Consider the following 124,226-nt stretch of genomic DNA (forward strand, 5'->3'; position numbering starts at 1 on the left):
CATTATGGGATATGCATCATGCAGTTGATGCTGCTTCAATGAAAGTCTTGGTATTAAATATAATAAAATTTAAATGTACTCGAGATGGAACTTGTCATGGATGTTCATTGATTATTTGCATGAAGGTATTGTGCATTAATTCTTCTCTAGCATATGTTTGATTGATTGATTGATTGGTTGGTTGATTGGTTAGTTGGTTGCATTTGTGCAAGGACATATGTTGCACATTTTAGTAATATCCAAAAATACATGGTATGGGTCAAAATTATAGTAAATACTAAAGTAATACCTAGGGCTTGGTGAAACCAAAATTATTATAGAGCACAGTAGTCGGTTACATTTATAATAATTGTCCTAATCTCAGATTGAAAATGATATTGTCTTTACTCAAGGGTCTACATCTAAGGAGGACTAATTAAAAACACTTTAGAACGAGCAAGCTGGGGAGCGGCCATCTAAAAGTGGTAGTCATTTACCTCTATTTAGTATTGAAGACTGACATGACTATGATTGTGAGGGACGCCATCGGCCGGGACGATCTCTCTGAGCACTTGAATGAACAAATCTAATAGTTACGAGAGAAGACAAAAGGTTAAAACATTTATCTAAATTATATATTGATATAATCTTCTTAATATTTTCTAAATGGAGTCAGATGAAATGAAAGATAAATATATTAATATTCTAAACCGCCTCATATTCAAATTGGAGTCAGATAGGAGTTAAATTTAAAGTAAATCAACATTTTTCACTGAAAAGACCGAACAGGCATTGAACTTTCATCCACCAGAGGACACCTCCATTGGACCAACTGGGTGGACCTTACAAACTGTAGAAGCTCTGTCACGAAAACAAAACAAATTCTTGGTATGTGTGAACATACTTGGCTGTAAAGCTCTTTCTGATTCTGAATAACAGGGTGTCCGCGATGTCTTAAAAAGTCTTAAAATGTCTTAAAGTTCATAAACAAAATGTAAGTGCTTAAAGTCTTAAATTTACTTACATGGCTAGTTAGTTGTAGGTCTTAAATCATCTTAAACAGGTCTTAATTTTCCTTTGTCCAAGTATATACCCAGTCACCAATAATCCATCTTAAAACTAAACATGTGTTTTTATTGCGCAGAGATACAAATCACAGCTGTTAGACATGTTTACAGCTAATTCTCTTAATTAAATTAAGCAGAGAACGAAAACTAAAGCATCACATCCCTTTACATGATCTTCTGTAATACAAAAACTGTTTGAAGTAACTGGGCCATTACAAAAAAAATCCTTAGTGTTTAGCCCTGTTTAAGTCTAAAATTTCGTTCATAATGTTCATAAAAGGGTCTCAAAAAGTCTTAAATTTGACAAAGAAAACCCTGGAATAATAATCCACCTCACATTGGACAAGCTACAACTTTAAATGTTTTTAAAACCTTCTGAAATCCCATCATCTTTCTTTAGCTTTTGAGGTTTCTGAATGTTATGGGCTTTGTTTTTAGTGCTCTAGTTGTTTATGCAATGTGTGACTTGTCATTTTAACTAATGTCGATTGTGTTTGGGCCGTTTGTACTATAAAAATAAACTACTAACGTCACTACTACTGTAGTTTGCCATTCGACAGCATAAAGTGCATTTCAATGCTGGCATGATTTATTAACGTTGAGTGCTGTGGGCTCACTGCAAACTGACTGAACAGTCTTTACTTCAGCCGGACAGTTTCAGTTGTTTTCACCTGTTGAGTGTATATGACGGGCCAAATTAAATTAGAAACGAAGCGTCGATCTCTTTGTAAAATAAAATCTCACATTCGTTCATTTGCTGGCTATATTTCATTCATTTATTCTTTGCTATGGCTCTTTTGCTGGACCAGCAGTTTGCGCCGCTGTCTGACACCAAAGAAATCGCCACAAAGACATTTCTAGAGTCAGTTTCTCACCTGCCGCCTTTTTTCGGTAAGTCGCTAAATTTATTACCTCACGTAGGCTATATTCGATATTTTTTACTGGTAAGCCTAAGAAAATGCCTTTAGATTAAGTATGTTTACATTAATTTTAACCAAGGTTTATTAGTAAAGACTTGAAACAGTCTATGACAGCAAATTTCCCTCTTGCTCTAGCATTTTATTAGACTTTTAAAGGATGAATGTTAAAACCGGTGCAATAAACAACAAGGAGGCCATTAAATATTGAGTGGACAGAGCAGATACTGTTCTCCCTGTGTTGATTATTCGTGGATGGCCTTTTCAACGACTTTTTAACCACACGGTGGCGCCAGATTACCATTCAAACATGGTTAGAAATTAACTTGAGACAAAGTACCTGAAGTGTTCCAATATATCCAGCTTTATTATTTTTTTTCACTGGGCTTAAAAAAATGTTGCTTTGGTGAATTCATGTTATTTGTGAGACCATAGCACTGTTAGTGTAACACTGCTTGTTTGACTATCTAAATCAGGGGTGCCCAAACTTTTTCGTACAAAGGGACAAAAACCAAATATGATTGAGAGCCATGAGCCAAAGGTACCAAATTATATTACATTAAAGTTGCCATGGGTAATTTTCTAATTTGTTAGAAAAAATACTTTAAATTGTAATTAACTAATGCAGTATGACATTTAAAATGATAACCTATTGCAATAAAAGTATAAACAATCGCATTTATAGCACAGTGGAGTTCAATGCTGAATTGACCAGTCAAGCAGAATCTGCCCTGGCCTAAATCTGAATTATTTAAACTGTTTAATTGAAACATTTGATTGCAGTTAGCTTTTAACAATAAAACAAACAAAAGGCTACATTAGATTAGAAATGACAATCTCTAAAGCATCCACATAATTCTTCCTCTCTTTTCAGATAGGATGGCGGGCAACCAAAGGTTACTGAACTACCCTGACCCAGTTACTATGACCATTTATGTGAAGCTGCTTTGACACAATCTACATTGTAAAAGCGCTATACAAATAAAGCTGAATTGAATTGAAAGTTACCATGGGCCAACTTTGGCCTGCATGCCCTAGTTTGGGCATCTCTGATCTAAGTGCAGCAAATGTTGATGTCTTCAGTATTAAACACTTCAAGCTCCTTTTTGAGCTCACTTGAACAGTGGCACACACACAGTAGCCAACATTCAAAGTGGATCAACTTTCATAAAAGCTGTCCTAAAACTTTTAAACAACATCAATTCCAACACTTTCGATAAACCGTTTTGATCCACTTCAAATGTTGACTACTATACAGTAAGCCGAAATAATTCTTTGTAATGTAGATACATTTTTATTGACTTCCAATAGTCATAGTTTAATGCTATAGGCACTTGTGCTAACTTCAAACCAACATTCAACATAAGTAATAAATATTCTAGCTTTTTTGATGATAATAACTCAGAATTATTTACTCCAGTGGTGGGTCACTGGATGTTTTAACAACGAAACTGTGAATTTGGCCTTAACTCACATAATCTTTGATTGTGTAAAACAAGTTCAAATGCATTGTTGCTACAAGGTATCGGAAAATAACAGATTTCAGATGAACAGCTCAAACAAAAAGTTCTTTCAACCCGGTCTCTCTCTACTGTGGTTTAGTGTGGATTTAGTAGAAAATTTGATGATTACATTTGTTTAATCATTTTTTTTATATCTTTTTTCAGTTTGTATTGATTTGATCATTTGAAGTAATTTGGATTTGCAAACTACATGTCATGCTCTCCATATTGACAGGAACTGGGTGTTATAATGTTTCATAGCACATTTCATGTTATTCAGATTGCCTTGGTTCCAAGGTCTTTGCTCCAATTAAGTCGGACATTAATGGAAACATCACTGTAAGTATATTACTTTATTGTGTATCGTTTTCTTTTTTACTTGTTTTTAATTACAGTTTCCACATTTAGATGTACAGTGTATGGTATAGAGCTTTCCCAACACAATCTCACGGCAATTTGTAACTTTTTGCTTTAGTGGCTAATTCGTATGAATTCGTATAATCTAATTCGTACAATTTAGTACGATTTGCTCATGCCCCAATAAGGGTTGGGGTTAGGGGTGGGGTTAGGGGCCACGCCTCCTTTTTAAAATCGTACAAATTTGTACGAACGTAAAATACTTACGTTTTCTCGTGAGATCAGGCTGGCTCTCCACATAAAGACCAGTATAGCAGAAAATGTAGAGAACAAAAAGCCATAAATACAAAAAATGACATTAAAGAAATATAGTATCAAAAATAATAATTTAAATATAAATTATTAAATATAGTATCAAACTAGCACAATAGCAAACCACAATGTGTATACAATCAAAACAAAATTAGATAACACAGATTTGTTGCCTTTTAATTGCCATACTGTGGCATCCAATCTACTCCTTTTCTCCCTTAACCAGGGGTGTTAAACTCAGGTCCTGAAGGGCCACTCTGCACTGTTTAGTTTCAACCCGCTTCAACGCACTTTCAGACAAGCCTGATTGACTCAATTAGTTTGATCAGGGTTGGAACCATACCTGCCAATATTTGTCTCTGAAAATCCGGGAGATCGAGGGTGGGTTGTGATGTTTTGGTGTGGGAAGTGAGGTGTCTGAATAACACAGCCCAGAACCGGGTAAGTAACTGTACTATGCACTGGGTTTCAGGTGGCCGCTGCGATCGAATACTATACCAAAGTCGGCAACCCGGGACTGTTACAGACTTACAGCAAAAATTACAGGTGTTTTGGAGAAATAACAAAGCGGGAGGGTGAACAAAATAGGAAATAACAAAACTAAACTGTGCAGAGCTGCAGCCCTCCAGGAACTGAGTTTGACACCTGTAGTTAAGGACATAGGTCTCAAATTCAATTCCTGGACGCCGCAGCTCTGCACAGTTTTGCTCAGATCCTAATCAAAGCCAGCTGATTCCATTAATCAAGGTGTTCAAGACTATTTTGAACACCTCAATTATTTGGATCAGCTGTGTTTGATTCGGGTCAGTGCCAAACTGTACAGAGCTGCAGCCCTCTAGGAACTGGATTTGACACCTGTGCCCTAAACTACAGAACAGGGGTGGCCAACCCTGTTCCTGGAGAGCATCCTTCCTGCAGATTTCAGCTGCTACCCATATCAAACACACCTGAACCAATTAATTATTACCTGAACACCACGTGGTAATTACAGGCAGGTGTGTTTGATAGGAGTTGCAACTGAAACCTGCATGAAGATGGCTCTCCAGGAACAAGGTTGGCCACCACTGCTATAGACCATTTCAATGCCGGTGAATATTTCCTGTTTTGTTATCAAACTATTTCATAACTGTAACAAGAGTTGATTGAATCATAAATTAATGTTAAAACAGCTATCATAACTTATGAACATGTGGCTATTTTTGAATTCTCTGAAGTTATAGAAATTAAAAATGTAAAACAGGAAATGCGTTAGAACCATTGTGTTTGTTTACATACCTTAAAAATGGTCTATATAATTGTGAGGATGGTACATTTAGCACCATAAGTGTTCAAATTTATCATATATTGTACTTCATTTTATTATTGTGCATGGCTTTCAACTAAACTTTAATATGTGAATAAATCTCTGAAAACGTGTTCTGAATTTCTTTCACTCCCATAAGAAAATAAAGGCCGTCTATGACTCTGATCCGGTGAAGTACGAGACTCTTCAGCAGATACTGATCATTGAGAAAAGCAGCTATGGCTCAGAGTGGCCTAAAGTTGGAGCCACACTGGCGCTTATGTGGTTAAAGAGGTAATTTATTCACATTCTCACATGTCCTGATTTTTGTTTCATCTGTTATTTTGTTTATTAGGTGGCACGGTGGTTAGCACTGTCACCTTACAACAAGAAGATGCTGCTTCAAGTCCCGGCTGGGTCAGTTGGCGTTTCTTTGTGGAGTTTGCATGTTCTCCCCGTGTTGACGTGGGTTTCCCCTGGGTCCTCTGGTTTCTCCTACAGTCCTAACACATGCGCTGTATATGAATTGAATAAGCTAAAAAGCGTAATAAAAGCGTAAAACATATGCTGGATAAGTCGGCGATTCATTCCGCTGTGGTGATCTTTTCTGAAAAGTAATGTCAGTGTGTTCGGCAAAGAAATAGGATTCAATTACTCTCAGAAATAAAGGTGCACAAGATGTCACTGAGCCGGTACCTTTTCTAAAGGTACATTCTTATTACTTTCAGGTCCACTTTTGTACCATAAAGGTACATATACCTAAGAAGTACAATTGTGTACTCCAGAGTACCTTAAAAGTAGACAAGTATACCCTACAGCAGGAGTGCCAAACTTTTTCTTATAAAGGGACAAAAACCAAACTTGATGGAGACTTTTGGGCTGAAGGTAAATCTAGTTGCCATTTGTAATTTCCTAATTTATTTAATAATATTTCAAAATAACTAGAAAACATTGCTTTATATGAACTAATATAGTATATACAGTTGAAGTCAAAATGATTAGCCCCCCTTTGAATTTTTTTCACAGTTTTTAATTTTTTAAGAATAACATTTTTAGGTCAAAATTATTAGCCCTTAAGCTAGATTTTTTTCGATAGTCTACAGAACAAACCATCATTATACAATAACTTGTCTAATTACCCTAACCTGCCTAGTTAACCTGATTAACCTAGTTAAGCCTTTAAAATGTCACTTTAAACTGTATGTAAGTGTCTTGAAAAACATCTAGTCAAATATTATTTATTTACGGTCATCATGTCAAAGATAAAATGAATCAGTTATTAGAAATGAGTTGTTAAAACTATTATGTTTAGAAATGTGTCGGAAAATCCTTCTCTGTGTTAAACAGAAATTGGGGTGAAAATAAACAGGGGGGCTAATAATTCTGACTTCAACTGTGTATTAACATTTAATAATGAACGTATTACAGTAAAAGCAATTTCATTTATAACAGAATGGAGTTATGCTACTTTATGCCTTCATTTGCTCGTCGATGTCTTCTGCATAGTATTCTATCCGTCGAGTAACTATTTAAATTTTAAAACATCAGATTTATTAACAACATTTCATTGAAACATTTAATTCAATTAGCTTTTTTGTAGCTCAACAATAAAACAAACAACCAAAACTCTTTATGTCAAAAGGGATTGTGGACCAAATGAAAGCTTAAAATGGGCTAACTTTGGCCTATGGGTCCTACTTTGGGCATCTCTGCCCTACTGGAACAAAAATGTTCCCTTAAGGTACCAGTGTGCACCTGTATGGTACAAAAGTGTAGGCTACTTTTTGAAAAGGTACAGACCCAGTGATAGCTTTTGTACCTTTATTTCTGAAAGTGTTCAAACTGTGTGCTTATGGGTGTTTGATATCTCAGTCTCTTGTTCTTTGATCTCATTTTATTTACTTTTGTAATTTTTTTACAAAAGTTTTAAAAGTATGAGTTTATTCAATAAGTTTATAAAATAAGTTTATTAAATAAGTTTATTAAAAATAAACACTGGCACACCTTTGGATAAATCTAGACTTAGTATTTGAACAGAGATAAAGATTCTGAAGAAAAGTTTAGATAAAAATAGTTCTATTCACATCTTTTAAAATTATTATGATTATTTTTTTTATTATTAAATATAAGGTAACAGAGGAACTGTTTGGTTAAGCCCTTTAATAAAAAGCAGTTAACAAAAATTATCGTGTGGGAAAATATATAAACATTCAGGGTCACGTGCGCCGCGTCCAAACCAAACGCAGTCAGAGTCAACGTGCGCGCGGCCAAGACTGCGTAGCTAGAAAAAACACAAGCCAATCGAATTCAAAACGCACGCCGCGCAGATTCAAACTTTCAAATCAAACAAGTGTGATAGTAACGGTATTTGTCTAACGGCCAGGATGTACAGTGAATTATTAGGAGCGATATCTAATCGCGTGAGTGTTGTTGTAACCTGCTTCATTACAAAACATTCATCTTATACATTAGCGGAGAGATGTTTAACAGTTTACCGTGTTCTCCTCAGAGGCCTGCGCTTCATTCAGATTTTACTGCAGAGTCTTGCCGATGGAGAGAGAGATGAGGACAATCCCAATCTCATTCGCGTCAACATCACCAAAGCTTATGATCAAGCACTGAAGAGATACCACGGCTGGATAGTCCAGAAAGTTTTCAAGGTGGGTGTTTTGTTAATATTTATGTCGGCTGTGACAACAATATGGACATGCCATTGCTATGGTATGAGGCTTGGCAAAGTATTGAGGTAAAGTTGGTTAACGTTACAGATTTATACTTGCTCCTTAATAGTGTAAGTTAGGAAAAGTATTGTTTGCAAATTCTCAGTAGGGAAATCACATAAGAGCCAATGACTTTCAAAGTATACATTGTTCAAAACTACAACTATTAGCACTATTTAACAACATTAGTCATATTTAGACGGTAATATTCAAAGTAGCGTGTTAAACAATATAGGGAGTGTATTAAGTTGTCACTACAAAAATGAACAAAATTGCGACTATAAAACCAACTTTACCTCAAAGTATTAAAGTAAAGTTGGTTTTATATTTTCCATAATAATAATACAAGTTCAGAAAAGCATTGTTTGCAAATTCTAAATGGGGAAATCATATTAGCAGCCAATGAATATCAAAGTTTAGATAAAACATTGTTTACAGTCAATTAAATGTTGCTAATGTTCTTATAAAGTCATATTTATTTGTGATTTTAGAGTGTATATTCTAAATAGCATAGTAAACACTGTAGGGAGCGTGACATAAGTTGTCACTGTTCAAAAATGAACAAATGTGTTCAAATAAAACCAACTTTACCTCAAAGTATTGTAGTAAAATTGGTTTTATATGCGCACATTTCGACCTGCTCCTTCAATATATAAGTTCAGAAAAGCATTGTTTGCAAATTATAAATAGGGAAATCACATTAGAAGCCAATGACTATCAAAGTATACATTGTTCACAGTCAATTAAACAGAGCTAATGATTTTAAGTCCTATTTATACAGTTAAAGTCAAAGTATCGTGGTAAACAATATAATGAGCGTGTTAAGTTGTCACTGTTCAAAAATGAACAAATGTGCAAATATAAAACCAACTTTACCTAAATTAAAGTATTAGGGTAAAGATGTTTTTATATATACGCACATTCTATGCTTGCTCCTTAATAATATAAGTACAAAAAGTTATGCTTGTGAATTCTAAATAGCCAATAATGACTAATAAAAAACAACTTTGTTCACAGTCAATTAGCACTAAATGCAGTTTTGAAGTCATATTTACATGGGATTTCAGGCGAAATATTTAAAGTAGCATGGTAAACAATGTCACAAGTTGTCACTGTTCAAAAATGAACAAATGTGTTAATATAAAACCAACTTCACCTCAATCTGCAAAGTTTTGTGAAGGAAATGGTCTTGACTTTTGGCTTTGTTGTGATGGTTGAGGTGTGGTTTTTATGAGGGTTTGACATGCAGCATTTGTTTGGTTCTGCTGTAGGCTGCATTATTTGCTGCACCGTGCCGGTCAGATTTTCTTAAAGCTTTGTCCAAGGATCAAGAAGTTGCAGAGGAGGATTGCTTGGCGAAAGTTCGCCAGTTCTTGATAAACTTCACCGCAACTGTAGATGCTATTTATGAAATGTATTCCACAATGAATGCTGAACTGGACTACTTGGTTTGAAACTCTAACAGATGTCAGTTTAGATGTAGAGTTATGTTTGTTTGTACAGTAGCTATGTTTCCAGCCGCCTATTTTTAATGCTCATTTTTGAATGTCGTTTTGACAAAAATGCTTAATTGAAATGCCAAAATGTGCAATAAAAATAAACTTTATCTGATGATAAAAAATGCAAATGGAAACACATTTAATGAATAAATTTCAGCATGTACATTAAAAAAAGTATGTGATTTTGTTTAAACTAACTATGTGATGATAAAAATGGGCTTGATGGGAGTGTATTAATGGACCAACCAGCAAAGTGAGAACAATGTAAAACATCTGATTGTTTTAGTCATTCTAAAATCCCTCCTTTGTTAAAGTGGTTCAGTATTATTATCTCTCAGAACTTAAGTCTTGAGCGTCTCACCTCCAAAAGCCATTGCCCATTTAGTGCATTTCTTCTTCTGAGGCAAATGTAATTTATTATTTTACAAAAATGCTCACAGCGTCTTCTTCTACCGCAACAAACTCTCTTTTCGTTTTTGATCTTTGGCGTCAGGTTTTCAGAAAGTGATGATTTTGTTTTCTTTGACTCATTGGATGGAAACTGTGCTTCATCCGCAAATGTTTTATGCAATATTTCAGTGTTGCACATAAGTCTAATTCGCATCTTTGGATGGAAACAAAGCTAGTGAGATGTGTATGGAATACACATTGGAGAGGGCCTCTGTCCATTTTATTGATGAGGATATTTTTGATTTTGTTTTATGATGACTCGTATAAATGTGGTGTTATTTTTTAAAGTATTTAGTGTCGTTGATAACTTGGATTATGTTTCTTGAAGTGATGATGATGTCTTATGTTTTATTGTTCAAGGAAAACAACTTGTTGTGCTATTTGTGTTACGCATCTGGGGTTAATTCTTCGTACCCTGCTTAAACAATCTAAGATTTGGCAGATCTTGAATCTTTAAATCTTGATAACTAATCTCTGTCTAATTTGCTTCATCAACCAAGTTTGTGAATGATGAATCTGAAGATCGAAGTGTGTGTTGTGAAGTACAGATCAATCAATCCTCAAAATCATGATCAGCAATTGATAATAAAGGAGAACACTTACATTTTCTGGTTTTATTTTGTGATTTGTTTGAATCAACACTGTAAAAAATTATGTTGAGGCTTGTAATTTTCATTAAAAATTGATGTTGTCATTAAAATAAGCATATTTTCTTTAAAAATAGATATTCTGGATTCATTATAAAATATTGAGAAGAATTTGCTAATAAAATCAAGAGATGAATTTGACTAATGTTTTAAGCAAACCAGTGCAATTATTAAGCCTAATTTCAGAAAACAATTAAGCTAATAAAATTGAGGAAAGATGGCTTCACCTTTATTTTAAGAAAATTTACTCAATTATGCAGATTTGATTGAAGTGTTTGCATTTGAATATCAGCAACGACAGTGATCAGACGGTAATTTGCTTAAATGATAAAAGCACATTCCACTAACAATATTAAAATCATCATATATCACTGAAAAAAACCTAGTAACTTTCACATGACTCTTTTAGAGTTTTTTGCTAAAAAAAATAAATTTGAGTAAATGGTGGTGGATTTGCATAAATTATAAACGCACATTCCACTAATATTAAATTTATCATCTATCACTCATATCATCAACATTGCGTGCAATAGTGTTACCACTATTGTTTGAAGTAAATAGCACATAAGTTTTTTTTTGCAGTGACATTCTATTAACTTCTTAATGTAATGCATTTTAGACACAAGCAGAAATAATGCTGTTTATCAAATTTTGATAGAGTTGGCCAGACATGTTTGGGTGAGCTACTGTGTCTTTGGGCGCGGTGGCTATGATGGTATATATCATAACCCCAGAATAAGTTTGTCAACCATAATATGTTTATTCTCTGTATACTGGGATTCTGCCTTTATTGAGAATTTGAGCTTGCGATACCAGGCCACAACACAGAGAGCTTAAGAAAGAGTCTTTAACAATGCATTTAAGGTCAGTCTCCATAACAGGAAATTCTTGTTTTTGATTGGCTAAGTAAGGCACAGTCTTCAATCTTGTGGTTTCAGACTTTTACAGACGTGCAGACACTGTCGGTCACAGTAATAAAAATCAGACATATTTCTGCGCCAATGCAATGCATAGATGTTTAGCACCTATAATAAAGCCTGTTAGTGGCTCCAGCAGCAGTGACCATAATGTGGCTGGTTTTGCTTCACTAACAGCTCTCGTTTCAGAAAACACTCTATTTCCCCCAAAACATGCTGCTGGAGGAAGTGAAATATTTGAAATACACCACACCCGTCAATGTTAAATACAACCAATGTGAGTTTAAATACCATTTTTGTGACATTTATTGCTATACTACTGATGGCAGCACCAGATAGTTCACCTTGATAGTCAAACTTGTGCAAACCAACAACATTAGTCACTCAGTAGCCTATTAATAATGTTAAAAAGGTTTAATATGTATTCATTATAGATTAAAAGCCTTTACCATTTCGTTGGGAGTGCAGTGGCTGGTATTTAAATGTTCAAGTCATGTCGCGTCATGTTTGGTGCAGACAAAAAAATTGCTTGTTTCTGGAATCTTGTCATGTATCATGTTGTTAGGACAAGGTGTTACTCTTACAGTGCCATATTCATTTCTCTGCCCATTTTACATAGTGTGTAATATGTTGTATTCATCATTTATTCATAATGTGAATGCAGTCACCTCAGAACTCAGTGATTGGAGTTTATCATTTAAAAATTAGAAATACAGTACTTCTGTCACAAAAACACATGGCTTTATGAAAGCTTTAAAATAAAAGCCAACACCTTTAAACAGCATGCCATGGAAGAGCCAGGATAAAATTTAAAATCACGCTATTCATCTGACAGAAGGAAAAGTCTTATGGGGTAGTTTTCATTTTTGTGTGAACTATTCCTTTAATACTGAATAGAATCATTCTCAAATATGGCTGGACTAAGAGTATTACGGGACATGTTTCTGTTTCCACTGTCATAAGTTTCATGTCAGTAAGACATTTGTCCTGTCATGGTTAAAGCACTGAAGACAAAACACTATAAACATAAACACTTAGTAGTTAGATAATAGTTTGTTTTATTTGTACTGTTTTTACAATGACAGCACCTGGAGAAAATGTAGGAAAAATAAATATATCACAAACTGACTGAATCCATACCCTGAAAACTGCTCAGCTGGTGTTTCTGTCAGCTTTTTCTTCTATAACTGGCGAGAACTGGGCCTGTGATATACTAAAATGAAATGTTCTTAGAATGTTCTTTTGTTGCTTTCACAGGAGTAGGTCAACATCACAAGTGATGAAATAAGCTATGTGTGATTTAAATTGAGTATTAAAAACTACAAATATAAATCAAATATTACTTCTATATTAATGACAGCATTAAAAGTAATTATAATTAAAGTTCTGTAAAAATATTGATCAGAGAGGATGCCGGCTGAAATATTTTTAGAGTTAAGATGAGTTTAGCTGTCTTTTTAAACCAGGGGTAAAATATAGCATAAACCAGAGGATTCATACCCGAGTTAGAATACACAAGCCATACTAAAACATTTATAGCTGTGGAAGAGTTTACAGTTAGAGAACAGATATAGTATGGAATATAGCAAAGCAGATACACAGTCACAATGATTCCTAAAGTCAGAGCAGCTTTACTCTCAGATTTCCTCTTCACTGAACCCTCCGTTACACATTTACCACCCTTCATCAGAGAGTTTATAACCTTCACTTGCTGATGAACAACATAGAAAATCCTCAAATAAAACATCATGATCAGAGTGCAAGGAAAAATAAAAGACACAAACAGATCAATGACTATCCAACTAAATGTTATCATGACTAAACATTGTCCATAACACACATCTGTTCTCTGTGAAGTGTCAAAATCTTGATTATTAACATTTACAAGGGCAGTGAAATAAGCTGAAAAGCAAACACAGCTCAGACAGATACTCAGACAAAATATTTTAGCGATGGTTGTTTTCTGTGTGTACAGTAGAGGGTGACACACAGCCACATAACGATCAACTGCAATTAAAACTAAATTGCCAAGAGATGCTGAGAGAAGCAATGCAACAAAAAATAAATAGAGCACACAGAAAGTGTCTCCAAAATACCAACACGTCTCAATCAGTCTGATGGCTTCTACAGGCATGGCGATACCAATAAACAGATCATTTACAGCCAGAGAGAGAATAATCATGTTGGTTGGAGTGTGAAGCTTCTTGAAGTGAGAGATGGAGATGATCACCAGCAGGTTCAGAAACACAGTCCATGCTGACAGCAATGACACAAACAAATGTATGATGATATATCCATGACTGGAGTGTTGTTCCTTGACACATGATGAGTTGATGTTAGGAAAGCAGTATTGAGTCTCCTGATCCTCTGTCTCGTAGGCCATGAGTGAGTCTCCTCCTGTTAGGAGTTTGTTCTGCTCTCCTTTCTGTCCTTTCATTTATACAGTGTCTGGATCAGACTGAACAACCCATTTACCGCCCACAGTGATGTAATCTATCAAAAAAAAAAAATAAAAAATAAAATTCCAAATTCTGTTCCAGGGGTTTCTGCTGCAAGTGAAGTTCTGCTCAAAACTGCATTTAGGGTGTACTACTCACATTATATACAATTGCCTTGAACTGGGCCAAAGCACGCTTGTCTTCCCTCACGTCTACCCTGACGGCCTGCACTTACATTGCATTTACACCTGAGCACGTTTACGTCATCGATGATGCGCTGTTTAGTAAGAAGCGCTCTCGCTCGGCACAGTGGAGATTAAAGTTGGGCCGATAGGCGATGCCATCGAACATTGCTGATGACCAATAGACAACACGATGCTCAGCTGGCATTGCCGATCCTCCACCCCACCCACGTCGCAAACCTGCTCAGTGTTTCCAACTTTGCCACTAGATTTAGCGACTTTTCAGACCCCCCCCTAATACCCCCCCCCCCCCCCCCCCAGCATTAAGTTTTCAAAAAAAGCGCCTAGCGACAAATCTAGCGCTTTTTTTTGTGTGTTACTGGAGATTTTTATAGACTGTCATTTGTCCATACTGTACCGTCCCCACTCTTCGAGCTACAGGTGATGCCGCCGGCCCCTCCCCCACCTCAAAGCACACAGGCGACCCAGTCCTCGTACAGCAGTCTCTTCCACCTGCTTCCTGACGGCAGATCACCCCTCTACAACCAAGGGCAAATGATTTAGCAGCAGCAGTGTGAAGGTATCTCTCTTATTCAGTCAAACTGATCTGCTTCTCCTTTATTTTAACCATTTAATTTGACCATTTATTCTTTTCTTGTTCACAATCACAGATATTTTAAGTGAGAGTTTCAGAACTTGTCCGTGTTTATTGTGTCTGTTAGATTACTGCACATTCGCTACACATCTTTAGTGATATACTGTATTCAAATAGCAATAAATTTAGTTAAATTGACATGCTTACATAAAGCGTAGTGCAAATATAAATACCCCTTTATTGACTATAGGCTGTTAAACAAACAGAAATCGTAGATCGTGATGACGTCAGTAATATGCAAATTAACGTATGATGTAATCAAGCGACTTTTAGCGACTTTTCGGGCTGAGCTTAGCACCTTTTCGTTAAAAATAGTTGGCAACAGTGAAACAGCTCATGAAAAATACACACTGAATACGCACATCACGTGACCACACACACACACACAAACAGTCGTGTGCTTGTCTGAGCAGTGGAGGTCTGACAGTTTATCAAGGATGTACCGTTGGATTGCGTCTCACTATAGTTGTTAAGCGTGATATTTAATTCATCTCGTCTCTATCTAACGACTTTACGCTCTTTTGAATCTATCAGGTAACGTGTAACAGCATCGGTACACTGCTTCAGTCTTTCACTTTTACACTTGTAGTAATTTTAGTGAAAACCTCAGATACTGTTAGTTGTGCACCTTTTTTACCGACCAACTTCTCGTGGAAAAAGCGTTTGACAGGTGGTAATTTTTGTGTAACTTATCTTTATTTATGATTTGTTTATGTCAGGTAGTTGAAACAGTTGGCTACAAATAATAAATTTTTTATGAATTAATTATTCATAAATTATTAATTCACCTCTGCCTATGACGACGATGCCATCGTCCATCGCGATGGTTAACATTACACATCGTACAATGCCAAATTGGTCGACATCGCCCAGCCCTAGAGATTTCTTTAGTTATATCGTTTCAGTTGTTTGGGGTGCAGTGACACCCAGCCAAATATTTTGCCGAACAGATCCGCCACTTTAACGCTCATAAACAATCATAGAGTACTCGTGCTACAGGAATTAGGAGGTTTGCTGAAGGTGCAGCTGTGGTGTAGTTAGGGGTTTGCGTCTTAAACTATCTATGACAGTTAGTGTTCATTAAACAGTAAGAATGATTGATAAACACATATGAAACAGTCCCTAATAAAATAATAATAATAATAATAATTTTGGCTAGTTTTAAAGAACAAAAATTATATTTACAAATATTAAGAAAATTAAGAGCAAACAACTCGTATTTCTATGGTAACCACCTGCACGCATTTGCCCTGTATTAGTGGCACGATTTAATTTTATCCGCAGCACTGCACACATGCGTTCGTTGATTGTAAACTAAGTTTTTATTCATTTTGCTGTAAAATAAAAAAACAAAACAAAAAGGGAAATGTAATTGTATTGTCAATAGGAAACAGATTTTTAGTGACTGTTATAATTTCTTAAACTGTAAAAAATTATTGAAGGGAGACAGCTGGAGAGCCACGTATTTTTGGTTGATGAGCCACATGTGGCTCACGAGCAATAGGTTCCCTACCACTGACCCAAACCACTGTAAAGGCTGTCCCTGGACACCTTTAAAATGTAAGCGCTTCATGAGAATAACATGATTGCTAGTGTCGAATGCAGCACTGAGGTCAAGAAAAACTAGTAAGGAGTAGAGCTGCACAATTAATCGTTAAAAGATCGCGATCTCGATTCGACCCCCTAGACGATCTTTATCCAGCATTTCTATGAATCTGCCAATCATATTTTCAAGTTCAGGAGAGAAGAAAAGGCGGCTGCACGAGTCTTTTCATTGTTTCACACTTGTTGCTCAGTGAAATGGACACCTCCAAATGATGTTGAATGAGTCACATACTGTATTTACAAGGTATAATTCACCTAAAAATGTTGTTTTTGTCTTATTATAATGATGTTTTCACGACCGGGAAATCACACATGACATGAGCAGCTGACCTTGAGCTGTTATCACAGAGAGGGCGCGCTCTTAATGATAGACGGGTGCACGCTTACTTTAGTGAACAGAACCTGCATATGTTGTGAGTAACAGGTAATACAGTTGTAAATAATATTCAGTTTGTGTCACAGAGTGATCGTTTGGGAGCCGCACGCGAAATGAAACCGAACGTGTACACTTCATTTAAATGATCATATCGCATTTTAGAGTTATGATTACGACAAGCATTTGATATGCTTTTTCTTTCATAGCGAACACACAGTTGTGCATAAGAATAAAGGTTTACAATGTTAGTATAACTACTCTAGCCTATATATTGTTGAATATAATCTGATAATGGCAAATGTCTGATTTTACCAGTGAATAAAATTGTCTAATATGACAGATTGCAAGCATATATCTCAAACATAATAATTCAACATCAGAATTATTATAAGTAGAATATAATTATTTATAGAAACCAGTAGACCTACACATAATATTATTATCGATGTTGTGCCATATGTTTGTTTTTACCATACCTTTATTTTACATCCACAGAATCGTGAGAAAATCGTGATATTTATTTTAAGCAAAAAAATCGCGATTCTCATTTTAGCCAGAATCGTGCCGCTCTAGTAAGGAGATGCAGCCTTAGTCAGCAGATAAGAGTAAATCATTGGTTATTTTCGCTAAAACGTTTTCAGTGATATGGCCTGAAACTTGACTGAAACACTTCAAGAACATTGTTCACCTGTAGAAAGTAGCATAATTGGGCACAAACAACTTTTTCTAATATTTTATATGTAAATGGAAAATTTGAAATTGGCCTATAATTAGCTTAGTTTCTGGGATCAAGTTGTGTCTCATTGTTAGGAAAAGGTGCCAGTCTTACAGTGCCGAATTCATGTTTCATTTTACATTGTGTGTCATATGCAGTCACCTTGGAACTCAGTGACTGGAGTTTATCATTTAAAAATTAGAAATATTTCTGTTACAAAAACATAGATTTATGTAACTTCAAAATAAAAGCCATTGTCCAACACCTTTGGATATAGCATAGGAGAGCCAGGATAAAATTTAAAACCACTCTATTCATCTGACAGAAGGACAAGTCTTACTCTTGACTATACCATGGGGTAGTTTTCATTTTTGTGGAAACTATTTCTTTAATACTGAATAGAATCATTCTCAAACATGGCTGGACTAAGAGTATTATATGTTTCTGTTTTCACTGTCATAAGTTTCATGACAGTAAGACATTTGTCCTTTCATGGTTAAAGCACTGAATACAAACACTATAAACATAAACACTTAGTAGTTAGATAATAGTTTGTTTTAATTGTACTGTTTTTACAATGACAGCACCTGGAGAAAATGTAGGAAAAATAAATATATCACAAATTGACTGAATCCATACCCTGAAAATTACCCGCCTGGTGTTTCTGTCAGCTTTTTCCTCTATAACTGGTGAGAACTGGGCATGTGATATACTATAATGAAATGTTCTTAGAATAAACTGAAATGCAATTGTGAATTAATTATTTAGTGGTGTATTATACAGTGACTGATCTGACAATGACGCTAGTTCCTTATTTCACAGACAAGGCTTCATGCCCTGCACTGACTGTGTTTCAGTCTCAACATGGACACCAGTATTTTTATTTATTTATTATTTATTTTTGATGAAGCATATTTATAAAAAAAGGACTTTTAAATGTTTTAATTGTACAATGACCTAATCCTGATTTAGTTTAAGCCCATGTCTGTGTAATCAGCCATAGATTGCTTTATACTCTTGATTTAGCCTTGCTTGTAAATTTGATCTGTTTGTGCACGTCTGTTATCAAGAATAAATGATTAAATATGTGATTGATAACAATGTTTGTTGCTTGCCAACAGTTTTCATGGATGTTTTAAACATTATTATGTGGGAGTAACACAAAGCAAGCTGAGCAATGCAACCCTCTTCACTATACCTAATTCACACAGTTAATGGATACCGCTGTCACACATCTTTGTTGGTTTAACAGCAGTAGGTCAACATCATAAGTTTACTTGAAGATCAATCTTACAAGTTGAAATAAGCGATGTGTGATATAAAATGAGTATTAAAAACTACAAATAGAAATCAAATATTACTTCTATATTAGCGACAGCATTAAAAGTAATTATAATTAATGTTCCGTAAAAATATTGATTAGAGAGGATGCCTGCTGAAATATTTTCAAAGTTAAAATGAGTTTAACTGTCTTTTTAAACCAGGGGTAAAACAAAGCATAAACCAGAGGATTCATACCCGAGTTAGAATACACAATCCATATTAAAACATTCAAAGCTGTGGAAGAGTTTACAGTTAGAGAACAGATATAGTAAGGAATATAGCAAAGCAGATAAACTAATACAATGATTCCTAAAGTCAAAGCAGCTTTACTCTCAGATTTCCTCTCCACTGAACCCTCCGTTACACATTTACCACCCTTCATCAGAGAGTTTATAACCTTCACTTGCTGATGAACAACATAGAAAATCCTCAAATATAAAGTGAAGATCAGAGTGCAAGGAAAAATAAAAGACACAAACAGATCAGTGAGTATCCAACTAAATGTTATCATGATTATACACTGTCCGTAACACACATCTGTTCTGTGTGAAGTGTCAAAATCTTGATTATTAATATTTATCAGGCCAGTAAGATAAGCTGAAAAGCAAACCCAGCTCAGACAGATACTCAAACAGAATGTTTTAGTCATGGTTATTTTCTGTGTGTACAGTAGAGGGTGACACACAGCCACATAACGATCAACAGCAATTAAAACTAAACTGCCAAGAGATGCTGAGAGAAGTAATGTAACAAAGAATAAATAGAGCCCACAGAAAGTGTCTCCAAAGTACCAACACGTCTCAATTAGTCTAAAGGCCTCTATAGGCATGACGAGTCCTATAAGCAGATCATTTACAGCCAGAGAGAGAATAATCATGTTGGTTGGAGTGTGAAGCTTCTTGAAGTGAGAGATGGAGATGATCACCAGCAGGTTCAGAAACACAGTCCATGCTGACAGCAATGACACAAGCAAATATATGATGTTATATTCATCACTTGAGCGATTTTCCTTCAAACATGATGAGTTGATGTCAGGAAAGCAGTATTGAGTCTCCTGATCCTCTGTCTCATAGGCCATGAGTGAGTCTCCTCCTGTTAGGTGTTTGTTCTGCTCTCCTTTCTGTTCTTTCATTTATACAGTGTCTGGATCAGACCAACCAACCCATATACCGCCCACTCTGATGTAATTGTTTTCTTTTTTTAACATTAGCTTTGAAATACAATCCAAATTCTGTTAGGTTTATGGTTTTCTGTTACAAGTTCAGCTCAAGAATGCTTTTAGTTGCTTTAATCAGTTGAAGAAAGTGCTACTGTAAATCTACAATTGATCTCATCTAAGTGAATCCCTTTGGCATAAATTTAATAATCTATCAATTATTGTGTCCTAATTGTCATGGAGTTTGATTTGTGACCCAAAGGTTGCATGTTCGAGTCTTTATACCAGCAGGGATTGTAGGTGAGATGTGGTATGGTAAATTTATACAAAGTCTCTCCTAACATTGTATCCCTCTATTTGCAGTTGTGAGATCTGCTGTGTACAGGATTTTGTTCCAATAAGTAGTACTTCTGTTTGTCTGAAATTAAAAGAAGGACATTGTTGGTAATTCAGTTTTCAATATCTTTAATACACTCAGTTAGCTCAGACAGTTCAGATGTCTCATCAGATTTTGTTAAAATGTATAATTGAGTATCAGCTGCATAGCAATGAAAGCTGATCCTGTGCTAGGGCTGGGCGATATGACCTAAAAATAATATCATGGTATTTTTCATCTTTTGAACGGTGACGGTATAATATCACGGTATAATAACTTTTTTTTTTTTTGGGTACATTTTGGGAGGAGTAGCCTGTCCTGTCCCTGTAGTATGTGAATAAAGTTAATATTTTTATAATATAATAAGTAATGGTAGGGCTGTGCGATTTATTTATTTATTTTTTCGTTTAATTCGAATTTACGTTTTAAGACGATTTAATTTTGAATTTAATCGTGAAATCAAAAATTTTTAATAAAAAAAAAAAACATTAGATACATTATAATTGCACCAATGCGCTTTGGTTCACTCTATTACCTGGCTGCCTGTCTGGGTTTATTTATTTATTTGTTTATTTGGCAGGGACAGTGTAGATTAATTAGCATTTCTGCCAATGCACCAGAATTAGACCGAAGGCTATTTTTCATCTGTTGTCCCTTAACAACCTAAAAAAAACAATGCAAAAATTATACAATCAATCAAACATAGTTAAAAAGTACTAAAATAGACATGGTCATATAGATGTTAAAAGAGAATATTTACAAATTAAGCTAAAACACCAACATTTTGTAATAGAGATAAAAATAGTTGAAACACATTTAAACAACAGATCATTAAGATGGTGGGCACAAATGGAAACATGCTAGTTTCAGTTTAATTAGAATGATGACATGTCTGATTCTCTATTAAACAGGGTTTTAAATGTTTTTTGGATATATTTAATGAGGTTATATCTCTGATGCTGCCAAGGACAGAATTCCACTCCTGTGCAGCTGTAACTGAAAAGGCACCCTGACCAAAGGTACTTTACCGGAGTGGGACAATACAGTCTCCTCGGGCTGCCCCTCGTTTTGCTCTGTATGTGGTGTTCCTGATGTTTACAAACTGACTGAGAGGTGGGGATGACAGACCATGAATGTTTTTTTACAACAGGCAAATGTTTGGTTTTTAATCATGGTAGTGATGGACTGAACACAGAGACTGGACAGCCTAATTTAACCCAATGCATGAAGTTGTGGGCATGCATTGCAGAGCTGGTGCAAATACAATAAACGCTACTCCAGCACTGTCTGACGAGGGGCTTTACATTCAGACTAATGCAACAAGTAAAATTCTACATGACTTCACGCTTTACTAAGTGACGTCTGTGTGGATTGTCAAGACATAATACGTTATCAAGTCGATAAACTCGATCTCTCAACATGTATGAAGGACGTAAAAACCTGCCATGTGAAAAAATGCTGATCTTAGTTTGAAGCGCGCTGATCGGCTGAGATCAGGCTGGCTTCTGTATATATCATACACCCTATAGAGATCACATTATCTCAATAAACAACATGTAAATGTATAAATATTTTGATAAGTATTGTTAATGGAATATTTATAACAAAATGATCTTGCTTTTGGGTATATGCCGGCTTTGAGCTCTTTACGCACGCTCTCTCTCTCTCTTTCTCTTTCTTTCTCTTTCTCTCACCAACCGGCACATGAGATTCGCTGCATAACCAATATACACACACTACATACACTGGCAAGATAACAGGCGCTAAAATCCACGGGACTAGTTTTATTTTTTTACTTGTTCTTATTTTAAAATGCCTTTTAAAACCAGGTAACATAATCTCCCTCAGAGGTTTGGGAGTTTAATAACGTGGTGTGCAGTAACCAACACCGCCCTGAAAGTTTACAAACTGCATAGACTATAGGCCTACAGCTATAGTGTGTTATAAATTGCATGTTTTAAATCAGGGGTTTTCAAACTTTTTCAGCTGAGGACCCCTTTGTGTAGGGCGAATTCTTTTGGGGACCCCCCAAAAATAAAAATGACGCCACCCCCTCAAATTAACAACTGTACTTAATTTTTTTTATTGTATTATTCAATACATTTATATTATTATATATTATTCAATAAATTTATATTATTCATTATCTGGATTAATTTTTGTAAGATGTTAGTTGAGTTGACATGGTTTCAGTGTTTCAATCTATTGATCAAATCTTGATGCGCAGTACTCATTGTGGTCTTCTCTCACTGGATTATTCCATCAAGCCATATTTTGTGTACAAGTCGTCACTTTACACAGTTTTTATGCCATTTTTATGCTTTTTTTCAGCCTATGCACAGCTAGACTCTTCTGTATTTACCCTTACAGCTGAGAGTCTAAATGTATCTAAAGATTTAAAGCTTTAAAGTTTTAAAGAGTTTTGTCATTTATTAGCCTGTTAACAGTTAACTGTACTGTTGTAACTAGCAATACTACAATGGTGGCTGTAGTGGTTCAGTGTGTTCTGTTTATTTTTATTCCTTTTTTTTGTGCACATCATAGTTTACTCAGGTCGACAATCCTGACTTACACTGATAAAAAATAATTTCCTAAATGCAATCTAGAATTGGGTATTCAAGTTCAAAGAGCCACAAGTTTTACTTTGCATAATTTTAGAAGCTTTGCTGACTTTAAAATGTTCATACCAATTTGTTCTATTAATAATAATACTGAACATTACATTTAAATAAGTTACACAAACAAATATGGGAAAAAGTGGAACAAAAATGCATTTATATTCAGAGTATTAAAATTTGATCAGGTATGTTGAGCTCCATTAAATACAGAGCACTAATACATTTTAATATTTAATAATTATTAGCCCTATAACATAACACAAACAGATACATTAGAATTTTTAAAGGCTATAGTGGTTTTACTCAGGGTGTATACAATTTAGTTTTTTTAATCATTCAGTTATGAACCAATGTGAGTAAGAGGTCCACTGCAGAGCTCATCCAGCTGTCATTACCGTACGTTCACACCGAAAGCGGCGAGAGCGTCCAAGGTCGCTCTTGCCGCCCTGGTGACAACGCTCTCTGCCTTCAGCTCCTGCGGCGAGAGCGTCAAAACTCGCTACATTGATCTCATATTTAAAGGAGCCGTTGCAGCATATCAGTTACATTCCTGCAAAAAACATGTTTCTAGCGTGAAAATGTTGCGCACTTCTTATCAAATTCATACAACAATGGAAGATAAAGTTGCGTGTGGTGTGGCTTTGCTCTTTTTATCCAATATGTGTCCATACGTCTGAAATATCCTGAAGCAGCAGTACTGTTTTGTACTGTCACATCGCGTGAGATTCCCGCTTTTTTAAGATAAATTTATATAACATTAATGAACATCAGTAACTCGCCAGTAACTTATTTAATGTATGTTCCTGTAGGAAAAAATTGGAAATAATTGGAAATCCGGCGACCGCAATAATCAAACCCTTGGGAACAACTGTGGTCGGAACCAAAGTTCACAGGTCTGTGTTCTCTGAACTGCTATCAAGCGATGGACGTCTTCATTCTGATTGCTTGCCGCCGAACCGCGTCATAGCTCATTACCATAAAGTTGACTTCATTTCAACTCTCCTCGACGCTCACGCCGGCGAAGACGCGCCGCGCTGCTCATCGCCGCTTATCGCCGCGTATCGCCGCCGGCTCTCATTGAAAATGAATGACTTCCGGCTACTTTGACGCTCTCGCCGCTTTCGGTGTGAACGTACGGTTAGTGTAACAGGAGTGAAACTGAGAACTGGCTGATGTGAAGACAGCTCCATTCATTGTTATTGCAGCACTTTTTGCTTTACAATTTTAATATGTATGTGCAATGTTGTATATGTATATGAGGTGCAATGTTGTGCCGTGTCTTTAAAATGCTATTTGTTCCCTATGAGTGAAGCCTGCGCAGAGGCGCGCACTCCGCAGCACCTCGGTTACTTAGGAACGCAAGCCATAAACAGGGTAGTGCTTTCAGCCACCGATAATGTTCTTATTGATCATGTATTTTAACTGAAATATAGTCAGTCAAACCTGAGCATTCATTTAGTTGTTTAGCGTAAAAGAGGTAAGCGTAAGTGAAAGCTAAACGCCGTCAGGTGCAGCAGACAAGCGCCAAAAATCACCGTCAGGAAGCGCCTGGCCAGAAGCGCTTATTCAATAAAAGTCCCCGTCCACGGAGGCGGGCCGCTGCGCTTCTTTTCCTGTGTCACGAAAGTGTCAACTGCATTTAAATGACATAAGCATAAAGCTTCATTTTTGCAGTACTTTTGAGCTCAAATTATAATAAAAATATATTAACCTTCAGAATGATGCGAGACACAAAATTCATCCATGTGGGCTCATTGATCTAAAATTTCTTTGCGGCCCCCCTAGCGCCATCTGGCGGCCCCCCAAGGGGCCCCGGACCCCAGTTTGAAAACCCCTGTTTTAAATGACAGGGAGACATGCTACATTTAGTTTTTATTGTAAAATATAAATAGTTACCCAATACACAGTGAAATAATAATTTTTGAATGGCTTGTATATTGGCGGCGTGGCTATATAGCCGTTAAGCTTTGAGATGATGGTCGCGTGATTTTTAAAATGAGAGTATGCATTGCGTAATTGTGGCTATTGATCTTATCTACCCACGACCCACCCATAATTAAATATCGAGTAGCTGACATTTTGATTATCTGACCAGCAGATTAAGGACAGGACTCGTGAATATGAAAGAATCGCACATAACAGGGTTTTATGCGTCCCCAATATGCAATGCCTAGAGAGTGACTCCATAAGGTAACATACTGTACACTGCACACCCTTGTGTAACGTGTGAAGTCGTGGACACATACTGTAAGCGCAAGGATAACTTATCCTTTAAATGTCCATGCTTAATCATTAATAGATAAGGTCTGGATTCGCAGGGTTATCAACAATGTGTGCGCCTTTATTATTATTATTATTATTATAACTAGGTGAGGTTTGCAAACCTGTGTACTTTTCACTCTTCGGCCGTTTGCATTCCCGTTGGTCACAAAAGCTCCCTGCCATCTGACAGCGGAAAGCCTTGAGTGATTGACAGATAGGCTAATATAATCCAATACAGTAGCAGGGAAGAGCAATTGAGCACGTTTTTTGAAAAAAATCAAAACAGGTCGCGCTACAACCATTATATGCATTATATGTTTATGATATATATGTTCATATCATTGCAATGCTCCCAAAAATATTATGAGGTCGCATAGATTAAATTTCGTCCGCATTTGATTTATTTCGATATTGATGGTATTAGAAAACCCATGTTGCGGCGCAATGTCAATCCAGTGTACCGCCCACCACTATCCTGTGCCTCCTAATAATGTCTCCCAGGGTTAGCATGAATATTGTAAACAGAAAGGGCCTAAAACTGATCTATATACTGTATACTAGCCTGACTTGTGAATGCTGTCCATTTATATTCACAAACTCATTACGGTCATGACCCAGGGGTCGGGACCTTTTTTCAGCAAAGAGCCATTTCTGATATGTTTGGCAAATGCCTTTTTTTAATGATCCATTGTGGTATATATACACCACAATATATACTAATATTATAATACAGGTTTAAACAAAACTTTTATTTATGTAAACAAATATGAAGCATCACATGTTGAGCAAAACCATGAATGAAGAAAGAACAATTTATTTTTAGATTTTTTTTTCTAGAACACATAATAAATTTACTACTTTATATAATACAGACAGTTTCAAAGGCGTGAGCCAGATACATTTTAAATATGCAAATATGGGCTATGTCATTCAAAAGAGATGTGTACTGACAACACAATCTCACTGCAATTCGTAACTTTTTCATTTAGTGGCTAATTCGTATGAATTCGTATGATCTAATTCGTACAATTTAGTACGATTTGCTCATCCCCCAATGACGGTTGGGGTTAGGGGTGGGGTCAGGTCCCACGCCTCCTTTTTAAAATCGTACCATTTCGTACGACTGAACTCGTACGAATTCGTACGAATTAGCCACTAAACTGGCAAAATGTAAAATACTTACGTTTTCTCGTGAGATCAGGCTGGTACTGACAGTGTTCAGTCTGAACGTGGACACCTGCATTTTTTAAAGGCATTTCAGCATTTTAAAGGCATTTCAATTCAATTCATCTTTATTTGTATAGCGCTTTTACAATGTAGATTGTGTCAAAGCAGCTTCACATAAATGGTCATAGTAACTGGAACAGTGTAGTTCAGTTTTTAGTGTTAAATTTCAGCATTTAATCCCAAAATTTAGCTGTAAAGTAAAAATATGTATAGTATATATTAAACAGTTGATTAGTTATAGCATTTGTGTACCATTTATTTGTTCTCAAGAAAAGTCAAATAATGATAACATTTGGGGATATTTTTTATGTTTATCCTGATGCTGTTTCAAGTTTAATATAGAAAATTTCACATTTTGAGTTTTACCACTTTTGGGTTTAAAACACTAAAAAGCAGACATGAAGCTGTGTTCTGAATCAGGTTTATTCTTACTCTTTTGAATGTCTACTAATAGAGCTTTGCAGTAGTCCATTCTTGAAATCATAAGAGCTTGAAGTAGTTTTACTGTGTTTTCTAATAGAAAGGGTCTGCTTTGACCAATGTTGTGATTATGAAGCACAAACCTGAATGACCAGGTTAATGCTCAGCTGATCTTCAAGCTGAACTTCATTCTCTATCTATGACAGTGATTTGTTGTGAACATTTATAAGCTTTTCTTTATCCTGGATGACATTTACAGTAGATTCATGTCTACATTTTTTATTTAGCATTATTTTACTGCTGGTTTAGAGTATCAGTTAAATACAGCATGTCTAAATCACAAGTATCCTCTCTGCTCATGATCATCATCACTCTTGATTTATATTTGATGAGTTTTAATAGTCAAACTAGTAGAAACACACATTAAAGTAACTGACATTATATAGATATAAATTTACTCTATTGAGATGTGTAATGCAACAATAATGTAACAAAGGAAATAGTTAATGAAATAAGGGTTCATAAAAAACCCTTATTTTACCCATAAAATAACCCTTATTTTACCCATAAAATAAGGGTAGTTATGCATATTATATATATTATTATATGGGATAAATCATAAAGCAAAGATGAGCCCCACACAACCCCCACACCAAACCAGATTCACAGTTAATAACAGGTACAATTGTCACTCATCTTGACCGTGTTCACGGCAGTACATCATACGTTACTTAAACATTGAAATTACCGGTTAAAATAAGCTATGTGTAATATAACATGGGTAGTGAACGTTACAAAGTGAAATCAAAAATTAATTTTATATTAGTGACAGCTTTAATTATAATTAATTTTGTGTAAAGATATTGATCAGAGAGGATGCTGGCTGAAATATGTTCAGAGTTAAGATGAGTTTAGCTGTCTTTTTAAACCAGGTGTAAAATAAAGCATAAACCAGAGGATTCACACCAGAGTTAGCATACAAAAACCATACTATAACATTTAGAGCTGTGGAGGAGTTTACAGTTAGAGAACAGATACAATATGGAATATAGCAAAGCAGATAAACAGTCACAATGATTCCTAAAGTCAGAGCAGCTTTACTCTCAGATTTCCTCTTCACTGAACCCTCTTTTACACATTTATCACGCTTCATCAGAGAGTTTATAACCTTCACTTGCTGATGAACGACATAGAAAATCCTCAAATAAAACATCATGATCAGAGTGCAAGGAAAAATAAAAGACATGAACAGATCAGTGATGATCCAGCTAAAACTTATCATTAAGAAACACTCTCCATAACAATAAGCTGTTCTGTGTGGAGTGTCAAAATCTCTATTTTTAATTACAAAGGTAATGCAGTAAGCTGATAAGCAAAACCAGTTTAGACAGATACTCATCAACATGTTAGTGATGGTTATTTTCTGTGGATACAGTAAAGGGTGACACACAGCCACATAACGATCAACAGCAATTAAAAGTAAATTCCCAACAGATGCTGAGAGAAGTATTGACACAAATAATAAATAGAGTCCACAGAAAGTGTCTCCAAAATACCAACACGTCTCAATCAGTCTGATGGCCTCTACAGGCATGGCGAGTCCAATAAACAGATCATTTACAGCCAGAGAGAGAATAATCATGTTGGTTGGAGTGTGAAGCTTCTTGAAGTGAGAGATGGAGATGATCACCAGCAGGTTCAGAAACACAGTCCATGCTGACAGCAACGATACAAACACATATATGGTGATATATCCATGACTTAAGCTTCTCCTCTTGACACATGATGAGTTGATGTCAGGAAAGCAGTATTGAGTCTCCTGATCCTCTGTCTCGAAGGCCATGAGTGAGTCTCCTCCTGTTAGGAGTTTGTTCTGCTCTCCTTTCTGTCCTTTCATTTATACAGTGTCTGGATCAGACCAGCCAACCCATTTACCGCCCACTCTGATGTAATCTATATAAAAAAAAAAATCAGTTTTCTTTTTCTGCATCACCATTTCTTCTGTCCAGCTTATGGTTTTCTGCTGCTGAGTTTAGTTGCTTTAATCAGCTGCTGTACATTTTTTAATCCAGAGTGAAATCCAAAGTGAAAAACATTGGTGTCATTGAATCAATTGTTTCAATCAATGTTGTTGGTCTGTCAGGGAGCAGTTGTGGCCTTATGGTCAATGAGTTTTGGTTGTTCACAAAAGATTGCAAAAGTCCTGATACCAGCAAGAATTTTAGGTAAGGTATTGTATGGTACGGTAAATTCATACTTGTTATGTCTTTACTTTCCGTTTTTTGTAATAAATTATTAGTATTTTTTTATTTAGTTTTGTGATTTTTATTCATTTATTTATCTATTTATTCATTTTTATTTTTATAGATTTTTAATAGATTTTTAAAGAACACTATTAAAGTGGATGTTCATGGAAATCATTGGATTTAAATTTTAAAAATTGCAAAATACAGTCAAGTGTGTGCAGTTTATCGAAAATTCGATTTCGATTTTGGCTTCTAACGATTATGAAAAATCATTATTCGAGATAAACGATTATTGCATCATATACCGCCCCTTTCCAGTTGTACACATTTGTTGCTCTTCAAAATTCAAAGTGAAAATGACTAAAAGCATGTGCTGGAACGTTTGCTGCACAGGATGCGCATGTTCATTGATTTACATTTGAATCATGTTTTTAAAAGCACGAATGAGACTGCATGCTGCAGCTGTGTATGTGCGGCACACACGCTCAGAGATGAGCAGTGCACACACATCTAAAGTCATCGGTCACACTTTACAATAAGGTTCATTAGTTAATGTTAATTAATGCATTTACTAACATGAACAAACATTGAACAATACATTTACTACTGTAATTGTTCATGTTAGTTAAGGTTAGTTAATGAAAATACAATAGTTCATTGTTAGTTCATGTTAACTCATGGTGTATTAACTAATGTTAACAGGCATAGACTTTGATGTTAGTAATGCATTAGTAAATGTTCAATTATGATTAATAAATGTTGTACATGTGTTGTTCATGATTAGTTCATGTTAGTAAATGCATTAACTAATGAACCTTATTGTAAAGTGTTACCCCCTTATTTGTGTAATAAACAAACGAGTTGAGAGTCAAAAGACACGTGAAAGAGCCAATAAAACCATTAAAGTGACAGCGCGCAATAATCCTGCTGCAGCCTGTTTTCATCATTAATCAAACAACAAAAGGAAAAATCCCTCACTGCTAGTAGCTGAAGTTTTATTCTTGCAGTGAAGATGCTTAAAGCAGTTCGTTTCATGTTTTTATTCTATTGTATTTATTTCCTTTTCCTTATTTACTTTGAGGAAAATAACTGCATATATGCAGTTGAAGTCAGAATTATTAGCCCTCCGGAATTATTAGTGACCCCTTTCCCCCAAATTTCTGTTTAATGGGAAGATTTTTTTTCAACACATTTCTAAACATAATACTTTTAATAACTCATTTCTAATAACTTATTTTCTTTTATCTTTGCCATGATGACAGCACATAATATTTTACTATATATTTTTCAAAATACAAGCATTCAGATTTAATTGATTAATGCCTATATGTTTATATGTTCCTTAGCATCGTGGCCACCTCCAAATGGTGTTGAAAAAGTCACATACTATATTTATAAGATATAATTCACCCCAAAAAATAATTTCTTGCTTATTGTAATGTGTTCACGGATGTGGAATTACACTTAAGCCTGTGATGAATACCAATTAAATACCATTTTATGTACCATTTAATGTCATACTATTGAAAGCAGCAGAAGATCTTCGCCTCAGCAGTTCATCTCAGATCTTAAAAATAAAGTAACAGCAGACAATGTGAAAATGAAAGTCAGAACTGTGACTCGGTGCAAACCATCAAAATCCATCACTTAGCAGCCTATTAATAATCATAAAGAGGTTTAATATGCTGTATATATTCAGTAGATTAAAAGCCTTAACCATTTCATTGGGAGTGCAGTGGCTGGTATTTAAATGTTCGGGCCATGTCACATCTTTTTGGTGCAGACAGAAAAATTGCTTGTCGCTGGAATCTTGTCACATCCCGTGTCACGTCTCGAATACATAAGTTGTATTCATCAGTTATTTATTGTTCTAATCACAATGTGAATGCAGTCACTTCAAAACAGGAGTTTATCATTTAAAAATTAATAACAAAAACACACAGATTTATGGAAACTTCAAAATAAAAGCTTTCAAATGTCCAACACCTTTATACAGCATGGAAGAGCTATGATAAATTTAAAAAATACTAAAAGTAATAAAATAATAAAAGTCTTACTCTTGACTAAATTATGAGGTAGTTTTCATTTTTGTGTGAGCTATTCCTTTAATCCTGAATAAAACCGTTCTCAAACATGGCTGGAATAAGAGTATTATATGTTTCTGTTTTCACTGTCGTAAGTTTCATGTCAGTACATTTGTCCTGTCATGGTTAAAGCACTGACGACAAAACACTATAAACATAAACACTTAGTAGTTAGATAATAGTTTGCTTTTATTTGTACTGTTTTTACAATGATAGTAGGCTATAAAAAATGTAGGATAATAAATAAATAAATAAATATATCACTGTTTAACTGACTGACTGAATCCATGCCCTGAAAACTTCAATAAGTGGTTTTATGTTTAATAACAGTATTTGTTGCTTGCAAACACAGTTTTCATAAATGTTTTGAGTATAATTATGTGGGAGTAAACACAAAGTAATCTCAGCCACAAAACCCCCCATCTCCATACCTTATTTACAGTTGATAATGAATACCACTGTCATACTTCTTTATCTTGTTTTCACAGAAGTAGGCCTACGTCATAAGTTTACTTGAAGATCAAGCTTACAGGTTGTAATAAGCTGTGTGTGACATAACATGAGTAGTGAGAATTACAAATAGAAATCAAATATTATTTCTATATTAGTGCCCGCTTTGGAAGTAATTATAATTAATCTTGTAAAAAAATATTGATCAGAGAAGATGCCGGCTGAAATATTTTTAGAGTTAAAATGAGTTTAGCTGTCTTTTTAAACCAGGGGTAAAATAAAGCATAAACCAGAGGATTCAGACCGGAGCTAGCATGTACCCCAAATATTAAAACATTTATAGCTGTGTAAGAGTTGACAGTGAGAGAACAGATGTAATAAGGAATCCAGCAAAGCAGAAAAACTGACACAATGATTCCTAAAGTCAGAGCAGCTTTACTCTCAGATTTCCTCTTCACTGAACCCTCCGTTACACATTTACCAGCCTTCATCAGAGAGTTTATAACCTTCACTTGCTGATGAACCACATAGAAAATCCTCAAATATAAAGTGATGATCAGCAAACAAGGAAAAATAAAAGACATGAACAGATCAATGATTAAGCAACTAAAACTTATTATCATTAAACACTGTCCATAACACACATCTGTTCTGTGTGAAGTGTCAAAACTTCCATTATTAATTATAAAGGTAATGCAGTAAGCTGAAAAGCAAACCCAGCTCAGACAGATACTCTTTAACATGTTAGTGATTGTTATTTTCTGTGGGTACAGTAGAGGGTGACACACAGCTACATAACGATCAACAGCGATTATAACTAAATTACCAAGCGATGCTGCCAGAAGTAATGACACAAATAATAAATAAAGTCCACAGAAAGTGTCTCCAAAATACCAGCAAGTCTCAATCTGTCTGATAGCCTCTATAGGTATGATGAGTCCAATAAACAGATCATTTACAGCCAGAGAGAGAATAATCATGTTGGTTGGAGTGTGAAGCTTCTTGAAGTGAGAGATGGAGATGATCACCAGCAGGTTCAGAAACACAGTCCATGCTGACAGCAATGACACAAACACATATATGATGATATATCCATGACTTGCGCTTCTCTCCTTGACACATGATGAGTTTATGGCAGGAAAGCAGTATTGAGTCTCCTGATCCTCTGTCTCATAGGCCATGAGTGAGTCTCCTCCTGTTAGGAGTTTGTTCTGCTCTCCTTTCTGTCCTTTCATTTATACAATGTCTGCATCAGGCAGACCAACCCATTTACCGCCCACTCTGATGTAATCTATCAAAAAAACCAAAAACATTTTGCATCATCTTTGAAATGCAAGCCATTTCTTCTGTTCAGCTTATGGTTTACTGCTGCTGTTGAAAAGTAAAGTTCAGCTCAACAATGACTTTAGTTGCTTTAATCAGCTGCTGTACATTTTTTAATCCAGAGTGAAATCCAAAGTGAAAAACATTGGTGTCATTTCATCAATTGTTTCAATCAATGTTGTTGGTCTGTCAGGGGGCAGTTGTGGCCTAATAGTCAATGAGTTTGGATTGTTTCCCAAAGGTTGCAAGAGTCTTGATACCAGCAAGGATTGTAGGTGAGGTATTGTTTGTAGGGCTGTGACGGTCACTGTGACAACCGCATCACCGTGGTGGTCAGTTGCCACCGCGGTTGTCTATTGTTACCGGCGGTAGTATTTGACGTCACGCACTTTAAAACACAAATTGCCGTTATGTTGCCAAGTATTACATTTCTGTTAGAATATAACATTAGGCACGATTCAGCAAGTTCAAGTTCAACCATGAATCTTGTTGGAAAATGAAGTTTTACATCTGGGAACATTTTGGATTCGTGTTGACCGAGAAAGGTAAACCAATTAATTTGGATTAAGCTTTTTGTAGGGTTTGTTTTTTTAAAAAAGAAAAGTGTTAAAAAGTGGTGAAGTGTGGTTTAATATTCACTGCTCAGCATCCAAACACTGAAGAGCAAATCCATCAATGCGCTGCTCCACGGGTCCCGAACCATGCAAGCTAGTGGCGATTGACGGCGGCGAGGGAAAAAAAAGCCATGTAGGCTATAATCAACTCCTGTCTTCTGAACTCAAACGCCCAGCTAGTCAGCCAGGTATCGCAGAGGCATTTCCAAAAATGGCCAGATACAAAAGAGAAAGTGATAAATGGAAGACATTGAGAAATGGAGCAACATATTTAGTAACTTAGTTAAGAACGCGCAGCACCGCAGTGTAGACAAACCTGCTTTCCGAGAAATGCGGGTGGCGGAGCAATGAAGCAAGAAACCCTCTCTTGCACGGTTTTGAAAATGTATCTGTGCATTTGTTCTACAAGCACACCGTCTGAACGTGTATTGCTGGAAACATTATAACCCCAATTAGGTCTTCACTTAAACCGGACAAAGTCAACACGTTAGTTTTTCTGGCAAAGACTTTAAAATATAAATAGATGACAAAAAGGTAGACAGAACCTACACTGTTTTTTTAAACATCTGACTTGTTAATATTTATATTATTACTGATTAGTAAAGTGCCATTTAGACTATTTGTGAAGTTCTTAAAAATGTAAAGTTTAATTATTGTTATAGGATTTTAAGCAGTTCAAGTTATTTAATATTTAATATTATTTAATATTATTATTAATTATTATTATTATTAATATTTAATATTAATAATATTTAATATTATAATATTATTTAAAAGCAGTATTGTGTTGTTTTATTAACAAAAGTTCAAAAATAAAAACGTACGTTTATACGAATGTTTTATTAATTAATATTTAAAGGGTCACGAAACACCAAAACACATTTTTTGAGCTGTTGACAGTCGTATATGTGTCCCACACTGCTAAAAACACTATTAGGACACCTATATTTCACTAAAAAGTGTAAATTGGTTGTTTTTGCGTTATTTCAAGCAAATTCGTACTTCCGGTTTGAAACTAATTTTTGAAGCTGCGTCACGGCCATGACATAATAGCGTGTATTCCAGCGTGCAGACTGGACGTCTGTGCCAGAGTGAGTCTTATTACGTCTTACAGTGTGTTGCATTAATGCATGAGTAAAGCTTGGTTCAAACCAATCAGCGCGCTCTATTGTGCAACTTCATTAATATTCATTACTGTCAGTGTTTACACGACACAGACGCCACGTTGTGTTGGCAAAACAAGCGTGAAGTGTTGCTTTTATAGTTTGCTGCAGTGAAGTTTTGTTTTCATTTTCTCTCTGTGAGAGCGCAGCTGGAGTCACGCTTGGATTAACAGTGTACGCAACGCTCGGCAACAATAACTTACGTGTCTTAGGAGGATTATTGTTTACCTGAGAGCTGTTCTCATCTGCAAACGCTGAGATCCGGATTCGCTTTAGTCTCCTCTTAATAAAGATTCTAGTTGCTGGTGATTGTCCTGTCTCTACAGATTTGGTTAGTGAGAGACCAGTGCTCTTTGTTTATTCAGTTTGTTCGTATCGAACAAACTATTGCACCGAGTGTAAACATGTTAGCACTACAACCAAACTTTAACCACGTGTAGGATTTTCACCGCATTTTGTGACCGGAATAACACACGCGGCTTTCTGACGCTACCTGCCGTGTGCATCTAAGTTTGCGGGAAATGCTGAGGGTTTTTTTTCTCTCATTCGCCGTGTGGTATCAAACATTGCATGAAAAATACACGCTTAGAGCAGCTCCTCGAATCAAATATCTGGTTTGTCGTGAGGGACATGAATGAATTCCCTGAATGAAAGAGCCAAACTGCAGTAAAAGTCCAACATTTATTAATTTGGCAAATAATTCGACCACAGATGTCCATGTAAACACAGTCACTTTGTCCACTGTGTGTGTGTATTTTGGCTCTGAAACTCAGCGCGCCCAAATAGACACTCCCACACAATGCCTCTTTTCTTTCTCCGACACTTTTCTGACTTTTTCCAAAGTAGAGGTGTGAAAACACCCTGCTGAAATGAGGGGGTTTCATGGCCGTTTAATTAAGTTATAAGTTATTCTTTAATTTTTACATAAAAGGTAAATTAACTTAGGTAGGCTACCATATTTGTTGGTGGTACAGGAGGAACATTTTTGCCAGTGAATAGTGTTCTCACCACTTAAATAAATAGATAAATAAAAAACTTGCGAAAAGGATGCAACAAAAAAATGCAAGCTCTTAATCATTCTTCATAATCGAATTCGTACATGCAATAAACCTATATTGCGCCGACAAGAACAAGCTCTAAAACAAAGTCTAGAGAGAGAAGAGTAATTAATATGTTTATATAATATTAGTTAATCATAGATGATCATAAACACGAACTGTGTTGTATGATAAACGCCTTCACAATGTCGTGTCTATGATTTTTTCTGAAGAACAGATAATCCATGTTATCGCCGTTTGCCCAGCCAGGTTTTTATCAGTTTTTTTTTTCTTCTCGCTACAAACAATCAAGTATGGCTATTCACCTTATTCTTCATCGACGAGCAGGCGCAGCCATTTGAATCTTCATGGCTCGAGACTTCCGGTTTCATTCACTTCCATTCATCTTTAGATATTAAAAACGGCTCGTTTCGCTGTTTGATGTTGCAAACTGATATTTTTTTATTATATTATTCTACTTGGTCTGTATAGTCATGCAAACATTTGTTTGTAGAGCAAGTAGTTTGAAAGTTTTTTGCTGTTTATTATTCCTAGTCATTTCTCCCATAGGCGACTAAATTGGAAGTTCTGAAACAATTGCGAAAACAGGCACACTTCCGCATTTCAGAATAAGGTCGATAGCAGGCCCGGCGCTAAATTGTCATAACTGAGGGGGCATTTTAATGCCATATTTGGGGCACTTTGTGATTTCGGTCTCTCTTGTTAATTTCATTTAGGCTATTTATTCACTTATTTATTGCTTAGCATTACTGCCTAAGTTACTTACTTAAGGTAGAATTATACTCTTAATAATAACAATAGTATGCAATTTCACTATTAGATTTCATCAAAGAAGGTTATGCAACAATGCCGTTTATTAGTGCAGACGAATTATGGCTTCGGCATCAGACCAGTGGTTTAAATTAAATGCAATATACCGGTTTCAGTTATGACCCTGTAAACTTGACTTGGCACGGCAGGCTGATCATCTTTAAACTCAAAAGGCATTTTTAAGTGCCCTAACTTGAGACTGCTGCTGCATAATCGGATGTTTCTTATTACAACTGTTAGTGATCCTAAATTGAAAGCAAACATTAAAAAGGGTTTTGTGTTTTATCAATTGTAACGCTTATTAGTTTTAATAATGAATATAATAAATTATAATATTGATTATAGTGTAGAATACTGTGCTGTGTCCAACAAAAAGATGTTTATTAGGGTAATAGACCTAATCCCTAACTGAAAAACGAATGTGAAAATGACAGGCAGTTGCGTCGCTGCTAAAATTTATTTAAGGACATTTAATAATTTCTTTTGCGTTTTTTCCCCTTTAGAGATCAAGAGAGTTGTATTTAAAGAATTAGTTAACTAAAACATAAATTAAATGTCCAGTTCTTTCCCGTGTGAGTTTAGTGCGCCTCCGCGTGCTAAATCAATATTTTGATTTAGTGCTAATATCAATATTTTGTCCCAACCCTATTTTTTTTATAAATCTATCAAAGCTTATATAAAGATTACTATGTATGTGGGACTCTTATTTTGAAAGCAGACGCAGCGAAGTCTAATCCAACCATACATATTTTTTTTTCTATGTGTGTTAAGCAATGACTCTGAGGAATTGCTTTAGAGATTGAGAGAAAGCTAGATGCGGGGTATACAGGTTAGACATTTATTCAGCGCCACCTCAAAGAGGCGTAAAGGTATGTTTAATTGTATATTTTGTTAATTTATTGTGAAATTTGCCATAAATTTTTGTCATTTGAGGTAACAAGCACATGTACACTGCCTAGTATATGGCGACGCGGTGGTGCAGTAGGTAGTACTGTCGTCTCACAGCAAGGTCACTGGTTCGAGCCTAGGCTAGGTCAGTTGGCGTTTCTGTGTGGAGTTTGCAAGTTTTCCCTGCGTTCGTGTGGGTTACCTCCGGGTGCTCCGGTTTCCAAAGACATGCAGTACAGGTGAATTGGGTAAGCTAAATTGTACCAAATTGTATGTGTGTAAATGAGTGTGAATGGATGTTTCCCAGTGATGTGTTGAAATATTTTTTTTACCCGAGAGCTTTTCTCATCTGGAAATGGTGACATACAGATTTGTTGCTCATGTCCTTATAATTAAGACGCTGCTCCAGTTGTTGTTGATTGTTCTGTCTCTATAGATTTGGTAAGTGAGCGACCAGTAGTCTTTGTTTATTCAGAGGCAAAGTTAGTTTGTACTCTTTCAGTTTTTAAAGACAGACCTTATTCAAATGATTTCTTAGTTAATAAAATTTTACCATATGTTATTAACACTACAATATTTTGGACTGAAAGATCTGATGTAAATGCTGCTCTATGAGTGTAAACATGTAAGGACCACCATCAAACTTACCATTGTGTAGGATTTTCGCCGCATTTTGTGACAGGAATAACAAACACGGCTTTCTGACACTACCGAGTGCATCTAAGTTACAGAGAAATGCAGAGGTTTTTTTCTCTCATTCGCCGTACGTTATCAAACATTGCAGGAAAGATACACGCAGCTCCTCAACTCAAATATCTCATTTGTCACGAGGGGCATGAATAAAATTCCTGAATGAAAGAGCCAAACTGTAGTTAAAGTCCACCATTTAATAATTTGGCAAATAACTTGATTACTGATGTCCATGTAAACACAGTGACTGTCTTTCTGCCCTGCGTCTGTGTGTTTGATTTGCCATTGTAAATATCAGCATGTGCCCAAACTGGCACTCCCATTTTTATGCAAATTGTTACGGACATTCCCTCTTTTCCCTCCTCCGACACTCCCCCCTAAACAGAGCTGGACACGCCCACTTTCCTGACTTTTTCCAAAGTAGAGGTGTGAAAAAACCCTGCTGAAACGGGGGTTTCATGGTCCTTTCTTTAATATTTTCAGCCAAAGTGTTCATGATATCATTTACAAGACTTTCTCAAGATTTGCAATGGTTAAATAAACGCAAGGTCCTGTATCTTTATTATAAATATTGTCTGAATGAAGTAGTTTGGGGCGACACATTGGCTTAGTGGCTGTTTCATGGCGCTGCATGGCACTGTACCATGCAACGGCAAGCATTTTAGAATTCTAAACATATCTATCAGGATATTCACACCAGCGTCTTAATACTTCTTAATTAAACCAGATCTTTTGCACATTTAGAAACATTGATACTAGAGTCATGATATATAAACATAATCGATATTATGTCCCACCCCTATATCTCCCTTATTTAAGTCAATCAAACCTTATTTAGAACTTACTATGTAATTACTATGTGGGACTCTTTTTTTTTTTTGAGAGCAGATGCAGCAAAGTCAAATCCAGCCACACAAATTTTGTTTTGTATGCATTGCTAATGACACCATGAAGAATCACTTTAGACTGAGAGAAAGCAAAATGCGAGATATACAGATGATACATTTATTTAGCGCCACCTCAGAGGTATACTTGATTGTATCTTTTAATTTATTGTGACAATTGCCAGATATTTTTGTAATTTGAGGTAACAAACACATGTAGATCGCTGAGTATTGCCTTTAATGCATGTTAAAGCACTGTTAAATTACTCAGTGTTACTGTGATTTCTCTGGAGTGAAAGAATAGCAATGCACTTCATTGCTGTTTCTAGTTTAATATCGAGAACAGAAAATGTCACATTTGAGTCACAAAAAAACACTTTTGGCCGACTGAAGAGCAGACATGAAGCTGTATTCTGGCTTATTTATGCTGGTTTGAATGCCTGCTGATAGAGCTCTGCAGTAGTCCATTCATGAAATCACAAGAGCTTGAAGTAGTTTTACTGTGTTTTCTAATAGGAAGGGTCTGATTTGACCAATGTTGTGATTATAAAGCACAAACCTGAAAGACCGGGTCATTGCTCAGCAGATCTTCAAGCTGAACTTCATTCTCTCTCTATGACAGTGATTTGTTGTAAACATTTATAAGCTTTCCTTTATTCTGTATGACATTTACATTAAATTCATGTCTACATTTTTTATTTAGCATTATTTTACTGCTGGTTTAGAGTATCAGTTAAATACAGCATGTCTAAATCACAAGTATCCTCTCTGCTCATGATCATCATCACTCTTGATTTGTATTTTATGACTTTTGTGCTCAAACTAGTAGAAACAAACACATTGAAGCATATGTCACTATACAGATATATTTCCTCTATTATGGCAGTTATGAATATTATAAATATTATTATATAGGATAAAGCAAGATGTGCCTCACATTACCCATACCATACCTAACTCGCACAGTTAATGCCTACTATTGTCACGGATCTTGGTCTTGTTTTCACAGCAGTACACTTAAACATCAAACTTACAGGTTAAAGTAAGCTATGTGTGATATAACATGATTAGTGAAAATTACAAAGTGAAATCAAATATGTTATCTATATTAGTGACAGCTTTGTAATTAATTATAGTTTATTTTGTGTAAAAATATTGATTACAGAGGATGCTGGCTGTAATATGTTTAGAGTCAAGATGAGTTTACCTGTCTTTTTAAACCAGGGGTAAAATAAAGCATAAACCAGAGGATTCACACCTGAGTTAGCATACACAGTCCATATTATAACATTTAGAGCTGTGGAGGAGTTTACAATTAGAGAACAGATGCAATATGGAATCCAGCACAGCAGATAAACTGACACAATGATTCCTAAAGTTAGAGCAGCTTTACTCTCAGATTTCCTCTTTACTGAACCCTCTGTTACACATTTACCACGCTTCATCAGAGAGTTTATAACCTTCACTTGCTGATGAACAACATAGAAAATCCTCAAATATAACAGTATGATCAGAGTGCAAGGAAAAATAAAAGACATGAACAGATCAATGACTAACCAACTAAGACTTATCATTACTAAACACTCTCCGTAACACACATCTGTTCTGTGTGAAGTGTCAAAATTTCTATTATCAATTACAAAGGTAGTGCAGTAAGTTGAAAAGCAAGCCCAGCACAGGCAGATACTTGTTAACATTTTAGTGATGGTTATTTTCTGTGTATACAGTAGAGGGTGACACACAGCCACATAACGATCAACAGCAATTAAAAGTAAATTACCAAGAGATGCTGCGAGAAGTAAAGACACAAAAAATAAATAGAGTCCACAGAAAGTGTCTCCAAAATACCAACACGTCTCAGTCATTCTGATGGCCTCTACAGGCATGACAACTCCAACAAGCAGATCATTTACAGCCAGAGAGAGAATAATCATGTTGGTTGGAGTGTGAAGCTTCTTGAAGTGAGAGATGGAGATGATCACCAGCAGGTTCAGAAACACAGTCCATGCTGACAGCAATGACACAAACACATATATGATGATATATCCATTACTTGAGCGTCTCCCCTTGACACATGATGAGTTGATGTCAGGAAAGCAGTATTGAGTCTCCTGATCCTCTGTCTCGTAGGCCATGAGTGAGTCTCCTCCTGTTAGGAGTTTGTTCTGTTCTCCTTTCTGTCCTTTCATTTATACAGTGTCTGGATCAGACTAACCAACCCATCTACCGCCCACTCTGATGTAATCTATCAAAAAAAAAAAAATCTGTTTTCTAATTTTTTAGTTTTTTAATACAAACCATAAGACTGGCTGACTGACTGACAGGTGCGTGATGTGTGAGGCTGGCAAACACAACGTAGCGTTCAGTTAAGATGAACACAGCTTCCATAATTATACTTTATTTATAGATAAAGGTCTGTGGCTCTGCATATAGTCACTCTATCTTGCTGGAGTTTATAGCCGTTTTGCTTTACTTCAGGACGCATTAATGCCGCAATGTAGGTCTAATCGCCGTTTCAAGTTATCTAGAGCTGTTTGAATGTACAAATCTTGAATATCACAATATTATTAAATATTACAATTGTAACAACACAGACAGCAACACTTTTGCACAGTCGATACCCAGCTGATTCAGTTGTTTCATAATGACAAAAAAGAGGACCGGGCTTCTTTTCTTCTTTTTTCCTTGCCAACATAAATGGAATAGGGTGCGCCTCATGTTTTTGGAATGGAAAGCACATTAGCTCGGCCCCTTGTTCAACTGCAAGACATACTTGTTAACTTGTCTGCACAAGACTTTTGGCCAGCGGAGAAATTAAAATGGTCGTGCTCAACTGAGTCTGGTTCTCTCAAGGTTTTTTTTCTTCACTCCCATCAGGTGAAGTTTTTTTTCCCTCTCCGCTGTCGCCACTGGCTCGCATGGTTCAGGATTGGTAGAGCTACGCATTGATGAATTTGCTCTTCAGTGTTTGAACTCTCAGTAATGATTAAATCACACTGAACTGAGCTAAACTGAACTGAACTGAACTTAAACACTAAAAACTGAACTACAATGTTCCAGTTACTATGACCATTTATGTGAAGCTGCTTTGACACAATCTACATTGTAAAAGCGCTATACAAATAAAGCTGAATTGAATTAAATTGAATTGAACTTGTGGGACGATAACATATGACCCGTGCCTACAGACATATTTGCCAAAGACGCAAAATGGAAGAATGCATGTATGCACATTATTGCCAAATCATATTTAAACAACAAAACTGTTTACAAAAAGTCTACATATGCGCATGTTGTCATTGTCTTTTCATCATGCAGCACGCGCACTTAAACAGCGAGAGAAAGAGAGGAAGCCATATAGCAAGACATAATCTTTAAAATAATGATTTCTATTAAAAATGTAAAAAGGTTTTGTGATATAATAATAACAGCGGGGCATTAAATAAATGCATATTCTCTGTGGAGCGAGCGATTTGAGGAAGTCAGCTATTTTTATTTGACAAGAAAAAAAACATGACTGAAAAAACAGACTATGGCCATTTTTAAAAAGAATCATTCAGTGTTTTCGTTTTGTAATATAACTTAAATATTCAAGTGGAAAATATTTTAGGGCAGGCCTATTTATTTTATTCATTTTATTTAATTTATTCTGTTCTTCTGTGCTAAACACTGCAGGTGCGTGAAGATGCTCTGTTGTTATGTTCTGCCATTAATATGCTAGCATGGTAAAATAAATCAGTATTTTAAAATGCAATATTTAATGTATCAGACACAAAATAGACTCGTCACTTTGTTTATAAAAGTTAATAGTAATCTGACCAGTTAACCGTTAATAATCCATTAACAAGCAGCGGTTGTCAGTTAGCAAAATTAACCGAAATGAGCATCCCTAGTCATAACTTTTTCTCCTGTGGTAACATCATCACAGAACAAATTGATATATATTTTGTTTTGTAATTTATCATTTGTTTTGTAATTATTGAGCAATTACAGGTGACTCTCAAATCTCCCATTTTATTGGCGAAATCATTGAAAAAGTAGTTTTTAATCAGGTTAATAAGATCTTACGCTCCAAAGAATGTTTAGACAATTTTCAATCTGGTTTCAGATAAGGGTGTCACGATCCTCCAAATCCTTGATTCGATTACATTTTCAATTCTAAAATCACAGTTGGATTCGATTTTCGATTTAAAAAAGAAAAATTAAACAAAATCATAAACAAATCATACAGTAAATGAATAAAGATAAGTTACACACATAATGGCCACCTGTCAATCACTTTTTCCGCGGGACTCGTAAATAGGCAGTGATCTTTGTCCTTATAATGGCGTCAGTAAAAAAGGTGCACAGCCAACAGTATCTGTGATGTTCGCTAAAATGACCAAGTTCAAGTGTGAAAGTGAAAGATTGAAGCAGTCTACTGACCCGCTGACTGCCTGGACCCGCTGTCTCGAGCGCATGACAATGTGTGTGCGTCTGTGTGTGTGCGCTCCCGCCTGTGTGTGTGTGTGATCACGTGAGGTGCGTTTTCAGCGGTAGTGAGGAAGGAGGGCTGCTCAGAAAGTGTGGATGTGGATCGTTATCGTTATAAAATGCCATTTAAAAGACCTATTAATGTAAACAGGGCCTGAGTGTGTATTTTTCCAGAGCGGATTTGCAACGGGGACGGGGCGGAGGATTGCGATTCTGGTGTTGTCTATCGGCCCAACCCTAACGCCCCATTCACACAGGGTTTCAAGTCAACGCTTCCCATTCACTTTGAATGTGTGATGTCAGGCGTTGCCAAACTGCATTGTGGATCTGTCGGCGCCGCTTCAGAGGCGTTGCTCGCTGCAGAAGTTGGGACTAGCTCAACTTTTCAAGCGCCGATGGAAGCGTCAGCGAATCAGATCGCTGTATATGCAAATACATCTGCTAGACAGTGGCCTATTGCTGACTGAATCTCATTGGCTAACGCTTCCATGACGATCGCTTCAGCCCCACCTTCAGACAGCCTTCAGTCAAGCATTGACGCTGAAGCCCCATGTGAATGGGGCGTAATACATAGCGGAGCTTGCAAACTGTTTTTTTTTTTCTTGACAACACGAACATCGTCAACATAATTCACTGGAAATCCAAAATACTTTCACACTGGCGACTTCATTGTAAGAGGAGAAGGTTTAAGTTCTGTCGACGGGTCTCCTGCGTCAGCAGTTCAACAAGCTCTTCAACAAGTGTGTTTTTTTCCGCTTGGCAAGCCAAGCTGACGTGTCATGGGGGCGTGGCAGCATCAACGATTCCATTTTTTGATTCGATAATCGAAAATAAGCATGATTTTTGATTCATTCTTCCGTGGCAGGGTGTCACACCAAAATTCATCCCACCACAGCTACATTACAGCTTCTTATTCAAAATGTTCGGTCATTTTTTTTCACTGAAAACATATTTAAAGGTAAGTGAATAAGAACAGCGCAAACTTTTCTGTGACCGTACTAGTACTGTGCCTTTAAGGTGACATGCTGACTGACTGACTGACAGGTGCGTGATGCGAGAGACCAGCAAACACGGCTTAGCTTTCAGTTATGATGAACACAGCTTCCATAATTATACTTTATTTATAGATAACGGTCTGTGGCTCTGCATATAATAACTTCATCTTGCTGGAGTTTATAGCCGTTTCACTGTACTTCAGGACGCATTAAAGTCTGCCGCCACAGCTGGAAAAAATCCTAGAGGAAACACTGATATATCTGCCTGGAGAAAGCTACAGTAGAAACAAACACATTGAAAAAATATTTTCTCTATTGTGACATTTATTGTAACATTAATATAATAAATGCTTCATGAAAGAAGAGGGCTTAAACTAGTGAGTGAAAACTATAAATTAAATCTAATCCAAAAATAATTAAAACAAGCAGCAGTTCTTGATAAATAGACATAAATATAACCAGAACATAAATGTAAAGAGTCTGAGGCATGGTCTGCTGGTCCTTCACTGTCATCAGCTCTACTTTTTTCCTTCTGGAGCTCTTCTGATGGGCTAGAGACAGGTTTGCTGCACAGATGACGCTCATTATCACTCACACCACTGACCTCATTCTTTAACTCTCATTACATGTCCACTCATACGCAATTATTTTTATAAACAGAGTTCCCCTGCTTTAATTTTTGTTAAAAATCTACATGAAACTGAAAAAAACTTGATGTGATTTATGTTTTGGGCATGCCGAACCAACAGAGCATTAAGTGTTTTCGCAAGTAAACCGCATACAAGTCAATGCAAACAAAACAGGCGGATTACTGTCCCACTGTGCAAACGATATGGAATACATGATGCATGTGGTGTGAGCGTGTAGAATATGCTAAACTGTGTGTCTTCCGCACTCCAGCCAACCAGAAAAGAAGAAAACCGCTTGCTCACTGACATCATGAGGCAAAAACTCTGGTTGTAGTCTCCACATGACCACACTGTACCCAGAGTTTCTGAAAATCTTCATCTTGGGTTTTCAGATAGTTTTGGTTTTAGTATAGTTTAGTGTATAAAAAAAGTGCAGTTTTGAAAATAACCGTGTTCGTATGAACATGGCGTTGGCCACAAAACACTTCAACATTTGTTTTTCAGATTCAAGAAAAAAAACAAGTATGAAATTTATTATAAATAAACAGGTGATTTTGGGAACAAACATAGTTTTCATAGCAGTTATGAATGTTATAAAAATATTATATGGGATGCAGCATAAAGCAAGATGACCCTCACAACCCCCACACCATATCTAATTCACACAGTAATAATGTGTACTACTGTCACAATTCTTTTTTTTACTAAACATCAAACTTACAGGATGAAATAAGCCATGTAATGCTGTGCAACTTTAGTGAAAATTACAAATTTATTAGTGACAGATTTGCAAATAATTATAATTCATGTGTAAAAACATTGATAAGAGAGGACGCCGGCTGAAATATCATCAGAGTTAAAATGAGTTTAGCTGTCTTTTTAAACCAGGGGTAAAATAAAGCATAAACCAGAGGATTCAGACCAGAGCTAGCATGTACACCAAATATTAAAACATTTATAGCTGTGTAAGAGTTTACAGTTAGAGAACAGATATAATATGGAATCCAGCAAAGCATATACACTGACACAATGATTCCTAAAGTCAGAGCAGCTTTACTCTCAGATTTCCTCTTCCCTGAACCCTCCGTTACACATTTACCACCCTTCATCAGAGAGTTTATAACCTTCACTTGCTGATGAACCACATAGAAAATCCTCAAATAAAACATCATGATCAGAGTGCAAGGAAAAATAAAAGACATGAACAGATCAGTGACTATCCAGCTAAAACGTATCATGACTGAACACTGTCCATAACACACATCTGTTCTGTGTGAAGTGTCAAAATATCCATTATTAATTACAAAGGCAGTGTTATATGCTGATAAACAAGCAAAATTCAGACAGATAGTTATTAATATTTTAGCCATTGTTGTTTTCCGTGGGTAAAATAAAGGGTGACAAACAGCCACATAACGATCAACAGCAATTAAAAGTAAATTACCAAGAGATGCTGCGAGAAGTATTGACACAAATAATATATAAATTCCACAGAAAGTGTCTCCAAAATACCAACATGTCTGAATCATTCTGATGGCCTCCATAGGCATGGCGAGTCCAATAAGCAGATCATTTACAGCCAGAGAGAGAATAATCATGTTGGTTGGAGTGTGAAGCTTCTTGAAGTGAGAGATGGAGATGATCACCAGCAGGTTCAGAAACACAGTCCATGCTGACAGCAATGACACAAACACATATATGATGATATATCCATGACTGGAGCGTTGTTCCTTGACGCATGATGAGTTGATGTTAGGAAAGCAGTATTGAGTCTCCTGATCCTCTGTCTCGTAGGGCATGAGTGAGTCTCCTCCTGTTAGGAGTTTGTTCTGCTCTCCTTTCTGTCTTTTCATTTATACAGTATTTAGATCAGACTGACCGACCCATCTACCGCCCACTCTGATGTAATTTTTTTTTTTTATTCACTTCGTTAGCTGTGAAATGCAATTCATTTCTTCTGTCCAGATTAGTTTTTTGTTTTTTTTTTGCTGCTGTTGAAAAGCAAATATTAGCTCAAAAAATGTGTTAATTGCTTTAATGAGCTGCTAAAACTCCACTATGTTTTCAAATCTAAAGTGACTCTGGAACTCATTTAAGTGAAACCCTTTGTTGTGGATTTGATTAAAATTTCATCAACCAAAACACAGACTGATATGTCGCAGGGCTTGAAATTACATTTTTTATTTGGTAGCACCAGTGCTCCTGACGTCAAAATTTAGGAGCGCCAGAAAAAAATGTAGGGACACTTATTCAAAGCTGAAAGTTGCAAAACCAGTAACTAAATAGTAAGGGTGTCAAATCGGAATTGATCGAAATTTATGCTTAACTTCGATTATCGAATCAAAAAATAGAATCGTAGATGCTGCCATGCCCCCATGTCACGTCAGCTTGGCTTGCCAAGCGGGAAATAAACAGGCTTGTTGAAGTGCTTGTTAAACTGCAGAAGCAGGAGACCCGTCGACAGAACTTAAACCCTCTCCTCTTTCAATGAAGTCGCCGGTGTTAAAGCATTTTGGATTTCCAGTGAGTTATGTTGACAACGTTCGTGTTGTCGACAAAAAAAACACAGTTTTGCAAACTCTGCTATGTACGTATTACGTACGGTTCGTCCGATAGACAACACCGGCATCGCGATCCTCCGCCCGCCCTCGTTGCAAATCCGTTTGCGAAAAGTACACACTCAGGCCCTGTTTACACTGTCTTTGTTTTTAAATGGCATTTTAGAACGACAACGATTTGACATCCACAGTGGCGTGTAGCACTTCTGAGCAGCCCTCCTTCCTCTCTACCTCTGAAAATGCACATCACGTGACCACACAGACACAGACGCACACACAGCCATGCGCTCAAGACAGCAGGTCCAGGCAGTCAGAGGACTGCTTCAATCTTTCACTCACTTGTACTTAGTCATTTTAGCGAACACCTCAGATACTGTTGGCTAATTCCTGTTGGTTGTGCGTCTTTTTTACCGACGCCATTATAACGACACAGATCACTGCCTATTCACGAGTCCCGCAGAAAAAGTGATTGACAGGTGGTAATAATGTGTGTATCTTGCCTTCATTCATTTACTGTATGATTTGTTTATGGGTAAAACAAAGACCATGCAGGTCAGGTAGTTTAAACGGTAGGCTACAAATAATTAATTGGTCATTAATTAATTAATTATTCATAATCGAAAATCGAATCGAATCGTGCCTTTAGAATCGAAAATGTAATCGAATCGAGGATTTGGAGGATCGTAACACCCTTACTAAATAGAATCATAATATGCATCTCAAGACAGAACAGACAAAAAAAGGATGAAGATTCTGGCCTCTACCGTTCTTTAAAAGTTTTGGTTTGTGTCTATGGCAACGACCTGGGCACATGCACCTGTGTTTGAGAGAGAACACATGCATGCTCTGAGAAAAGTGCACATTTTAAGTGCACAGTTTGGTTATTCGCAGACTTACATTTTTCTGTGATGTTAAACTGGAGAATCTGAGAATGTGAGAGGAGGATTCTCCCGATGACAACTTGGATCTGCACAATACAGGTCTTTGTCATGAGCTGCATTATTAGTTTAAACTTTGCAAAGGCGATGTTGTTTGCCGTGTTAGATTTTACAATTAGTGGTCATTTGCACAGAACACACAGTGAATTAGGGTTGGGTGATGTCAACCAATTTCAGACGTCCCAAGTTGGCAAAACTTATTTCCGGGGGACACAGAGATGATTTCCGGGAGATTATCATTTGTTTGCAGGCATCCAGGAGTCTCTACGCAAATGCATCCAGGAGTCTCTACGCAAATGCATAAGTTATAATTCACTTACCTTTTAATATGTTTTGGTGCGATTATTACCTGCTATTAAAAAAAAAAAAAACACAAATATTTTAAATGAAAAGCTGTAATGTAGCCATGGCGGGAACAATTTTGGCTTGGCGCCCCACCATGGAAGAATGAATGTAGCGCAAACAATATCAGTGATAAGGGTCAATAGTGGTATTACAGATTTCAAAGAAAGTATCTTAATATTAAAAAGGAAACATAAGTTTGACAACAACAGATCCTATCAATGTTGAACACCCTTAAATAACATAGCCTAGTTGACAGCAAGCATCAGATTATTACTGATATAGTGTCAGTTAGCTCTGATCTTTATGAAGCTTTAAACAGATGCGTGTGCACAGGCCGCAGTCATGTTCAACTTTGACGAGGAGTCTTTATTTTTTTACATTTTATGTTCCATTACTTAATTTATTACTTTTTTATATATATATAGTTTATATATAAAATGAGTGTTTACATTATTTTAACTGTAATCATTATGAATGTATAACAGAGGCCAGCTAGTGTAGTGCTGTGCAGATAAACCTCACTCCTCAGACCTCTAAAAGGTGCTCCAGCAACAGGGGCTAGAGGCAATGATTCGATCCCAGCTCAGAGGGGCTTGGGTGGTGTGGAATCAAGGGGGTTACACATGGATCATACTGCATATTCGGTTTATTTTTTAGTAAAATTAGCCTCATAAATTCTGTTATTTTTAAAGGGATTGTTTTTTAAGGACTAACTTAACTGTAATTCTTAGAATGGAAAAGGCTTGGGTGGTTTGTTTAGTTTAATATATCAAATAATTAACTGTATTTATTTATGTATATAATCTGCCCTGCATGCTTCAATGTTACAGATAATTTTATTAGAAAATTTGTCTTAGGAGAAATATTGATGAAAGAGATCTTCTTTATAGTGACCCCATCTAAAAACAATCAACAATCAGTAATTATTTTTTGTAATTTTAACTACAAGTTTTGATTACAATAACTTAAACCTAAACATAAATTTGTACATGAAGCAGCCAGGGTCTTTGTAACCTTTAAGACAAGATTGTCGCATCAGAAAAGGCTCCCGCATATGACGTCTACTTCGCTGTATTTAACATTGTATAATCACTTCAGCAGTGAAGAACAATAGTTAGTTATCAAATTAAAGTAATTACATTTTTTTCCTATTTTTATTAATTTTTTTTAGCAAAAGTGTTCATAATATCATTGACAAGACTTTCTCAAGGTTTGCAACATTTAAATAAATGCAAGGCCCTTTATCCTTATCTAATATAAATTTTGTTTGAATTAAGTAGCTTGGGGTTGACACAGAGGCTTAGTGGTTAGCACTGTTGCCTCACCACAAGAAGGTCGCTGCTCTCATGTATTGTTAATCTGCCATAATGGAAAAATTGCCAGTAAAGTCTGCAGTCATTGTAAAGGCACTCCCAACATAGATGTTAGGATTCCCAACATAGATTTTTTTCAGAGTATGCACACCAGCGCCGCAAGTCAGCGGCTGTCCATGGCACCCCGCTTCAACTCAGAACACTGTTCATATTTCCACAGAGCCCCATCTGAATAATTTCATATAAAATAACATGAGAATGTGTGCATCCGGTGTCATTCGGTGTGTGACTTTCTTATAATTGATTAATTCATCCAGATCTTTTTACATTTAGACAGATATCAATACCAGAGATTATTCCAAGATTATTGGTTTACCTCTGCAGAGTCTAGCAGAGTTACACAAACAGCAAATCTGAAAAACACAAAAAAACTCAAAGTGTGATAGGAGATGACTCCCATCCTCTGAAGCCTTTTTGTGTTCTCTTGCCCTCTGGAAGAAGGTTTAGAAGCATCAAATGCTCTTCTAACAGATATAATTTTACCTTTGTTCCTGAGGCAATAAGGCTTTACAACCTTACATTTTAGCAAGTTTTAAATTAAAATTGTGAAGTTATTATGAAGCATGCTGGATTGTGTGTTTTTTAATACTGTTTGTAGGTGATTTGTCTCTTTATGTGTTTGTTGTATGAAATGCTACTCTAATTTAATTGCCCCATAGTGGGATTAATAAAGTTGTCAAACTTTATATCGATATATCTGCATATCAATATTTTGTCCCACCACTTTTATCCTCCCTTATTTATAAGTCTATCAAAGCTTATTTAGAACTTACTATGTATGTGGGACTCTTATTTTGAAAGCAGATGCAGCAAAGTCAAATCCAGCCATACATATTTTCTTAAGCAATGACTCGATCAGGAATCGCTTTAGAGATTGAGAGAAAGCTAGATGCGGGATATACAGATTAGACATTTATTCAGCGTCACCTCAAAGAGGCATAAGGTGTGTTTAATTGAATCTTTTGTTAATTTATTGTGACATTTGCCAGATATTTTTGTAATTTGAGGTAACAAGCACATGTAGACCACTGAGTATTGCTTTAATGCATGTTCACTGTGTCAAATCACTCACTGTGATTTCTCTGGAGTGAAAGAATAGCAATGCTCTTTATTGCTGTTTCAAGTTTAATATAGACAACAGAAAATTTCACATTTGACTTAGGGCTGAACAATACATCAGGTTCTGGGATATATCGATATTCCCCAACACGATGCGGTATTATCCAGTATTGTTCATATCGATATGGTTTGAGGCCACATGTGCACATTTTGCGGGAAACATACCACTTCAAGGCAGTACGCACACTTCACACAGTGCCTGAAGCTGTCACACCGTTTTTTTAGAAACCTTTTATCGATCATTCCTTCCACAATTGACATTAAGAACGAATGTAGAAGCTAGAGCTGCACAATTAATCGTAAAAAGATCGCATTCTCGATTCGACCCACTAGACGATCTTAATTCAGCATTTCTACGATTCTGCCAATCATATTTTCAAGTTCAGGGGAGTAGCAACGGCGGCTGCACGATTCATTCTTTCACATCCATACTCTGCGACATGGACACCTCCAAATGATGTTGAAAGAGTCACATTCTGACTATATATTTATGAGGTATAATTCACCTAAAAATGTAATTTTTGCTGAGCGTGAGCTGTAGTGCGGGCACGCGCCCTACTTAATGATAGACGCGCGCACACCCGCACTACAGCTCACGCTCAGCACCTCACGTCACATGTGATTTCCCGGCCACGAATACAGCATAATATGAAGACAAAAATTACATTTTTAGGTGTCTTTTTTAGTGTTATGTTGTGAGTAACAGGTAAAAAATTGTAAATAATATTCAGTTTGTGGCACAGAGTGATCGTTTGAGAGCGGCGCGTGAAGTATGAACAGCACTTAGCTTTGAAAATGAAACTGAAAACGTGCACATTTTAATAATCATATCGCATTTTAGAGTTATGACTGCGACAAGCATTTGATATGTTTTTTTCTTTCATAGCGAACACACAGTTATGCATAAAAATACATGTTTACAGTGTCAGTTTAAGTACTCTAGCCTATATAATGTTGATTTTACCAGTGAATCAAATGGTCGAATAATGTTGTCAATGATTGCAAGCATAGGCCTACATCTCAAACATAATTCAACATCAGAATTATTAGAAGTAGAATAGAATTATTTATAGCAACCAGTAGACCTACACATAATAATATTATTGTTGTTTTACCATGTTTGGGAAAAAACAATAATAATTGCCGACTCTTATTAACCTTTATTTTACATCTACAGAATCGTGAGAGAATCGTGATCTTTATTTTAACCCAAAAAAATTGCGATTCTCATTTTAGCCAGAATCGTGCAGCTCTAGTAGAAGCCTTGTCAATTTGACAAGCAGCACCGGAATGTGTTTAAAATAATTAAAAACGCCAAAATGGGAGGAATTTATATCGCATTTCAAAAGTAAAACCACCTCAAATTCACTGATTATAAGTTCAGTGTTTATTACAGGACGGTCTCTTTACATTTACGTTATAACACATTTAGCTCTGCGTTCTGCTCCGTTATAATGACTGTTTACATTTATATGCTTAATCAGCATTTCATCACAGTACTCTGAAACTATTTCGTTACTTCTCAAATCAATAGTCTTTACGTTTTCATCTGCTTATTCAATATTTAGTAAAACAAGTTTAGTCAAAACAAAAGAAGTGTAGGATTATTTGCATAGAGTGAAAGACTTCTCTTTAGATATCTTCGATATGTGCACTGTTTAATAATTGTGCACAACACATACATGTAAATGTGTAACTAAAAAAACAGATACAGCTGATTTAATTGCTGCTTGTAAATCACACAACTGTGCTATACAGGATTACTTATAAAAACACTGTAATTGTGACATAAACTACTGTGTGTTTTATATTGACATTCAGTGTGGTTCTTTACTATCCTACAATATTGTTTTGTCGTGTTAGTGTTGCTTTTTTGCTCTGACATTGTAGCTGTTTTCTATGGCTGTTTACTTTGTTATTTGCACAACAGCACAGTAGAGCTGAGTATAGTGTTAAGCAGGAAAAAAAACCCTGTACTGTATTCATCAATTTTTTTTGTTTATAATTTGAAATGTTGTGCAATCGTTTTAAGCAGGAGAAAAACCTGTACTGTATTCTATGTATCAAAGATTTTTTGCATCTGTTTATTTTGTTGTGCAGTTTATTTGTAAACAAAGGGGGAAACCCCTGTACTTGAATGATATTTTGCTCAAAAAATGTTTAATAACGTTTTAATAAAGGCTTAAACTCTTAATTAACCATTTATGGGAAAATACCGGAAAAATATCGAATACCGTATTCCTCCAAAAAATACCGGGATATGATATTTTGCCCATGTCGCCCAGCCCTAATTTAAGTTTTACCAATTTCAAAATGTACAGGTGTAAAACCCTTTAGGCCGACTGAAGAGCAGACATGAAGCTGTATTCTGGTTAAATTATGCTGATTTGAAGACATGCTGATAGAGCTTTGCAGTAGTCCATTCTTGAAATCATAAGAGCTTGAAGTAGTTTTACTGTGTTTTCTAATAGGAAGGGTCTGATTTGACCAATGTTGTGATTATGAAGCACAAACCTGAATGACCGGGTCATTGCTCAGCTGATCTTCAAGCTGAACTTCATTCTCTCTCTATGACAGTGAATCTTCATAAACATTTATAAGCTTTTCTTTATCCTGGATAACATTAACTTTAGATTCATGTCTACATTTTTTTTAGCATTATTTTTGGCAAATGCATTTTTTAATGATCCATTGTGGTATATATACACCCCAATATATACTACTATTATAATACAGGTTTAAACAAAACTATTATTTATGTAAACAATGAAGCATCACATGTTGAGCAAAACCATGAATGAAGGAAGAACAATAATACAGACAGTTTCAAAAGCGTGAGCCAGATACATTTCAAATATGCAAATCTGGGCTGTGTCATTCAAAAGAGATGTGTACTGACAGTGTTCAGTCTGAACGTGGACACCTGCATTTTTTAAAGAAGGCATTTCAGCATTTAATCCCAAAATTTAGCCGTAAAGTAAAAATATGTATAGTATATATTAAACAGTTGATTAGTTATAGCATTTGTGTACCATTTATTTGCTCTCAAAAAAAGTCGAATAATGATAACATTTGGGGATATTTTTTATGTTTATCCTGATGCTGTTTCAAGTTTAATAAAGAAAATAGAAAATTTCACATTTCAGTTTTACCATTTTTGGGTTTAAAACACTAAAGAGCAGACATGAAGCTGTGTTCTGAATCAGGTTTATTCTTACTCTTTTGAATGCCTGCTGATAGAGCTTTACAGTAGTCCAGTCTTGAAATCACAAGAGCTTGAAGTAGCTTTACTGTGTTTTCTAGTAGAAAGAGTCTGATTTGACCAATGTTGTGATTGTAAAGCATAAACCTGAATGACCGGGTCATTGCTCAGCTGATCTTCAAGCTGAACTTTATTCTCTCTTTATGACAGTGATTTGTTGTGAACATTTATAAGCTTTTCTTTATCCTGGATGACATTAACTGTAGATTCATGTCTACATTTTGCATTATTTTACTGCTGGTTTAGTGGATCAGTTAAATACAGAATGTCTAAATCATACGTACTCTCTCTGCTCATGATCATCATCACTCTTGATTTCCATTTTTTTGTATTTTATTAGGCAAACTAGTAGAAACACACATTAAAGCATATGTCATTATATAGATATGTTTCCTCTTTCGTGATAATTAATGTACCAAATTTAATAGTTAGTGTCTGGGGCCTGGTCCTCTCATCATTCAGTCGTCACTCTGCTTTTTTCCTTCTGGAGCTCTTCTGTTGGGCTAAAGACAGGTGTGCAGCACTGGTGATGCTCATCATCACCCACACCACTGACCTCATTCAGATCACCCCGACTCTGTCTAGCAGCACTTCACTTTTTTTTGGATTTGGAAAAATGATTATTCAGCAAGTTCATTATCAATAAACAGGTGATTTTGGTAACACTGTTTGTAGCTTGCAAACACAGTATTCACATCAGTTGTGAATATTATTATATGGGATTAAGCATAAAGCAAAGATAGCCACGCAACCCCCCTCCCCCACACCACAGCTATTAGTGAGATATGACAAGAGTAGTGAAAATTACAAATAGAAATCAAATATTATTTCTATATTAGTGAATGCTTTGAAAGTAATGATTATAAATGTTCTGTAAATATATTGATCAGAGAAGATGTCAGCTGAAATATTTTCAAAGTTAAAATGAGTTTAGCTGTCTTTTTAAACCAGGGGTAAAACAAAGCATAGACCAGAGGATTCACACCTGAGCTAGAATACACAACCCACACTAAAACATTCATAGCCGTGGAAGAGTTTACAGTTAGAGAGCAGATATAGTATGGGATATAGCAAAGCAGATAAACAGTCACAATGATTCCTAAAGTCAGAGCAGCTTTACTCTCAGATTTCCTCTTCACTGAACCCTCTGTAACACATTTACCACCCTTCATCAGAGAGTTTATAACCTTCACTTGCTGATGAACGAATCCTCAAATATAACATTATGATCAGAGTGCAAGGAAAAATAAAAGACATGAACAGATCAGTGACAAACCAGCTGAAACTCAACATGGGTAAACACTCTCCGTAACACACATCTGTTCGTTGTGAAGTGTCAAAATATCCATTATTAATTGCAATGGCAGTGTTATAAGCTGATAAACAAGCCCAGCTCAGACACATACTCATGAATGTTTTAACCATGGTTATTTTCTGTGGGTACAGTAGAGGGTGACACAGAGCCACATAACGGTCAACAGCGATTAAAACTAAATTACCAATAGATGTTGCCAGAAGTAAAGACACAAATAATAAATAGAGTCCACAGAAAGTGTCTCCAATATACCAACACGTCTGAATCATTCTGATGGCCTCTACAGGCATGATGAGTCCAATAAACAGATCATTTACAGCCAGAGAGAGAATAATCATGTTGGTTGGAGTGTGAAGCTTCTTGAAGTGAGAGATGGAGATGATCACCAGCAGGTTCAGAAACACAGTCCATGCTGACAGCAATGACACAAAAACATAGATGATGTTATATCCATGACTGGAGCGTCTCTCCTTGACACATGATGAGTTGATGTTAGGAAAGCAGTATTGAGTCTCCTGATCCTCTGTCTCATAGGCCATGACTGAATCTCCTCCTGTTAGGAGTTTGTTCTGCTCTCCTTTCTGTCCCTTCATTTATACAGTGTCTGGATCAGACTGACCAACCCATTTACCGCCCACTCTGATGTCATTTATATTAAAAAAAAAATTATTTATTTCGTTCTTGAACATTAGCTTTAATATTTAGTCTATTTCTTCATTCCAGGTTAGGGTTTTCTGCTTCTGTTCAAAAGTAAAGTATAGCTCAACAATGAGTTAGCTGCACTAATCAGCTGCTGTAAATCATTCATCCAATAAATCCAGAATGGTGCTGGACAATAGAATCTTTCACCTGACCACCTGAATGAAATCAGTCTGTGAAATCAGGCATAGATTAATTTATACACTTTAGCTTTGCTTGTAAGTTTGATCTCTGTTTGTGCATGTCTGTTTATAATTTGCAGTCAAGGCTACATGAGTCAATGTGTGATGAGCTTTATTCTGCAGCCTGTTATTATAGCTTATTTCATTTTTTTACTCACAGAATTTTCCCCCTGTATATACTGTATATTAAACAGTTTGATTAGTTTTGGTTAGATGCCGGTGTAGTAGTATCAGAAGTAGTAGACATTGTTGATGTAGATGTTGTAGTAGCAGTCATTGCTGTAGTAGTATCAGTAGTAGTAGTAGATGTAGTAGTAGTATCAGTGGTAGTAGTCGTTGTAATAGAATCAGTAGTAGTGGTTGTGGCTGTAGTAGCAGTAGTAATAGTTGTAACATTAGAAATTCTCGTAGTAGTAGTATTTCGTATAGTACTTGTGATTTATTTTTATTATTAGTATTATTGTAGTGGTTGTTGTTTATGATTATTACTGTTGTCCTTTCTTGCTTGTTTACTGTCATTGTTGTTATCATTAAATCACTAGCATTGTTGTCACTGCTTATCACTGACTGGTTTCTTTCTATCTGATTTTTCCCCTATATATATATATATATATATATATATATATATATATATATATATATATATATACAGTTGAAGTCAGAATTATTAGCCCCCTTGAATTATTAGATTGCTTGTTTATTTTTTCCTCAATTTGTGTTTAATGGAGAGCAGATTTTTTCAACACATTTCTAATCATAATAGTTTTAATAACACATTTCTAATAACTGATTCATTTTATCTTTGCCATGATGACAGTAAATAATATTTGATTAGATATTTTTCAAGACACTTCTATACAGCTTAAAGTGACATTTAAAGGCTTAACTAGGTTAATTAGGCTAACTAGGCGGGTTAGGGCAATTAGGCAAGTTATTGTATAACGATGGTTTGTTCTGTAGACTATCTAGAAAAAAATAGTTAAAGGGGCTAATAATTTTGTCCCTAAAATGGTGTTTTACAAAATGTAAAACTGCTTTTATTCTAGCTGAAATAAAACAAATCAGACTTTATCCAGAAGAAAAAATATTATCAGACATACTGTGAAAATTTTCTTGCTCTGTAAAACATCATTTGGGAATTGTTTAAAAAAGAAAAAAATTCAAAGGGGTCTAATAATTCTGACTTCAACTATATATATATATATATATATATATATATGTATGTATGTATGTATGTATGTATGTATGTATGTATGTATGTATGTATGTATGTATGTATGTATGTATGTATGTATGTATGTATGTATGTATGTATGTATGTATGTATGTATGTATGTATGTATGTATGTATGTATGTATGTATGTGACTTGCTTCATTTAGTGACTGTTATTGTTCCTTTTGTATACTCTGACCTGTTTACCAAGTTACCTTTACATGCACGCGCACACACACAAACACATGCACCTGCCAGTATTTGACTGTATTGTTGTTGTTTTTGGTGTTTTTGTTATTGTTTCATTTTCTTAGTATTTGTATCATCTCAAACTGTGTACCTTTTTGTATATTCTAATAATAAAACAACAACAACAACAACAAAAAACAGTTTGTTTAGAAAATTACAATTTGTGAGTACCTTTTTTGTACTCTAAACAGGTTGAATAAGACTTTATTTGGGAGGGGGTGGGTGTTTTGATCTTTCTGTGCTTATGCTTTTTTAATTTCATAATACAGAAAACAAACTGAGTTTTACCCATTTCAGAAATTACAGGTGTAAAACTTTAGATTGAAGAGCAGACATGAAGCTGGATTCTGAATCCCATTTAGTATTGCTGGTTTGAAGGCCAAATGATAGAGTCTTGAAATGATAAGAGCTGGGTGAAGTAGATTTGCTGTGTTTTGTCACAGGAATGGTCTGATTTTCTAATACTGTGACAGTGAAGCACATACCTATATGATGAGACAGTTCTCTCACTGCGACATTCGGTAAGTTTCCATGTACATCTATACTTTTCATTACCTTAATATGACTAAAGTCGTAATGGTAATAAACACAACACATTATTGACGTGCAGTACAGACATATGAACACCTCAAACTGTTAGTGTTGTGCAGGACTTTCCAACACATTTTGCATCAGGATATAGGCCATTGACTCAGCTGTTAAGTTTATTCAATTAGTTGTATTAAAATTGAAGTATTGGTGGTAAAAGCAAAACAAGAGCATAAAGGGTCTGTGGCATGATGCTTTCGTTCTTCTGTCATCAGCTCTGCTTTTTTTCTTACTGGAGGTCTTTTGTTGTGCTGGAGACCGGTGTGCTGCACATCATCACTCACACCACTGACCTTATTATGCTTACAGCACTTTCAGTCCCACAACACTTCATTATTTTTTTAAATACAGAAAAAGCAAGTTTAAAGTTTATTATTAATAAACAGGTGATTTTTTCGTAACAGTGTTTATTGCTTGCGAAAATAATTTTTATAGCAGTTATGCATATTATTATATAACATTAAGCATAAAACAAGCGGAGGCACAAACCCCCACACCATATCTGATTCACACAGGTAATAATGGATACTACTGTCACACATCTTTATCTTGTTTTTACAGCAGTACATCATAAGTTACCTAAACATCAAGTTTACAGGTTTACATAAGCTCTATGTGACATGAGTAGGGAAAATTACAAATATAAATATTATAATATCTATCTTTATTAGTGACAGCTTTGCAAGTAATAATAATTAATTTTCTGTAAAAATATTAATCCAAGAGGATGCAGGCTGAAATATTTCCAACGTAAGGATGAGTTTTGCTGTCTTTTTAAACCAGCGGTAAAACAAAGCATAAACCAGAGGATTCAGACCTGAGTTAGAATGGACAGCCCATATTAAAACATTCATTGCTGTGGATGGGATTTCAGTTAGAGAGCAGATATAGTAAGGAATATAGCAAAGCAGATAAACTGACACAATGATTCCTAAAGTCAGAGCAGCTTTACTCTCAGATTTCCTCTGCACTGAACCCTCCGTTACACATTTACCACCTGTAATTAGAGAATTTATAACTTTTACTTGCTGATGGACTACAAAGAAAATCCTCAAATATAACATTATGATCAGGGTGCATGGAAAAATACAAGACATGCACAGATCAGTGACTATCCAGCTAAAACTCACCATGATTAAACACCGACCATAACACACATCTGTTCTGCGTGAAGAGTCAAAATATCCATTATTAATTACAATGGCAGTATTATAAGCTGACAAGCAAAGCCAGCTCAGACAGATACTCATTAACGTTTTAGTGGTGGTTATTTTCTGTGGGTACTGTAGAGGGTGACACACAGCCACATAACGATCAACAGCTAATAAAACTAAATTACCAAGCGATGCTGAGAGAAGTATTGACACAAATAATAAATAGAGTCCACAGAAAGTGTCTCCAAAATACCAACATGTCTCAATCAGTCTGATGGCCTCTACAGGCATGACGAGTCCAATAAGTAGATCAGTTACAGCCAGAGAGAGAATAATCATGTTGGTTGGAGTGTGAAGCTTCTTGAAGTGAGAGATGGAGATGATCACCAGCAGGTTCAGAAACACAGTCCATGCTGACAGCAATGACACAAACACATAGATGATGTTATATCCATGACTGGAGCTTCTCCTCTTGACACATGATGAGTTGATGTCAGGAAAGCAGTATTGAGTCTCCTGATCCTCTGTCTCATAGGCCATGAGTGAGTCTCCTCCTGTTAGGAGTTTGTTCTTCTCTCCTTTCTGTCCTTTCATTTATACAGTGTCTGGATCAGACCGACCAACCCATCTACCGCCCACTCTGATGTAATCTATTTATTTATTTATCTTATTGGTTGTGGAAATTTTAATGAACCTTTATTCATGTGGATGGGTATGACCGAGTATAAGTTTTAAAATATGTATTTACCGGAAGATGACTTTACATGTTTCTGTTTTTCTCTCTCGGAGCAGAACACACCACACATTTTAGTCAGTGCATTTAAAAACATTAATAAATGAATAAATCTTATACACTTGACTAACGAATTACCATTAAATCAAGCAGTATTTCATTTAAAATTTTATAATTTTACTTGTGTAATAAATGCAGACTTCTTGAAAGTGGAAGGCATGATGACACAATAGCCATTTAATTGATTGTTGTTTCTTCATAATTGTAGGAATGAAAATTATCAAATACACTTGTTTCTTTCTTTTCCACCCAAGAAGGCTCACACAAATTCCAAAGGCAGATACTGATGAGATCAGGGCGTGGTGTGTGGACTTTGTGGGTTTTATGATGTGGTCACATGTTGATTGTTCAGTTTGAATGTCTCAGTATTTGGCCCTTTAGTCACATGGTTAAGAAAGATACAAAATAGGTGGTAAACTGTGCTCTGATCTCATTTATGTCTCTGCACTTTCCTGCTCTGCTCCTCTCCTCCTCTGGAGTCTATCTTCTCTGACTCTACTGCAATCAGGCTAACTTCAGGGCCTGCTCTCTTTGCCTCTCTCTCTGCCCCTTTGTCTCTCTTTCTACCTCTGGTATCTTTAATTTTACATTTAAGCTGGGTACAATTAATATCATATGTTTTATCATTTCATATTTCATCATTTTATACAGTTATTTTCTACTTAATTCAGTTGTAACCATTTTTTTTTTTTAGTTTAGTTTATTTGTTTACAGGGTCAATGCACATTAATAAACATTACTGTAAAATGTGCCAGAATTAGCCAAAAATGGCTATTTTTCATCCATAGACCCTTTACCGAATGTTAAAAAGTCACACCTAAAATAAGATTGTTAATAATTGAGAATTATTGTCATTAAATCATCTCATTTTCAAGTATTTGTGAATTACTTTTGATTTAACATCAACATTTAATTGTTCCATATTGCAATACAATACAATCACATTATATCAGCACTCTCCCACATTTATAGCTATTAATGCTGCCCTTATTTCCGTTTTTGGTATGAGATTGCAGAATAAAGTTTTGACTAGAAATGTACAGTTTTTTTTACCATCATATTGATAACTTTTTAGTCATTCGGCAGAACTACAGCTCGAACCGCTGTGGTTAAAACCCACTCTTACATTGTCGAGGCCAAAATTGAAACTAAATGTTGCCCAGTATGCTTACAATTACTGTAGTTGATACACAGTGAACTTGACTTCATGTGACTTACACTTTTCTTTAAAAGCTCCATAAGTGCACGTCTGACCCGAGCCTCGCACAGTAAAGCCTGGTTTATACTTCTGCGACAAGTGATCGGCGTAACCCACGGCGCATGCAACGCCCGTAGCTGTGCATTTATACTTCTGCCCGCTGTCTCTGTTGGTCTGCATTAACACTTCCGAAACGCTAGTTGGCAGTGAGGTGTTAATGCTCCTCTGGGTCGAGTTTCTTCTCTGCTGTTTTGCGTTTCCTGAACACTTCCTGGATGTACAAGTGGCTCAAACTCGCTTATTTAGAGGCAGGAACCGGCGGATGTGCAACAATTTTAACTATGAGGTAAACACAAAACAAAACTTTCAATCTGGAGCTCCTTCACGGGACTCCACACTTGTAAACATTCGCTACATTGGGCTTGCGCCATTCGCGCGGCTCTCGGTCCCACCTAGGCTCGTCATCGCTACCAAACCGACCAATGACAGAGCTTGCGCTACGCGTCGTTGCGACGTGTAGTTAAATTTTTTGAGTGGTGCACGTCAGTGACGCCGACGGCCACGGCGAAGGGCTATGCGTCAGCGCCGTAGCATACGCCGGCGTTTGACGCAGAAGTGTAAATCAGCCTTAAGACTGATTGGCATATTTACTTCAAATCAAATCACTTTTATTGTCACATCATCTGCAGCACGTGTGCTATGATGAGTGAAAAGCTTAGGTGCTGGCTCCAGACAATACAAAGTACAGACAAAATACAGTGCAAATACAACGACAGTGCAAATAAAAGGACTGTGCAAAATACAGACAGTGGAAAATACAGACAGTGTAAATACAACGACAGTGCAAAACACATTAGCATACTCGCCCCCCCACCCCCCCCAAAACAAAAAAAAAGGACAATGTAAAATTGCCAGCAATATGTTAAATGAATAGGCGTCCACATAGTTGTAGGTGGTATTGTTTCAAGTATGCATTGGTTAAAGTGCAGTGCATACTATATATTGATGGTAAGCAGTGAGGGTATGGAAGAGTCTGTGTGAGGTGTGTTCAGTGTTCATCAGCCTGATAGTCTGAGGGAAGAAGCTTTCCTTCAGCCGGCTTGTGCGTGACCGGATGCTGTGGAACCGTCTGCCTCAGGGTAACAGAGAGAAAAGTCTATGGCTTGGGTGGCTGGAGTCGCTGGTAATTCTCTTGGCTTTCATCATGCACCGCCTGGTGTAGATGTCCTGGAGGGAGGGAAGCTCACTTACTACTACGCGTCCAGCAGTTCACACAATCCTATGTAGGCCTTTGCGATTGCTGCTGGTGCTATTTCCATACCAGGTGGTGATGCAGCCAGACAGGATGCTCTCCACTATGCAGGTGTAGAACGAGCGGAGGATGTGGGGGCTCAATACAAACCCCCTGAGACGCCTGAGGAAGAAGAGGCGTTGTTATGCCTTTTCTTGCAGTTTTGGCAAACATCCAAAACCATACTTTTGCAGCCGCTCACTTGACAGGGAAAAGCTCAGCCAATCACACTGCACATGTGTTTTGGGAAAGGTAGCACACGAAGCGAGAATGTGATTTGTCCAGCCTGATCTCACGAGAAAACGTAAGTATTTTACGTTTTGCCAGTTTAGTGGCTAATTCGTACGAATTCGTACGAGTTCAGTCGTACGAAATGGTACGATTTTAAAAAGGAGGCGTGGCACCTGACCCCACCCCTAACCCCAACCGTCATTGGGGGAAAAGCAAATCGTACTAAATTATACGAATTAGATCGTACGAATTCATACGAATTAGCCACTAAATGAAAAAGTTACGAATTGCCGTGAGATTGTGTTGGATTTGTCCCTTTCTCTACTTTCACTTTTATAAGTGTTTTAATAATCAGTGGATATTTGTGGAGACATGTTACCTCCATCCATGGTAACTGTTCGTCCTTCTGTTGTACAATATATTTAGCACAATACTACGATATTCCTTCAAAAGCAGATCATGGAGACATTTTGTTAGTCCACATTGAAAATCTTCATATCGCACAAACTTGATATAGACTTTTTTTTCTTTTGTAAAACTGTAATTAGGCTGCACGGTGACTCAGTGGGTAGCACGTTCGCCTCACAGCAAGAAGGACGCTGGTTTAAGCCTCGGCTGGGTCAGTTGGCAAGTTTGCATGTTCTCCCGGTGTTGGCGTGGGTTTCCTCCGGGTGCTCCGATGGATGCTGCAAGAAGTATTGACACAAATAATAAATAGAGTCTACAGAAAGTGTCTCCAAAATACCAACACGTCTAAATCACTCTGATGGCCTCCACTGGCATGACGAGTCCAATAAGCAGATCATTTATAGCCAGAGAGAGAATAATCATGTTAAAATATCCATTATTAATTACAATGGCAGTATTATAAGCTGACAAGCAAACCCAGCTCAGACAGATACTCATTAACGTTTTAGTGGTGGTTATTTTCTGTGGATACAGTAAAGGGTGACACACAGCCACATAACGATCAACAGCTAATAAAACTAAATTACCAAGAGATGCTGAGAGAAGTAATGCAAGAAATAAAAAATAGAGCCCACAGAAAGTGTCTCCAAAATACCAACACGTCTCAGTCAGTCTGATGGCCTCTACAGGCATGACGAGTCCAACAAGCAGATCAGTAACAGCCAGAGAGAGAATAATCATGTTGGTTGGAGTGTGAAGCTTCTTGAAGTGAGAGATGGAGATGATCACCAGCAGGTTCAGAAACACAGTCCATGCTGACAACAATGACACAAACACATAGATGATGTTATATCCATTACTTGAGCGTCTCCCCTTGACACATGATGAGTTGATGTCAGGAAAGCAGTATTGAGTCTCCTGATCCTCTGTCTCATAGGCCATGAGTGAGTCTCCGTCTGTTAGGTGTTTGTTCTGCTCTCCTTTCTTTCCTTTCATTTATACAGTGTCTGGATCAGACCGACCAACCCATCTACCGCCCACTCTGATGTGATATTATAATTTAAAAAAAAATCTGTTTCAGCTAGTGAAGTGCTCTACAGGTAAACCTCTCCTCAGACCTCTAAAAGGTGCTCCAGCGACAGACACTAGAGGCCACGTTCTTTAGCCTACTTGTTGCAGTGACCGACTCCCATGCGGAAAGTTACAGATTTGATCCCAGCTTAGGTGGTCTAGGACCAACGGGGTTACACATGGATCATATTGCATATTTGGTTTGTTCTTCAGTAACATTAGCCTCATAAAAGATGTATTTTATAAAGGGATGGTTTATAAGGACTAACTTAACGCAAGAAGGTCAATGCTCTGATGTATTGTTAATCTGCCATCATGGGAAAATCGCCAAAGCGGTGAAGTCTGCAGGCACTGTGCCACACAGCGTCAAGCGTTTTAGAATTCTAAACAGATTTCTATCAGAGTATGCACACCTGCGCCGCAATTCAGCGGCTGTCCATGGCACCCAGCTACAACTCAGAACACTGTTCATATTTCCACAGAGCGCCATCTGAAAAGTTTCATATAAAATAACATGAGAATGTGTGCATCCGGTGTGTGTTACCAACTGTTATGTGCACAGTGCATTTGGTGTGCGACCCTCTTAAGACTGATTTATTAATCGAGATCTTTTGTAACTTTAGACAAATATCGATACCAGAGATTATTCCAAGTGTATTGATTTCCCTCTGCGGAGTCTAGCAGAGTTACACGAACAGCAAATGTTAAGGAAAACTCAAAGTGTGATGGGAGATGACTCCCATCATCTGAAGCCTTTTTGTGTTCTGTTGCCCTCTGGAAGAAGGTTTAGAAGCATCAAATGCTCCTCTAACAGATATAAATTTACCTTTGTTCATGAGGCAATAAGACTTTACAACCTTACATTTAAGCAAGTTTTAAATTAAAATTTTTAATATGTGGGTTTTTCCTATGTTTATTTACTACTATTTATGAAGTTATTATAAGGCATGCTGGATTGTGTGTATACTATACACACAATCTATACTATAATTTAATTGCCCCTGGTGTAGGGTTGTGACGATGAGGAAATTTCCCCATTTGTTTAATCGACATGTGACAACACTGGTAATACCGGTATCATTGTGGGGCTTTCCTCTTTTCCTCCATTTTTTTTTTTTTTGCGTGTGTATAATACTTTCACTTTTAGTTTTGCGGTAATTGCCAACACACATTGCATAAGACACTGGCAAGATTAAGTGCTGAACTTTACGGGACCAGTTTTATTTGTTGTGTTATTTGTGTGTTGTTGGGCGAAGCAGTGGCACAGTAGGTAGTGCTGTCGCCTCACAGCAAGAAGGTCGCTGGGTCGCTCAGTTGGGGTTTCTGTGTGGAATTTGCATTTTCTCCCTGCGTTTGCATGGGTTTTCCTCTGGGTGCTCCGGTTTCCCCCACAATTCAAAGACATGCAGTTCAGGTGAATTGGGTAGGCTAAATTATTCGTAGTGTATGAGTGTGTGTGGATGTTTCCCAGACATGGGTTGCGGCTGGAAGGGCATACGCTGTGTAAAAATGTGATCCCGGATTAATAAAGGGACTAAGCTGACAAGAAAATGAATGAATGAATTTGTGTGTTGTTCCTTTTTAAAATATCTTTTATTTGTAAATCTCTCAAGTTATTATGGGCTATCTGGTAACAATCTCTCTCAGAGATATCAGAGTTCAGTAGCGTGGTGCGCAGTATGACTATTGACCCGTACCTCCCTGTAAGTTCACACAATGCATAGACTACAGCTCTGGTGTGTTGTGAATTGCATGTTTTAAATGACAGCAAGACATGCTACATTTAGTTTTTATTGTAAAATATACATTATCACCCAGTAGACAGTGAAGTAATATTTTTTAAATGGGTTGCCTATTGGCGGCATATATAGCCATTAGGCTTAAATAGGCTGAGAATATTTTTTTTTATATTAAAACACATTAATACAAACCAGCCACCCTTTGATTCGTTTCTGTATATTATTATCAAACAAGAAATGCAATGAATTGTTTATTTGGGTTTTCATTTTATTAGAATTAATATAATTATTAGGCCACACAAATTCTCCATAACATTGTCTCTGATTGTGTTTTTACAGATATCCTACACATAGACTTTTTGGCTCAAAGACATTTATACCTTTTCAGTGATGTGTTTTGACAGATTTCGCAAAGGCTTCAACTATTCTGTCAGCTGGTACCAGCCTCAGTTTTGCGACTTGACTTGTGTGGCGTCTGTATCAATGTCTGGATGACAGAGAGAGATGAGATCAGACCTCAGATTCGATGTGTGACTGCACATCACAGTTACTTTACTGCAATTTTTTAATATTGGCTCATCTGATATTGCCAGACAGACGAAGCATCTTTCCATTTTTGAAGAGAGCGGCTTCAGTGATAAAAGACACACACACACACACACACACACACACACACACACACACACACACACACACGCACACACACACACACACACAAACAGAATACACACTTGTCTGTCTATTCATTATTGCCGCAATGGTCGGTTTGTTTCTCTGCAGTTGAAGACTGATTGAGACGAGAACCCCCTCCCCTACACCATAGCTGAATCACATAGGTAATAATGGGTACTGTCAAACATCTTTGTCTTGTTTTAACAGAAATACATAAGTAACTTAGAAATTAAACATATTAGTGAACGCTTTGAAAGTAATGATTATAAATGTTCTGTAAAAACATTAAACAGAGAGGACGTCAGCTGAAATATTTTCAGTGTTAAAATGTGTTTAGCTGTCTTTTTAAACCAGGGGTAAAATAAAGCATAAACCAGAGGATTCACACCTGAGTTAGAATACACAATCCATATTAAAACATTCATAGCCGTGACAGAGTTTACAGTTAGAGAACAGATGCAATATGGGATATAGCAAAGCAGATAAACTGACACAATGATTCCTAAAGTCAGAGCTGCTTTACTCTCAGATTTCCTCTTCACTGAACCCTCTTTTAGACATTTACCATGCTTCATTAGAGAGTTTATAACCTTCACTTGCTGATGAACAACATAGAAGATCCTCAAATATAACATCATGATCAGAGTGCAAGGAAAAATAAAAGACATGAACAGATCAGTGACAAACCAGCTAAACGTTATCATGAGCAAACACTCTCCATAACACTTGTCTTTTCTGTGTGAAGTGTCAAAATAACTATTATTAATTAAAATTGCAATGATATAAGCTGATGAACAAGCCCAGCTCAGACAGATACTCATTAGTGTTTTAGTGATGGTTATTTTCTGTGGGTACAGTAAAGGGTGACACACAGCCACATAACGATCAACAGCAATTAAAACTAAATTACCAATAGATGTTGCCAGAAGTAATGACACAAATAATAAATAGAGTCCACAGAAAGTGTCTCCAAAATACCAACACGTCTCAATCAGTCTGATGGCCTCTATAGGCATGACGAGTCCAACTAACAGATCATTTACAGCCAGAGAGAGAATAATCATGTTGGTTGGAGTGTGAAGCTTCTTGAAGTGAGAGATGGAGATGATCACCAGCAGGTTCAGAAACACAGTCCATGCTGACAGCAATGACACAAACACATATGTGATGATATATCCATGACTGGAGCGTTGTTCCTTGACACATGATGAGTTGATGTCAGGAAAGCAGTATTGAGTCTCCTGATCCTCTGTCTCGTAGGCCATGAGTGAGTCTCCTCCTGTTAGGAGTTTGTTCTTCTCTCCTTTCTGTCCTTTCATTTATACAGTGTCTGGATCAGACTGACCAACTTATCTACCGCCCACACTGATGCAATCTTTTTTATTTTTTATTTACTTCGTTAGCTGTGAAATACAATCTATTTCTGCTGTTCAGATTAGGTTGTTTTGCTGCTGTTGAAAAGTGACTATTAGCTCAATAATGTGTTTAATTGCTTTAATGAGCTGCTAAAATTAAACTTTAAATGTTTTAAATCTAAAGTGACTCTGGAACTCATTTTAAGTGAAACCCTTTGTTGTGGATTTGATTAAAATGTCATCAACCAAAACACAGATTGATATGTCGCAGGGCTTGAAATTACATTTTTTATTTGGTAGCACTGGTGCTCCCGACTTCAAAATTCAGGAGCGCCAGAAAAAAGAAATGTAGGGGCACCTATTCAGTGCTGAAAGTTGCAAAACCAGTAACTAAATAGAAACATAATATGCATCTCAAGAAAGAACAGACAAAGAAAGGATGAAAATTCCGGCTTCTACCGTTCTTTAAACGTTTTGGTTTGGGTTTCTGTCGATGGCAACGACCTGGGCACATGCACCTGTGTTTGAGAGAGAACGCGTGCATGCTCAGAGAAAAGTGCACATTTTAAGTGCACAGTCTCATTATGCGCCGATTTATATTTTTCTGTGATGTTAAAAAAGCAAGAGAATCAGTCAGCCCAAAATAGGAGGATTCTCCAGATGTCCATTCGGATCTGCACAATACCGTTGCTTGTCATGAGCTGCAGTATTAGTTTAAACTTAGCAAACGCAAGCTACTTTGGCGATGATGTTTGCCGTGTTGGATTTTGCAGTTAGCCGCCATTTGCGTGGAACACACAGTGAATTAGGGTCGGGCGATGTCAACGAATTTGGCATTGTACGATGTCTGGCATCGCGATGAAGGATGGCGTCATTGTCGTGGCGATGGTGAATTAATTATTTATGAATAATTAATTCATTCATAATGAATTCATTATTTGTAGCCTACCGTTTCAACTACCTGACCTACATGGTCTTTGTTTTACCCATAAATATTTAACTCATAAATAAATAAAGATAAGTTACACTAGGGCTGCACCAATAATCTAAAAAAAATCACAGTCTCGATTCGACTCTACACATGATCTTAATTCAGCTTTTCTACGATTCAGCCAATTTTTATTATCAAGGTCAGTAGAGATGCGTAAAGGCAGATGCACAAATCTTCACAGCAACATGGACACTGTAAATTGTGTCAAAAGTGTCACCATTTAATGTAGTCGCGGCCGCGAAATCACACATGAGCTGACGCACTCACGTTTGTTTACTACCGAAACACGCGCATACCTGTGAATGATGTCTACTTTAGTGTACAGAACCTGCATAGGCTGTGAATAACAGGTAATAAAGTTGTAAATATGGTTCGGTTTGTTGCACACCTGGTTTGTTTGGGAGCCGCGCAAGAAGAATGATTCACATGTGTGTTTTTATTTCTCTCAAAGTGGCGACAGCATTGAGCGTATTTGGCAGTGTAAAGTAAAACCAGCGCGCACATCATTTAAATTATCATATCGAGTAATGATTACGGCAAGCATTTCATGTTTTTTTTTTTATTAATTAATTTTTTTTAAAATAGAGAACCTGGGGTGTTGTGCATGAAAATAAATATTTAACAGTGCTAGTATAATTACTCTAGCCTATATAATGCAACAGGGAATCGGATAATGACAAATGTCTAATTTTACCAGTAAAAAAATGTCTAATAATGTTGTCAACGACATGGCAAGCACATGTCTTAAACACAATAATTTAACATCAGAATTGACCCGTCACTAAGCCACACCCAAAAACTGCCACCCACCAGTTGTGGCTTAGCAACCGTAGCTATGGGCAGGAGCTCTGTCAAGCTTTACAGCGAGGGAAACAAGCCAAAGCATTGTGCATATAGATTGGGCAAACCCGATACCCGGTATCCTAAAAGTTTGGAAGTGGTGGTGGAGTTTTATTCCCTTTCCAAAACCTAAAACCCAAGGGGAGAAATGGCAGGGTTGATCAAGCTCTGTGAGGGGCACTAAAGGAGCGGAGTTAAGTTGGTTTTGTTTTCGATATTCACAATCAGTGATAGACGGCAATATCTCACACCTCTTACCCTAAAAAGATCTAAACTGTGTTTCCTACAAAAATACAAAGCAGGTTATGTTTACCAGCTGTCTTTTTCTTTTTTTTTTCTCAATATTATGAGCACTTACCCAGAGATGGAAGGGCATCCGCTGCGTAAAAACGTGCTGGAGAAGTTGGCGGTTCATTCTGCTGTAGCGACCCCGGATTAATAAAGGGACTAAGCCGACAAGAAAATAAATGAATGAATAAACTATGATCACTGCTCCGTTTTAAGCCCTCGCCATAGTAGTCATGCTAATAGCAATCATATTTCCATCTATTTCAAGCTACGAATATTTTAAATTACATATCAACAGAACAAAACAGAGATGTGATCACAAACTGAGCATTTGCGATTAATATACTTATATAGATACTAGTATTTGCTGGTAGGGAAAATCTATTTGTTCACTTCTGCTATTTAGACTTTTATTTGCATTTCAATGTATTTATTTCTTTCTCCTTAACTGCAAACTAGAATAGAAACGGTATTAAGAGCACACAAGCATACTGATAGTAATAGGTGCTGTACATTGTTATGAGTCAATGATGCTAATATGATGCTAATATAATGATGCTAATAGCACAGATCCATCACTTTCCCATTTCTGCCTGCTCTTTCTTTGAATGATGTAAAAGCACTGTCCATGCATGTTTCCTCGTTGGTGAGTAACGCTATATTTAATTCAAAACAAGATTAATTAAATATCACATTTAACAACTATAGCGAGGCGCAATCCAGCAATACATTGTTAATAAACTGTCTGACATGCACTGCTCTCTAGGGTTTTGTGCTCAAAGCACCCACTGATTGGTGGTGCTCAGACGTGCACACACTGTGGCGCATGACATGTGTGTAAGTGTGCGTGGTCACATGATGTGCGTTTTCAGTGATCTAGTGTGGATGGAGAGCTGTTCAGAAATACTAGGTGAAATGGATGTGGATTGTTTTTGTTCTAAAATGCCATTTTAAAACTAAGATGTATTAGCAAGGCAAGGCAAGTTTATTTATATAGCACATTTCATACACAATGGCAATTCAAAGTGCTTTACATAAACAAGAATAAAAGAAACAAGTAAAATAAAAGTAAAAACAAATAATAAAAATGCATAAAAAACAAAACAAAACATAAAAACAGGTAAAATGTGATATGAAAGAATGAAGAAGAAGAGAAAAACATGATAGTGCAATCTGTCGGACGCAGCACAGTGCTCATTCAGTAAAGGCACAGCTAAACAGATGTGTTTTCAGTCTTGATTTGAATGTGCCTAATGTTGGAGCACATCTGATCATTTCTGGAAGCTGATTCCAGCAGCGAGGGGCGTAGTGGCTAAAAGTTGATTCACCCTGCTTTGACTGAACTCTTGGAACTTCTAGTTTATATGATCCTAAAGATCTGAGTGATCTGTTAGGTTTGTATTCAGTGAGCATATCTGTAATGTATTTAGGTCCTAGGCCATTTAGTGATTTATAGACCAGTAATAATACTTTAAAATCTATTCTGAATGTAACTGGCAGCCAGTGTAAAGACCTGAGGACAGGTGTGATGTGCTCTGATTTTCTGGTTCTGGTTAGAATTCTGGCTGCAGCGTTCTGGATGAGCTGCAACTGTCTGACTGTCTTTTTAGGAAGACCAGTGAGGAGTCCATTACAGTAATCCACCCTGCTGCTGATAAAAGCATGAACAAGTTTTTCTAAATCTTCACTAGAAACAAAGCATCTGATTCTTGCTATGTTTTTGAGATGATAGTATGCTGATTTACTGACTGCTTTGACATGACTGTTGAAACTCAGATCTGACTCAAGAGTCACACCAAGATTCTTGACCTTATTTTTTGTCGTTTGACCTTTAGTGCCAAGGTACGCATTTACCTTGAGAACCTCATCTTTGTTTCCAAACACAATAATTTCAGTTTTCTCTTTGTTTAACTGAAGAAAGTTTTGGCACATCCAATTGCTCATTTCATCAATGCATTGGCAGAGGGTGTCAATGGGGCTGTAGTCATTAGGCTGTAAGGCTAGGTAGATCTGAGTGTCATCAGCATAGCTGTGGTAGGAGATTTGGTTCTTTCTCATTATTTGGCTTAGAGGGAGCATGTAAAGGTTGAACAGGAGAGGTGCCAGAATCGAGCCTTGTGGGACTCCACACGTCATGGGTGTCCACCTCGACCTATGGTCACCTATACTGACATGGTAACCTCTCCCTTCAAGGTAAGATCTAAACCATTTGAGGACCGTGCCAGACAACCCAACCCAGTTTTCCAGCCTATCCAGAAGTATGCTGTGATCGACAGTGTCAAATGCAGCACTGAGATCCAACAATACCAGCACTGTTATTTTACCTGAATCTGTATTTAGGCGTATATCATTGATTATCTTTATAAGAGCGCTCTCTGTACTGTGATGTGCTCTGAACCCCGATTGAAAATTGTCTAAACACCCCCTGAAGTTTAAGAACTTGTTAACCTGGTTAAAAACAACTTTTTCAATGATTTTGCCAATGAAAGGGAGATTTGAGATTGGCCTGTAATTGCTCAATAGGGTGTTATCCAGGTTGCTCTTCTTCAAGAGGGGTTTAACAACTGCAGTTCTAAGTGAGGTTGGAAAAATCCCTGATAGAAGTGAAGCATTTACCACTTTTAGAAGATCCATTTCTAAACAGGTAAACACCGTTTTGAAGAATGATGTGGGAAGCGTGTCAAGACTGCAGGTTGATGTTTTCATAACTTGCACAGTCTCTTCTAAGATTTTACCGTTAATTGCCATGAAATCAGACATAATGTCTGATTTCTTAAGTTGTGGTTGAGCTTGTTTGATATCAACACAACTTGGCTGATTGGATGAGCTGATTGCCTTTCTGATATTATTAATCTTATCAGTGAAGAAATGAGCAAACTCATTACATTTGCTTTCAGAGAGGAGCTCACTTGGAATCTGACTGGGGGGGTTTGTGAGTCTCTCTATCGTTGCAAAGAGTGTGCAAGCATTATTTAAGTTGCTGTTTATAAGGCTTGAAAAGAAAGTCTGTCTAGCAGTGTTTAGTTCCATATTAAAGGCATGAAGACTGTCTTTATAGATGTTATAATGGACTACTAGTTTCGTCTTTCTCCACATACGCTCAGCTTTTCTGCACTGTCTTTTCATCATTTGTACTTTCGGTGACCTTGTCCAAGATCCCTTTTGCCTGCCAGTCATCTTCCTGACTTTAACAGGAGCGATATCATTTATGACATTCTCAATTTTAGAATTGAACAAATCAAGGAGAGAATCAACAGAGTCTGCAGATATACTTGGTGCCAGCGATATGGCTTTCATAAACTGCTCACTGGTGTTCTCATTTATGCATCTCTTTCTGACAGAGACAGATCTGTCTTTAATAGCTGGAGTGATCAATATATCAAAAAAAGATACAGAAATGATCAGATAGTGCCACATCCTTAACAACAGTCGATGAAATGTGTAAACCCTTAGTTATAAGTAGATCAAGAGTGTGTCCACAATTGTGTGTGGGTCCTTGAACATGCTGAGTCAGATCAAAAGTGTTAAAAACAGTCATCAGTTCTTTTACAGCATTGATTTCTGGATTATCAATGTGAATATTAATTGTATTAGTGTAAACGTGGCCTGGGTTTGTGTTTTTCACAAGCGTGTTGCTGCTGTGACAGGGGCGGGGCAGAGGATTGAGATGCCGGCTTAGCATCATAATGTCTATTGACCCAACCGTACAGTGAATGCAATACATCGATATTTGGCACAATAAACAGCTACTCCAAGTCTTTCAAGCACTCTATCCAAAAACATGCACTCTGTTCCAGCTGGCAGATCAACATTTACCACATGATCACTATCATAAGCGCCAATATTTGTAACTTTAAGTAGGTTTGCAAACCTGTGTACGTTTTATGGCCTCTTGTTCAGACTTCAGTCTTTGCATTTTCCACTGTCCTAAAACTCCCAGTCATCTGACAGCAGAAAGCCTTGAGTGATTGACAGCTAGTGTGAACCAATATAAGGTGTACTTGGCAGGGAAGACCGAATCAGCACATCGGTGAATGTTTTAGGAAAAAACTAAATGGGTTGCACGATTCTGGCTAAAATGAGAATCACAAGTTTTTATTTATTTTTTTGCTTAAAATCAATTTATTCAGATTTTCAGCTCCTCCCAGGTGACAGAGCTCCTTGCCCTATCTTTAAGGGTGCACCCTGCCACCCTGCGAAGGAAACTCATTTTGGCTGCTTGTATCTGAGATCTTGTTCTGTTGGTCATGGCCTAAAGCTCATAACCATAGGTGAGAGTAGAAACATAGATTAACCGGCAAATCGAGCTTTGCCTAATGACTCCACTCTTCCTTTACCACAGCGGACTGGTACATTGAGCACATTACTGCTGCCGCTGTACTGATCTGCCTGTCAATCTTAAGTTCCATCCTTCCCTCAATCGTTAACAAGAGACTTGAACTCCTTCACCTGGGGTAAGAACTTTCCTTTAACCCAGAAATGGCAAACCGCCTTTTTCTGATGGAGCACCATGGATTGGAGGTGGAGGTGCTTATTCTCATCCCAGCTGCATGTATATATATATATAATGTTGATTTCGGAAAGCGCTCTGCTTGATGTTTTGAGATATTCTACAAAACACTTCTATACAGCTTAAAGTGACATGTAAAGGCTTAACTAGGTTAATTAGGTTAACTAGGCAGGTTAGGGTAATCAGGCAAGTTATTGTATTATGATGGTTTGTTCTGTAGACTATCGGAAAAAAAAAGCTTAAAGGGGCTAATAATTTTGACCTTAAAATGTTTTTTAATAAATTAAAAACTGCTCGTATTTTATCTGAAATAAAACAAATAAGACTTTCCCCAGAAGAAACAATATTATCAGACATACTGTGAAAATTTCCTTGCTCTGTTAAACATCATTTGGGAAATATTTGAAAAAGAAAAATTCAAATGGGGGCTAATAATTTTGATTTCAACTCTATATATTTTTAATCGCAAAAATGTCTGCAAATTTCTGAGAATTACCAACACAAAATCATTTTTATTCCGAAAAATCACAAACAAAAATTATGATTATGTATAATTTCTATGAGGATATTTTTTGTTTCAAGTTTAATATACAGATTAGAAAATGTCACGTTTGAGTTCTACCAATTTCAGAAATAAACTATTTTGGCTGACTATAGAGCAGACAGGTATAATTGTTCTAAATCTTGCGGAAAGAGGTGGAATAAAACAAGATGATTGTACATCAGCTGCTGCATATTTTACATTTAAAAGTATGTACATATTTCTGTACAGAGAGGTCATGTTTTGATCTTTTATTGGTTCCTCTTATCTATGTGATGTGATTTTGCAGATCATAATTCATAAAGCTTGAACTTTGGAAAGCAACGCCATGGGAAACCTGCCACACAAGCTTGTGTTTCCAGCCTGCTGCATTTGCATACATATGAATGGAGGTCTTTAGGGCAAAAAGTGCACTGTGACCGTGGTTTCAAACTACAACAATTAACATTCATTTTTCAGATGTGGAGAATGCAAGTGTGAAGTTCATTATCAATAAAAAGGTGAATTTTGTAAAAAAAAAAAAACTAAAATGTTTCTTGCTTGCAAACACTGTTTTTTTATGGCAGTTATGAATATTGTTAAATGGGATTAAGCACTGAGCAAGGTAAACCACACAACCCTCACAACATGTCAAATTCACATAGTTATTATAAGATATTTATGTCACATGTTTATCTTGTTTTCACCGTAGTACACCAGAAGTTACTTAAACATCAAACTTACAGGTTGAAATAAGCTCTGTGTGAAATGACAAGAGTAGTGAAAATTACAAAGATAAACCAAATATTATCAAATCTACATTACAAACCAGCTTGGCAAGTAGTTGCTATTAATATTGTGTAAAAATATTGATCAGAGAGGATGCTGTCTGAAATATTTTCAAAGTTAAAATGAGTTGAGCTGTCTTTTTAAACCAAGGGTAAAACAAAGCATAAACCAGAGGATTCAGACCTGAGCTAGCATACACAACCCATAATAAAGCATTTAGAGCTGTGGAAGTCATTACAGTTAGAGAACAGATATAGTATGGAATCCAGCAGAGCAGATAAACAGTCACAATGATTCCTAAAGTCAGAGCAGCTTTACTCTCAGATTTCCTCTTCACTGAACCCTCCGTTACACATTTACCACCCTTCATCAGAGAGTTTATAACCTTCACTTGCTGATGAACGACATAGAAAATCCTCAAATATAATATTATGATCACAGTGCAAGGAAAAATAAAAGACATGAACAGATCAGTGACTGTCCAACTAAAACTTATAATGGCTAAACACTCTCCGTAACACACATCTGTTCTGTGTGAAGTGTCAAAATATCTATTATTTATCGCAATGGCAATGATATAAGCTGATAAACAAACCCAGCTCAGACAGATACTCATTAGTGTTTTAGTGATGGTAATTTTCTGTGGATACAGTAAAGGGTGACACACAGCCACATAACGATCAACAGCAATTAGAACTAAATTACTAAGAGATGTTGAGATAAGTAAATCAACAAATAATAAATAAAGTTCACAGAGAGTGTCTCCAAAATACCAACATGTCTCAATCAGTCTGATGGCCTCCACTGGCATGATGAGTCCAATAAGCAGATCAGTTACAGCCAGAGAGAGAATAATCATGTTGGTTGGAGTGTGAAGCTTCTTGAAGTGAGAGATAGAGATGATCACCAGCAGGTTCAGAAACACAGTCCATGCTGACAGCAATGACAAAAACACATATATGATGATATATCCATGACTGGAGCTTCTCCTCTTGACACATGATGAGTTGATGTCAGGAAAGCAGTATTGAGTCTCCTGATCCTCTGTCTCATAGGCCATGAGTGAGTCTCCTCCTGTTAGGAGTTTGTTCTGCTCTCCTTTCTGTCCTTTCATACATTTCATACATTTTATACTGTGTCTGGATCAGACTGATCAACCCATCTACCGCCCACTCTGATGTAATCTATCAAAAAAAAAAAAAAAAAGGCCTTCCTTCTCTTTGTTGAACATTGGATTTTAAATACATTACTAATTGAGTTTTTTTTTGCTGCTGTTTGAATGTAAAGTTTGTTTAATCAGCTGCTGTAAATCTTTATCCCCAAATCCAAAGTGGCTCCTTTGGTCTGGATTGAATTAATGTTAAATCAATTGACCAATCCATCTACCGCCCACTCTGATGTAATCTATCAAAAAAAAAAAAAAAAAAAAAAAAACATTCCCTCTCTTTGTAGAACATTCAAACACATTACTCTTTAGGGTTTTCTGCCATTGTTCAAATCTAAAGTTTTTCTCAGGAATGTGTTCAGTTGCTCTAATCAGCTACTGTAAATCTTACTGTATTTTGCTGTAAATAAGCTTCTTCTCCTCACCAAGGCTACATTTAGTTAATCATAAATACAGCAAAATTATGAAATGTTGCAGTATAAAATAACAGTTCAAAAGTAGTTCATCATTTAATTTAATCATTTGACCAGTGAATTTAAAGATGACTTTTCAGCTTCATTACTCCAGTCTTTAGAGTCACATGATCCTTCAGAAATCACTAATATTAATTATTGTTGTTATCATTTTTTATTAAAGTTATTGTTATTAATAGTAATAGTAATAAAAGCAATAATGGCTGGAATAATAATTTTATTTGAAGCTACATACAATAAGAAATCAGTTATTTACATTTTTAATAAATATTTAACGATTTTACTTTTTTACATTTAATAAATGTAGCCTTGATGAACTGATTGATTTTCCTTTAAAAAACATTACAAAAATGACTGCGCACGCGCGCACACGCACACACACACACACACACACACACACACACACACACACACACACACACACACACACACACACACACACACACACACACACACACACACACACACACACACACACACACACACACACACACAAATTGGCTCTTTACTGAAAAAAGGTTCCTGAGCCCTATCTTAGATGTACACTCTTGAGTTAAAACTAATATTACTTCTAATCAGAGGTCAAGGCCATTATTAAAATTGTAACCGACTATTGTTTGCTATAATAAATCTGGTTTAGCCAAGCTCATGGTTTCCCATGTACACTTCATTTAGTAGTACACTACTTTCAAACAAGGGTCAGGCACCCTATCTAGGTTAGTTGAGCAACATATTGTTACCCTAGATGAAAAATAACTCTTTTCGACCTAAGTACACTTAAATCAATATCAAGAGTCAGTCAGATCTCTAAAATTTAATTAGTGTGCCCAATGCTCCTTCTCAACTGGACTTTAGTCCGTCTACTGACCTGACGCAGGAAGTTCGGAAACAAGGATTTAGCATAATCTACTATAATGAATAATTACAGAGTAAGCAGAATGCTTTCAAACATAATTTAATAGTCAGGTATACAGATTAGGCCAATTAGTCACTCAATTCATTAACGATCGATACAAGACATCAAATTCTCAAAAATAAATCTAAGATCCAAAGATGCATACTTGACTTCAAAATATACATAGTATAGAACAGGGGTTCCCAAACGTTTCAGCCCGCAACCCCCAAAATGACAATGCCAGTTGTCCCCCAATATCCTCTGAGGTGGTTATTAATAGTGAAATCCTGCATGCAATAGTGCACACACACCAATAGACCCAAGTCTATTCTTTGTTAGTGCTGTAAATGTGTCAGAAAGTTTACCCTGATGTTATAAAATCAATCTGCTACATCTGACGCCCTTGCTGTGTCTTTAATATAATGTGATTATCCCAGGTGTCGCAATCCAATAGAACTAGTAATTATAAGCTACTATATTAACTATATAGTATATAGTAACTATGAACGACTATTTTGTTTCTCTTCAGTTGGTTATGGATAAAATATGGTCATTCCAATGGTTTAATAAAAATATGTACATTTTTGGAAATCACCAGGCAACGCCCCCCTTCATTGTTCTGCGGCCACTTTAGGGGTCCCGACCCCTACTTTGAGAACAACTGGTTTAGACCATGAGGGCTCTATACTATGGGCTGATCTGGCTGCAGAATCACCCTGAGCTTCTTGACAGGTTTTGCCTAAATAGTCAACCCATAGTAAAACATTCTTCAAGTGGGGGTGTCTGAAACAACAATGGGAACCCACCTGCTGTGGGAATCAGGAGGTAATTTGGATAGAGCACCCTGACAAATGACACCCCTTCTGCAGTGGATCAAAGATACCTAAAGTTTAAAATGTTTTCTTATATTATGACTATTTCATTGAGAATGAGACCATTGTACCTGTCTCACTGAGACATTTCGAATGATATCAAAGATGATGCAGAAAGTCACTTGCATTGATACAGAACATTTATTCTTTGAGATGACTATTCTGTGAGTTAAGATGACTTTTCTGTGAGTTGGGTGAGTGGGAAGAGTAGGGGAAGGGAGTGTGGGAGAGAGCTTTTCCCACATTCTCACTCCATGAGGTGTGGATGTAGATGCTTGCATTGTCCATGTGGATGCACAAAAGTATCTGAGATTTCTCAAATCTAACATTTAGACCGTACTAGTGTAACCCCACCGGTCCTACACCGCCCAACCCACTCCGAGCTGGAATCGAACCGGCGACCTTCCGCATGGGAGTCGGTTGCTCTAACAAGGAGGCTAAAGACCATGGCCTCTAGCATCTGTCGCTAGAGCACCTTTAGAGGTCAGAGGAGTGAGGTTTACCTGCACAGCACACACTAGCTGGTCTCCGTTACACTCAAACCAGGCCAAAGCACACTTGTCCCCCGTCCCATCTTCACCGACGGCCCGCACTCACATTATATTCGGCCTGGGCACAATTACGTCATCGATGCTGCGCTGTTCAGTAAGCGCTCTCGCTCAGCACAGTGGAGATTTCTTTAGTTATATCGTTTAAGTTGTTTGATATGCAGTGACACGCAGTCAAATATTTTAACCAAACAGATCAGCCACTTTTGACGCTCATAAACAACAATAGAGTACTCGTGCTGCAGGAATTAGGAGGTTTGCTGAAGGTGCAGCTGTCGTGCAGTGAGGGATTTGCGTCTTTAATAAACTGCAACAGTTTGCGTTCTCTGAACAGTAAGAATGATTAATCAATCCATATGACACAGTCCCATAAAAGTCACGCTTCGCTTTCAGTTTTGAGTTTAGGCGCATTTTGCACTCACACACAAGCGTACCGCGCCAAAGCCCAAGTGAACCATGCTCTGGCACACCTCTTCCAACTACGCCAGGGCCGGCCAAGTGAACCATGCCTGAGCTCAATTCAGAGCACTCACACTTCTCAAACGATCCGGGAAACGAGCCTGGGCATGGTTTGGATAGCATGGTGCGAGTAGACCCTTAGCAAAACAATGTAAAAAAAACAAAACTTTCCTTCAAATTCCTCCTCGGCTTTCCATCAAGACTTTTTGTCGTCATTATATGTATGTGTATGTATACATATTTGTGTATGTATATTAAACACCTTATATTATATACCCCATATCAACTATTAAACGCCTTAAATATATTGTCTTATTCAGATTAAGGTAAATAATTTGATTACTGATGTTCTTGTAAATGTAGTAATCATAGTGTAATCACACTATAGTTCCTGGTTTCACAAACAAGGCTTCAGTCTAAATCCAGACACACATGTAAATTTGAGCTGTGAGAAACATGCACTGATGGTTGTTTTGTCTTCATGTGGCAACCAGTGTTTTTTTTTTTTTTCTAAGGCATATTTATTAGAAAAACACACTTAAATGTTCTAATTGAACTATGGCCTGATCCAGGTTTATTCTGAGCCTATGTCTGTGAAACCGGGCTTAGATTGGTTGTAACTAATAATTTAGTTTGCATGTAAAATTTCCATTTGCTGTGCTGGAGACAGCTGTGCTGCACAGGTGATTCTTATCACTTATTCCACTGACCTCATTCTGCTCACACCACTCTCAGACACAACACAACATAAGTTATTTTAGATTAAAAAACAGATATAAAGTTCATTATCAATGAACTGATGATTTTGGTAACAATGTTTGTTGCTTGCAAACACAGTTTTCATGACAGTTATAAATAGTATTAATGCTATTATATGGGATTAAGCATAAAGGAGTTACAACCAGCCTCCCTCATACCTAATTCACACAGTTAATAAAGGACACAACTTTCACACCACTTGTGTCATACATTACTACACATAGCTTATTTGAACCTGTAAGTTTGATCTCTAAGTAACTTATGATGTACTGCTGTGAATTTTGTTCTGCTGCTATTTTGTTTTCCAAGCAGTACATCAGAAGTTATTTACAGCTTGAAATAAGCTATGTGCAGTAATGTATGACATGAGTGGTGAAAATTACAAAGAGAAAACAAACATAATTAATTTTATACTAGCGACAGCTTTGCTAGTGATTATAACTAATGATCTTTAAAAATATTGACCAGAGAGGACGCCGGCTGAAATATTTTCAGAGTTAAGATGAGTTTAGCTGTCTTTTTAAACCAGGGGTAAAATAAAGCATAAACCAGAGGATTCAGACCTGAGTTAACATACAAAAACCATATTAAAACATTTATAATTGTGGAAGAGATAACAGTTAGAGAACAGATATAATAAGGAATCCAGCAGAGCAGATAAACAGTCACAATGATTCCTAAAGTCAGAGCAGCTTTACTCTCAGATTTCCTCTTCACTGAACCCTCTGTTACACATTTACCACCCTTCATCAGAGAGTTTATAACCTTCACTTGCTGATGAACGACAAAAAATATCCTTGAATATAACATTATGATCACAGTGCAAGGAAAAATAAAAGACATGAACAGATCAGTGACTGTCCAACTAAAACTGATGAGGACTAAACACTCTCCATAACATTCATCTGTTCCATGTGAAGTGTAAAAATGTCTACTATTAATTACAGGGGCAACGATATAAGCTAAGAGCCAAGCCCAGCTCAGACAGATACTCATTAGTGTTTTAGTGATGGTTATTTTCTGTGGATACAGTAAAGGGTGACACACAGCCACATAACGATCAACAGCAATTAAAACTAAATTACTAAGAGATGCTGATAGAAGTAATTCAACAAATAATAAATAAAGTGCACAGAAAGTGTCTCCAAAATACCAACACGTCTCAATCAGTCTGATGGCCTCTACAGGCATGACAACTCCAATAAACAGATCAGTAACAGCCAGAGAGAGAATAATCATGTTGGTTGGAGTGTGAAGCTTCTTGAAGTGAGAGATGGAGATGATCACCAGCAGGTTCAGAAACACAGTCCATGCTGACAGCAATGATGCAAACACATATGTGATGATATATCCATGATTAGAGAGCAGCCCCTTCACACATGATGAGTTGATGTCAGGGAAGCAGTATTGAGTCTCCTGATCCTCTGTCTCATTGGCCATGAGCGAGTCTGTTTCAAGTTTGTTCTGCTCTCCTTTCTGTCCTTTCATTTATACAGTGTCTGGATCAGAATGACCAACCCATCTACCACCTACTCTGATGTAATCAATGAATAAATTATTGTAGCGGCTTGCAGGCAATTTTTTTTTTTGGTCTTTATCCCGCCCAAAAATTAGCTTGAAATGAGCTTTTTCACTTGGTAGCACCACTGCTCCCAACTTAAAATATTTAGGAGCACAAGAAAAAAACTTTGTTGCACCAGAAAAAAATTAGGAGCACCAGAGAATATTTAAGAGCACTAGAAAAAAAGTACGAGCACCAGAAAAAAATTAGGAGCATCAGAAATATTTAGGAGCACTAGAAAAAATTTATTAGCACCAGAAAAAATTTAGGAGCATCAGAAAAATTTAGGAGCACTAGAAAAAAATGAGGAGCACCAGAAAAAAAAAAATTTAGGAGCACCAGAAAAAATTTGGTAGCAACAAAAAAAAATTAAGGAGCACCCAGCAAAAATGAATGAGCAGCACCACTGCAAATTGTATATTAAGGGATTTATTGTATTTGTAAACAACATCAATTAGGAATAACAAAAATCAGGAACAACTATCTAAAAAATGCTGTGATGACTGATTGATATTTTGTGCAATAAATCCATAATGAATGTCTAATAATTATTAAATATTAATGATGACGAAACTGACAATAATACGAACAGTAAATTACATTTCTTATTATGATGCTGCCTTGAATGTGCTTGAATGGAATTATCTGCTATTAAAAGTCCTTCTGTTACTTTATGAAAAATAAATGTGGAAGTGTGTGAAAATTAGCATGTGCCCAAACCGACACTCCCATTTTTATGCAAATTTTTACGGACCTTCCCTCTTCCCCTCCTCTGACACTCCCCCTAAACAGAGCTGGACGCGCCCACTTTCCTGACTTTTTCCAAAGTAGAGGTGTCAAAAAACCCTGCTGAAACAAGGGGGTTTCATGGCCCTTTTAACATCAAACTTACAGATTGAAATAAGCTCTGTAATATTGTATAACACGAGTAGTGAAAATTACAAAGAGAAATCAAATGTTATTATATGTATTATAGTGACAGCTTTGCTAGAGATTATAATTCATGTTCTGTAAAAATATTTTCAGAGTTAAAGTAAGTGTAGTTGTCTTTTTTAAACCAAGAGTAAAATAACACATAAACCAGAGGATTCAGACCTGAGTTAGCATACAAAACCCATATTAAAACATTTAGAATTGTGGAAGAGTTTACAGTTAGAGAACAGATACAGAAAGGAATATAGCAAAGCAGATAAACAGTCACAATGATTCCTAAAGTCAGAGCAGCTTTACTCTCAGATTTCCTCTTCACTGAACCCTCCGTTACACATTTACCACCCTTCATCAAAGAGTTTATAACCTTCACTTGCTGATGAACGACCTAGAAAATCCTCAGATATAACATTATAATGAGTGCAATTAAAATATGTCTTTATTATCACTATCCTCTCTGCTCATGATCATTATCACTCCTGATTTGTATTTTATGAGTTTTATTTTTCAAACTAGTAGAACAAACACAATGTAGTTTATGTCATTATATATAGATATATTTTCTCTATTGTGATAACTAATATAACGATGCAGAAACAAAGTCGATAGTTCATGAACTAGCAAACAATTAATACAACTTAGATTTAATCCTAAAACAAATAAACAACAAAATTTAATTAACAATAGCAGAGCTTTCTAGACAGCTGCTGCACTAATATAAGCAGAAGAGCATCATAAAGTTGCTGAGGCCTGCTCCTCTCGTCCTTCACTGTCATCAGCTCTCCTTTTTTTTCCCCTTCTGGAGCTCCTCTGTTGGGCTAGAGGTGTGATGCTCAATATTAACACAACACAACACTCGTATTTAATACTTATTTAATGCCATATAAAATTAAAAGCTCTAATAAGCAGGTCTGGTGTGTCCATTAGACATTTATGTCCATGAATTAAGTTGCCTGTAGAATTTCAACACTTCAGCATTGTGTTTTCTTATGAGACACAGCAAATGTCAAGTTCATTTTCTACGAGCAGGTGGATTTGATCAGGTTTGAACACCAAAATCAATTCTGGAAGAATACACCCCCTTATGGTGTTAAATATTATTATGAAAACATTAATATAGGAATTAAGACTTGAAGCAAAAAGCAAGGTGAGCCACATAAGCTCTTTTCCCTATAGCTAATTTACCCGCATAATAATAATGTGGTAATAATTTCTAGTCTGGTAAATTGAATTTGTATTTACTTTTTATATAAACAGCACAGAAGTTACTTAAATCAAACATCAATTTTTAATTGAGTTTCATGAACTTTGGTGAAAATTACAGATATAAATATTCATATGACTTTATTAGTGACAGCTTTGGAAGTAATTATAATTAATGTTCTGTAAAAATATTGATCAGAGAGGATGCCGGCTGAAATATGTGCAGAGTTAAAATGATTTTAGCTGTCTTTTTAAACCAGGAGTAAAATAAAGCATAAACCAGAGGATTCAGACCTGAACTAGCATACAGAAGCCATATTAAGACATTCAGTACTGTCAAAGAGTTGACTGTTAGAGAACAGATACAATATGGGATATAGCAAAGTAGATAAACTGACACGATTATTCCTAATGTCAGAGCAGCTTTACTCTCAGATTTCCTCTTCATTGAACTCTTCATTACACATTTACCACCCTTCATCAGAGAGTTTATAACCTTCACTTGCCGATGAACAACACAGAAAATTCTGGAATATAATATAATGATCACGGTGCAAGGAAAAAATAATGAAACACATAGGTCAATGACTATCCAACTAAACCTTATCATGAGGAAACATTCTCCATAACACTCATCCTTTCTGTTTAAAGTGTCCAAATTCCCATTATTAATTACAAGGGCAGTGTTATAAACTGATATGCAAAACCAGCACAGACAGATACTCATTAAAGTTTTAGTGATTGTTATTTTCTGTGGGTACAGTAAAGGGTGACATAAAGCCACATAACGATCAACAGCAATTAGAAGTAAATTACCAAGAGATGCTGAAAGGAGTAATGCAACAAATAATAAATAGAGTCCACAGAAAGTGTCTCCAAAATACCAACATGTCTCAATCAGTCTGATGGCCTCTACAGGCATGAGAAGTCCAACAAGCAGATCAGTCACAGCCAGAGAGAGAATAATCATGTTGGTTGGAGTGTGAAGCTTCTTGAAGTGAGAGATGGAGATGATCACCAGCAGGTTCAGAAACACAGTCCATGCTGACAGCAATGACACAAGCAAATATGCGATATATCCATGACTTGAGTGTCGTCCTTTAACACATGATGAGTTGATGGCAGGAAAGCAGTATTGAGTCTCCTGATCCTCTGTCTCATAGGCCATGAGTGAGTCTCCTCCTGTTAGGAGTTTGTTCTGCTCTCATTTCTGTCCTTTCATTTATACAGTGTCTCGATCAGACCGACCAGCCCATTTACCGCCCACTCTGATGCAATTTATTTTTAAAAAACACTTTCTTTGTTTTGCACATTATCTTTAAGATTAAATCCATTTATTCAGTCCAGGTTGAGTTTTCTGCTGCTGTTCAAACGTAAATTTCAGTTTAGTTGTTTTAATCAGCTGCTTTGAATCATTCATCTTTTTAAATTCACTGTAGTGCTGGAGCTCATTTAAGTGAATCCCTTTGTGGATTGTATTAAAATGTGGTTTACTCAGCAGGCACAAAAGGCAAAAACTCATATGCAGGCCCACAAATTCTTAAATAACAAAAGAACCCTTCACCCGACCACCTACTGTAAATAGGAATTTAAAATGAGGATTTAGATGAATGTCCAATAATAAATGATGATGTGGATAATGATAAATTTGATTTCTCTTCATCTTGCAGGCCTTCTGCAGGTTTTCTGCTACAAAAATCCAACTGTTACATTCTGAAAAAAATGGTTTAGGTATTAAAAAACATTACAGTATAAAACATCCTATTGCACTATTGCTTTAATTCTCTTGTCAGTTTAGCAACAAAGAATTCAGCTTCAACACATGCTGGAGTCAGATCTGAGCTTCAGTAGTTATGTCAAAGCAGTAACTAAATCAGCATACTATCATCTCAAAACATTGCAAGAGTTAAATGCTTTGTCTCTAGTGAAGACTGTGAAACTTGTTCATGCTTTTTTCAGCAGCAGAATGGATTACTGTAATGGACTCCTCACTGGCCGTCCCAAAAAGACAGCCAGACAGTTGCAGCTCCGAATTCTGACCAGAACCAGAAAATCAGGGCATATCAAATCTGTCCTCAGGTCTTTACACTGGCTCCCACTTTTGAAAGTATTATTACTTGTTTATAGATCACTAAATGGCCTAGGACCTCAATACATTATTCAATACAGAATTCAAAGAGTTCAGTCAAAGCAGGCTGAATCTGCCTACAGCTACTGCTGTATATAAAGAAAGCATAAAAACCAAAAAGAAAGATTTTGGATGAAATGTTAACTGGTTGACGTTGACATATGGTAACCTATAACAGTACTTCCTGAGGGACCCTTTTTTTAAGATGAAAAAAAAAAAACTGAACTATACAAAAAATGTATGGTATGTATGTTTCCTTTGATATTAAGGGTGCTTTTACACCTGTGCATCAACTCTCTTGTTCCAAAACAGGAAATAAAATTGTTACACTGTTGCTCTTTGTTCTTTAATTTCTAAATGGACCAAAATAGCTAAAACAACTCACATTTGTCAGAGTTTCACGGTTTATTTTGCAGAGTCCCGCTCAGCTGTCATGCGTCCTTATTTAATTTATGACGATGAGCAATGAGACATTATCAACGGTAAGCTGGGCTTTCATTTCGAATGGTGACACCCACAGGCATCGTCACTAAATATAGAGCAGTTAGCTTATGCATTATAGGCATATATAGAGGAATAACAGATAAATTAAGACTGCAGTTGGTCAATGTTCCTCACGAATGAACAGCTGTCATTATTAGTTAACATGCTTTCACTTTCATATTTGACATTAAACGCACATTTACTGGTAGGAATGACATCCCGCCCTTCTCATAATTCTCTCTTCATATAGCCGTATTTATGCCTTTTACATATCCATAATAAACTGTGATATGGCCTTGCTCGGATCGTATTGCTTTCTTACAACCGATCCGCTCCAGAGTTTGTTTCAATCAAGCCGAGACCACCTGATTCAGGCAATCTCAGACCTATTGTTTTAGATTGCTGTATTGCCAAACGAACTGCGCTAACTGGGGAAACGCACCAGGTTCTGAAACAAAGGTCTAGGTGAGAAAGCACCATAACACATTTAATTAGAATTATTGTAACATGTCTTGGTGTAACAACACTAATCAGTCATTCTGCAATCCTTTGAGTGTTGCACCCAGACATACTTCCTCTTTTCTGTGACCCTTCTCTGCATACCAGAACTGAACAATTAAGTGCATCTTCAATATATTTCACAACTTCTGCAAGCATCATGCTCTTTGTGACATGTATAGACTTTTTATTAGCAGCAGTCTGGAGCAAGAGCCCCCGCACTATATTTATTGTTATTCTGCTATGTCCCTCTTGTCAGCAGTTCCTTCTGAAAAGTATGCAACACAGTAAAAAAGAAGTATGTTTGGGTAATACATGGTATCATACAAATTAAAAAAGATTGATTAATCTGTCGTTAGACTTAACATTTTTCTGATAAAAAATAAAGACACAACTAATTAAAATTCATTTTTCTCCATATGTGACCCAATTCCATTTTTTTTATTTTTTTTTTTTTTGCTTATATGTGACACAGATCGGATCTGTTCTATGACCGCGTAAACACAGAAAAAAAAAAAAAACACACACATATTCGGATATTCAGAGACCGGTTTCAGACCTCCTTTATGTGTGGAAATATATCAGATGTATATCGGATATGTGACAATGTGACTATCATGTAAACAGGTAGACCGGATTTATTGAGGCATTCTGTTTTCTACGTCATTAAACTTGCGACAATGTGGTACTTCTCCATGGTTTAATGACATAGAAGGAAGATCATGTGTTGATAGTGTGGTGCAGATGCTAGAACCTGCCTTTACACATGCACAACATCGTAAATTGTATGGCAAGTGTAAACACATGAATCGGATATGGGTGACAATTACCCATTGTTTGTGCGGTGTTGATGGATGAGATGTCTGTCTGTTTTTATGTTCTGCAAAGCAGGAACCTGCTGAAAAACAGCATTTATGCTGAGTCGGGCCTGAATATCTTTTAATCTTTTCCTGTTTAAATATTATAAATGAATAAAAATGAATACATAAAATAAAAGAATGTTTAAATGGACAGGAAAAAAGTCTGATATAGGCAACAAATTGTAATTGGGCATCAAGACCTGACAGTCTAAATGGGGCCTTAGACACACAACACTCAACACAATTACAATAAAACAATATGTATTTTTAATGATAGATGAAGTACCAATGAGCTGGTCTGGAGTGGCCATGAGGAGAATTGCACTTATAAATTAAGCTGGTGGAAACAGTTCAACACTTCAACATTCACTTTTGGTATGTAAAAAGGGCAAGTTTGTCATCAGTGAGCAGGTGGATTTAGTACCAGTGTTTATTTAATCATTCAGCTGTGACATTTAATATCGATATGAAATAAAGAAATATTAAGTACAAAGCAAAGAGAGAAGCATAATTTCATCCCCCAAACTAATTTGCATACATATTACATGTGTGCTACATAATTGCTTGACTGAACTACATAAACATTCGCCAACCTTCCTGACTTGCTGGAATGTTCTACAATCTGCTATATTGTTATTGCTTTTAATTATCTCTTCTCTATATATGTTAAGCTATTTTGACAGACAAATAGAATTCAAATATACCTGATCACATCTATATTTATAGTGACAGCGTTGCAAATAACTCAAATTAATTTTCTGTAAAAATGTTGATAAGTGAGGACACCGACTGAAATATTTCTAGAGTTAAGATGAGTTTAGCTGTCTTTTTAAACCAGGGGTAAAATAAAGCATAAACCAGAGGATTCACACCTGAGTTAGCATACAAAATCCACATTAAAACATTTTTAGTTGAGGCAGAGACTCCAGTTAGAGAACAGATGCAGTATGGAATATAGCAAAGCAGATAAACAGACACAATGATTCCTAAAGTCAGAGCAGCTTTACGCTCAGATTTCCTCTTCACTGAACTCTTCATTACACATTTACCACCCTTCATCAGAGAGTTTATAACCTTCACTTGCTGATGTACAGCATAGAAAATCCTCAAATATAAAGTGATGATAAGCATACAAGGAAAAATGAAGGACACAAACAGATCAGTGAGCATCCAACTAAAACTTACTGTGAATGAACACTGTCCATAACACACATCTGTTCTCTGAGAAGTGTCCAAAAATCCATTATTAATTATAAAGGCAGTGTTATATGCTGATAAACAAACCCAGTTCAGACAGATGCTCATGAATGCTTTAGAGATGCTTATTTTCTGTGGGTACAGTAAAGGGTGACACACAGCCACATAACGATCAACAGCAATTAAAACTAAATTACCAAGAGATGCTGGGAGAAGCAATGAAATAAATAATAAATAGAGTCCACAGAAAGTGTCTCCAAAGTACCAACACGTCTCAATTACTCTGATGGCATCTACAGGCATGACAAGTCCAATAAACAGATCATTTACAGCCAGAGAGAGAATAATCATGTTGGTTGGAGTGTGAAGCTTCTTGAAGTGAGAGATGGAGATGATCACCAGCAGGTTCAGAATCACAGTCCATGCTGACAGCAATGATGCAAACAAATAAATTATGATATATCCATTACTTGAGTGTTTTTCTTTGACACATGATGAGTTGATGTCAGGAAAGCAGTATTGAGTCTCCTGATCCTCTGTCTCGTAGGCCATGAGTGAGTCTCCTCCTGTCAGGAGTTTGTTCTGCTCTCCTTTCTGTCTTTTCATTTATACAGTGTCTGGATCAGACTGACCAGCCCATCTACCGCCCACTCTGATGCAATTTATTAAAAAAAAAAAAAAAAAGACTTTCTTTTTTTGCACATTATCTTTAAAATTAATTCCATTTATTCAGTCCAGGTTGCGTTTTCTGCTGCTGTTCAAACGTAAATTTCATCTAAAAAACAATAACTTTAGATGTTTTAATCAGCTGCTGTAAATCATTCATCTTTTTCAATTCACTGTAGCGCTGGAGCTCATTTAAGTGAATTCCTTTTTGGATTCGATCAAAATGTGGTTTACTCTGCAGGCACATAAAGCAAAAACTCAAATGTAGGCCCACAAATTCTTAAATAACAAAAGAACCCTTCACCCGACCACCTAAATAGGAAGTTAGGATGAGGATTAGGATGAATGTCCAATAATAAATAATGACGCTGATGATAATACACAGGCTTGAGTGTTCTGCCATGTCTGTTTTCTGCAACAAAAATCCAACTGTTAAATTCCTAAAAAAGGTGGTTTACGTATAAAAAACTTTTCAGTATAAAACATCCTATTGCACTATTGCTTTAATTCTCTCGTCGGTTTAACAACAAAAAAATCAGCTTCAACACATGCAAAAGATTATAATAAATTAAGTTCAAAACTAAACGCTGCAAAACCGTAATCGATGACTAAATGAAAAATGTACATCTAAAGAAAGCAAAAAGAGAAAAAAGCCTTGCCTCTACCATTTTAATATGTTTTGGTTTCCGAATTTCTTGGCTCTAGAGGTCAAACAATAAAAAATAAGGTCAAGAGTGTTATTCTGGAGTCAGATCTGAGCTTTAGTAGTTATGTTAAAGCAGTAACTAAATCAGCATATAATCATATCAAAACATTGCAAGAGTTAAATGCTTTGTCTCCAGTGAAGACTGTAAAACCTGTTCATGCTTTTATCAGCAGCAGGGTGGATTACTGTAACAGTGTCCTCATTGGCCTTCCCAAAAAGACAGCCTGACAGTTGCAGCTCAGAATTCTGACCAGAACCAAGAAATCAGGGCACATCCAGGGCCGGAGCAAGGTGAAATGCCGCTCTAGGCAGCGAACGATCACGCTGCCCTCAACCAAAAACTAAAACGAAAGTGACTGGTTATGAAAATGAAGTCAGGTGTCGCAGACCTCTTTTCTGCCGCCCCTATGCGCGGATATAACTGAGGACGCGCGGGTGCTGTTGCAGGGAGGGAGGTGTCGCGGACACCGCCCTCTCTATTCTGCCGCCCTATGCGAGGATATAACTGAAGATGCGCGGGTGTCGCGGGCCTCTATTCTGCCGCCCTATGCGAGGATATAACTGAAGATGCGCGGGTGTCGCGGGCCTCTATTCTGCCGCCCTATGCGTGGATATAACTGAAGACACGCGGGTGCTGACTGAGGTGTCGCTGACGCCGCCCTCTCTATTCTGTCGTCTATGCGCGAATATATCTGAGGATGCATGTGGTGAGGGAGGTGTCGCGGACATAACTGAGGATGTGGGTGGTAAGGGAGGTATCGCGGACGCCGCTCTCTCTATACTGCCGCCTAGGTCGCCTCAATGGACGCGCCGGCCCTGGGCACATCACACCTGTCCAGGTCTTTACACTGGCTCCCAGTTACATTCAGAATAGAGTTTAAAGTATTACTACTTGTCTATAAATTACTAAATGGCCTGGGACCTCAATACATTACAGATATGCTCCTCACTGAAAACAAAACTAATCCAGTAAATTTAAAATTCCAAGAGTTCAGTTTAAGCGGGGCGAATATTCTGCAGCCATTGGCTGGATTGAGCTTGCTCTCCTCCGGTCATCCTTGCTGTTGCTCCTGCGACAAAAACAACAAGTGGACATGACAGCAGCACGATGACATCATTAAATACAGAGACTTAAAACTATTACTTTAACACATTTGTGCCCATTATTGGGTTTTATTTATGTATCTCGATTGCAAACAAATTTTTTAATCGAATCTTTTAGGTGAACCGGTAGAGCTGAATCATTTGACACAATTCACGTCTCCTGTAAGTCAATGCAAACGTGCGATTAGACATCCTGTGGCGCAATATGCGCGAATAGCGTGGCGCGTGGCAGTGTTACCTGATAGATTTAAAAGACTGAAGAGTTGTTAGATAGAGACTAGATTAATTAAATATCACGTTTAACAACTATAGTGAGACGCCATCCAGCAGTACATCCTTGACAAACTGTCTGACATGCACTGCTCTGGGGTTTTGTGCTCAAAGCACCTGCTGACTGCCTGGAAATCGGACTTGCGCATATGCCGCAGCGCATGCCAGAATGGCAGAATATTTCAGTATTGCTGTACATCCTGTGTGTATTCAGCAATGTTTGGACCTGCATACTTTAGATCAGCTTTTAGTTGGTCAATGGCGCGGTCTATTTAAGTTACTTGAAATAGAAATGCACCTTAACACACCTCCTTTTTAGACCAGCACACCCAGGAGTTCAAAAAGTGGTGCAAATGGATTTGCTATTTACACAACATGGTGCAAAACGTGAAAATTAGGGTTGCGCTGATCTCAAAATAGCAGCAAATCATGCCAAAGACATCTTATTGTCCCTGGTGTATGATAGGGCCCATTGCCCATTTGGAGACATTATGTTGTTTAGTTTCCATAAACAGAATTGACAAGGTCAAAAGTCACAACTACAGGGATACAACTCCTTTTGTGTTCTGGATCAGGTTTAGTTTTGCTGGTTTAAAGATCTGCTGAAAAGCATTGCAGTAGTCCAGTCTTGAAATGACAAGAGCTTGGTGAAGTAGCATTGCTGTGTTTCCGAAAAGGACTGGTCTGCAGCATAAATATAAGCAGAACAGTATCATAAAGTGCCTGAGGCCTGGTCCTCTTGTCCTTCACTGTCGTCAGCTCTTTGTTTTGGGCTGGAGACAGGTGAGCTGCGCAGGTGATGCTAACATGCAGGGCCGGAGTGGGACACCTTTTCAGCTCTGGAGTTTCAAGTCTCAGACCGGCCCACCTCAGTTCACGACTGACTATATTAAAATAAGTAAATAATTAAATATTTCCAAATCAGTTTCTAATGACACTATCACGTCTTTTTTTTTTTTTGAGAAAACAGCTGCTTTAGAACTTCAAATGTTCAACAATCCTAACAGTATTATATGTCTTATCAATAAAAATGAAACCACTAAATTACTCTAACAAGGATCAAACCCGGGTCCGCGGCGTCTTAACCTAATGTGCTATCCGCTCGACCACAACGACTGTTTTATGGATGATGACACAACTGAGTTTTATCATCATTAAAATAGATCAAAAGAGAAGAGTTGCGGTATAATAATGAATAAAAAGGCTGTGGTCAAGTAAATAAATAAATTTAAATGTGTGATTGCTGAGAGCAACAGATTCTGGAGCTAGGGACACCAGCCCTCGCGGCCAAAAAACGGACCGGCCCACCGGGAATTCTCCCGGTCCTCCCGATTAGCCAATCCGGGCCTGCTAACATGTAGGAATTACTAGTGTATTAATTGGGATGCAAAAAGAGCAAGTGTCAAATTCATTATAACTGAGCAAGTGGTTTAACGTGCAGTGTTTGTACACCACAGTGCCTTTAGATATTATAAATATTAACATTTGGCTTATATAAATATTAGGTACTGAGCAAGCTGACTTTACTAGTGACTGCTTACATTAGTTGTCAGTCACATATCTTTACTATGTATTTTCATCAGTACAGAAGGCACTTAAATCAAACACACTTTGAAATGAGCTTCAGCTTAGGGATTACAAGGTGAAACAGCTTGTTTACTGTAAACGTTAATGCATCTTCATTAATAATGATCCTGTCTTGACAGTTTTATCGATCATATCACATGATTTGTTTTGTAAAGGTTTCAGTTGGCCAACCCCCGAGTGATATACACAAACTAAACTTAATTAAAATTGTAAAAACGTATACAAACAGCGAAATAAATGCATTCTGCAGCCCTTCATGGACAACTGCTGCATACATACAACAAGAATAACTGCAACATGAAGTATCTGAGGCCTGCTCCTCTTGTCTTTCACTGCCGTCAGCTCTGCTTTTTTCTTCCTAGGGCTCTTCTTTTTTAGTAGAAACTACAAATGGAAATCAACGATTATCATGTCTACCTTTGTTAGTGACAGCTTTGCAAGTAATTCTAATTAATGTTGTGAAACAAAATTGATCAGAGAGGATGCCGGATGAAGTATTTTCAGAGTTATAATGAGTTTAGCTGTCTTCTTAAACCAGGAGTAAAATAAAGCATAAACCAGAGGATTCAGACCTGAATTAGCATACAAAACCCATACTAAAACATTCAAAGCTGTGGAAGAGTTTACAGTTAGAGAACAGATATAATATGGGATATAGCAAAGCAGAAAAACAGACACAATGATTCCTAAAGTCAGAGCAGCTTTACTCTCAGATTTCCTCTTCACTGAACCCTCCGTTACACATTTACCACCCTTCATCAGAGAGTTTATAACCTTCACTTGCTGATGAACGACATAGAAAATCCTCAAATATAAAGAGATGATCAGCAAACAAGGAAAAATAAAAGATATGAACAGATCAGTTGCTATCCAGCCAAAACTTACCATGACTAAACACTGCCCGTAACACACATCAGTCTGAGTGTCAAAGAAACTATTGTTAATTATAAGGGCAGTGCAATATGCCGAGAAGCAAACCCAGTTCAGACAGATACTCACTAATGTTTTGGTGATGGTTATTCTCTGTGGGTACAGTAGAGGGTGACACACAGCCACATAACGATCAACAGCAATTAAAACTAAATTACCAAGAGATACTGTGACAAGTAATGACACAAATAACATATAGAGTCCACAGAAAGTGTTTCCAAAATACCAACACTTGTCAATCAGTCTGATGGCCTCTACAGGCATGACGAGTCCAATAAGCAGATCAGTCACAGCCAGAGAGAGAATAATCATGTTGGTTGGAGTGTGAAGCTTCTTGAAGTGTGAGATGGAGATGATCACCAGCAGGTTCAGAAACACAGTCCATGCTGACAGCAATGACACAAACACATAGATGATGATATATCCATGACTGGAGCGTCTCTCCTTGATACATGATGAGTTGATGTCAGGAAAGCAGTATTGAGTCTCCTGATGCTCTGTCTCATAGGCCATGAGTGAGTCTCCTCCTGTTAGGAGTTTGTTCTACTCTCCTTTTTGTTCTTTCATTTATACAGAATCTGGATCAGACTGACCAACCCATCTACCACCCACTCTGATGACGTATTAGGATTTTTTTTCAGCTCAAGTATGTGCGTCTCCACAGAAACACACTACTAATACATTAGCAAACTTTAAACGAAGATTAAATTAGCTTGTTGAACCCACAAAATCATTTCAAGAAAGCAGAAGAACCAAAGAGAAACATATGATAGTGCATGATCTAGCTAATTTAAATCAAATGTTAAATGCCCAGTCTGGATAAAACCATCTCAGAGTTATTAGAGAAGTACACTGCCTCACAAAACTCTTTTCTAATGAATCATCTGTCGAACTGCATCCTAATCATCACAAATACTGCAGAATACCTACTGGAAGCCACATAGACCCAAGACATAAGGGTTTGGTGAAGGAAAAATCATGGTTGGGGGTTAAATTTAGTATGGGGTCATGCAAAAGATCTGCATAGTGGATGGCAACATCAACAGCCTGAGGTGTCAAGACAATTGTGCTGCCCATTACATTATAAACCACAGGAGAGGGCAAATTCTTCAGCAGGATAGCGCTCCTCATACTTCAGCCTCTACATCAATAATCCTGAAAGCAAAGAAGGTCAAGCTGCTCCAGGATTGGCCAGCCCAGTCACCAGACATGAACATTATTGAGCATGCTTGGGGTAAGATGGAGGAGGAGGCATTGAAGATGAATCTAAAGAATCTTGATGAACTCTAGGAGTCCTGCAAGAACACTTTTTTTGCCGTTCCAGATGACTTTATTAATCAGTGATGTGAGTCATGTCAGAGATGTATGGATGCAGTCCTCCAAGCTCATGATGGAGTCAGACACAATATTCATTCTGTTTCCACTGCAGCAGGACTTTATATTCTAGACTGGACATTATTTCTGTTCAGTGACAAGACTTTTGTCTAAACAAAGTCAGACCTCACTGTCCTGATTTAATCATTACAAATAAGACATGATCATATTTTATTTTGGAAAAATAAGTGTAATCTAGAGGCCTTTGCCTTTCATATAAGCCACTTCTGATACCAAATGATCAACTAGAAGTCAAGTTATTATTTGCTGTTCCTAAAAATTGGATGGGTGACAAGACTTTTGTCAGATAGTGTATATTCAAAAACATTTCTTCAGTAACTATTGTACACATGCACAATCATTTTTATGTATTTAAAACATTTTATTTATTTCCCATAGTCCTTTTCATCCCCTCACAAAATCACAAGGAATCTCCAGCTGACAGGCTACTCTGAGCATGTGCAGTGCACAGTAGTGTATAAAATGACAGCGCATAGCCTTTTGTTCTCTTTTTGCTTCCCATAGCTGCCATGTTGCATCCCAGAACACTTTGGCTGCGTCCGAAACCGCCTACTACTCAGTAGGTACTGCATTTGAATTTAAACGTACTACTCGGTCGTTAGAAAAGTACGTTCTATACAGTATGAACGTGAAAAGAATGGAATTCAGGTGTGCTACGTCCGCCATTTTGTCATGGTCACGAGACCTACCTGCGTCAGTTGCGTCTCTTCACTCCCATTCATGAATTCACTCGTGGGGCATCATGGGATAGCGCAGCGTGCATGGGATGCGCACTCCAGAATCTTGCCGGAAGTAGTAAGTCATCCTGGTACTTCTCGCATACTGTTTTTCAAATCCTATGAATTCGGACATACTACTCGACTTACATACTGATTTTAGCGTTCTGTAAAGTATGGAAGTATGTGGTTTCGGACGCAACCTTTGACTCTGTAAAGCTGAGCTGCTTTGTTCTACTGTATATTACCCTGTTATACTAGACAGACCATTAAATGTAGCCTAAAATAATAAAGAATCAGAGCATGGTATATAGTTGACGTCAGAATTATTAGCCCCCCTGAATTATTAGCCCCTCTGTTTATTTTTTCCCTAATTTCTGTTTAACAGAGAGCAGATCTTTTCAGCACATTTCTAATCATAATAGTTTTAATAACTCATTTCTAATACCTGATTTATTTTATCTTTACCATGATGACAGTAAATTATATTTGACTAGATATTTTTCAAGACACTTCTATACAGCTTAAAGTGACATTTAAAAGCGTAACTAGGTTAATTAGGTTAACTAGGTAGGTTAGGGTAATTAGACAAGTTATTGTATAAAGATGGTTTGTTTTGTAGACTATCAGTTAAAAAGTTAGCTTAAAGGGGCTAATAATATTTTTATTAAAATGGTGTTTAAAAATTCATAACTGCTTTTATTCTAGCCGGAATAAAACAAATAAGACTTTCTCCAGAAGAAATATTATCAGACATACTGTGGAAATTTCCTCACTGTGTTAAACATCTTTTGGGAAATATTTATAAAAAAAGAAATGAAAGAAAATTAAAGCGGGGCTAATAATTCTGACTTCATAATTCCTATTCTGATATATCAATTTTGAAATACACAAATCAACTTTGAAATCATTATGAAAAATATGGTTATAGTGTGGTGAATGGCTTATTTTCTCCTATCTCTAATAGAATGTTCTTTTACACTTTCTTGACCATATGACCAAAATCCACATCTGAGTCATTCAAACTGACCAATCAGCACGCTAGAGCATACCTCAGGTGTGATGACAAGGTTACAGTTTGTTGTACAATGTCCTTCCGATGGCAAAGTTAAAAGTCTTCTGTTCATTTCCCTTACACTTTCACCAACCTTCAACAGAGTATATAACCTTCATTTTCCAATGAACTGCATAGAAAATCCTCAAATATAAAGTTTTCATTATGGGTAAAATAAAAGACATCAACAGATTAGTGAGCTTTCAACTAAAAACTTTCAAACTAATCATGTCTGAACACTCTCAATAACACATCAGTTCTGTGTAAAGTGTCAAAATATCCATTACTAATTACAGCAAACCCATGTTTTAGTGATGGTTATTTTCTGTGGGTACAGTAAAGGGTGATACTTGTTTTATTTATTTAGAAAATACATATTATTTGTTGTAAAACTGTACAGTGGGCTTGTAGAATGGAAGTGTTGGTACAGTAGGCCTCTCTCCAGGCAGTCACATGGGTTGGTCTGTCTTTGTTTACTCTTACTGATCAGTAAAAACATCAATGATGTAACAACTCTGAGGACCAATTATAATTGTTTGATTTATTCTCTGTATTATTGATATTATTAGAGGTGATCCTCCACTGAAATGTTCATTAAAGGTGTGAACTATTATGAACACACACACACACACACAGCACTGGAGTGATGCAATAGTGCCTTAGATAGAGTTCAGCTTTCCTGTTTGACCTGTGAATTGGAAAATTAATCATGGTGGCTTGATGAAAATTGAATAAATGACCTATAATGCATTACTTCACTGGCCCCAATGCTTTGCATAAACATTGTGTAATGAACTTGGAACAGTGCACTCACTACCAATTTAGCTTTTTTACTCTTAAAATCGATCTTAAATTAAATAAATGTTATATATGTTATAATTAATACAATATATAGCAATACAGATAATATATAACTTGTATTATAAGAGGCAGCTTTACCAGTTTAATTAAAATTCATTCATTCATGTATTATTAATGTTAAGGTGCTAAAAAAAATCACAGTTTGTGTCACAGATGTGCTTTATGACAAATTTATATGTTAATTTAGCACATGGTCTGTGTTAAAAAGAATAAAACACAAAGTTCTAAATAACACAATGTGTTTTCTTTAACTAGACGTGTGTGTGTTAAAAAAAACACAGGTTGTGTTGTTTTTAACACGTCTGTTTTAAGAGTGTACTATTGCCACACTTATTTTTTGCTTGTTTTTAAAGCAATTCAGTTACTTAAACATCAAAACATACAGGTTGAAATAAACTCTGTAATACTGTAGCAAGAGGAGTGAAAATAACAGAGATGTCAAATTTTATATATGAACCAGTGACTGCTTTGCAAATAATTATATTTAATGTTGTGTACAAATATTGCTCAGAGAAGATGCTGGCTGAAGTATTTTCAGAGTTACAATGAGTTTAGCTGTCTTTTTAAACCAGGGGTAAAATAAAGCATAAACCAGAGGATTCAGAGCAGAGTTAGCATATACAGCCCATATTATAACTATCATAGCTGTGGAAGAGATTACAATTAATGAACAGATATAATAAGGAATCCAGCAAAGCATATACACTGCCACAATGATTCCTAAAGTCAGAGCAGCTTTACTCTCAGACTTCCTCTTCACTGAACCCTCCGTTACACATTTACCACCCTTCATCAGAGAGTTTATAACCTTCACTTGCTGATGAACGACATAGAAAATCCTCAGATATAACATCATGATCAGAGGGCAAGGAAACATAAAAGACATGAACAGATCAGTGATGATCCAACTAAAACTTATAATGGCTAAACACTCTCCGTAACACTCATCAGATCTGTGTGAAGTGTCAAAATATCCATTATTGATTAAAAGGGCAATGCTATAAGCTGAAAGCCAAACCCAGCTCAGACAGATAATCATTAGTGTTTTAGTGATGGTTATTTTCTGTGGGTACAGTAAAGGGTGACACACAGCCACATAACGATCAACAGCAATTAAAACTAAATTACTAAGAGATGCTGACATAAGTAAAGAAATAAATAATAAATAGAGTCCACAGAAAATGTTCCCAAAATACCAACACGTCTCAGTCTGTCTGATGGCCTCTATGGGCATGACAACTCCAATAAGCAGATCATTTACAGCCAGAGAGAGAATAATCATGTTGGTTGGAGTGTGAAGCTTCTTGAAGTGAGAGATGGAGATGATCACCAGCAGGTTCAGAAACACAGTCCATGCTGACAGCAACGATGCAAACAAGTATATGATAATATATCCTTGACTGGAGCGTTTTTCCTTGACACATGATGAGTTGATGTCAGGAAAGCAGTATTGAGTCTCCTGATCCTCTATCTCATAGGCCATGAGTGAGTCTCAGTTTATTCTGATCTCCTTTCTGTCCTTTTATTTATACAGTGTCTGGATCAGACTGACCGGCCCATTTACCGCCCACCCTGATGTCATGTATTAAAAAAAAAAAAAAAAAAACTTTTTTTGCACATCACCTTTAAGATTAAATCCATTTATTCTTTACAGGTTGGGTTTTCTGCCACTGGTTAAAAGTAAAAAAAACAAATAATAAATTAGTTTATTTGCTTTAATTAGCTGCTGTACATCATTCATCCTTTTAAATTCAGATTAGCACCGGAGCTCATTTATGTGAATCACTTTGATGTGGATTGGCTTTAAAGTTGTTTTATACCGTGGTAAAAAACAACACACAAAATAAAACACAAACGGCTCGCGATTAGAATGAACAGCAAATCAGCCAGCAGAGTATCAATAACAGACTTTTATTGTTCATTTTTGTAAATTGCACGACTTTTATACCTGTTAAGTTTCATGCCAGTACTCTGGTTTGCTCTCGCTCTCTCTCTCTTTTTCTCTCTCTCTCTCTGTGTGTGAGCGCGTGTGTGTGTGTTGAAGAGCCGCTGAGCTGACAGCTGACAGGCCGGGATCGCACACACATACTGTATTTCTGACGGCAGACATGTGAACTAGGAGAACGTTTTTCTCGTATTTCTGATGCTCTTGAACCACATGTGACAGATTATAACGGCTTTAACAGACACATTTCTAAGTGATGTGTCACAAAAACACTCTTTTATCCATTAAAACGTTATTGAAACCCATTTTCGGAGCGTGTATTACCAGTTGTACACGCTGTAAACGGAAGTTTTTAGCATTCTACCGGAAGACGCTGGTCGCTATGGCGCCCTCCATGCAGCAGTCATGATAAAGGTCTATACAGTGTCTGAATCAGACTGACCAACCCATCTACTGCCCACTCTGATGTAATCACCAATAAAAAAAATTCTTAATTATAGTGATAAGACAAACACAGATAACAAGAAAGTTTGTTCTTTCTTGCTGAAGAAATGATGTTCTCCTTTTTTTCCCGGCTTCTCCTTTTTTTCGTGCTTCACTTTCGCGTTTGTCAGTGTCTAACAGGATCGGGTTTCAAAAGCACGTCAATAATCAAACGCACAATATTATCATCAGCTCATGAAGTTTGTTATTTCAGAAATAGAAGCGCGGCGAATGCAAGGAAGAAAACGAAACCGCACGCGCTTCAGACTGGCTCGTAAAAAAGTACGAGGCACAGGGTAGATTCTGCTCTACTTCATGGCTTTGTGGCTGTTCATCAAGATGACGACAAGGTTTGTTTGAGCCCAAGTCGACCATGGCCCATTATTATATGTATATATAATTCCTCTGTAATCTCTCTGCTGTGTATTTCAAACATGGAGGCTTCTTTGTTTTCATTCTGGCTTGTTGAGTAAGCAAATGACATATTTCTGTAAACCAATAGCGTTCAGCAGCGGGTCTAGCTCTGCCTTTTGCTACCCTTTCGAAAGGGTACCAAAAAAGTGGTACGGTACGGTATGCCTTTTGACAGTGGAAACGGCCATGAAAGCGTACCAAACCGAACCATACCGTACCACTCAGTGGAAATGGGCCATTACATGTATCTTTCTCTAATCAGTCCAACCTCACTGTCTTTCCCACATCCAACGGTGTGGAGAAGCCCCAAAGAGAAGTACCTGCCATTTTTTTTGTGAATGGCTCCTCAGTTGTGGCACTGCTGTGGTCTTTTCGTATAATCTTCTATGTGAAGCTGCCTTGACACAATCTACATTGTAAAAGCGCTATAGGAATAAAGGTGAATTGAATAAAACTCTGTGGAACAGTCACTGCTGCACATCTGGGCTGACTGTATTCGTCATGGCACTTCAGGATGAATACATGTCCCAGTGGTGGACATAGTACTGAAAAATCCTACTCAAGTAAAAGTACAATGACCTGTCTAAAAATGTAGTGTAAAAGTATCTGCTGTAAATATTACTCAAATATGAGTTAAAAGTAGCCTTTTTAAAAGTACTCAGGAGTAGTGAGTATTACGCTGTTAAAAGCTGATGCATTTACATGTAATTTGTGGATGTGTGTAAACGTAACATTCTGTAGTGCATCTAGTTATTACCCAGCAGGCACACAATGTCATAAGATGTTAATATTAGGATAGATTTAGGTTGTGATGTCAGGTGACCAAAATGTCTAACCGGCGTCTAAGGACAACATTATTTTGATGTCCAATAACGATGCCAACATCTTAAACCAACGTCATATTCGCAACAAATACTGACATTTATTCCTCAGGTATGGCAACCAAAATCAAACGTCTGACAGATGTCATAGTGGTAAACATCCACACAACACCAAGCTGTAACATCATTAGATGCTGATATTGGGTTGGTTTTAGGTTGAATGTTGGACACTGACATTGGTCTGACGTTAAGTTCTGACGAGAAGCTGATTAAAAAGCACATCTGCTCAACTCGATTTTCATTTCCAAACAAAACGCAACGTCCCCATGACGTTAGGGTACACTGTAAATCTGGCATCATGTTGATGTCTTGTGCCTGCTGGGTGTTACAGGCTTTTTCAGTCATCATACAGTAAACATCTGTCATCTTCTCATCAGTGACATGCATCTAAACAGTCTCTAGTCAATGCATGTAAAGATTTAGGACATCTTCTTGGACACTTTTAATGCTTCCAAACAGTTTGCTGCAATTATAAAGCACACATGTCTTGAGGTAGTTCATTATGATGCAATTTACCTTCTATGTGATTGGACAGGAATCACATGACTGATTTTTCTAATCCTCATAGACAAGAAAAAAAATAAAGTACGATGAAGGAAAGTAGTGGAGTAAAAGTACCAATACTGCACTAAAAATGTACCCAAGAGAGAGTAAAAGTAAACACTTTTTAAATGACTTAGTAAATTAAAATTTCTGAGAAAAAATACTCACAGTATATTAAGTATTTGTAAACAGTTACTTTACACCACTGACCGTTACACACCTAATGTACATCAAGTCAAATTGAATATTTCTCATGGCCTGCACAGTCAAAATATTATTGTGGCACTTTGGGGTGTTTTGAAGGAGCAAGTTAGATTCTGCACTCCTATTCTTGGTTTGTCACTCTTTGTGGTTTAAGATACAAAATCAGTTTTATAGCCAAGTGTGCTTTACAAAAAACACAATGAAGTTGTATTGGCTACAGAGTTTCCAGTGTACATATAGTGACAAGTGACAACACAAAACAAATATGAAAAAAAAAGACGATAAACATTAAACCGAGATGCAGTTAGTAAAAAGATGTGGATGTTAATTTGTATGTACAGAGTTGTTATAAATATAAAGGTTATACGGTGCTGTGTACAAATGCGACTTTAGCATTGCATTGTATATTGATATAAGGTGCTTTGTACAAGTGCGTATGAGAAAGTATTGCACATATTATTGCATAGTAAGGGGATATTTAACTGTTCATAAGGTAGATAGCCTGAGGAAAGAAACTATTCCTGTGTCTTGCTGTTTTTGTGCTTGGTGCCCTGAAGTGCCGTAACAGTTTAAACAGTCAATGTGCTGATTGCGAGGTGTGATTTTGCGAGCTCTTTTACTCACTCTGGAAGAATACAGTTCTTGAAGTGTAGGAAGGGTAGTGCCAGTGATTCGTTCAGCAGTCCGGACTATTCGCTGTAGTCTACGGAGGTCGGATTTGGCAGCTGAGCCGAACCAGATGGTGATTGAAGTGCAGAGGATGGATTTGATGACAGCTGAGTAGAACTGTATGAGCAGCTCCTGTGGCAGGTTAAACTTCCTCAGCTGATGAAGGAAGTAAAGTCTCTGCTAAGCTTTCTTCACAATAGCGTCTACGTCAATGTCCCACTTCAGATCCTGAGAGATGGTGGTGCCCAGGAACCTGAATGACTCTACTGCAGCCACAGTGCTGTTCATGATGGAAAGAGGGGAGAGTGCAGGGGGGTTTCTCTCTCCTGAAGTCCACTATCATCCCTATTGTTTTAAGCGTGTGCAGCTCCAGGTTGTTGTATCTGCACCATAAAGAACAACATTACCTCGTCCACACTGATCCTCAACACTGTCGCTCCACAGAGCTGTGTTCTCAGCCCAATCCTGTACTCCCTGTACACACATGACTGTACAGCAAAACACAGCTCCAGCGTCATCGGTAAATTTGCTGAAGACACAACGGTGGTTGGGTCTAATCACAGATAATGATAAGACGGCCTATAGAGAGGAGGTGCACACTCTGACGCAGTGGTGTGATGGAAACCACCTCTCACTCAACATCAACAAAACCAAGAAGTGGGTGGTGGATTTCAGGAGAGAGAAGAGAGAACACACCCCTATTACCATCAACGGGACACCAGTGGAGAGAGTCAGCACTTTCAAGTTTCTTGGAGTCCACATCGCTGATGATCTGACATGGACTGCTCACACAGACGCGGTCCTGAGGAAGACACAACAACGCCTCTTCTTCCTCAAGAGGTTTGGAATGTGCCCCCATATCCTCCGCTCGTTCTACACCTGCACAGTGGAGAGCATCCTGTCTGGCTGTATCACCATCTGGTATAGAAATAGCACCAGCAGCAATCGCAAAGGCCTACATAGGATTGTGCGAACTGCGGGACGCGTAGTAGGAGGTGAGCTTCCCTCCCTCCAGGACATCTACACCAGGCGGTGCATGAGGAAAGCCAAGAGAATTATCAGTGACTCCAGCCACCCAAGCCATAGACTTTTCTCTCTGCTACCCTCAGACAGACGGTTCCGCAGCATCCGGTCACGCACCAGCCGACTGAAGGAAGTCTGTCTAGAGCCAGCACCCAAGCTTTTCACTCATCATAGCACGCATGCTGATGAAGTGACAATAAAAGTAATTTGATTTGATTCAGAGTTTAAGTTTAGTTCAGTGTGGGTTAATTTTCACTTCTGAGAGTCCAAACACTGAAGAGTAATCCATAGATAAGCAGCTCCACAAGTTCCGAAACATGCAAGCCAGTAGTGACAGTGGCGAGGAAGAAACTTTACCAATTTGCAAAAGTGAAGGCAGAAAAACCTAGAGAAAAAACAGGCTCAATGGCCAAACTTCTTGTGCAGAGCTGCAGTCTAGGTGCCAGAGGCTAAAGAAAGCTGGACGTTCATTGTGGAGAAGCTGCAGGTGGGAAGGCCCTTTAGGATCAATGCGAAGACTTGTCTGTCACTTCGGTCTTACAGGGATCAGTCTCATGCTCTCCACTCCTCCATAACCACCCCAGCAGCTGCTCAGAATACAGCCTGGTCCAGCATTATGGAAACCTCTGGAATAATAAAAACAGACTAACATAATCGCAGATGTTGTTCAAATTATAATGACATGATTTAGGTTGACCTAAATAATGCAGACTAACAATCCTTTAGAGCAGGGGTCTCCAAACTCGCTTGTAGCTTGTAGATTTTAGGTCCAACTTGTCTCAACACACCTGCAAGTATGTTTGTAGAAAGCCTAGTAAGAGCTTGATTAGCTGGCCAAGGTTTGTCTGATTGGGGTTCGAAGTAAATTTTTCAGGACATCGGCCCTACATGACCGAGTTTGGTCATGCCTGCTTTAGAGCATTTGGATTTCAAAAGCATTTTCTGTTTTATGTGTACACAAATGCAAAGAGATGTGTCTTTAATCTAGTTTTAAACTGACAGAGTGTGTCTGCTTCCGGAACTGTGCTAGGAAGGCTGTTCCAGAGTTTAGGTGCCAGATAAGAGAAAGATCTACCACCTACAGTTGATTTTGGGAATATTCGATTCAAAATTCAGTAATATGATTATATTTCTGTGTTCTAGAAAGCGCTCTAGCAGCTGCATTCTGAACTAGCTGAAGTTTGTTATTTAGGAAGTTGAAGTTGCACTGCAGAAATCTGACACTGCTAATATTCAATCAGGAGAAGATCAGAACGGCTGTTTAGCTGTCACTGAACATGTCAAATCAATAATCAAATACCACAGATTTTAGCCTAGGGTTGTAGAAATCTTTTAAGGATTTCTTAAATTTGTCTCGGATGACCAAATCATGGCTAAAATCACATACTGTAGTTAGCAGGGCTTTGGATTAGTACTCTTTAAAACCATTTTAGAGCACTGTATGACCATCTAAAAAAGAGTGTTTTGGTCATGATAAAAAAAGTTTATTTTAATTTGTTTACATGCTTCTGTCAACTGTATGTAAAGAGAAGTCTATTCAGGGAGTTGTACTTGTGACCCAAAGGCCACAGCTTCAAGTGTTAAAGAGATTGTACTGTAGATGGGGTACTGTATGGTTTGGTAAATTTAGAGTATGGTACATTATGCTTGGCCATATATCTTTCTTTTATTAACAACATATCTTGATAAACTGATCTGCCATTTAGAATAGCAGGGGTCTCAAACTCAAATTACCTGGGGGCCGCTGGAGGCAGAGTCTGGGTTAGGCTGGGCCACATCAGGTTTTTCACAAAAAATGAACTAACAACACTGTGTTATTGTCATTTGTTTTGACTACTTTTACAGCATATAGAAATATATGTAATGTTTTTTGTGTGAGACAATGCAAATACAACGCAAGTAGAGTGATGCAAATGACCCAAATAATGGTGTGACCCTATAATTGGTACATATAACCACTGCAAATGCATTTGTTTTAAAAAGAAAAGCAGTGTGTAAACAAGGAAAGGGAGTTGTACTTGTGACCCAAATATTACAGCTTTTTGTCTTGAAGTGACTGTAGATGGGGTACTGTATGGTCAGGTAGGTTCAGAGTATGGTACATTATGCTTTTGGTAACAGCATATCAAGATAAACTGATCTGCCATTTAGTATAGTAATACGTTATTATATCTGTTGGTTTTGTTAGTTTTATTATGTGGATTGTTCTTGTTTATGACAGTGAATAAACAATTTTTTTTTTCTTTAACATGGAAGCAAAATAAACATTGACACTCTTAGCAGATATGGGTGTCCCTTGATTTAGCTTTGTATGTACTTTTTATCTTTGTCCTGTGAGCTTCTACATGACTGTTTTTACATTGTCAACATTTTATACCTGAATACAATACATGTGCCAACCTGAAGAGCTCCTTCCTTATTGTGTCGTGCCTTTAACTGGACTGACTCTGATTTAACTTACTAGAACTATGTTAAGCTGCTTTAAGAATCTACTTTGTAAAATCGCTTTAGAAATAAAGAAAAACATTAAAAAAATTATAGTCATGACTTAATGAGACAACAGATTATTGAAACTAATCCAACAAACCCTCATGGTGAACCAAGGTTTCTCATCACAGCACCCCATCTACCACCCTCCACCATCACAGTATGTTGAAACAGGACAGAGCTTTCTGCTTTCAGGTATAATCAAAGGTGCCACATAAGTGCCACATAAATCCACTGCAAATGTATTTGTTTAAAAATGAAAAGCAGTGTGTCTTAATGTGAAACACGTCTCCCCATTGTGAGTCTGTCAGAGCAGTAGTTACGATGTTAGTCAGTACTCAACAGAGGCTTTACTTTGTATTTTGTCCTGTAAGAAGTACATGTGGACTGCTATAAACACAAAACAGCTGGACTTGTTTAATGAGGAATTAAAAATGACACTGACAGGAGGCATCGCCTCAGCTATAGTTACAGTAATTAATGTTCTGTAAAAATATTGATCAGAGAAGATGCAGAATGAAAAATTTTCAGGGTTAAAATGAGTTTAGCTGTCTTCTTAAACCAGGGGTAAAATAAAGCATAAATCAGAGGATTCAGACCTGAGTTGGCACATACAGCAAATAATAAACCATTTATAGTTGTGGAGGAGTTTACAGTTATAGAGCAGATGAAATATGGAATATAGCAAAGCAGATAAACTAACACAATGATTCCTAGAGTCAGAGCAGCTTTACTCTCAGATTTCCTCTTCACTAAACCCTCCGTTACACATTTACCACCCTTCATCAGAGAGTTTATAACCTTCACTTGCTGATGAACGACATAGAAGATCCTTAAATATAAAGAGATGATCAGCAAACAAGGAAAAATAAAAGACAAGAACAGATCAGTCACTACCCAATTGAAACTTGACATGAACAAACACTCCCCATAACACACGTCTGTTCTGTGTGAAGTGCCAAAATATCCATTATTGATTAAAAGGGCAGTGTTATAAGCTGATGAACAAACCCAGCTCAGACAGATACTCATAAGTGTTTTAGTGATGGTTATTTTCTGTGGGTACAGTAAAGGGTGACACACAGCCACATAACGATCAACAGCAATTAAAACCAAATTACTAAGAGATGCTGCAATAAGTAATGACACAAATAATAAATGAAGTCCACAGAAAGTGTCTCCAAAATACCAACACGTCTCAATCATTCTGATGGCCTCTACAGGCATGACGAGTCCAACAAGCAGATCAGTTACAGCCAGAGAGAGAATAATCATGTTGGTTGGAGTGTGAAGCTTCTTGAAGTGAGAGATGGAGATGATCACCAGCAGGTTCAGAAACACAGTCCATGCTGACAGCAATGACACAAACAAGTATATGATAACAAATCTATGACTGGAGCGTCTCTCCTTGACACATGATGAGTTGATGTCAGGAAAGCAGTATTGAGTCTCCAGATCCTCTGTCTCATAGGCCATGAGTGAGTCTCCTCCTGTTAGGAGTTTGTTCTGCTCTCCTTTCTGTCTTTTCATTTATACTGTGTCTGGATCAGGCGGACCAACCCATTTACCGCCCACTCTGATGTAATTTATTAACAGTATGATTTGTTTTCTCTCTTTCTTGAACATAAGGTTTGGAATACAATCTTTTTTTCTGTCCAGGTTAAAATTGTCTGTTTCTGTTTAAAAGTGCAGGTCAGCTTAAAAGTGTGCTTTCTTTTTTGTGTCACTGTCTTGTTATTGGTTTTTATTTTTACTTTGATACAAATATTACATAAAGGCCAAGTTTGGTATACAGTTTGTTAAAATATTTATTCTATCTGCAGGATAAAACACTGGAGCGATTTAAAGCCACAATTCTTCAGCGGATCGATAATATGTCAGCTTATAGACAAAATCAGCTGATGTATGTGACTTTAAAACGCTCCAGTGTCCCTGTAACTGTGGTTGCACTCAGTAAACAGCAGTGAGTTTAGTGAGGTGATGACCTTCATGGCTAATCACAGTCATTTCTGTTGAGCACATGAACACAAGGGCTGTTTCTCAATTCCAAGAACGCAAAGAATGGACTTGCGTTTTTGTGGAGAGCGGTCTTACCAGGTGTCCTCGGAAGAACGATTTCAGAAGATCGCGAGGGCAGAGAACGCATCCTTTGAGAAATTAGATGTTGCGTTCTTCTTGATGGTCACGTGACCTTCACACGTTTTAAATGGTAAATTATTTAAACATTACCGCATTCATACAATGATTTATTGTTTTCCCCTTTTCAAATTATATGCTTTGCATAAAAACATTATAAATATACTCTGCACAATATAAATAAAACATATTTTAATATGAATTTCAACAAACAAACACCCTTAATGTGTTTATCCCTTTATTAAGATGTCCATGGTTATGTTTGCTTTCACCGTTTCATTTAAGGTAACTCCTGAGGTAAATAAGGTAAATCTCTGAACTTTATAAAATGCTGCAAATCCCACCTCCAGTCGCAATGACTTCTACATCGGTGTGTACTCGATATCAAGAGCACATCCGGGAAGTTTCACGCATCCTCTGTTCTTGCGGTCTTGAGTATTGAAACTGAACTTTGGCAGCTGATGATGACGTTACACGAGAGCATATTGAGAAACAGCCAAAGGCAAATCAGTGCTGTCTTGGAGCATCAAAAATATACGTTTTTAAAATTTCAGCATCAATTGCTACCAAATTCCAGTCTCGTGACAACCCTATACAACCCTTCCAAATAGTCAAAAATAGCAGTGTGACAGACAAGCAGATACATGTTAATGTGTTTATAAGTATATGGGTGGCAATAAATTCACATACAGTCAAGTTCATTTAAAGGGTTAAACCCGCCACTTTAAGTTTAAGTCTACCTGACGCCGGCAGCTAGCTCTCTGCAACTCTCAAATGGTCACCCACTGAAGCTAAGCAGGGCTGCGCCCGATCAGTACCTGGATGGTAGACCACATGGAATGCTAGGTTGCTGCCGGAAGTGGTGTTAGTGAGGCTGGCAGGGGGCGCTCAACATGTGGTCTGTGTGGGTCCTAATGCCCCAGTATAGTGACGAAGACGCTATACTGCTCAGTGAGCGCCGTCTTTCGGATGAGACGTTAAACCGAGGTCCAGACTCTCTGTGGTCGTTAAAAATCCCAGGATGTCCTTCGAAAAAGAGTAGGGGTTTAACCCCGGCATCCTGGCCAAATCTGCCCACTGGCCTTTGTCCATCATGGCCTCCTAACCATTCCCATATCCCAATTGGCTTTATCACTGTCTCCTCTCCACCAATCAGCTTGTGTGTGGTGTGCAGTTTGATGCAAAATGCCTGCCGTCGCATCATCCAGGTGGATGCTGCACGCTGGTGGTGGATGAGGAGATTCCCCCCGTTGTGTAAAGTGCTTTGAGTGCCCAGAAAAGCGCTATATAAATGTAAGGAATCGTTATTATTATTATTATTACCTCAGAATTTTTTTACAAAAAAAAAAGGTCTATGATGGGTGTCTAACGCAGAGAGAGGAGTGGAAGTGGCCGGCACAGCACAACTATCAGTTTGCGCACCAACTCAAGACTAAAAAAGAAAGAAAAAAACAGAACAAAACATGAAGAGACACTTGACTTTATAGTTTACAAACTTAAAATAAACAGTTAGAAATAAACAGTAGATACATAAATGGCCCATTACATATACATTAGGTATTATCATAATACATAACCAAAATTTATGTGTGAACACTGTACGTTAGGAGGACTTCTCGCCTCCTGAATCTCTGGGTCTGAATGCAGGCACCGTGGATAGAAGTACAGCAGGACTTATTTCTTATCTGTTAAATCCATTAGTCCTGCCGCTAATGTTGAAGATATTAAACAGGTGTGAACACAGCAGCACGGGTATAGGCGATTTGTCTGAATGGTAAAAAACTAATAAAAGAAAAAGTCATTCTTCAATTCTTGTACAGCTCTCCTGACAAAAATGCTCGCTGCACACAAACAGCTTGGCTGTATCTGGCCTGACAGCATTGCAGGGAAACCATGCAATAAACCCTGTGGATCATGGAAACAAACACATACAACAATTCACAACCACCTAAATAGTGCATGCAGTGCATCATCTTACACCTTGTCAGGTCTGTCCATATGAGTCTGTCAAAAAGCACATTCTGTCATGAATAATTAAGAAGCAGACTCTTCTCATAGAATAAGAAAACTCAGTCTATGAATAATAATGAGAAATCGACACGTCATCACTGGACAGGCAGATAGTGCTGCATCACTGATTTTGATCCCACCACAAAAATGATTTTAAACTCAGAAGATGAAATCAGCTGACAAAGGCTCAAAATTATTCAGATTTCCCCACAATTACCGCTAACAGAAATCTAAAAAATTAAAGAGCCCATATTATACATGAAATAGGGTCATATCTTGGTTGTAAGGGTCTCCAACAACAGTTTAATATGCATGCAAGGTCAAAAAAACACTTTCATGGTCTTATAATCTGCATTTATTTTTACCTAATTATCCCAGCGACTCCCATATGAATCGTCCAGTGATTCATTTGTTCCCAAACCCCTCCTTAGCGCAAAGCTAATCTGCGCTGATTGGACTGATGACAGCCTGTTGCGATTGGTCGACTGCCTTCAGTAAGAGAGTGAAAAGCCAAACAGCTAATCAGCAATATAAAAGTAATCACAGTTCATGCACGCTCTATAGTGTAGGCGTGGATTTTAGCTGCCAGTGGGTCAATGTAAATACAGACTATGGACTTGAAAATTCAGACGACTAACTATTTTATTGAGCAAAAACTCCAAAAACAGTTGAGGAGATCTCCTAGCTTCTCACTCTGCTCTTTTCACAGACACACACACACACATATTGCACACACACACGCACTTAACCCTGCTCCGGACGACAACGCGCGCGCACACACACACACACCTCCGGACGACAGCGCGCGGACACGCACACACAGACACACACACTACTCCTCGTCCACGGAGCTCCGTTAAAAAAGCAGCACGCGTCGCGTTTTTAACGTGACTTTGCACGCGATAAGAGAATATAGCCAGTTAACCTGATACAGTACACGCGGTTACAAGTAACAAATCACAACTAAATACATTTGCAAGCTAGAGTCAACGAGGCAACTTTAATCGCACATACTTACACTTGAGAAATGGAGGAAGAAACCCATCCTGACGTCCATCAGTAAGTTACTCTTTACTGATCCTTCCTTTAACAAACGCTGATGAAGTATTCTTTGTAGCATGTAGCTTCCAGAAGTTTCCAGTAGTTTCCAACTGCTTGGCTATAATGCTGAGGTTTCATCTTTGGGTAGAGACTCAATATATCCATCTGCAGTGTGACTTCAATCGACCGGCATGTTTGTGTGTGTGTGTGTGTGCATGTGTTTGTGGGTGTGTGTGTGTGTGTGTCTGAGTTTCTGCGTCAGAGGGCGGGGCCTCAGGTTTGAAATCTCCCGGGTTTGCGCGTGCACATGAATAACTTGGTTTCGTTCGTACGTCATGGCGAAACACCTAATGAATCTGTATCAAGGCGACTCGTTTGAAGCACTATGAGTCGACTCTTTTATAGATGAATCAACAGTTTTAAACACTGTATTCTTACAGATTTAAGCCTTAGCTGGATACTTTACTTCACTTAGAGCTGTGTTACACACTACATGGAGGGGAATTTTCAAAAACCCATAATATGGGCTCTTTAAAAAAAAAAAAAAAAAAAGTACTTGAGGGTTTTATAAACCTTTAATGTTCTGAGAGAGTCTTTGTCATTTGTAGGGATACCAGATCCTGATACTTGGATCAGATATCGGTTCGATACCACTAGGGCTGCAACAACGAATTGATTAAATGGATAAAAATCAAATACTAAAAGCATTGGCAACTAATTTCATAATCAATTTGTTGTGTAGCATGACACGGGGAGGTTTGATTATTAAAAAAACACATTAGTTCAGAGTGGAGCAGAGTGCTTGGTCTCTCTCTTTCTCGCTCACTGATACAGAGTTCGACACCTCATAGACAGGGATGAGGATGAAGGGAGTTAAACAGCAGGGTAAATCAGTAAAGAATCTTATTTTTGTTCGTTTTGAAGTGAGGACCGTAAAGTCCCTGGTGCTAATGTTTTACTCTTTATCCAGCTTGACAAGCATGATAAGTTAGCGTTAGCTCGTTTACCTTTAGAGCGGCAACTGAGAAAATCAAACTGAGATTTGGCGTGGTGTCTGGCGCTGAGTCAGAAAGAACTCGCGCTGAGCAGAGCTCTCAGTAAAGGACCGTCAGAAAAATGCTTTTTTTTTTTTTTCCAAAAAACAAAACCCACTTAACCCCGCTGAGAAAGACGTGTCATATTATGACAGTTATGCAGCATTTTAACCGCCTCATGCTTAATTCATGTTTTAGACATGTAAATACACACAAGTACTGGTAAAACAAAACATTTCTAAGAGTTTGTAAAACACACAAGTCTAACAATCTGTTCAAATATAAATTGCGGAAGTGTTTTATTCATATCAGATACACATTACACAGTCAAAGTAACTAAGTTGAATCTACTCTTCTACAAGTTCACCAGCCACTTGTATGTATTTGGGTAACTGGTGAATTTACTTGCTGTATCCTGCATGTTCTGCTTTTATAAATGAGGCAAACGTGCGGCTGCAAGTAAACATCTCGCATTATAGATCACGATCACTTACATGTTTTTTGTGATCTGGTAAAACTTCAGTTTGAGATTATATCTCATTAAGATTATTTTTCTTGCCAAATTCAAAAATAATTTAACTTGTTTTAGGCAAACCATCACTTAACTTTAAGGTGTTTTTAGAGCACTTTATGACCATATAAAAATGAAAGAGTACTTTAGTCATGATAAAAAAAGTTTATTTTAATTTGTTTACATGCTTCTGTCAACTGTATGTAAAGAGAAGTCTATTCAGGGAGTTGTACTTGTGACCCAAAGGCCACAGCTTCAAGTGTTGAAGAGATTGTACTGTAGATGGGGTACTGTATGGTTTGGTAAATTCAGAGTATGGTACATTATGCTTGGCCATATATCTGTCTTTAATTAACAGCATATCTTGATAAACTGATCTGCCATTTAGAATAGCAGGGGTCTCAAACTCAAATTACCTGGGGGCCGCTGGAGGCAGAGTCTGGGTTAGGCTGGGCCACATCAGGTTTTTCACAAGAAATGAACTAACAACACTGTGTTGTTGTCATTTGTTTTGACTATTTTTATAGCATATAGAAATATATGTAATGTTTATTGTGTAAGACAATGCAAATACAACGCAAGTAGAGTGATGCAAATGACCCAAATAATGGTGTGACCCTATAATTGGTCCGGAGTGCCACATATAACCACTGCAAATCTATTTGTTTTAAAAAGAAAAGCAGTGTGTAAACAAGGAAAGGGAGTTGTACTTGTGACCCAAAGATTACAGCTTCAAGTCTTAAAGTGATTGTAGATGGGGTACTGTATGGTCAGGTAGGTTCAGAGTATGGTACATTATGCTTTTGGTAACAGCATATCAAGATAAACCGATCTGCCATTTAGTATAGTAATACGTTATTATATCTGTTGGTTTTGTTAGTTTTATTATGTGGATTGTTCATGTGTGTGACTGTGCATAAACAAGATATTTGCTCTTTAAAGTGGAAACAAAATAAACATTGACACTCTTAGCAGATATGGGTATCCCTTGATTTAGCTTTGTATGTACATTTTATCTTTGTCCTGTAAGCTTCTACATGACTGTTTTCACATTGTCAACATTTTATAACTGAATACAATACATGTGCTAACCTGAAGAGCTCCTTCCTTACTGTGTCGTGCCTTTAACTGGACTGACACAGTTTCAATTTACAAGAACTTCTTTGTTAAGCTGCTTTGAAAATCTATATTGTAAGAGCGCTATATAAATAAAGAAGAAGTGAATTTAAGGAAGTGTTTTGTGAGGTGCATTACAAGAAAAAATGATCAAGGGGAATGATTAATTGTGTTACTATTTATTGTTTTTTGATCCACTTTATCATACAATATGATCATTTTAGCTTAAAAATTATTGTTGTAAAGTGCAAATATGTGGCGTATAACAAACAATTGGGTTAAAAAACATTAAAACATTTTATAGTCATGACTTAGTGAGACTACAGATTATTGAAACTAATCAAACAAACCCTCATAGAAAACCAAGGTTTCTTATAACAGCACCCCACCCTCCACCATCACAGTATGTTGAAACAGGACAGAGCTTTCTGCTTTCAGGTATAATCAAAGGTCACATGAGTGCCACATAAATCCACTGCAAATGTATTTGTTTAAAAATGAAAAGCAGTGTGTCTTAATGTGAAACACGTCTCCCCATTGTGAGTCTGTCAGAGCAGCAGTTACGATGTTAGTCAGTACTCGATAGAGGCTTTGTATTTTATCCTGTAAGAAATACATGTGGACCGCTATGAACACAAAACAGCTGGACGTGTACATTGAGGAATTAAAAATGACACTGACAGGTGACATCTCCTCAGCCATAGTTACAGTAATTAATGTTCTGTAAAAATATTAATCAGAGAAGATGCAGAATGAAATATTTTCAGGGTTAAAATGAGTTTAGCTGTCTTCTTAAACCAGGGGTAAAATAAAGCATAAATCAGAGGATTCAGACCTGAGTTAGCACAAACTGCAAATAATAAACCATTTAGAGCTGTAGAGGAGTACACAGTTAAAGAACAGATGAAATATGGAATCCAGCAAAGCATATACACTGACACAATGATTCCTAAAGTCAGAGCAGCTTTACTCTCAGATTTCCTCTTCACCGAACCCTCCGTTACACATTTACCACCCTTCATCAGAGAGTTTATAACCTTCACTTGCTGATGAACCACATAGAAAATCCTCAAATATAAACTGATGATCAGCACACAGGGAAAGATAAAAGACATGAACATATCAGTGAGTATCCAACTAAATCTTGACATGAACAAACACTCCCCATAACACACATCTGTACTGAGTGAAGTGCCAAAATATCCATTATTGATAAAAAGGGAAGTGTTATAAGCTGATGAACAAACCCAGCTCAGACAGATACTCATGAATGTTTTAGTGATGGTGATTTTCTGTGGGTACAGTAAAGGGTGACACACAGCCACATAACGATCAACAGCGATTAAAACTAAATTACTAAGAGATGCTGCAAGAAGTAATGACACAAATAATAAATGAAGTCCACAGAAAGTGTCTCCAAAATACCAACACGTCTCAATCAGTCTGATGGCCTCTACAGGCATGACGAGTCCAATAAGCAGATCATTTACAGCCAGAGAGAGAATAATCATGTTGGTTGGAGTGTGAAGCTTCTTGAAGTGAGAGATGGAGATGATCACCAGCAGGTTCAGAAACACAGTCCATGCTGACAGCAATGACACAAACAAATATATGGTGAAATATCCATAACTGGAGCGTCTCTCCTTGACACATGATGAGTTGATGTCAGGAAAGCAGTATTGAGTCTCCAGATCCTCTGTCTCATAGGCCATGAGTGAGTCTCCTCCTGTTAGGAGTTTGTTCTGCTCTCCTTTCTGTCTTTTCATTTATACTGTGTCTGGATCAGGCAGAACAACCCATTTACCGCCCACTCTGATGTAATTTATTAACAGTATGATTTGTTTTCTCTCTTTCTTGAACATAAGGTTTGGAATACAATCATTTTTTTTTCTTGGTTAAAATCGTCTGATTTTGTTTAAAAGTGCTGGTCAGCTCAAAAGTGTGCTTTGTTTTTGTGTCACTGTCTTGTTATTGGTTTCTATTGTTACTTTGATAAAAATATTACATAAAGGCCATGTCAGAGACTGGGATAGAACCCGGGTCTCTTGCATGAGATGTTGGCCTTTATTGAATAATAGGAACCATTTTTTATTATTTTTTGTCTCTTTTCTTTTAATTAAACAATTATTTGTATTGGTCATGTAAGGGTCATATATTAACTGAACTTCTAATGTTGTGGGTGAGTGCTGTGCATACTAATTAGCATTTTTGCAGAAGTAGATAGATGCGGGTCCAAAATTAAATTGAGCTCTGCAGAAACTTCCTGTCTGAAGAGAGGTGTTAAAACTGAACACAGAAAGATGTATACTTTGTTGTTGGGCAGAGAATTCATAGATAAAGAGGAAATATGCCGAAGGGGCGGCCAATGGAGGACTGAACAATGACTGACAAGTGACGTTACACCAAAACTCCACCTGTTAAGATCGGTGGTGTATATATGCTGAAGTCAGGAAATGTATGTTGGTTGCGAACCTCTTGAATGTAATTCTTGTATTGCATTGGGGTAATGTAACCCAGAGCTCTGTCATCGAATTATTCATTTGTATCTAATAAATTACTAATATTTTTGTCATTGAAGAAAAACCTCTCCTGATCTTTTCTCTTGAACACGCATGGAATTGGCATGATATTCCAACACCTTGAACCCACTGAGCCAAACAGGCATTGAAGAACCCAAGTCACAAAAAGGAACTTTCTCCTTAAGAGGAATTTATTAATGGCAAAAAAAACCACTTCAATAGAACATAAAGATAGAGCAGACAAAAAACAGAGACTTCTCCAATTTCAAAAAATGCGAAAAGCTCAAAAGGCAAAAAACTCAGGATCAGTAACTGCTAAAAAAAATGCTACAAAAACATAAGTCACAAAATGCTTGACAAAAGGTAATTTTTTTAAATAGAGGAACTCGCAGAGGATAACAGGCTAGGATCCACAATAACTGAGCAAAGAACTGCTAAACTGAGGCTACTTAAATACAAACAGCTAAACAAGTAACTGTACAGTAACTGTGATTACAAATACAAAGACAAAGAATGAAATGAGGACATCTAGTGGTAAAGAAAAAAACATTAAAAGGAAAAACTAAAATAACATGGGGCAAAATCCTGACAGGCCAAGTTTGGTATACAGTTTGTTAAAATATACATTCTATCTGATGGATAAAACACTGGAGCGATTTAAAGCTGCGATTCATCAGCGGATTGCTCGTATGTCAGCTTATAGACAAACCAGCTGATGGATGTGACTTTAAAATGCTCCAGTGTCCCTGTATCTGTGGTTGCACTCAGTAAACAGCAGTGAGTTTAGTGAACTGATGACCTTCATGGCCAATCACAGTCATTTCTGTTGAGCACATGAACACAATGGCAAATCAGTGCTGTCTAGGAACATACTCAAAAATGGAAGTTATCGTGACAATCCTACACAAGATGGCTCCATATAGTGAAAAATAGCAGTGACAGTCATGCAGATACATATGAATGTGTTTATAAGTATATGGGTGTTAATATATTCACTTGCAGTCAAGTTTATTTAAAGAGTTAAAACCCCTCGCTTTCAGTTCAAGTCTACCTCAGAATTTTTTCACCAAAAAAAAAAAAAGCTCCATGATGGGTGTCTAGCGCTGAGACACACTTGACTTTATAGTTTACAAACTTAAAATAAAACCGTTATAAATAAACAGTAGATAATTTAATGCCCTGTTACATATACAATAGGCTATTTTTAATATCATATAATACATTACAGGACAGTTACTAAAGTAACCCTCGTTCACAGAGAGGAGGAACGAAAATGCTATGTGGAAAAAACTTCCACTATGAAGATTTCGTTTAGAAAGCCAATCGTCTGAAAGAGTATGTAAACTGGCCGATGAAATGCCAATGAGTCGGCAGCGTCAGCTTGTGCAGCTGATGCTCGTTGCAATCAATTTGGCAATATAAGCACAGTGCAAGCAAAGCTGAGGCATCCTTTTTAGCTGAAGAGACTTAACTCACAACTAAAGGGTACTTTAGTAACTGGAGTGTTCCCCTTCAGGAGGGGAACTTCAATGTTCTGTGGAAAAAAAATACTTCCACTATGGTGAAATTTATGGAAAACGCCATAATGATTGATCCTTACCTTACAATTCCCCCCTCCTCTTCACAACCACCTAAATCAAGGGTGGCCAACCCTGTTCCTGGAGAGCCACCTTCCTGAGGATTTCAGTTGCAACCCATATCAAACACACCTGCCTGTAATTATCACGTGGTGTTCAGGTCCTAATTAATTGGTTCAGGTGTGTTTGATATGGGTAGCAACTGAAATCCGCAGGAAGGTGGCTCTCCAAGAACAGGGTTGGCCACCCTTGACCTAAATAGTGCATGCAGTGCATCATCTTACACCTTGTCAGGTCTGTCCATATGAGTCTGTCAAAAAGCACATGCTGTCATGAATAATTAAGAAGCAGGCTCTTCTCATAGAATAAGAAAACTCAGTCTATGAATAATAATGAGAAATCGACATGTCATCACTGGACAGGCAGATAGTGCTACATCACTGATTATATTCCCACCACAAAAATGATTTTAAACTCAGGAGATGAAATCAGCTGACAAAGGCTCAAAATTTTTCAGATTTCCCCACAATTAAAGCTAACAGGTGCTAATGTTGTCTTAATTGATGCTCAACACACACAAATTTGATTAAATCTCAAAAAAGTACTTAAGGGTTTTATAAACCTTTAATGTTCTGAGAGAGTCTTTGTCATTTGTAGGGATACACAGATCCCGATACTTGGATCAGATATCAGTTCAATACCAATAGGGCTGCAACAACGAATTGATTAAATCGATAAAAATCGAATACTAAAAGTGTCGGCAACGAATTTCATAATCAATTCATTGTGTCGTGCGACAAGGAATAGTTTGATTATTTAATAAACACATTAGTTCAGCGTGGAGCAGAGTGCTTGGTCTCTCTCTTTCTCGCTCACTGATACAGAGTTCGACACCTCATAGACAGGGATGAGGATGAAGGGAGTTAAACAGCAGGGTAAATCAGTAAAGAATCTTATTTTTGTTCCTTACCTCTCTCAGTAATGGACCGTCGGAAAAGTGCTTCTTTTTTTTTTTTAAAAACAAAACCAACTTAACCCCGCTGAGAAAGACGTGTCATATTATAACAGTTATGAAGTGTTTTAACCACCTAATGCTTAATTCATGTTTTAGACATGTAAATACACACAAGTACTAGTAAAACAAAACATTTCTAAGAGTATGTAAAACACACAAGGAAGTATAACAATACATTCTAATATAATTTCAGCTGCCCAATCGCCCGCTCTATAACTGACCAAGTGCCTGCCACCTTGGAGCCTCAACCCATCCATGCTGTTTGTGAGGATGAATTAGTAGCAAAAGATCAAAAGAAAATTTGCACACTGCCACTTCAGCTCTCAAAAGTCTTTAATATTACTTACACAACGTTTCGACCAACATGGTCTTCATCAGGTGTCACTCACACAATGTTTTGACCGACATGGTCTTCATCAGGTAATGAAGACCATGTCGTTTAAAAGTTTGTGTGAGTGATATTAAAGACTTTTGAGAGCTGAAGTGGCAGTGTGCCAATTTTCTTTGATCTTTTGCTACAAATGTTTTTATTGATCGAGCACCTGCCCTCGAGATTTTCTAGATTACATATGAATGTGTTTGTAAGCATCTGAATATGAAGGTATTCACTTATAGTCAAGTTTATTTAAGATTCCAGTATAAGCATGTATAATTCAGTGGTTATCTGGGAATAACATAACTTGGAATGTCGGGACAGAATTGAGTATCCCAGACAGCCATGTAATAATATGCATTAATACAGAGGCATTATAATATGTGGCTGTCAATCATCATTATTGGTTGGTGAGATATTTCCTAGTGCTGGGTTGTGGCTTGAGGGGCATCGGTTATGTGAAATAATTTGGTGGTTTATTCTGCTGTGGTGACCCCTGACAAATCAAAGACTAAGCTGAAGATAAATGAGTGACTACTTATGAATGTTGACTCAGTTTTTTGTATTGACAAATCTTGGCAGTCTTACCATCCAAATTTTAGTGTTTAAAAGAAGTCATTTAAATGCATTTATATAGGACTTTTCACAAGTCTGTCAGTCCGGCAGGCAGGCAGTCAGGCATTTCAGCAGCATTTGTGTTTTGTTTTTTGTATGTGAAGGCTAAGAGAAGTGTCTTTAATCTAGTTTTAAACTGACAGAGTGTGTCTGCTTCCCGAACTGTGCTAGGAAGGCTGTTCCAGAGTTTAGGTGTCAGATATGAGAAAGATCTACCGCCTACAGTTGATTTTGATATGCTGGGAATAATCAATTGTCCAGAATTAATTGAGCATAGAGGATGTGAGAGGCTATAATACACCAGGAGCTCCCTCAAATAGTGGGGAGCTAAGCCATTTGGGCCTTTGTAGGTAGTCAATAACTTTTTTAAATTGATAGGATATTTAATAGGGAGGCGATGCAGTGGCGCAGTAGGTAGTGTTGTCGCCTCACAGCAAGAAGGTCGCTGGTTTGAACCTCGGCTCAGTTGGCGTTTCTGTGAGGAGTTTGCATGTTCTCCCTGCGTTTGCGTGGGATTCTTCTGGGTGCTCCGGTTTCCTCCACAGTCTAAAGACATGCTGCAGGTGAATTGGGTAAGCTAAATTGTCCGTATATAAGGGTGACAGGCCCAGACAACAGGCCAGCCGGAAGGAAAAAAATAAATAAATAAAAAAATTATCATATGGACAAGTCTAAACGGAGGACTTGTTCCAAAGAGCCGTCCCTGCAACTATATAGGACTAAGGCCAAAGAAGAAAAAGATTATATTTAATAGGGAGCCAATGCAATGATGAAAGAACTGGAGTAATATGATCATACTTCTGTGTTCTAGAAAGCGCTCTAGCAGCTGCATTCTGAACTAGCTGAAGTTTGTTATTTAGGAAGTTGAAGTTGCACTGCAGAAATCTGACACTGCTAAAATTTGTGAAGATCATAACGTCTGTTTAGCTGTCAATGAACATGTCAAGTCAATGATCAAAGAGAATATGCAAAGAGAAGTCTATGCAGGGAGTTGTACTTGTGACCCAAAGGTCGCAGCTTCAAGTTCAAGCCTTTTCTTTTATCCTGTTGTTAACACATCACTTTGATTTCATGTGTCAGAGAGAGAGACTTAACATTAACTCTCTAAGTGCCATTTCAGATCACTTTCAAGCAAAAAATTTTAATTAAATGACTCACTCTGTCTAACCTTCAAGAAGAGCCCACAGTAGTGCTTCTGTCATGACTTGACAGACTTGACTCACGTTGCTTCTGTCTCCACTATCCTGATCCAGGGACATGAATATAAGCTTAATTGCCTGTTTGCAATTTTGAAAATATCGATATTATT

General features: G+C 37.1%; 17 protein-coding genes and 2 pseudogenes across 21 annotated transcripts in view; 2 read left to right on the forward strand and 17 right to left on the reverse strand.

Moving 5' to 3' along the window:
• The window catches only part of git2b (G protein-coupled receptor kinase interacting ArfGAP 2b), a 35,337-nt gene extending 35,254 nt beyond the window's left edge, over positions 1 to 83 (forward strand). For all 3 annotated transcript variants that reach the window (XR_015500499.1, XR_015500496.1, XR_015500503.1), the window contains one exon: positions 1 to 83. This exon is cut by the window's left edge. The gene's annotated coding sequence lies outside the window, so the exon portion shown is untranslated.
• The window catches only part of gltpb (glycolipid transfer protein b), an 11,567-nt gene extending 878 nt beyond the window's left edge, over positions 1 to 10,689 (forward strand). The window contains exons 1-6 of one of the 2 annotated variants that reach the window (XM_087271518.1): positions 1 to 299; positions 365 to 1,937; positions 3,746 to 3,804; positions 5,577 to 5,710; positions 7,926 to 8,076; positions 9,408 to 10,689. The exon at positions 1 to 299 is cut by the window's left edge and continues 878 nt beyond it. In XM_087271518.1, the coding sequence (XP_087127644.1) occupies positions 1,835 to 1,937; positions 3,746 to 3,804; positions 5,577 to 5,710; positions 7,926 to 8,076; positions 9,408 to 9,590 (630 nt within the window). In that variant the 5' untranslated portion in view covers positions 1 to 299; positions 365 to 1,834 and the 3' untranslated portion in view covers positions 9,591 to 10,689. Of the gene's footprint in view, positions 300 to 364; positions 1,938 to 3,745; positions 3,805 to 5,123; positions 5,223 to 5,576; positions 5,711 to 7,925; positions 8,077 to 9,407 lie in introns of those variants that run through there. The other variant, XM_087271519.1, reaches the window with a different exon arrangement.
• Positions 10,690 to 12,884: 2,195 nt separating this feature from the next.
• On the reverse strand, positions 12,885 to 14,061 carry LOC141376334 (trace amine-associated receptor 13c-like). Its single transcript, XM_087271464.1, has one exon. The coding sequence runs from the start codon at positions 14,030 to 14,032 to the stop codon at positions 13,028 to 13,030; it is 1,005 nt and encodes a 334-aa protein (XP_087127590.1). The 5' UTR covers positions 14,033 to 14,061; the 3' UTR covers positions 12,885 to 13,027.
• A 4,876-nt stretch (positions 14,062 to 18,937) lies between these two features.
• On the reverse strand, positions 18,938 to 21,890 carry taar20b (trace amine associated receptor 20b). Its single transcript, XM_087271465.1, has one exon. The coding sequence runs from the start codon at positions 20,073 to 20,075 to the stop codon at positions 19,017 to 19,019; it is 1,059 nt and encodes a 352-aa protein (XP_087127591.1). The 5' UTR covers positions 20,076 to 21,890; the 3' UTR covers positions 18,938 to 19,016.
• A 2,981-nt stretch (positions 21,891 to 24,871) lies between these two features.
• LOC141376453 (trace amine-associated receptor 13c-like) lies at positions 24,872 to 28,983 on the reverse strand. The gene has a single exon (XM_087271482.1). The coding sequence runs from the start codon at positions 28,897 to 28,899 to the stop codon at positions 27,847 to 27,849; it is 1,053 nt and encodes a 350-aa protein (XP_087127608.1). The 5' UTR covers positions 28,900 to 28,983; the 3' UTR covers positions 24,872 to 27,846.
• A 2,862-nt stretch (positions 28,984 to 31,845) lies between these two features.
• LOC141376452 (trace amine-associated receptor 13c-like) lies at positions 31,846 to 32,992 on the reverse strand. Its single transcript, XM_087271481.1, has one exon. The coding sequence runs from the start codon at positions 32,961 to 32,963 to the stop codon at positions 31,965 to 31,967; it is 999 nt and encodes a 332-aa protein (XP_087127607.1). The 5' UTR covers positions 32,964 to 32,992; the 3' UTR covers positions 31,846 to 31,964.
• A 7,350-nt stretch (positions 32,993 to 40,342) lies between these two features.
• LOC141376335 (trace amine-associated receptor 13c-like) lies at positions 40,343 to 41,401 on the reverse strand. The gene has a single exon (XM_087271553.1). It carries the CDS (start codon positions 41,399 to 41,401, stop codon positions 40,343 to 40,345), a length of 1,059 nt encoding a protein of 352 aa, XP_087127679.1.
• Positions 41,402 to 44,454: 3,053 nt separating this feature from the next.
• Positions 44,455 to 47,199, reverse strand: taar20i (trace amine associated receptor 20i). Its single transcript, XM_087271468.1, has one exon. It carries the CDS (start codon positions 47,160 to 47,162, stop codon positions 46,107 to 46,109), a length of 1,056 nt encoding a protein of 351 aa, XP_087127594.1. The 5' UTR covers positions 47,163 to 47,199; the 3' UTR covers positions 44,455 to 46,106.
• Positions 47,200 to 55,707: 8,508 nt separating this feature from the next.
• On the reverse strand, positions 55,708 to 56,879 carry LOC108191541 (trace amine-associated receptor 13c-like; annotated as a pseudogene).
• Positions 56,880 to 58,507: 1,628 nt separating this feature from the next.
• taar20v (trace amine associated receptor 20v) lies at positions 58,508 to 63,309 on the reverse strand. Its single transcript, XM_087271476.1, has one exon. It carries the CDS (start codon positions 60,897 to 60,899, stop codon positions 59,847 to 59,849), a length of 1,053 nt encoding a protein of 350 aa, XP_087127602.1. The 5' UTR covers positions 60,900 to 63,309; the 3' UTR covers positions 58,508 to 59,846.
• A 4,577-nt stretch (positions 63,310 to 67,886) lies between these two features.
• On the reverse strand, positions 67,887 to 78,690 carry LOC147842186 (trace amine-associated receptor 13c-like). Its single transcript, XM_087271467.1, has 2 exons — positions 78,395 to 78,690; positions 67,887 to 69,073 (listed from the first exon to the last, which is right to left on the reverse strand). Exon 2 carries the CDS (start codon positions 69,025 to 69,027, stop codon positions 67,972 to 67,974), a length of 1,056 nt encoding a protein of 351 aa, XP_087127593.1. The 5' UTR covers positions 69,028 to 69,073; positions 78,395 to 78,690; the 3' UTR covers positions 67,887 to 67,971.
• Positions 76,864 to 78,124, reverse strand: taar20u (trace amine associated receptor 20u). Its single transcript, XM_087271452.1, has one exon. The coding sequence runs from the start codon at positions 78,122 to 78,124 to the stop codon at positions 77,063 to 77,065; it is 1,062 nt and encodes a 353-aa protein (XP_087127578.1). The 3' UTR covers positions 76,864 to 77,062.
• A 443-nt stretch (positions 78,691 to 79,133) lies between the features above and the next one.
• On the reverse strand, positions 79,134 to 84,975 carry taar20t (trace amine associated receptor 20t). Of its 2 annotated transcripts, XM_087271488.1 has the most exons (4): positions 82,556 to 84,975; positions 80,916 to 82,386; positions 80,493 to 80,745; positions 79,134 to 79,580 (listed from the first exon to the last, which is right to left on the reverse strand). In XM_087271488.1, exon 1 carries the CDS (start codon positions 83,658 to 83,660, stop codon positions 82,614 to 82,616), a length of 1,047 nt encoding a protein of 348 aa, XP_087127614.1. In that variant the 5' UTR covers positions 83,661 to 84,975; the 3' UTR covers positions 79,134 to 79,580; positions 80,493 to 80,745; positions 80,916 to 82,386; positions 82,556 to 82,613. The 2 variants fall into 2 exon arrangements, with proteins under 2 accessions (XP_087127614.1, XP_087127613.1); XM_087271487.1 differs by having other exon boundaries at positions 80,916 to 84,975.
• Positions 84,976 to 85,933: 958 nt separating this feature from the next.
• Positions 85,934 to 87,063, reverse strand: LOC141376336 (trace amine-associated receptor 13c-like). The gene has a single exon (XM_087271507.1). The coding sequence runs from the start codon at positions 87,032 to 87,034 to the stop codon at positions 86,039 to 86,041; it is 996 nt and encodes a 331-aa protein (XP_087127633.1). The 5' UTR covers positions 87,035 to 87,063; the 3' UTR covers positions 85,934 to 86,038.
• A 3,428-nt stretch (positions 87,064 to 90,491) lies between these two features.
• LOC141376337 (trace amine-associated receptor 13c-like) lies at positions 90,492 to 91,672 on the reverse strand (annotated as a pseudogene).
• Positions 91,673 to 94,011: 2,339 nt separating this feature from the next.
• Positions 94,012 to 96,837, reverse strand: taar20j (trace amine associated receptor 20j). The gene is made up of 2 exons (XM_087271512.1): positions 95,130 to 96,837; positions 94,012 to 94,580 (listed from the first exon to the last, which is right to left on the reverse strand). Exon 1 carries the CDS (start codon positions 96,806 to 96,808, stop codon positions 95,816 to 95,818), a length of 993 nt encoding a protein of 330 aa, XP_087127638.1. The 5' UTR covers positions 96,809 to 96,837; the 3' UTR covers positions 94,012 to 94,580; positions 95,130 to 95,815.
• Positions 96,838 to 98,393: 1,556 nt separating this feature from the next.
• On the reverse strand, positions 98,394 to 101,871 carry taar20w (trace amine associated receptor 20w). The gene has a single exon (XM_087271496.1). It carries the CDS (start codon positions 101,802 to 101,804, stop codon positions 100,806 to 100,808), a length of 999 nt encoding a protein of 332 aa, XP_087127622.1. The 5' UTR covers positions 101,805 to 101,871; the 3' UTR covers positions 98,394 to 100,805.
• Positions 101,872 to 103,721: 1,850 nt separating this feature from the next.
• Positions 103,722 to 112,540, reverse strand: LOC141375035 (trace amine-associated receptor 13c-like). The gene is made up of 2 exons (XM_087271472.1): positions 110,891 to 112,540; positions 103,722 to 110,787 (listed from the first exon to the last, which is right to left on the reverse strand). The coding sequence occupies exon 2, from the start codon at positions 110,498 to 110,500 to the stop codon at positions 109,448 to 109,450; it is 1,053 nt and encodes a 350-aa protein (XP_087127598.1). The 5' UTR covers positions 110,501 to 110,787; positions 110,891 to 112,540; the 3' UTR covers positions 103,722 to 109,447.
• A 2,760-nt stretch (positions 112,541 to 115,300) lies between these two features.
• taar20r (trace amine associated receptor 20r) lies at positions 115,301 to 118,666 on the reverse strand. The gene has a single exon (XM_087271477.1). The coding sequence runs from the start codon at positions 118,582 to 118,584 to the stop codon at positions 117,532 to 117,534; it is 1,053 nt and encodes a 350-aa protein (XP_087127603.1). The 5' UTR covers positions 118,585 to 118,666; the 3' UTR covers positions 115,301 to 117,531.
• Between the last annotated feature and the right edge of the window lie 5,560 nt (positions 118,667 to 124,226).

Source organism: Danio rerio, chromosome 10, assembly GCF_052040795.2.
Source record: "Danio rerio strain M-AB ecotype USA chromosome 10, GRCz13ab, whole genome shotgun sequence".
Taxonomy (NCBI): domain Eukaryota; kingdom Metazoa; phylum Chordata; class Actinopteri; order Cypriniformes; family Danionidae; genus Danio; species Danio rerio.

Excerpts from the sequence above, each read along its gene's own strand:
- taar20j (XM_087271512.1), bottom strand. The coding sequence starts at position 96,808 with ATGGCCTATGAGACAGAGCATCAGGAGACTCAATACTGCTTTCCTGAC.
- LOC141376334 (XM_087271464.1), bottom strand. The coding sequence starts at position 14,032 with ATGGCCTACGAGACAGAGGATCAGGAGACTCAATACTGCTTTCCTAAC.
- LOC141376452 (XM_087271481.1), bottom strand. The coding sequence starts at position 32,963 with ATGGCCTATGAGACAGAGGATCAGGAGACTCAATACTGCTTTCCTGCC.
- LOC141375035 (XM_087271472.1), bottom strand. The coding sequence starts at position 110,500 with ATGAAAAGACAGAAAGGAGAGCAGAACAAACTCCTAACAGGAGGAGAC.
- LOC141376336 (XM_087271507.1), bottom strand. The coding sequence starts at position 87,034 with ATGGCCTATGAGACAGAGGATCAGGAGACTCAATACTGCTTTCCTGCC.
- LOC141376335 (XM_087271553.1), bottom strand. The coding sequence starts at position 41,401 with ATGAAAGGACAGAAAGGAGAACAGAACAAACTCCTAACAGGAGGAGAC.
- LOC147842186 (XM_087271467.1), bottom strand. The coding sequence starts at position 69,027 with ATGAAAGGACAGAAAGGAGAGAAGAACAAACTCCTAACAGGAGGAGAC.
- taar20t (XM_087271488.1), bottom strand. The coding sequence starts at position 83,660 with ATGAAAGGACAGAAAGGAGAGCAGAACAAACTTGAAACAGACTCGCTC.
- taar20w (XM_087271496.1), bottom strand. The coding sequence starts at position 101,804 with ATGGCCTATGAGATAGAGGATCAGGAGACTCAATACTGCTTTCCTGAC.
- taar20r (XM_087271477.1), bottom strand. The coding sequence starts at position 118,584 with ATGAAAAGACAGAAAGGAGAGCAGAACAAACTCCTAACAGGAGGAGAC.
- taar20v (XM_087271476.1), bottom strand. The coding sequence starts at position 60,899 with ATGAAAGGACAGAAAGGAGAGAAGAACAAACTCCTAACAGGAGGAGAC.
- taar20b (XM_087271465.1), bottom strand. The coding sequence starts at position 20,075 with ATGAAAGAACAGAAAGGAGAGCAGAACAAACACCTAACAGGAGGAGAC.
- LOC141376453 (XM_087271482.1), bottom strand. The coding sequence starts at position 28,899 with ATGAAAGGACAGAAAGGAGAGCAGAACAAACTCCTAACAGGAGGAGAC.
- taar20i (XM_087271468.1), bottom strand. The coding sequence starts at position 47,162 with ATGAAAAGACAGAAAGGAGAGCAGAACAAACTCCTAACAGGAGGAGAC.
- taar20u (XM_087271452.1), bottom strand. The coding sequence starts at position 78,124 with ATGAAATGTATGAAAGGACAGAAAGGAGAGCAGAACAAACTCCTAACA.